Consider the following 115,834-nt stretch of genomic DNA (forward strand, 5'->3'; position numbering starts at 1 on the left):
GAAATTCTTCTTCCATTGTCTTTAGTTTTGCATATACGAAAGGTGGTTACCGAACTACTGCGAATGGAGGCTCCGAAAGCTTTGGATGTACTCAGGCAGTATATTTAATACTCTTTTAATAATAATTATCTCATGTTACATAAGCAGTGAATTTAAATGAGATCAACTACAAAGAACTGATTATGAAAGCTCTTTACACATAGCACTGTTTTATTACTCCTACCAGTCCACCTAAGGTCCCTTCCTTGTATGTACTCTGCCATTATGAGGTGATGCTTAAGTCTTAAATTTAAGGAATAGAATTTTCAGGGATTTCTGTGTTGTATTTTTGAGGAAAATCTGTTTGGGTTTTTCTTTCTTTTTTTAAAAGTTTGTCTGATAGACTATTAGCTACAGATTAGCAAAATAAAGGTGCCTATATCCCAATCTGAGTGAACCGTTTGTAGTCCTAAATCAATTTCACAGCAGAAAGGGTGAACCAGACTGCATACTGTAAATGGTTTTACAGATTTCACTTACTGGCAGAATTAGTTTGATGAGGTGATATATGACTGCCTTTGTCACCTTATTTAGTGTTCATAGGCCTGTGAAGTTTATAGTCTTAACTTCTACTCATTACGCTGACAACAGTGCTTTACAGGTAGAGTCTTTCTTGACTGTATTTGACAAGATCAAAGGGTCCAAATGCTCAGGAAGTTGTTGAACAGTGATGCTGCCTACAGTGCCTTTTGAGGGGACAAACTGAAGTAATGGAGAAGAACGCCAGGGTATCTTGGCCAGGATAATGTAAATCCTCCTGTGTCTGAATGAGCCAGCAGTAATGAGGCCCAGGAGACTCAGCAGCATGATCTAATGTGTTTTAAGTGTCTATAAATGGAGTTGGTATTTATCACCTAGTTGATTTATACAGTTTAACTTGCTTATTCAAGCATTTCCAGAGAAGGCACTTAAAACTTTCAGATACAAAATTTGTTTTTTAATTAAGAGGAGGGTGTGAGAGAGAGAAATCCGTGTTATTTGTTCTGTAGGAGTCTTCCCAGGAGTATGGATGCTAACAGCCTTCCCCAAACTTCACATGCTTTATCAACACACGTAGTACTGACTTGAAGCTGACTGCCAAAATTTACTGTAAATTGCTGTAATTAAATGTATCCACAGCCTTCCAAGCATTGTGCGTTGCCATACCTCTAAGCCTATTAGATAAGACTAGGGTTGAACTGTGACACCTGGGCTATATATAGAAGGTGACAGTTTGCTGCTCTGGAAACATTTGGGTTGTTGCACTCTGGTTTGTGACATCCGTGAAAGAATTGGAGGAAGAAGATAACAACGCAGTTCCAAAGGGCACTGCCTCTTCTTTGAAATCACTTAACGTTACCTTTTTAAAAATAGTTTTATCAATGGCAAAACACAATTTTATCTTTCTCTGCTGAGATGTAGTGATTCCTTGTCAGAGAGAATTTGAGAAAGAGATGAAGATCTCTTCTGAGTCATATGGATATTTGGACCTTTAGGAACAGTGTAGTTGGATGGAGATGGGGAGTTGTTAAAACACAGACACAAGGAAGGCATAGGGTTAAATCTGTGTTGCCTCCATGACCTGTGACCATAACAAATGAGAAAGTTGTGAAAACAGGGAAGGTTGGAATTGCCCTGTGTCTAGACAAAAAGAAGAAAAAAAATTGAGGAGGAGAGAGAAAAGCAATGTTTAGAGCTTTTGGCAAAAGAAGGTACAGCTGCAAAACACAGCCCATGAAGGGCTGTGTTCACCTGGCTTCTCTGCTAAGCTACACTCCCAAATTGTCAGAGTCTCTGTACAGATCTGAACTCTAAGGTAACATTTAGAAACTGAGTAAAATCAAAATTACATGACCAGATGCTTCAGGTTTTGATGTCTTTGAAAACCAAACCCCAGATAAGTAACTGGTCTACTTGAATCAGTCTATGGCTTTATTCAGAGCAATGTATAAAAAAACTTTGTCTAAACAGTTTAATATTAATGTTCTCTAAAAACAAAACCAGTAAGTACAAAACATGTAAAAAATGGTACTCTTTTGTTTCAGGGGAAGGACAGGAAGTGGAAGCCCTTCCGCTTTTGAAGGTGTGTGTTTTGTATTTCTCGCTGCTCAGATGCCATGGTTACAAGCACTACAGAAAACAAACCGGTGGTACCAGGTAGGTTCCCCCACTATTTTCCAGCAGTCCTGATTTCTCTTCCCATTAGTAGGATTCTAACAGGGAATGGAGCGAGGCTGAATGCTGGTGCGCTTCAGCAACAGAAAGGACGAGATGTCAAAATCTTCTCATTTGGGCTAGAGAGCTGAATCCTCCCCACCATGTTGTAGGATTCTGCTGCATTTCTAGGGGGAATGTACTATGAGCAACAGTTTTGTTTTGGCTTGTGTGTATATGCTGTATTGTAAAAGTAACTAACAGAAGGATGGCCAGACTAAAAAGTCCACCTTTATATGTATACAAGATTTAAAAGTACTTGGCACGGTATCTGACATATTCAAGGAGGGAGGTAATACTTGAGAATTCCCTTGGTATTGCCAGCACTGCAGGGACCCATTTTCCCAAAGCAGGCAGGCAGCATGCTTGGAAGCATGCTATTTGGGAGCAAAAAGGGCAGAAGAAAAAACCCACAACCAAACCGAGCAATGCTTGAATATATGTAACTTTTCTCTTTCCTAATCTACTTATTTTACATGACAGTGATTATGTTTGTTTGCATATTTCATTTCCCATCTGGCCTATGTCATTTACATCTACTAATTTTACATGCATGTGTGTGGCTGAGTCAGAGTGGTCATTGCTAGGCTGGCCAAGGAGAACTTGTCTCTGAAGTAAGTCCCATCCAACGCTAAATACAAGACCTGTTTGGGTGACCAAACAAAGCAAGAAGATAGAGCATATGCATCTGTCATTCACCCTAGATAGCAAGTGTTGGTGTATTTATACAAAGCCTTAGAGTTTTACCCAATACTTGAGTCTCATAATATTTTAGTCATAGGAGATTTCAGAACATAAATTTTGAGGAGGCTATTTTCAGCTGAATTGGCCAGTTAGGCAATAAAAACCCCACGTTGAGACACATGTGACCTGTTCTTCATTAATGTAATTCTGGAATTAAATTGAAACTGCATGAATCGAGAATGGAGGGAGGAGTGTCCAGCAGCAGAATCTGTCCTAGGAAATGGAGAAGCCTTTGCTTGCTTTGAGTGTACTTACTTGAATTTAATATATAATACAAATTAAAGCACGGGAAACCATTGGCTATGTTCCTGAGACTGACAGCAAGAGCCTTGATTTCAGGGAAGACCTGACAATTCTGAGAGATGAGGAAATGCGCTGGCCTTATAGATTAATTCTCTTTCTTAGTCTAAATAAAAGTTTTCACTCTACTTCCTTTCCCTTTTTTCTCTGGCAAATAAGAAAGCTTTTTCATCACCTCCTTCACAACATTTCTCCCCTTGTATCTGTGCTATAAAATGATTAATTGTAATAGCTGTAAGTTGGTGTGTAACTGTATAAAAACCACAAAAGACACAGGCAAATTGTTGGCAAATTCTCTTTTTATGTCCTCTTTCCGCCACAAAAAGACCCTGAGACAATACCTTTCCCTCCTTTGTGAAGCCTTGCTAGACTATACAAGAGCAAAATGTTATTGGTTGTCATTATAACAACTGGCACATCAGTATAATACTACTTTCGTGGCATCTTTTAATCTTAACACCTTGGGATTTTTTTTTTTAAAAGCAAGCAGATAGCTATTACTACTTGTCTCCCCTGGAAGTGCAGCCAATAGATGTTCTAGCAAAAAGCTGAGAGGTAAGAATCTGACTGGTGGGGGTTTGGGAGGTTTTTTTTTTGTTTGTTATTAGTGGTTCAGGGAGTAGATTATAATTTCACGAATAGAGGAGTGGTACTTCTGGGAACGGAGGTGGGAGCAGACTCCTAAGTAAGCACAGGCCATCAGGATTTTGGGGTTTTGCTTTGTATTTTGAAGACTCCCTTTGTCACTGGATTTTTCTAGCCTTGGAGCAATGCTTTGGTTCAGCGTTGGCTGAAAGGATGTGAATCATTTTTCCTGCTTCCTGCAGCAATTGAAACTGCAGTCCCGTTGTTACCGAGTCACCCTGCCTGGCTGTGCTCTGTAGTTGCTAGCGTGGTCACAGCTAAGGAGCCAAGTGCTGCTGATAACACACTGCAGCAAAAAAAGCAGCTGCATAGACCTGTTGGTTGGCTTGGTTGTCCCTGTTGTCTGTATGATGGTGCTGCTCTGGGCAGCTGCTTCCATGCATACTAACAGGGCACATAAGGTATGATGTGGGAGTAATTGTGCCCTTTGGGTTTTATAACCCCCTTTTTGAGACCAAGTACATTCAGGAGCTTTCCAAATTGTGTCACTTCATATAAAGCTTTCTGGGAACTACAGGACATCCTGGGCGCTCTGTACAGGCATCCCAAAGCTCCCAGGAGCACACTGTTGCTTGCTTGTAGGTTGCTATCTTGGACTTCTCTGGAAATTTGTGTTATTAAGAAACTGCTGGTTTAGTGGAGGGGTTAGTTAGTGGGAGGCCGGCAGCTGCTATGACAGTAGCAGCCACTCAGTAGAGATTTACTCCAGAATCCTAGGTTTTGGTAAGAAACTGAGCATTCCCTCTGCCTGGATGAGGGGATTCAATTATGCTTGTTTTCTGACCGGTTCATCTGCTCATGTGAAGGAGAGAAAGAACCTGGACCAGACTCAGATGTGTGTAATGTAGTCTCGGACTCCTGGTACTCTGCAGGCATCTGCTGCGGGTCTGCTGATCGGCAAAGGAATCTGTGTATGTTGTTTTGGAAGGGGGCAATGTGTAGGTAGATACCACCTGTGTTGGGGATCAGCTGTCAGTAATGAAGACACCCTTGTTTTAAGAAGGCTGGTCATACACACCAACCAGCACTTGCAGGCCCAAAGGAGTCAAATTCGTTAGAGATTTGTGTGACTGAGGCATATGGGTGCTGTGAACAACCTCTCTGAGTTGGTGGAAAAGCTTGATGGGGCTGATAATGGAGTTGATGTCTCTTCTGTTGTCCCCCTGCCTCTGGAATCTGTGGAACACCAATTGCAAAGGCTGTTGCATGGTGACAGTAGAAGGGATTTTATCGTGATTTTGCTTAGCAAAGATTGGTTCTGGTGAACTCAGTTTAGGGAGAATGAAATTCTAAAGTTTTGCTAATGTGTGTCTCAGGCACAAATGGTCCAAGCCCCAAAACACGGTGAGGCTTCCACAGGGACCACTGGAAGCTGAAAGCCATTTTGAAACACATAGCTGAGTGGATATGCAGGTTCCATGTGGTGCCCAGTGATTTCTCTTTCCCCTCAATGGGCACGTAATTTTAAGGATACTTTTAAAGAGTGTCTCTGTGGTGGTGATTTTAAATTAGGCTGCTTTACTTTGTACTTAAAAGGTCTAGGATCTTTGCAGAGTTCAGCTAAGGGAGACTGAATCTGGGCAATTCCTGAAGCTATCTGCAAACATATGTTTGAAGATGCCCTAGGTCTGCACTTCCCCAGATACACAGGAAAACTACTCATCATGCTTTCAACCTATGTTTTAGCCTGAGATCAATATGAAAACTAAAAAACCACAAATTGAGGTAATTTTATACTTAGGAAATCTTAGGCCAGAAGGGATCAGCTAATACAATTGCTTGTACGTTGTTGTTTTACTAAGTAGTTTTTGTTTGTAACCAAAGCAACTTGTATTTGCTTCTGGAAAGATGCTCTTTTTCACTTGACCTGATTACATTTAGAAGCAGCCATGTATTTGCTTTCTCTTGTGTCTAATTTCAATCTTTTTCCTTCTCATTTCAAACACCTTGGACCCACTATCTAGCTTTTGGCATTTAAGGCTCTGCTTTATTGGATTAAAAGACCTTTTGAACCCATGAGCAATATAACACATGTATAATATAACATATGTGGCATAACTAAATCACCCTCATTCATAATCTTATTTAACTAAATTAAGCTTAAAGTCTCTTGCTGTAAAGTGTATTTTCATGTTTGAATGCTTTCTGCACCAGCTTTGATTTTTTGTTTTAACCTTCTTAAAATGCAGTGCAATAAATTGCACTTGCTGAAAACAATAATGAAATGCTAATGTACAGGGGGCTAAATATCCCGTGGAAGGAGAGAGACTATTTTTTCCCCTTTTTCTTTAGCTCAGCTCATGCAGAACCCTGAGAGGCTTAAAGTGCACAATTTTGTGACACTATCCATTTAGATAACTATGGACTCAGGAAATCTCTGTAATAAAGAATATAAATGCAACTTGGAACCAGGGATCTCATGCAAGAAAATGAAAATGTCTCAGGAAGCAAAGGAAGGATAGGGTTCTGGTTAAGCCAGCCAGATTGGTTTGATCCTCGAGTTTTCCATGTGCTTCCTGCATGATCTTGTTCAAACTATTGCACCTGTCTGTGGAGCAAGATGATGTTCTCCTCCCGGGTCCCATCTGTACTGGCTTGTTGGTTTCCATGCTCCAAGTGAGCATGGCCCAAACCGTGGCTGGTGGGCCAAACTCAGCAGGGGACATGCTGTTTGGCCCAGCTGTTTTCATCAGCAGAGAGACAGAAGAGCTGCTTGGGCAAAAGTCTTGGTGTGTTCCAAAAGCTGAACACTGGAATTAACACCCCATGTGTCTGCACTCATATCCCTGCAGGGTGGAGGAGTAGTTAGGGCTGGAGACCTGCTTCTGTGTATGTGTGCGTGTGTGCACATAGCTGATGCTTGGAGGTGGGGCCATAAATTGGGAAATCCTAAAACTGAGCTCCAGCAGCTAGAGGGTCAGGTGTCAAGACTGGACGGCCCCTTGGGGATTTTATCTGTGGAGAGTTTACCATAAGGTGGCAAGTCCTCCCAGCTGACCAGGTCTAACAAGGAGCAGTTTTCCCCTGCAACAGGTGTGAGTAACTGACATGCAAAGAGAGGGGAAAATGAGCCCTTCTTTCTATTATTCTTCAACTGCATATCAAACAAGAGTCCTCCTGTTAGTGTGCTGCTCCTCTCTCCTTTACAAGGCAGTGCACTGTCAGATCAGATAGTCTGTTTGTATTACTTTGGAATGGAAAAGAATAAAGGCAGTTTCTGTAAAGAAGGACTTGAAAAGGCTTCACTGGTTTTTCATCAGAGCTGCTGGAAACCTTCCTCCCCCCACACTGCCCCTTCCCCAGCCCCAGCCCCAAAATGTTCACCTCTTCCTGCCTTTGTCAGGGAAGTGTCAGATTTTACACCTTTGCAGTAAGGTACAGAAATGCAAATGGAGAAATCCAGCAACACCTAATCAGAGGATGTAAACTTTCTGTGAACCTAATTTGTGGATTTAAAAAAAAAAAAGCCTTATTGATAACACATTTCTAAAATGCTTTTGACACTTTTTAAAAAACTCCTATTAGGACTGCTTTGACCTGGCTTTTTCTTTTAATACAGGACTGAGAAGTGGCCAGGGGAGAGGCTTGTTATCCCTCGGCTGTGGCTCTTCCTAACCATCCCAGCTTTGGGAGAACAGCTGGCCAGGCAGGCCAGCAAGCTCACAGCCCCTCGGCATGCAGCAGCGGTGATGTGATGTGCCCAGGTCTCCAGCTGTTGTGGCAGATGTGCAGGTTGCTGTGTGGGCCCACCAGCCTGTGAAGGTTATCCCAGGTGTGGGAAGTACAAAAGCACTTGCAGCAATATGCATAGGAATGGGAAAGGGAGCAGGTAAACAGGGAAGGCCAGCTTTAACTCTGATTCTCCAGGGCCAATACAGGAAAAATCAAGCAGCACATCTGCAGTGCTGCTTACCAGAGGTGATTCTGCTGCTACCCACCCCTCCCAGATCCACTGCTGAACCTAGGCTGGCACTTTTATGTTGACTTTTGGCTTTCATTCTGTCACTGAAGTGTCAGGATTTGCACTTGCTTTCACAGGAGAGTTAAAGAAGAGCCCTAACCCAGGGGTCTTTCATCTCATGGAAATGAAGCCAAGCTGAGCTATCTCCTGGTGTTCCTGCAGCAGCAGAGGGTTGAAGCAGCTGTGCTGGCCCAGGAATGGCCCTGGATGTCACACCCGAAGACAGCCAGCTCAGGCAAGTGTCTGCAGCCTAATGCTGCTGTATGTCTGAGTGCTGTTGTGAGCCACAGGCTGGGCTGTGGCTGCTGTTGTCACATTAAGGAAACAGGCTGTGGCTTTATCTCCCTCTTGAGAGTACCTTACAGAAAAAGGAGCTTTTTCTAGATGTTAAAACCAAGAGACTCTGTCTATGTTAATGCTGCTGTGTGTAAGGTGTGAACTGCCCTTGGTGATTGGCAAGGTGCTGTTATCTGGGCTAATTAAGCAGAAGAGAAGTGTCAAACCCTATGTGATACCCAAGGGAAAGAGCTTTACAAAAAAGTAAATCTGGTCTTGTGCTGGGCCTAGAGGTGCAGGCTTAGTCCAGGAGGTCATCTTGTGTGTTGGGTGTTACTTTTAGTGCAAGTGTCCTGAGCTCCACTTTCATTTACACTTCAAAATACTAACCTCCCTCCCTAAAGAAGAAAGGTCACCACAGAAGATCTTACCTCCCTCTGCTGAGCTGGTTTTTGCCCTTCTCCCTCCAGTTCAAAGGGAATTTAACACAAAAGGGGGTAAAATCTGATGGCCATCTTTGAATAAGAACACCCACCTCAGGTAACTTAAAGAAAAATACAAAGGAGAGGTCTTGCCAGTATCTTAGTTTCCATTTTTATTATTCCATAGGGTTGTTAACAAAAGTTACACATCTAGTCCCTTTGTAGTTAGGTTGCTTCCTTTCTTGCTTGTTCTGTGTTTGGGAACTTCAATGTATTAAGGAACTTTACAATCCTTTTTGTTTTACTCTTTACAATGACAGTTCCCCAAAAGGTATTATCACAGCACAAATAACCTGGCATCTCCCAAAAGCAAGAACAGGGGAGGTGTCAAACCTCATGTACAAGACTGCTGAAGGTTACCACCCAGCCCCCTAGGAACATTTTTTAAAAATTATTTTAAAGAATACTTTCTAAATCCATTGCACACGCTATTTAACTTTGCATTCAAGTGTGCAAAAAAAACCCCAAAACAAACCCACTCCAAACAACCAAAACCCCAAACTGCTGTGAAGTCATGCCCTAGGACAGGATTTGCCTAGCACTTCTGAAGTTAGAACTGCAGATGTGTGAGCACACCTTCAGATGGGAGATCAGGTAGAGTAGGTTTGAGACTGGCATCCAGATAAACTAGCCCAGAAATCTGTGGCCTCAGATCAACCCTAGACCAGTATGACCTTGCTCACTGTAATAACTTAAGTGTCTTTGGGTGTTAAACAAAAGAAACATTTGAATTCCAATACTTGAGCTAACAATGCTTAGTACAAGAATTAAGTGCTTAATTACCAGCATTGTTTCCACAACATATACATACTTTTGTTAACAACAGGGAACTGTATTTTTAATAGGGAACTGTATTTTTAAAGTAGTTAGAAGTGTATCACACTCTACAATACATGCAATCAGTTGTGAATTCAGTGTTTTTTATTAAAGCTTAAAAATAAAAAACATTTGACACCCTAATATACATAAAGTCATGATAAACTCAGATATGCTAAAAGCAAAATGTGCATAAACACACCCATTTCTAAAAGGCACCCTGCCACCAATCTTTTAAATGTTCATCTAAATCCAATAGGTTTCTAGTTTTCCTTCACTGAAGGTGAGAGTCTAGGCTGCTACAGAGTACAGATGCTAACCACACCAACCCCTTTCAGGGATCTTTGCTACCACTAGAACACTTAAAACTGTGCATGCAGACTGATCTGAGCTTCTCATGGAATTAACCGTCATGATTTCAAATGCAGAAGGGCTTTTTCTTAAAAGGTAGTGATATTTTGGCCACTTAATTGGGCCAAGAGAAAGTGACAGGGTTATAAAATAACTGCTGCATATCCACCAAAGAGCTTTGCTACTAAAAGCCAACTCCCTCCTCCCCCCATCCCCTCATAAAAAACAACCCCTAAAGTTACAAAATGCCACACACACACGCACATACACACGGATGAAATGTTAACACATTTAGCTATTAGCCTGTCAGCGTCTGACAGCATAAGAGTGCCATTGATGCAGTCCTAAAAGGCAGTGATGCCAGCCGCACACAGGGGTGGGTGACCCCCGCACTGCTCAGAGGGGAGCGTGGGCCTGGCTGCTCTCCCCACTAGGTAGCTAGGCGTTGACTCCTGCGCCCTCCTGTTACCAGGGTCTCCACATGGATTTGGGTAAGTTAGGTGAAGGGAGGCCCTGCGTCCGGGCAGCGTCCAGTCCGTCGGTGGAGGTCTGGCCTGGCTCGGCCTCCGCCTCATCCGAGTCAGAGCAGGTCTCTTCACTGGGGCAAGGCGAGGGTGCCGAGGCGGGGAGAGCGAGGCCCAGGGCGCCCTCGGCCGCTGGTGCCAGGGCCTCGCTGGCAGGCCAGGGGCCCAGGCTGGGATCTGCCAAAACGTCCGCAATCAAGTCCGGGAAGCCGCCGTCGTTGAGGGGCATGGACTCCAGCAGGTGGTTGAGCAGCTCGGCGGCCGTGGTGGCGTCGATGCCGGGGCAGCTGGAGACGAAGGTGTGCACCTCGTGCATGCACTGGATGTAGCCGGCGGCGAAGCGCTCGCTGGCCTCGCGGTGCAGCCGCCCGCCCTCTGCGCCGCGGGAGACAGAGAGGGGAGCGGGGTGAGGCGCGGGCGCGGCGAGGCGCGGGCCGGACCCCGCCGGACCCCCCCCCCCCCCCGCCGGCACTCACCGAGGGCGCGGCGCTCCAGCACGGCCTGCACCCGCCGCACCGTCAGCTCCAGCACCTCCGCGTTCTCCAGCTTCGCCTGGAACTGAGCCGGGGCGCCGCGGCCGTCAGCGCGGCCCCGCCGCGCCGCACCGGCCTCCATCCTCCCTCCCTCCCCGCCGCCTCACCTCGCTGTCGGCCAGCAGCGCCCGCAGTTCCTGCAGGCTTTCGTTGATCCGCGCCCGGCGCTTCTTCTCCACCAGCGGCTTCCTCGTCTGCGGGGACAACACCTCCGTCAGCCCGCCGCCCGCCCGGCCCCCCCGACCCCCAAGCCGGTGTCGCTCACCCTCCTATCGGCGCCGTCCCCCCGCGGCGGGCGGCCCTTGCCGGGGCGGAAGGAGGGCGCCATGGCACGGGTGGGCAGCAGGACCCGTGCTCCCCGCCTCGACTCCGCGTCGCGCCACTCCCCGCCCCGCGCCGCCATTCTTATAGCCTTCGATTTGCATGTCAATGAGCCCATTGGCCGCGCCGCGCGAGCAGCCGCCGGAGCGTTGGCCGAACGGGCCAATGGCAGGCGGGCGCTTTGTCTGCGCCGGGGCGGGGCGGGCACCCGCCAGCCTGTGGTTGCCGCCGGCCGCCGCGCTGCCCGCCGGCCGCTGCCGGCATTGTTAGCGGGGCCCGGTGCGGGCACGGCCCCGCCGCTCGGGCCGGGGCTCCCCGCGTCCCACGGGGCTTGGAGGGGCCCAGTGGGCCGCGTCCCCTGCCTGCCGCGCGGCAGCTCCTGCTGCAGCGTCGAAGCGCTGGGGCACATGGGTCACCCCAAACCCCCCAGCCCTTGCCATCTACCCGTCCAAAGCCTTGGAAAACGCGTGTGGGGGGTGATGTTATCAGCCGGAGAGTGCACTCGAGGCCATCGACGCCCCTCGCCACCGGCAGCACACGCGATTGCGGCTGCAGGCAGGGACGGCCGGGCACAAGCAACAGCCTTGGCACGAAAGAGCCTGATGCGTCGCTGAGCTGGAAACCAGCAGGGTCTGAGCATGCAGAGCTGGCCATGGGCCTGGTCCCTTTGTCCTGTCCCAATCCAAATGGATGGAGGGGCTTTTAAAGTTGGGCCCTCTTGCGACTCTGTGGTGTTTGGGTGTCCGCCCGGGAGGACATGCTCGTTTCAGTCCCTGTAGCAGTGCAGCGCTAGCTCCACGGCCGTTCTCTGCCATTTGGCCGAGTTGGGTCTGCGCACCCCCTTCCCAGCCCGGGGGGGCTGCTGGCCTGCCTGGTGGCCATGGGTTAGCTGCGCCCTGAATGCTTGGTGCAGTCCCTGGGCATGTGGCAGCCCTCCGCCTCCTGTGGCTGAAAGAGCTGGGCAGGCCAGCTTTGTGCGGGTAACTTGATGCTGATGACAGTTGGCAGCTGCAGTTCCCCCAGCCGACTGAGGCAAATAAAAGCATTAGGGCTCGTCCCCGAGGAGAGCGACAGGTGTTTGCTCCCGCTTCTTTGTTTCCTTTCTTTTATTTGCCTTGCTAATGCATGTCATATTTTTACTGCCCAAGGAAACGGGAGACGCATCCCCCGCTTGAATCGACATCACTGGTGTGGAGCTCCATGCTTGCTGCCCTGTACGTGTACAGCATGGACCCCCTCCCGCGATGGCATACCCTTGTTCATTTTACCATCAAAACCCCAGGTAAGACCCTCTGGTTCTGGGGGTGCTGGAGTTTTCCTTGCTGAGAGGTGCAGTGTGAGTTGGTGTGCCCACAGCTGCACAGGGACCCCCGGGAGCTCTATTACTTTTTATTGATCTGTGTAGGTTGGTGTCTGACTTGTCCCACGTGGTCCAGCAGGTAATGGCACATGTGCTGAGAAAGGCCGGGTTAGCTCTTAGTCTCACCATTACTTAATGCTGTGTTTCATCTTCAAAGTGCCGTATAAACATCCGTGCCTGCAATATGCTAATCGTGTCTGATAAAAGAGCAAACCGGGATAGAGATATTCAGCACCATCTCTCTTGGCCATCGCAGGGGAACGCGTCAGAGATGAAGCAGGCACAGGGGATGTCTTGGCTGGAGACCTAAGCTTAGACTGGTCTGCTTTTACTATCACAATGGACAGGAGATTTTATTTTCAAAAAGGCTATTCTGTTACGTTTCTGGTATTTTACAGCAATGATGCTTGGGTTTTGGGAAAGAGTTTGCTCTGTAGGTGACACGTTTCATTGCACCAGGCAGGGCAGAGTGGGATGTACCTGGGGCTGGATGACTAAATCTGTCCTTCCATTTCTGATGTACCCAATGCTCCGTGATATGTAAACTGGCTCATCCTTTTTAATGATGCCATTAATGCAGGCTAAGCAGAAATGCTGTTTAGGCTAGGCACATAACATTTTGGTCTTTAAGCAAGTAAAGGCACTTGTAACTGTATTTTGTGTATAGTTTATTCATAGTTAGCCTAAATGGGAGAGAAAAAAGACCATTGTATGGGCACAAACTACAGCAAAGTAAAGGGTGTTACGATTCTGAAGGAGCCATCTTTGTCCTGAACCAAAACTAGTCATGTAAGGTCAGCAGAAACATATAAAACACACGAATACACACAAATATACATTTATATAATGTGTGGTAACACACTGAATGTATGTGACCACATGGTAAAAGATGGACTCTAACAGTTTGTGAGCTTGTTTTGTCTTCAGAGAAAGCTTAGCTTTTTCTAGCATATGTAATCAGAGATGCTCAAATGGTGCGTTTTACACTGGTGTAAATTCTGCTGGTTTACACAAGCAACGTTGCACCGTTGTGGTTGCAGACACAGCCCCCAAATCTGTCAGGCTTCTGTACTGCAATTATTTGTATCATTTGTGTTTCACAGCTAACATAGGTTAGAGATGCTGCAGCGTTAATCTAGGAAAATGTGAAGTGAAGGAGCTCCCAAATTTGCCTCAGTTGTGGTTCAGATGTGCAAGGACTTGGGTGATAAAATGCTGATGGCTGCTGAACAGCAATGATTTCTCATAAGCCTCGGATCTGCATGGTTTGGAGCAGTAGGGAGCCACAGGCACAGGGTGAGGACGTCTGGATGCACAAGAAGAGGAGACTCCAGCAGTGACTAGCAAAGCTTGGCCAAGAATGGCCGGAGAGAGTTATAGCCTTGGCTATAACACCCAGTTTCTGTTCTGACTTGGTGGGTGCTGATGGCAAGGTATTTTACACATTGCTAGGTCTTGCTCTGCAGTATGCCTTTTTGTCTTTTCTTTGAAAAGCTGTAGGTCAAATGAACTGACAAATGCTGGAGCTATTTGTGCTGGACATTAAAAATGTATGTGCCATAAATATCAGGGCATTACTTGAGCTGCCATTCTGGAGGAAGAAGCCACTGCAGGCGATCTGCTCTAGCCCACAGGGCTCATGTGATATTTTTGTGCCACTTTAAACAAGCTCCGTCACGTCAGGTGAAGCAATTCATGATAACCTCATGCGTTTTAATGGAAAAGTTAACTGCAATCTAGTAACAGAAAATGCTCCTTAGATACCTTGTCTTATACCTTAGTGCTTGTCCATGCATGGTGGTTCCTGAAGGAGATTTCGGTAAACCCATCCACTTAGCCATATCGTTCTTTCCAGGTTAAAGCCATCCTGCTGTCTGCTGATGGGGAGGTGTATGGGCACTGCTTTCTCCTGCATGGAGAGTGGGAGTTTAACCTTTTCTAGAGCAGGGAGCTCTGTCCTGCCAGAGGCTGGTGCTCCCACACATGATATAAATTACAGTTTAGCTGAGGAGTAGCATGGTTTTAGGGGAGACAATGGGATTAGTGTCTCACTGCATGTGTTTTCCTGCAAGTCCATGCATAAAGCAGTATATCGCAGCATTTAATAACAGGTTTTAATTCTTTGTAGATCGTGTATGATCATTAATGTAGCTGTGGTGACAGTGGCAAAGGCAACTGTGGGAGACAATCCTGCAGCCTCAGCTGCTTGCCATGTGTTTTGGAGACCAGGGTAAGTGGCAAATCCTCGTGAGTTGGGGGAGTCCGTCACGTAATCCTCATGCACTTCTGGTTGAGCTATCAGGTGCATTTGAAAGGTCTCTGGCTCCCAGAACAACATCCACAGAGACATAATGCAACTCTGAAAAGTTTTAAGGACTTTACAGGCAAGTGTGCTGTTCCTGGTGTTCTTCTTCAAGCCCTGTTCTTGGGCTTGAGTCAGTAGGTCACCCAGGCTCTCCGTGGATAATATAATCAGAGCATGGGATAAAGACATGATAAGCATGGACAAGGTCCATTGAAAATGCTTGAGTAGTTTCTTTCATAAATGGTATAACATCTGTTGTCGTCAGAGGCACCAGTTCCTGTCAAAGAGATGTGTCATCCTTATAAATATTAATGGTGCATATAAATGGTGGTGGGTGTGAACTGTGGTGGATGTTAGGTTAATGGGTGAATTGCTCCTTAGGCATCAGTTTGCTGTCATCGTACTTATTTCTACACTAACAAATACAAACTGTTTAGGTGGCAGAGCAAGCAAAGATCTATCTTCCCCCTCCTCCTCTCCCTGGGGTCCCTTCACAAATGAAATGTGTGCTGTAATTAGTCTCCTGCCTTGTCTCTGATGAAAATTAGTCCTGCTTGAAGAACCGAGGTGGAGGGGAGCATGCCTAGATCTGGAAATGCTGAGGGCTGTAGAGGATAAATGAAGTGAATGAAGAAGGCTGTTTGAAGAAGTTTGCAGCATTCCCCATCAGCTTGATCCTAGTTGCCTTTAGTGCTATTGATTTCTCTGCTGTTAAAAGCAAATGTTTAAGAGGAAAATCGGGTTGAATATCACCACTGGACTTGGACTTGAATTGGACTTGAATCTGTTTGTTACTGCAAATTGTGTTTGCTGCCTTGAGTGCTGAGTTTCTGTTGTATCTTTCAAAAACCATAAGGCTTTTCCTATCCTTTTTTATTTATCAGCAGACTTGGCAGCTGGGGCACAGAAGAACAGTTCATGCCAGCCACAACGCTAATGAGCAGCATTCAAAAGGGTCTTATGTCCATTCACAGAAGAGCCCCAAGACTGGCCGCCTGTGAAGGCTCGGGTTCCCCTTTGACTGAGAGGATGGGCCTTGCTTTCTGCCATTTCAAAGGTACTTGTTGTGATATTCAAATGCAACAAATGGTGGGGGGCTGTGCTGAGCAAGCAGTGAGGACAGCAGAGCCTCTTCCTGCGGGTGGGTGATGGATGGGTGTTGTGCACTGTGGGGCTCCCCACAGCAAAACCCTGGGTGCCACTTTTATTACCTTGTCGTTCTTTCCCCTCAACCTGTTGGGCTCCAGTAGAGAGATGTCTATACTCATATGCTATTGCAAACTGCTTAAACTTGTACCATTTAGCCTGTGGTTGTTGTCAGTGACTGTGGCAGGGTTCCGTGTCTTGTAAGGTTAGCGAGACCATCGCTTGGTCATGTTGTGTTTATGCAAGGTATTTTAGGGAGGTGAGAATAACTATTTGAGGCAAGTACTGAGTTTTTTTTTTTCAGTTGGATTAAAAAAAAACCTGCCTGTGGTGCTTCAGGAAGCAGTTTCATGGTGTTTCCAGGGAAGCCTCTTGTACTTGATTTCTCTAATATTTTTGGTGTTTGAAAGTTATCCTAATCATTAGGCTGACTTCATCTTAGGCTTTATCCTATCTTTGTAACAGTGATGCATATATCACTGGTCCTCCTCTGCAAGATATTTTTATTATTTCCTAAATGACTTACAGGCATCGTTAAGGTACATTTTCTTAAGAGAAGGTGCTGAATCCCTTAAAGAGAATCCTGACTAAAGCTGAAAGCTTTCTGAAGCATGTGCCGTTCAGAGCATATTTCCTTTGATATGCAGTGGGTGGCCAGTGTAACTCTCAGTCTGTACATCCGGCAATGACACTCCAAGTTTGTTGACAGGACACAGGTTTTATTTTTATCAGATTAACATGTACATAATCGGGCTCTGAACTTTGCTCCCATGTGTTTTGTGAAATGCTCTGCTTTCATAGTCTCTCATGGGTTTGCATTCACATTGCAAATTACCTATCTGTAGGTGGGGAAAAAAACCCTCTGCTTTCGGGGGGGTGTTTGTGATATCCTTTTTAGCAGTGACAGAATATATTTTATGGTCAGTTTTGATAAAGACTGGTCTTTTCTAAGTCAGAATGAGAAATATTTTACAAGTAGAGACCAATCCCCTTTACTTGAGAGTCCCGGGACCCATTTTGGTAGCTTGAGTTTTATATAAATACTGGGTTTGACCCTATTGCAATAGATATCTCAAATTGCACAGACTTGTTTCCTGGAGGTTGGAAACCATGGACAGCCTGGGACACGACCAGAGTAACATACCTGTGGATCTCCTCTTAACCGTGCCATGCTCCTACTCTGGGCTGGTTGTTTCTCAAAGGAGGTGATACTTTCTAGCCCAGACTCCTATTAATGGTAATGGAAAAGGACCCTTCTGAGGACCTGGTACAGATAATACCAGGTATACATATATGTGTGTGCATGTATGTATGTACATACACGTAGTACACGGTAGAGCATACTACGGAGGAGGATGTCTTTTAACTACTCTAGTTTAGAGTGGATTTTAGTCTTGCTGCCCTGCACAGCTCATTTACTAGGCATGCTGCTTAGCTGATTTATGTTGGTGGTTGAGTCCCATAATCCGCTGGAGAAGCTTCTTATGTCCATTTTGGTGAGGAGCCATCATTTAGAGTGATGCTGGAAGGCAGTGATATGAGGTAGCGTGAAGGAAGTTTAGCAAGCAGATTTGAAAGAGGTGATGAGTGCTGTCATTCTTTCCTCTCTGTATGTGTCTACCCTTGCTTCTGGAGAACCCTAGCATACTTTAAGAGGAGCATAATGGTTTTGAATCTTGGGCTAAGAAATAGCTCTGGAACTTCAGCTTGGAGAAACATAACCTCTACAAAGTGCTTCTTCACAGCTTCCTGGTACAAGCAATGCACATTTGAACCCTGTCAGCTACAGAGCAAGGGGCTGCTGCTGGCTGGAAACCCACTGCCTCCAGTTCAGCTGGGAGACCAACATGGAGCTGGCGAGTCAGTCCCAGTAAATGTCGTTTGGGCTACTTGTGGGTGTCAGAAATAGGGTGGAAACAAAAACGTGCAAAGACTTTGAAAACTATGGGTAGACATATCTTCTCCTGATGGGGCCAGTGAATGTACCTGCCTGGTTCTCCCATTCCCAGAGGCTCAATGGGTTCCCAAGGGTCATGAATGTGATGCAGGATTGCAATGTGCAGAGGAGAACCTAATTCCTCTGCTTGGACAATCAGTTTTCTTTTTCTTTTTTTTGTTTTTTTTTTTTTTTTTTTTCCATGATAGGAGCATGCAGAATGTCTTCCTGCTGTTTTCTGTGCCGACTTTGACCACAGCCATGGAGTTGTGATGGAAGGGACCTTCAGAGGGTTGAAGTGAAGGTGCTGTGCCTCCAAAATCAGTAGAAAATGATTGCTGTTCACATGATTATGGCTGTGTCAACAGAGCATTGTAGCCAGCTCATGTGATTAAAAACAAATCATATAAATAAAATAGCTCAGGAGAGAGCAACGGAATCACGGGAAGTTAGGAACACGCAGGCTTATATTTGTGCTGCACAGGATAACTTAAAAGAGGAAAAAATGATAGTTTATATGATACAAAATTATTTTTTTCTAGGGAAATAAAAATGCTTTGTTCTATTTTGGGGGTTTATTTGGTTTTTTTTTTTAAGCTCTGGAGGAAGGGCAGTGCTGTCCTCTGCAGCATGCCTTGTTTTATGGAGGATGTTAGGAATGGGTTCATTTACTTGATGAATTCAGGACCCAGTTTAATTGGACTCTGAAATGGCTAGTTTGGGGGGAAGCCGTTTTACTGGCTTCTGGGGATTACTTGATGTTCTCTAAACTCCAGTAAAAATTTCTTAGACAGCCAAGGCTTCTGTGTCCTTACAATTAATAGACAAAGCAAATGTCAAGTTTGCACACATGCAGAAACAGGGACTTGTGAACAAAGTGGTAGGACTAGCTCCACTAGCATGTTGCTGTGTCAAATAAAAATCCCAATGATATACAGCCTAAAACTGTAATTAGAGGGCAGCTCTGAAAATGAACATACAAACTGAAAATGCAGGCAGCTTTGGTACACCGTCTGAGTTGCTCTTCTTCATTTCCTTCCCTCCCACCCCTTTCAGAGGTGTGGTATGTGGTCTGCCAGGGCTGCAAGAGAGCAGGGGTGGCTTGTCCCCAGAGCTGCTGATCTGTCTGTATCTCAGCAAGCCCATTTGACAACTGTACCGTCTAAACTGTCTATGGATAAAAGTAGGGGAATGAAAGGTAGGAGACCAGGCACTTGAAGAGCTGCTTATACCTGATTAAGTGTTTGGTGAGTAACAAGGAATTCAAATAACAAAATGTTGCAAGAGTTTTGGGGTTGTAGCTCCTATGTCTATTTGTGTCACAAGAGGCTGGAGAAGGTGCAGAAGGGGGCCCTTGCTCCAGGTGGTCTATCAAATGCTCCTGGCTTATAGGGGTATATAGCACAAACTTTGTTAGGGATGTGATTTCGGGCCATGGCAGGGAAATCACTAAAGCTTGAATTCAGAGACACCTCCAGCTCCTTCTCTGCTGGCCATCTACTCTCATGCCTCCCTTAGCTTTTCTCTTGGAGGCTTTCTGGCACAGCTTTCCTCAGCTTCAGGATCTGAGAAGAAATCAACTTGTCAGTCCCACGCCTCCGTGCTGTGTGCCTGAGATCAAACCATTCACCTGCAAGATGCAAGCTCAAGCAGTTGGCCAACACCAAACCCACAGTTGCCTGGTCTTGAGCAGAGCCCACTTCCTGTCTCTAATACTCGTAATTAGAGACAAGCCCAGAAGGAGAAACAAGACTGATGCCTTGAAAAGCTCATCTGGAGGATCAGGAAGGACAGAGTAGATGGCTTCGGTGCAGGCTCTGAGGTAGGCTTAAGATGGGTGGAGTCAACCCTCAGGCTTGACCCTAGATGTCAATGTAAACAGATCCTCTGGGGACTTTCATTATGGAAAGCATGGGCAAAACTTCAAGTCCCTACCTGTCAGTGCTCGAAAATCAAAGAGCCCAGATTGGGCAGGTAGGGCTGAGCTGCTTCCCGCACCTGCCTGGGAAGAGCCTTGGCCTCACCTCGACAAGAATGGGGAACTTGCTCAGCCCTGGGCATGGCAGAGACCTACAGGGCAGCGGTTGGGTTGCGAGACTACTGCAGAGTGAGGGCACCAGTGACCGTGGGTGGCACACTGGCAAGGCCAGGCCAATGCAGTGCAGGATTGAATGTGCCTCTGCTTGGCAGAGGATCAAGAGGTCACAGCATCCTCAGGGAGAGAGTCCTCAGAGACACTGATGCTGTTCCTTGTGGAGCAAGAAGGCAGGCCTTTTGGGCCTGGCACCAGATTCCATAATATGAGGGCCCTTCTGTTTGAGCAGGATGTATGCTTGCCCTGCTGCCTACCAGCTCTTCCTTCTTGTGAAGAATAACAAGTCCAGGAGGGCAGGGGGTGACATGTGGTAGTGCTAGATGACTATTGAACATGTTTCTGCCTGGTGCTGTGATTACAGCCTCTGTTCTGGGCATGTCACATGTTGTGGCATCCCAAACTCTTTCAGTTTCTCACCTTTCTTCCATCTCTTCTGGACAGCTTTGTAACCTCTGGAGTTGGTTGGGTCAAATGGATGCATGGAGGTTCTAGTCATGCTTTTCTGCCGCTTTTCCTCAGTCAGCTGAATCTCATGTATTCCTTAGTATTCTCTACACTGCCAAAAACATGTGGTGTTTTTCGGAGAAACTCTTCTGGTGATAAATGTAATCCAAAGGGCAGCCAGAAGAAGCTGTCACAAGTTCCTGTTGGCTGTCATGTGGGTTGTGTTTAGCAGGTACTGAGAGTGCCAGAGTGTGTGGTTTCCTTCAGTGTCTCCCCACAGCTCTGCTAACACAGTCATCTCCAAAAACCCTTCCTCTCTTCTAGGATTTTCCCTTCTAGGAAAAGTTCCTTTATTATGATGACTATTTTGGTTTTATGTATTAATTTATTTCTTATGGCCTTATGTAGACAAAAAGAGTTGAGAAGAAAAGAGAAGAGTTGATCTCTAAGAAGGAACTTAAACATCTAACATCTAAACATAGTGTCTGAGGGTTAAGTCTCTGGAAAGGGAGGTCTAACAAATCCATGTGCTTAGCAAGAAGCTGTCTGGAAATTGTCAGTAGCAGACATTGTATGGGTGTATCTGAAACCCTCCTGACCCCTGGAGCTGATTTAAGGCTTCATGCAAGCACTCATCCATTGCGGATCTAGGCCCATCTTGGAGGGGTGGGCATGCACAGAGCTCACGCGCAGGACTGCTTCCATTAGGACAGGTACTGTCTTTGCTGTCATACTCTCTTGGTGAGCCCCGTACTGCATGAAGTAGGAGATTTGCTTTCAGTTTTTCCTTTCAGGCCAGGCAAACCCACCTCTTGGGATTGCGAAAGCAAGGAGGGAAGAGGAATGTGGGCTGTGGGCTAGAGGTTAAGAGAGGGAACTGTGATTTCAGGTCCTGACTGCTTTTATTCTTTTTGTGTTGTGTTTCCCAGGAAAAGGCTTTATGACATTTGTGTTCAGGCCCATGTGAGGAGGGCAATTGACTGATTTACACTAGTGATGTCTGTCTCTTTGCTGTATTAATAAAGTTATTTGTACAGAATTCATCTGAAGGAGGAAGTGGTCTTGAAAGCTTCTGTTCTAAATTAGATCTTCCTGCTCCTTTTCTAAACTGAGCCACTACCTGGGGCTCCCCAAGGCTAGCGGGACCCCATCATGGTGTGTGGTAAGTCCCTGGGGAGAGCAGGAGGAACATTAGTCGGTATTTGTAGCAGATTGCCATCCCAGTGCAGCAGCGTGAGCAAGGGCTGACTTCCTAGACCCACACATTTTGCATCTGAACAGCTCATCGCTAGATGATGGAGCAATGCTCAATGATCATATTACTCTTTACTACAAATTACTAAAAGTTCTGTTTTCACCCTAGACTGCCCAGTATTTCATTGCAACAGCTCTTCTGTGGTTCTTATGGATAGAAATCACCTGTGTAAGACTACCCAGCGTCAGGCTGCTCTGAGCTCCAGAAATGCTGAGTGCCGGCTTACAGACAGGTTTTTTGCCAACGGCAAATGCAGTAACATCCAATTCTGGGACCCTGGGGTGAGATGGGTTGTGAGAACATGGAGGGGGTCTGGTGGGGAACTACCAACATAGTCAGGACCTGGGGAAGGTGGGCTTGTTTAGTCTGGTCCAGAGGCAGCTGAGGGGAATCTAGCAACATCCCACAACTACTGGAAGAGCAGTTACAGAGTCAGTGGAGCCATGCTCTTCTCATTAGTGGCAGATAATAAACTAAGGGGCAGTGGCCACACATTGCAGCTTGCAAGGCTCAGATCAGATACTGGGAAACCCTCTCTCCCACAAAGGTGGTGCAGCACAGGGACAAGTTGCCCAGAGAGGTCAGAGAATCTCCCTCCTGGGTGGTTTTTGAGGCTTGGTTAGAAAAACCTACAGTCAACCTGATGTACTGTTGACAATGGTCCTGCTTCAAGGAGGGTGGGACTAGACACCTCCACATGTCCCTTCCAACCAGCATTCTGTTCACTCTGGAAAGACTGGCAGCATGCTGCCAGAGTTTTCAAGGAGAATGTCTTGATCTAAATATCTGGTGGGTTTTGTTTGACACAGTTACCTAGATCTAGATGGAAGCTGTCTGGTCCAGCTTACTAGGCTAGCATGATGTCAATATGAAGAATATCAGTTCAGGGAGTGGGCTAGATGTGGAGAGGAGTCACTTTTGCCCCCTGACCAGCTGGTGGATGCGAGGGCAGGGAGCTGTTCTAGCAGCCCGAGGTGGCTTGAATTTCATTTGAAGCCACTCTGAATTTTGCAATAGAAGCAAGGCCAAGTTTGCTGTGGCAGCAGAAGGCCTCTAGTTGTGGGTGTGCAGAGATGTGCGCAGGAGGCCCTGGAGCAGTAACAAGCTGCCTCTTTAGCACTTGTGCAGCACAAGTAGTTAGTGAAAGAGAGGAGGGGTGACATGGAGCTATGTAATATCTTTTGTGGTATATTGTGTGCCTCCAGTAGAAAGTCTCCTTCCACACTTGCCATCTGACAAGCTTTTCTGGGAGCAATGAAGCTTGATTCCCCATGGCTTTGTGTCATCTGGTTGGATCTTCTCTCCTTCGTATCTATACTTTGTTCTTCTGCATCTCAGCAAAAGGTGAACTCCTGTTGCAGGACTCCTCCTCAGCCCAGGTGCCCACGTTCACAGAATTCACAGGACGTTCATTTCCTTGTAATTTTTTTCTTCCTCACCCTTTATTAAATTTAGCTAGAGAAGCCAAATGTTACTGGGGGAGGACTGAAAGGGTGAGGAAGAGACTGAGGCTTGCGGTGGGATTGCTTCCTTAGGAGAGGAGAGGAAAAAAGAGTCCAGGGAGCCCAGCAGTTTACCCATGTCCTCGTATCTGCAGATCCTGAACTTAATCATCACAAATATGTCATCATTGCTGAAGTCATAATTAAGTTCAGCATTTTACTGTCAGCATAATTGCATTAACCATCTTCCTTTCTTGCTATGTCTTGAAATACAGTCTGTTTTATAGACTTTCTGCCAAGTTATTCAATTTTAATGCAGTTGGAATTGGGTTTTTAAAATGTACCTTGAACAGAGTAAATCACTGAGTTCCCAGGGCCTGCCTTGTTTTTATGTATGAGATCAACTGAACAAGCCAAGCGTGAAGATGTGTGGTTGAGCCCTACTGAGCGGCTGTGTACTTGGTGGCACTGAGCCACGTCAGTGTTCCCTAGCTGTACTGCAAATGGCTGTGATACACACTTCAACTTTTCCAGGAAGACCTGTAAAATTTTCACATTTCTCTCTTAAATTCCAGGTTGCCAGAAGCGGCTTGTCCTCTAGCAAATTGCATGCCTTCAGCCTAAATGTGTTTTCACAGCATAGCCTTGTCTTTGAGGAGTTAAAAAGAAAGGGCACCTGGCCTTGAAGGGTGCCACTGAGGATGTTGGGGGCAGGGAGGGTAAGGGTGTGTGTGTGTGTGGCTTGGCGTGAGGGGTTCCCCCAGGAGAGCCCTCTTGTCCCTTGGCTGCTCATGAGCTGTTCTGCGATGAGGTTTGTCTGGACAGGCAGACAACTCCCTCTGCCAGGATAAACTGTAGCTCAGCGGGGGGCTTTTCTGGCAAGTGCTGTACAGCTCTAATTAGCCTTTGGTTGGCCTCTAGCATGTGTTTGTTTGTTTGTTTGTTTTTCTTGCACTGAGTCATCTTACTCATAAGATACAAGCAACTTGTCCAGCCAGCATCCTGAGCTGCCCATTTCAGATGTTACCCGTGTTGTTGCTGATAGAGCCATCCCATAACGAAAAGAGGGGTAGTTCTCATCTACCCCATTAAATGCCTGTCCCCGTTCAAAATCCTTAAGGAAGAAAGCTGGGTTTGTAATATGACTCCCTCTGCTCCCCACTTTACCACAGACAGCTACATCCATGTGTGAAAAACACAGAGGAGCTGAGGTGCAGAGAGAAAATCACCTGGTCTGTTTTCCCTCCCTGCATGCCGGGATTGTGAAGACTAGAGACATGCTGCTCTTCTGGCTGCTGGGCTTCAGACACCTGAGGAATGATGATGGCCAGAGAGCCGAGGGAAGTGAGGGTGTCTGGTGGGGAGTCACGCATACTGCCGGTCCTTGGGGTGATGGCAAGAGAGATCTCTTTCAGGTTACATCCTCTAGAGACTCGGGCTACTGTGCGTGCTGTTTCCAAAAGGACTGAAGGACTGATAGTCTGAACCTGTGCTTGCTGCAGCATGCAGGGAGGTGAGGCTTAGAGGACCATGCCGCACTGGCCTGCTGCTGGCTGGCCTAGTTTGCCCCAGTTGGTACTCCAGCACACTGGCTCGCCTTGTAACCAGGAGGAGTTGCATTGTGTGCCCACGAGCTCTCAAAATTGCATTTGTTGTTGCAGGAGATGACAAGAGGAAAAGCAAAGCAGAGGTAACCTGCCCTTCCAGAGATAGGCAGCAGATCATAAGAGTGGCCTACATCCACAGATTGTGGGCCGTTCGTGAGCCATGTGTTTCTGAAATAAGCCACATCCTGCATCTTAAGAGAACACTCTGAGGTCACACCAAGCAGGTGAACTTTAGAAGTGTGATGTGAAGTCATTGCTACCCTTATGATCTGATTGAGTGACCCTTTGCTTGCAAGTGTACCAATGATACTTGTGAAACCCCATCCTCAATCAGGGCTTCCTTACTGCTGGATTGCTTTGTTAGAGCACTAAAATTGGATGTCTCGTCTTCTGTTTCGCAGCAGCCGTCTCTTTTGTTGGATGATTTGTCAGCTGCTGTCTGACGTCCATCCTGCCATTCCTTCCCCTCTTCCAAGAAAGCCATTGCATTACAGCGTCAGTCACACCTCTGTGTATACGATGCCATTGATAAATTCCAGTCTGGCTCAAGCAGGAGGCATGGTCCTGAGACAGCCCTTTTGAAGGTGTGCTGTGATCTCTTGCTGCTGGCTGGCTTGGGGGTATGTTCTGTGTTAACGTTCCTTGATCTGTCTGCTTGTTTTGACACCGTCGACCAGGATGTCCTGGTGGAATGTTCTGAGCAGATGGTACATCTGGCTGGGGCTGCTTCAGGTTGATTCAGATCATATCTTGGGGAGAGCTGCTTGTTTGCACATTCCATTCCTTCCAGCAGGTTTCTGTCTGCTGCGTGGCTCTCTGAGGGGACCCTCCCATTTTAGTGCCTGTTGATTTATTTTGTCTAAGCTGATTAAGCGTATACTCCTTCTGGCTGCCCTCAGGCACTCCCCATGCTCCTTGCTCCTTTCCCCCAGCCTGTCACTCCAGCAAAGCAGGGACATATTTGCAGCTTTTTTGCGGGTATGTCAGTGCAAGTAGTGTTGGTCTTGGGGGGTTGGTGCCCGAAGAGATCCAAGCAATACCCAGCCTGTCTTGGGAAGGGAATCATAGAATCATTTAGATTGGAAAAGACCTTTAGGATCATCAAGTCCAACCATAAGTCTAACACTGTCAAATCCCTCTAAATCATGTCCCTTAGCACCACATCTACACATCTTTTAAATACCTCCAGGGATGGTGACTCAACCACTTCCCTGGGCAGCCTGTTCCAATGCTTGATAACTCTTTTGGTGAAGAAATTTTTCCTAGTATCCTATCTAAACCTTCCCTGGTGCAACTTGAGGCCATTTCCTCTCTTCCTCTTGCTAGTTTCTTGGGAGAAGAGACAGACACCCACCTCCCTACAACCTCCTTTCAGGTAGTTGTAGAGAGCGATAGTCAACACAGCAAGGAGTGGCTGTGAAACTTCATGGAGACAGAAGCAAAGAGTAGGCCACTGGCGCACCACGTGCCTGAGGTTGGACATCAGTTCCCTAAATAAGTCCTTTTCTAGCATGATTTGGCTCACTTCTCATACAAGGGTCTGAGTGTCTCCTGGTGTACATTGCTCCAGATGTGCACACCTGGCTACTAGTATCTCCGCTACTATCTCCACCACAGTGCCAAATCTGAGTGGTGCTGTCAGTTGGTGACTGATTTGATTGTTGTGCCAGGCACTGCCTCTGCTATTGAAAATCCTCAGGGGATGTTAGACCCTAGGGTCACTGTCTGTTAGAGATGTGCCAGCAGTCCCAAATTCTCAGACTGTATGGTTGCTCACTTATCATCTGCTTGTTGGTATAGCATGGGGGAATTTTTGGCTTTCTGTAGTATTTGGACGCTGTTCTCTGCTTTGCTGTACACTTTAGTGGTATACTATTATAAGGATTGACAGACCAGTATACACCTTTGGGCCTTAGATGTGTATAAGAGCTGTGGCCAAACAGCCCTTTTCTGAATACAGCAAACAACTTACTTGGGCTTGAGTAGACCTATTTTATATACAGCCCTTTTGTTCTTTAGTTTGCATATACTGTCATCTAAATAATTCCATAAACTTGAAAAGTGAGGTGGAGAAATGACATGACTTCCCCCAGAGTCATGCAGTAAACAGCTGGCAGATGTAGTAATGACCTAGCCCTTCTGTTGTCCTACCCATGGGAGTGCATTGCCACTGTACTTTTCCTTCTTGAGACATGGTCCATGATATTACTTTATGTATATCCCCTTCCCTTGTTCTTTCTTCCTTCTAGCCTGTGGGATGAGGTGGTGAAGGGATAGATTTTGAAAGACTCTGTTGCTGACCTCCATCTGAAAGACCAATCTCTACAACTCACCCTATTTGCAAACACCCCACTCAAAGATTTCAGCAGATGACCCAGCCTTTAACAGGGATAAACTTGGTTGGTATAGTCTTACAATCTCCAGTACTGGGCTAAAAATCCATCTTCTCCCCAAAGGTGACAAACACTGCTGGTCGTCACGCCTTGTGTCCATGATACACAAATCCTCATGACTCAGAGCAGTGAGTTCAGGATGAAACTCTGGAGGTTTCTTCTTTATGGGCTACACATTGTACCTGAACTTTATCATAAGCAAGGTGATCCTAGCCCATCTATCATTACATTCCCCGCCTGGAATTCACCATGCAAGCAATAGCGGCATAATAAAAGCCAACAGTCTGGTTGCTTGGCTCAGCTTTGAAGTGGGAGCATTTGGCTCTTTGCCACTGTCTCATCGGGGCTGTGCCGAACATCTGCCTGGGCTGTGGGGTGAGCAGGTGCGTTTGGGTGCTGCACAGCCCCTGCTCTCTAGGGCTGGAGTGGAAATAAAGAGATCCTGTTTGTGTCCCCATTGCAGGACACGCTCAGCCCCTCTCAGACAGCAAGGGATCCCTGCACCCTCGTGCCACAGGTGCTCACTCATTTCACCCTTCATGGAACCATTTCATTGAGATTTTCCTTTGAGTAGGTCCTGTTGTTTCTTGGTGAAATATATCTCCTGAAATGGTGCTAAAGGTACACACTAGAATCAGCAGATCCTCTTGAAATTTTTGTGCATCTGTTTTGCCTTTAAATTAGCTGTCGTCCCATGGAAATCTGTGCAGTGTTTGTCACACCTCCCAGGGGGACGTATTTTGACAGCTTTGCTTTTGAATCTTCTTTTACCTGGTGTTTCACTGAGTCTAGCTTCAATAAATTTCGCATGACTTCATGTGGACTAAGTACCATGCACTGTAATTTGGCTGAATCTGGCCTGCTCAGAGCAAACATGGGCCATTACTCTCTATTGCCCTTCATTTTCCTTCAGTGTAATGCTGCATAAAAGCTGTTCCCGCGATGGTCTGAAGCCCGGGCTGGGTGTGGAGCTTGGCACAATTGCCATTCATACTTGAGGCAGAATGCAATGGAGGATGGGGGAGAAACCGATCATTCAAACAGCAATTAAAAATACCCGGGGGAAAGTTTGTGAGCTTTTGTTTGGGGCTGTGTGAGATAACCTCTTGCTTACAGTTTCGAGGGGAACAGGGCAAAGTACACCCCACATGACACACACCGGTGCAGGAGCAGGGGTGAGGGGCAGTGCCAGCCCAGCCACAGGCAGGCAAAGGGAGAATGAGTTACTCCAGTAGCATCACAGAGGAAACCAGCAGCAGAGCTGAGGGCAGGGCCCAGCTGTCCTGTGTGGTGGTGCAGGACTGCGTGTTCTCCCTCAGGACACTGAAGGGCTGTTCTGTTCTTGGATGACTCTGTCTCTCCTTTCTCCAGACCATAAACCAGAATGGCATCTACATGTAATCCTTCCACCCAGCCCACAGCAGCCAGCTCCTGCTCTGTACAGATATAGCAGCCAGGGCCATGTATGCATGTGCTACCTCAGAGCAGCTCACCTGGGCAGGAATTTGGCTTTGCATGGCATTTAGAGGTATCGGTTCCTCTTGCAATCAGTGCTTGCAGCCAAGCTGTCAGCTGTAGGTTTGTTTCCTAGAGCTCATTCAAGTGTGATTTCAGGGTTTCACTAGGCTTTTGCAAATAACGCACTGACTTGAAGGGACGAAGGAAGAGATGCAGCTTTCAGAGAAGAAAATAGCTGTGGGCATCAATGTTTTGGTAGCTGCCTCTCAGAGAACCTGGTCTGCACTGGTAAAAATCCCTGCAAGTGTGCCTTTCCTTCTCAGAGCCTGGCAATTGCATCAAGTGTTTGCACTAGCTGCCGAGCAATTTCGGGTTATCCTATACTCGGTGTATTTACCTTCCAGGCGGTCTGGGATGCAGGGGCCATGCAGCAGCTGTTGTACTGTGGTGTTGTACAAACACAAGGCAGGTGTTAGCTGGCATCCCGTCTTTCATATGTCGAGTGCAATTGCAGGAGCTGCCATGTTTCCACCAGCTGGGTGAGTCCCTGGTGTATTCTTGTGGATATTGTATTCCTGTAAATATAGATTGTCATACCGCACTGAAATGCTCTCTCTGTCAGGATGTTCCCCACCAGTTACCACTGTAGATGAGCCCCTCAATGCGCTCTGATTTCAGATACCAGCAGGGAGGTGTTGCAAACCCTGCTCACGCCGAGGCTTTCCAGCAGGCTGTCTGTGTGGGCATGGAGAGCTGGACTGTAGGGCTTTGCAGACCGGTTGACCCCTCTGATCCCAGTTTGGAAAGGGCTGCCCATGGTCAGGACCTCAGCAGCCTCTGGCTGCGTTTGACATTTCTGACTCCTGTGCTCTGGGGCTGCTCAAGCAGTTTGTTCCTAAGTGGAGCACAACCTTTATGGGGAAGTCTTTGTTGACAGCAGCCATTCCCATGCTTGGTTTTCTCTCAGATGTGTCATACGTGTATTATTTTGGCCCCCCCAAGTATTATTTTGGCCCCCCCAAGCAGGTTTGGCATGGTCAGCCGTGCCAAATTTACATGTGAATGGAGGGCTTTCAAAGACACGAGCCTGGAGTTTCTCCTCCCCTGGCCTCACTGCTCTGTGCCTTCTCCAGAAGATACTTCACCTCCTTTTTTTCAAATCTGTGTTTGTGTAACAGAAATGGAGAAACCACCTGGAAAGCAAGTAAGAGCTCTCCATGGGCTGAGTTGTTGTAGGCAGCTGGGGAGTCATAGATCTGGTAAAGGGATTTGTTGTGCAGACAGTGGACCAGATCAGAATCCCAAATTCCCCCGGACTGGGGAAGGGGTGGGGTAGATGAAGTGCGAAAACTCAACTTGGAAAACAGCTTTTCCCTCCTGCAAATAGCCACTGCTCATGTGAGCTGAGAAGAGCTTGCAGTCCCTGGGCAGGTGAGGTAATACACTGCTGTCTGGGGGCATATCTGTGAAGGAGGATAACGTGGTAGGGGGCACAAGGTGTGGCAAAATTGCTAGAGAAAATGGTCCCCGGGAGTCAAAATGGGAGTTCCTGCGTACTGCAGGCATCAAAGCAGCCCCCCCGAGTGCAGGTGGGAGCCTGAGCCGGCCCCTGTGCCGCGGCCAGACTCCACATGCCTCTGGTTTTCTTACTCATACCTTAATCTTTTTATTCCCTTGGGGAAACTCATAAAACTAATTGTGAAAGCTTTGGCAAGGCAGTGGGAGGAGAGGGGAAGCATGGGGGAGATCTCTGCCCTGGCTGCTCTGTCAATGCCACTAGCTGCCCCAGGCAGAGCTCCCCCCTTCCCAGGGCACCCATATAGGGGCCTTGGGTCTGTACTCACCCGTCTGCTCCCTCTTAGTTGTGCTGGCTGGTCAGAAAACCTCCCCTGGAGAGAGTGGAGACCATGTAGAAAAAATAGACCCTCACCATGTCAGGTGTCCTCACCAGCGGGCTGCTAGAAGTGGAGGGACACCTCTGGAGAAATGCTGCTACAGAGATCAGCGCTGGGGCTGCGCTGCCCTGAGATGGCAATGCACCCCAGAGGCAGACTTTACTGGAGAATGTCTCCTTCGCTTTGAGGCTGCACCATCACTTGGAAAATGAGATTAGGGCAAATATGTTTTTATATCCCCCAGACAAGAACACTTTGCTGCTGGGTAATTGATACATCGGAGGGACTGGTCTCGCAGCTCTCCATCCATCAGCCTCAGGAAATCCCCCATAGCACAGCAGTCTTTGAAGGCAAATGTGACCCTTTGATTGACAGCCCTAAATCTGACTGGATTTAAAATAGGAACTTCAGCACTAGCTCTCTGAAATTCAAGTCCCCATAATCTTATTTTTTTGGCCCTGCTTAATCCCCATTTCAATATATAGGGATTGTAATTATGGTTTCCATTTGCAGATTGCCTTAAAAAAAAAAAAAGTAAGAGGGAGTGGTGTGCTGTGGAATAACAGCTCTGTGCTCACTCCTTTTGCTCCTTTGCTGGCCCATCAGAAAAGGGATGATGCACTAGGTGTGCTCCTGCTCTCATCTAAAGCAATGCTCTCATCTATGCTCTTACATCCTGGCAGGTATTTCAAGTAGTGGTGCAAATAGGGGAAATTCCTGTCTCTAACCTGGCTGTTAGATACCAAACATGCCTGCATACATAAATCCCAGAACTCTGATGGTCTCCAGGCCACAGGCCAAATACATCAGTCCCAGAGTAAAGATAACCAAAGCCCCATGCTAAGAGGTCTCCTCTGCTTCTCTGTCTTCCTCCATTTCCAACTGCCTACAGCATTTTCGATTGTTTACCTCAGCCAAAGCACCTTCAAGGGTTAAGCTGCTTCTGTATTTCACCCCAGAGATGGGAGCTTCCCACTGACAGTTGAAATAGTCCCTTGTACTTGCTTTGCAGAGGACCCCTGGATCAAAGAGCCTCACACTTTCAAGTCTGGTCAGTGCAGCACATTGGTTGCAAAGGTTTGTTTGATTTTAATTATGCTGCTTCACTGCAAAATCCCTACCAGTTATACCAGCATAAAAGTGCTGGGTAAATGAAGCTGATTTTGGTTGTCTGATGTGTTGATTCCATTGGTGGATTTTGCTGTGGTGGGGAGTTTTGCCAGTATAGCTCCACCAGCAAAACTGGTTAAGTGCAGGTGAGAGGAGCTGGATGCGTATCAATTGATTGGCAGCCAATACACTGTATCTCCCTGTTCAGTCACTGCTGGCTTAGTGATATGAAGAGCAAGGGTGTTTGCTTCCCAAGCCAGTATTCAATGCGTTGTGAGTAAGGCATGGCCAATCCCTGCTCATATCTGGAAGCAGGAGTGTGTGGTGGGTTTCCCATCACTGGGAGCTGGGTATTCTTCAGAAAACTCACTGTATGCCCATGGGTAGACCCATGCTCACATGCCCATACTCCATCATACCTTGATATTGAGGGTTTTTCTCGAGAGTGCCTCAGAGCCAGATATTTCAGCATCCAAAGCCTGAGCTAAGTTCTCTGTAAAAGCCAGCTCCTCGAGCACGCAGGGAGCCTTCAGACAGTGCTGTGCCGTGGCCTGGAGACTTGCACAGGCTGTCTGCAGGCAAGCCTTTTGGCTGATTGTTTTTGCCACCTTGACTTGCATTCAGGCACTTGGAGACTCATCTGCTGGGGAGCCGCCAGTTGCATGCTGCTTCTGTTTGGGTCTGGGTCGTGCAGAGACATGCAGGGGAAAGCATTCCTCCCTTCTGCCTCTTTATCTCCCCCAGAGGAATGCAGCATCTCCATTTAATATATACACGCCGTTCTTTCTCGCTAGGAATGGCCAGGGCAAAACAACCTTTCTAAATAAGTTTTTCTGAGTTGGGGAGAGGGGGATACTAAAGAGGAGCTCCTGTTTTTGAGGGTGCTGGAGAAGGAGGGGAGCATGGAAATAATTAACATTTTTATCCTTCTTTTTCCTGAAAATTGTGCACCTCCTGTTCTCACACATGTGAATTGTTCCTTCAGAAAAGGCAAGGCCCTTTCTCCACAGCAAACAAGCTGCATAATCTCAAAGACATTTAATTCTGTCTGTGAGTGTAGTATATCTTTGGAAGCCCGAAAGGAAATCTTCCCTGTCTTCCCATCTGCGCCAGGTTAGCTGTCTTTGTGCTGTGCATGAGGGGCAACTGCAAGCTGATCTTCATCTCCTTCAGAACACCTGGGAAGCCAGGACACTCCAAAAAATGCTGTGGTAGGACTCTGATGGCAGCATGTGCAGGGTGATTTGCTGCTCACCTTATGCTCCGTTTATTTCTCTGTGGTTGTTTCTTTCTGCTCTACTGGTCTGGTTCCTCTGCCGTCGGTATTGTTGACTTTATTGTGGAAAAGCATAGGGAGGCTTTTGGATAAGCAATTATTTTGTGTAGTGGCTTTAGTCTCCTCATGCTTTGCTGCCTCCTGATCTTTCTATTTCCCAAGTAGTCTGACAGATATTTCTTTATGTGTAGGTGTATAGGTATGTACAAATATGCATGCATGTACACCTCTATGTACATATATATACACAGAGAATGATACACACATATGGATATATATGTTGAGCCAAAGAATCTGTCTTAGTTGTTGAGTTACTGCAATGTCACTTAAAATAAGCACGTATTGCCTACATCTATTTACTGAGAGGGGCTTTTCACATATATTTGAAGGAATTGTAATAGGTGGCAGCAACGTACCAGTGGCAAGCGCAGAGCCCTGGCATGGCTAACCACCACCAGCTCAGCCCTGCACCATGCAGCAGTGTAGACACCTGGGGTCTCAATTCAGCCACAGAAGTTTCATGGCTCTGAGGCAGCCAGAATCTGCTCCTCCTCAGCTCTTTGCCTCTCTTCAAAGAGGCAACAAGGCTGAAAAGAGCATTGTCAAAGCTGTGAAAGCACAGCTGGGACGCAAACATCTTGCCTTTGGGGAGGTAGGTATTGTCCACTTCATTATGGTTCACGTCCCAGCTGTGGAAGGACTCAGGACCACTGGCTGGGGATGGCAGAGAGACACACGGGTGCTGGAGTGAGCCTGCTCTTGTTCAAAAACAAACAGCTTGTGTATGTGCTCTCCTGGTTCATTTTTCTCTCTGCCTTTCCTCTTTGACTGATGAAAGCTGCTAAAAACAGTGTTTCTGATTTGAGGCAGATTCCCATGTAAATGGAGAATTATGCCCTCTCAGGCTGACAGCAGTCAGTGTGTCTGAGGGGGACCTCACAGCATGCGTTTGCTCCTCTGCCATGGGTGCTTTCCCGATGCCTACCTCAAGCTCCCAGTCCTCTCTCAGGACCCACCATGACCATGCAAGCGGTTGCAGAGGTACGCAGTGTGGAGCAGAAACCCGCTTTCCCGTGTGGCCCCTGCTGCTTGTGATGGGACCCTGTCCAGCTGAGGATAGGTAGGTGCTACCCAAAAGCATCTCAAGACTGTTGGCCCACTGGCCCTTCGCACAGAGAGGTGTGCCCTTGACAGGCAGATCCCTTCCTGCTCAGACTTGCTTCCCAATCCCCATGAGTACTGTGGGCTGGCTTTCTAAACGCAGCTGGAGCAGTGCCTGCCCCGCATTTAGGGAAGGAGAACTGTCTGCGTGCTGGGCGAGGCCTCTCTGATCTGCATGCCAGGAACTGGATATAGACATAGACAGCTGGATGAAAGGTGAAAGGTGTGTAAAATCCCCCCTGAGGGGCTAGGATTAAATCTGAGAAACCAAAAGTTTATGGAAACACTTTAGGCTTCATCTGGAGTAGCCATGTTTCCCTCCAAATCCAGCGGGAGTTGACAGATCATAGGCTCCAACTCTACTGGTGTTTCATTTTGGAGCAGTTGTGTGATTTTGAAGTAAATTTACTAACTGTCCTCGCTCTCTGCACACTGTATTGGTTGGTAGCGCAGTTTTTGTGCACACGAACTGGGTTCATTTTGGTGGAAGCTAGATCAGAAGTTCTGCTCTGAGCTTGCACTGCATGTACTCTAACTGTGGAGGACGTGGTGGTTGGAAGCAGCAGCAGGACCTCTGGGCAGCTGTAAACCACGTGCATGTCCAGAGGTTTGGTCCAGGTGGCTAAGTCTAGCTGGATGTAACAACCTTGAGCAGCATATGTGGTAGATGTAAGAGCCCCAAAACCAACTGCTTCAGCCAACTGATCTCCTCTCTCACACGCAATTATTTCCTGATCTAGACACTGCCCTTGAGCTTATGTGACCTTGAGCCCTTGGTGAATAGTGGCCTCAAGTGGGTGTTGAAATTTAGCTCTCCAGGGACCACAGGTTGCCATGCTTGTGCCCCACACCTACAACTGCAGTATGGCCTGGACTGAAGAGTTTACAGGCTCCACTCTGCCAGGGCAAGGGCTAAGTATTTCCCCTTTGTGGTGGGGTCAGCATGGGCCATCAGGAAGAACAGAGGCTGCCATTTTAAGCATTATGTGTTTCAGGGAATGGCCAAAATGGTTTTCTTCCTCCATCTTTTGTCTACTGAGACCTCCATCAGGACAGATGCTGGGGTTTCGCTGGGGTTGCTGTGGTCTGGAAAGTAATCGCAGCCATCCTGGGATCCCTTGGGAAGGCCCCTGTCACCCTCTCCTGTTGTAAAAGCACCTCCACTGGAAAAGATTAGGGTGTGGGAGGCGATGGGCTTGTTTGTTGGAAGCATTTTGTTGGGAAGTGAGGTGTGCCAGCCTGTCTCACTGCCGGCAGGACTGCTGGCTGATGTGCTCAGCTGCCAGGCTGTGCTGAAGCTGGGCTGAGCAACCTGACCAGGAGCTGCGCTCTGTCAGGGAATACCCCTGGGACTACCTCGAAGCTCACTGCCTTTGGGGTCTGTCTTTCAGCTACCACCAACCTGGGTATGGCACAATAACCAGCTAATGCAGTGCTCAGAGCAGCTGTCAGAGGAACAGCTGGAACAATGTCTCTTTTCCGGCTTAATGCCAAGGCTTCCCTACTCCTTCTTGCCCAGCTACAGGTATCATCACCTCAACTCACATCTTCCTGAAGGAATCACTAGTGCTGGGAGTGACCAGGCACCACCTCCAGCAGGAAGGGGCAGAGATGCTGAGCAGAGCCTGCTACTCTGATACGGGCATCACCTCCCAGCCTGTTAATAAGGGTCCAGGGCTGGAAAAAATTCCTTGTGAAAGAAACAGAGGGTCACTCTGCAAAAAAAAAGGCATCTCCCAGCCACAGATTAATCTCCCAAAGCACAGCTTCATGCTTTCATGTTGCCTTTGTGTCAGCTGCAGGAGGACAAACATTGTCTGATCTGGCAGGGGATGTGTATTTCAATTGGCGGGGTGACTTCAGACAGGGCTGATGCTCTGCATTGTGTGAGCTGGGCAATTTTAATCCGGTAGCAAGACCTGGCTTGACTGTACCATTGCCAACACAAGGGCAGAATGGTAGGAGGGTGGTTAGGTGATGAAAGTCTGTTGGGGAGTGTGGATCAGACAAGGCTGAGAGCAGTGTGAAGGCTGGGCTAGATGCTGCCCGCATTGTAGGGAAGGCTGCAGTGGTAGCAAGGGTATGTTTGTACAGAGGTACTTTGAGGAGGTGAATGCTAGAGTTGGGAAGACAGTAGAGAAGTAATTCATGTGATGGTTGGAGAGGTGCTTTTCAAGTCCTGCCTCATCTCTTTAATCTCTGCAATCCCTGGCATCTTGCTAGTGCTTTTCATCTACTCTGAGATGAACACAATCATCACTCCCAGGGAGGAGACTGGAAAAGCTCAGGTGCAGAGCAAGTGGGCTTCAAACAAGATCAGCTGTCTTGTAGGGCCATGCTTAGCTGCTGCTCTAACTGCGTCTGCTCTGAAAAACCACAGAGCAATCAACACCGAGTCCAAAGTCGTGGGTGAGATAAGCTATACTGGTAGACTTAGGGCTTTCCCCTAGTGTCTTGTGTCTTGGAACATGTGTTGGAAAGTCCTCTCTGCTCATGGGTTCTTATGGATGAGGGAGGACAAAGCCTTGGGCTGCCATAGAGGTCTTCTAACGTGTGTGTGCTCATGTGTGCAGTGTCAAACTATGGGAAACCCTGGGAGGCATTGGTCTCCTTTTCCCCAGAGGATTTTGACAGCAATGTGTCTGGTTTGGAGAACCTGTCTGTCCAGGTATTGCTTTCATTGTGTTCAGTGGTCTGGACGGTTCTTCTATCACACCTATCAAAATAATATCTCAGCACTTTTCAGGAGTGCATGAGGTGATGTGATTGCTATCCCATGTGGATTGCTTGTTCTCACAGTGGGAAGAGCACATATCTTAAAGTGCTTGGCTTTGTACTTTAATACTCACGTAGGCTAACTAGGGTAGGGCAGGGAAGGGCAGGGGGCAGAGAGGTTTGAGATTATATGATTGCTCCTGAGTGGTTGTTCCCACAGCCCCAGAGGAACCCAGGAAAGTCCCAGCTCCTGCACAGTGATGCTGTGCCCTTGCTGTGTGAGCTCCTCTGTCCCAGGGAGCTCAGCCATGGCTCTGCTGGCTCACTTCACTGTCCTGCCTAACATCTGCTCTTCTGAACTCTGTGGAAGTGCTTGTTTCCCTCCTCCCTTCTCAGACCATAGGAGGTAGAAAGAAACAGCTTGAGCAGTGAGAGGTGGTGTGACCATGTGGAGAGGTTGCTGGGGAAAAGCTAAGCTGTTTGCTAAGCTCAGTTTTGCATGTGGTTTGTGTTGCAGGTTACCTGCTCCCTGGTATGATCCACACTCCATCCACTGGCTGCCTGAGACAAAAAGAAGTGGCCTTCCAGAGCCACTCTTTTTTTTTCTCACCTTGTAGTTTTGTGGTTGTGTAGGGCTTGCTTCTAGCTTTTTAGTTTTTCAACTGCAAAACATTTTTACTGGAGCAGCCTGGAGTAAAGGGTGAGGGATATACAGGGGCAGGAAGGTGCTTCCAGCAGGGTTTGCTCCATTCGCTTCAGCAGCTACCAAAACTGATGCTCATGGCCCAGAACGGTATGAACTTCACCTGCCTATGGGAATGCATCTCCTGGAGAGCACTGGGGCTTTGGAAAACAGCAACATCTTGGCTAAAGGTTGGGAAGCTGCAGTATGCTGTCTCAGGGGTTGGGGATGCCAAGGCTATGAGAGATGGCTCCTCAGCAGCTGGCCAGGTCCCTGGATAATCCTGTTAGGGTGCTGTGCAAAGCCCAGCTGGCCGGGCCGCAAGGGCGAGTGGCGTCCTGACTGAGCCTGTGCAGGAGGGCAAAGCGGCTGCCATGCCAGGTGGAAATGCCTGCACGGTTCATGTAAAGCCTTATTTCATACAGCTGGCTAAGTCCTGTGCTTTTAAATACAGAGGGTTTGCCAGGAGCATGTGAGAGCTGCTGCAAATGTCTGTGGAGAGGATAAAAGTGAAGAGGCAAGCACTTCATTGGATGGCTTTGAAAGGCAGTAAACCAGCTCTTTATAGCACAGGACAGCATTTCTGATGGGGTAGCAAGACTGGCCACTAGGTTTCTCTTCTCTGCAAACAAATTTACAGTTGAACTATCTAGACCTGTTACACAGAGAAAAGTTTCAGGGCTGCAGGCTGTGGGTTTAAAACCAGGTTGCATTTTTATGCCAGTTTGGGTGAGAAGTCATCCTACAGCAGACTTCTGTGTGGGTACGGTCAAGGACAAGGGATGCTGGATAGGGGCAGATGGAGAGAGGAGAGGAATTTAGGAAGCTCCTAGTGAAGGAAGGGATAGCTTGACAGTAGTTTCTCCATCCCTCCTCTTACCCCAGCGAAGCTGCTCCCTGCTGAGTGGCTTTCCCACAACCATGAAGCTTCTGCCCTGGCATTTCCCCTGGCCTCCTCTGGAAGGAGACCCTGGAGAGGAGGCATCATTCCCAGCTCTCCTTGAGGACATTTGCTGTTTGGCAGAGCAGAAGGGACAATCCTCCAGCCCCAAAGAAGAGCCCCTTTGAGCTCTTTCTAGAGGACCAGATCTCTCTGTGGCAGCAGATGTGGGATTGATTGAGGAAGTCCATTTGCTTGGTGGTGCTAGCCATAGAAAACTTGATGAAAATGGTCTACCATGCTTTTTAACTCCAAATGTGCAATAGGATTTGTGACTCCTAATGCAGGGACTGTAGGAGAGTCTCAGAAGCAGAGCAAGTTCCCAGGCTCTGGTAGGTCTGCGATAATGCCTCAGGCAGCAAGCCACGTTCTCACCAGGGCTGCGATTTATAAATGAAACATCTCAGCAGTGCAGATCAGATCCAAGCTGGCTTCAGCTTCTGCTGGGTTATTCATGAGTATGTGAAAGCTCTGAAAAATGTGACAGACTTTGGTTTAGTTTCTCAACACAACATTACTTCTCATGAGATGAAATATGAGCATGTCCCTGTTAAGACAGGAATGTATACACTGGAAGCTGTGAGATAATGGCGTATATAAAATGAAAGTGAAGTCTTTGGTGTTCTGCTGTCAGTGGGTTTGTTTTCACTTCCCTTCCAAGAGGAGCACTTCACTAGCAAGTTACAAGCAGTCACAGCCATAGCAGTGTGGTTCAAATCACTCTGAAAACGTTTTTCCCCAGAACTGGTTTTGCATGGGGTTTTGTGAAGTGGCTTGCTTGTGAGTGTAGTGGATTAGGAGCCCCTCCATGGCTCCTGGAAAGGTCACAGCAGCAGCCCAGAGCCTCCTCTTTGCCAAAGTGAGCACTCCACGAAGAGGTCAGCTGAAAATTTGGCTCATGTTCCCTTTTTAAGCAGTGTGCTCAGCCCCCTCAGGTAATGATCTGCAAGGGCTCAGCACCACTCCTAAATCCCTAAAGCATTTTTGTCTGGTTGCTGTGGGTGACTGGGACTGTTTAGGTCAGAAGGAGGTTGCTTCAATGCCCTTGGGGTGGGAGGACGAGTAAGGGAAAAGGCAGGGATGCTCGTAGGCCCCAAGGGTTGTGTGCATCTGGGAGAAGACAGCATGGTAGGACCATAAGTTCTCTTACATACTCATAAGCCTCTGTACTTTCCTAATGGGAATGGATTTGGTCCTATTTTCTGAGAAATAAGTGGGAGTTTTCCTGTGGGTTTCCATAAGAACTGGTCTGGGAGTGCAATTTATATAAAGGGAGCTGCTATGCACATGGGTATTTTGTCCATCTGGGCTTACATTATTATATAAATCTGTAATTGCTTTGCATCAAAGGCAGATGGGGGATGCCTTGGGTCCAGCCTTCCGCGCATCCCTGTGTACGTAGCAACTGGCCTCTGCTTTTTAATGCTCTATTAACAAATATGCATCTGGAACAGCACTTTGGCAGGGGACAAACAAAGACCAGATCTGCAGCAGGCTGTCCCAGCGCTGCGTGTGCTGGGTGAGATGTGATGCATCTTGTGACCGCTTCTAGCAAATGGGACTGTCTGGCCATGCCCATGCTGAGGAATCTGGTCTGGGTGCTCGTCTTAGCCATTTCCAGTCTGCATATGAGGTGAAGACCTGGGTGTACAGCATCCCCGCTGTCTGCGCCTCCAAACCCCTAATGCCTTGGGCATGCAGTTCCAGATGGGAATGGTGGTGCAGTCTTGAAAGTGGCTCATCTGGGTGCTGAGGGACTGAGTCCTGGGCTGCACTGTGGCACACCCAGCAGCCAAGAGCCACAACTGCTGGTGCTCGCTGCAGATGTGCAAATAACATCTGTATGGGTCCTGCTACTGTGTCCAAAAGTGTGTGTGATGATGCAGCTTCAAACACTGACCTTCGAGGACAGAGCTATGTCCTCTGCATTAGCCAGCTGGCTGAGAGAACATCTCAATGCCTCCTTTTCCTGGGGAGATGATGTTAGTAGCTGGCAATGCGTTTTTCAGCTGTCAGTGGAGAGGTGTCTATATTGAAGAGCAAAGTATTATTGCTCTTCTACAGTTCTGGTTTTGGTAAGACTGGATGGGCTTGAAGTAAGTACGGAGCTCCTTTGTCAAACACAAAATAGCTGAAATTCGTATATATGAAGTGCTATGAGTAATCTTCTGCCTTTCTGAAAAAATGTTTCTTTACTGAAAACTAGTGACTCGCAATGGATTCCTGCAGCATTACGGGACAGGGAGATCGTATAAAGTCACCATCGGTTTGAAATGAAGGCAATGAAAAATGAGTGTCTTGTACTAAAACCGTTCCTGGAGATTGTTGGCCGAGTATTGCAGTCTCACTTTTCTATTTTTAAAACTCTCTTGCCAGCTGCTATGTGACCCTTCCCTCCACACCCACAACAGAAAAAAACTTACTGATTAGAAACAGGAAATAATAAAACTCACTAACCACAAAGTATTTTCAAATGCACAAAGTAAACAAGCAGAGATGGTAAGAAATACATATTTCCTACTGATCTCTTTTCAGCATGGTAACTATAGCCGATAATTATAGTCACTGGGGATTTATGGCTTTTAGAGGGAAAGTATGTTTTTAAGTTGATGCTGTCAAACCATAGTAAAATATTTTGATCACAGCCTGTCCCAGCATAACAATAATGTGACCACAAGTGCCATGAGATGCATTACTGACACCGTCTAGAAGTAAATTAAAACTTCAGGCCCCATCTGCTCCTCTTATCTACCCTACTGGTGTGCAGACCCCAGCACTGGGGGATGGGGGTTCCTCTGGTGGGTACAGCCATGTGGGCTTCTGTGGGATGGGGGCTTTATCTAAACTCAGCAATATGCGTGATAATAAACCATGAAGGTCTTTAATGTCTTTCCTGTTCCAGGATTTTGCAGTATGCTTTCCCTGAAAATTTTCCCTTCCCATGAGTATTCTGTTCCCTTTGCTGTGGCTGTTTGCTTGGGCTGGCCCCAGCTCCCACCCTCACCTGGATTTTTGTGATGGGATGGTGTGGATCTATTTTCTGTATTGGTGGTCACTTGGGAGGTTCCTGTCAGTAACGGGGGGAGTCCTAATTTTCAGGTGGAAGGTGGAAACCGAGGTTGCGGTAAGATCTGTACAATTCTGTGTCTTTACCTGCCTTCTGACCCCATGGCTGAAGAAACCTGCTGTGTCTCCATGCAGCCATGTGTAGGCCAGTTGTTTCTCCTACCACCCTTATGCCACTGCTCCTAATGGCTTTTCAAGAGGGCTGGATAAAAGGGAGAGCTTCACAGAAAAAGATGCTAAATCCAGAGGTGATGGTTTTCACTCCCTTGGCACATCATCAAATAGATCTCGCTGCATAATGAGCCCCTCTAAACTGCAGGTCCGTTAATTAGTATGCACCGTTTTTGTTTAAGAGCTCCTTGCTCTATTTTAACTGTAATGAAGTTTTAACTGCCTTTGAGATGAAAAACTGGGACCAAATGTTGCCAACAAGCCGAGCAGATTTGTTGCAGTCTCCTTGGTCCAATTTGCAGGGAATTTTACCTTCTGCCCTTTAGATTATCTTTGTGATTCCCTTATAAGTAAAAGCTAAAGCATTGGTCTGGGTTGATAAATCCAACTCCTTATTTCTTTCATAACTTTTTAAGTGTTACTGTGATCCAGATGATTCTGTCTGTGTGTGTGCGCGCATGTGTGTGGTGCACACTGCTTTATCTTCAAAGCATCAGGGGCAAAACCCAAACCATCTCCTTCAACCACATTCAGGAAAAAACATTTGTGAAAGAAGAAAACAAAAGCAGATCCCCAAGTACTATTTATTCAGAGCAGAGAGGACAAGGCTGAGAGAAGTATCAGTCATTATCTTCCAAAAGTTTATTTAGAACTTTTAGTTACAGGAACAAAAAATAATCCCTAAGTATAACTCTATGTAACATATATATATACACACACATGTAGCTCGCTAGTTTAACAGTACTGTCAGGATGTCTAGGTGGCTGGGAACAGCACAGCCAGAGTAAGCAATCCAGAAAGCATTCTTAAACAGCCTAAAAAGTCCAAACCAAGTCTCTCCTTTCCTCTCTCTTTTTCTAATCACTGCAGCATTTTTACAGGAATCAGAACCGGAATCTCCTACAGCTGCCCAGGGATAATAGTAAAAGTAAAAAGCAGAAGAAATTGGCCATTTACCCCTTTATCCAATGAAGTAATCTCAGTGGCTTATGTGAGGTCTGAGATGTAAGCTTGATGCCAGAGAGGGTTGTTGCTTGTTGTCTTGTATTTTTATTAATAGGAAGTTAATTATTTTAAGAATGTAAGACAAAAGAACTATATAATTAATATATACTAAAGAGCATGGGAGGATTCTATACAATAATTTAGATGTATTAAATAAATAAAAAATAATAGCAGCCTTCTACAATGCAGGCTACACATAGGTTTACTTCGGCTTGAAGTACCCTGGTCTTTAGTACACCTACAGGAACAGACTTGCTCCACAAGTGTTTTAAAGAAACATATCTATAAGATACATACATAAGAGTGTCTAAGGTTAGGATAAACATTTTAAAACACACTTTACCATGGTCTCCACATATCTAATGACCCCATTCTAGGGTTGTTATGGGAAAAATTTGGCTGCAGGACCTGCCTGGGAGGTGCAGCCTCAACCTGGCTGAAAACTGACAATGGCAGCAGCTGGAAGGAATTTTTTGAAACCTGCTTGTTCTCTGCAGGGCAGAAGTGCTCCTGTGATGGGTTTGTTCCCTGAGTGCTCCCCTTAGGGCTCAGGGGGCTTTTTGGCATCAAGGGAGGCTGCTGTGATGGGCTTGAAGACCTTACTGCTGCTTTGCAGGTATCTTCGCCAGACCTGGGTAAGGATTTCAGCAGGTGGTTTAACAAGCGCGCCCCGAGGGTCTTGTCCATCCACTCGCAGGTGAGGAGGAGGTTGTGCACCTCGTGCATGCACTGAATGTACCCGGTGCTGTACCTCTGCTGGGCTTCCAGACCCACCTTGGAGTCAGCTGTGTTGGGGAGGAGACAAGGGGAGTTGGTGAGTGGGTAAAAGCTGCCCACTGTGTTCCTGCTTAAAACTATTCACCAGGTTTCCTGCGTGCACAGGCTCCTGGGGGGTCATTGCTGAAGCCGACTGGGCTTTACTATAAGGTGAATCATTTGCAGGGTGCAGGGGGAAGGTGATGCAGGGTGCGAGCTGCCCCCATGTCCTGCTGCCTACTGCCAAGGGCAAAACTAGAGCAAAAAGCAGAAAGCAACTCTGGAAGGAAAAAAACCTTCTGTGGGTTAACCAGTGCCCAGCTCCATCTCCCCATCTAGTGGAGAAAGCCAAACCCAAGCAGCAGCCCGGGCCTCAACAGGTTTGAAAAATGCTTTTGCCAAGCTGCCAGCAGATAAAACCTGCTGGCACCTTCCTGCCCCAGTGCTGCCCGTGTTTGCAGGGTGAGGGACCAGGCACTCACCCATCAGTTTGCTGCTCTGGATGTTCTGGAGGTGCTTCACTGTCATTTCGAGGATGTCTGCTTTTTCCAGTTTAGACTGCTGATAAGGAAAGAGTGCAGCATTTAGAGGCAATGAAGGGTTTGTACCATGCTTAATTTCTCGAAGGAGAGAGACACCCCCCCGCCAAACGAATCCCCGGCCAGAAAAAGGACAAAAAGCAGCATAAAAATGAGCACTTACATCCAGATGAAATGCACCCACAACAGTCTCCTTCAGTTGGTCCAAGCAGTTATTAATCCTTTCCCTTCGCTTCCGCTCAATGAGGGGTTTCCTTAACTGGCAGGGAAAAGAAAAGGAGGAGGAAAAATTGCCACTGATATTTTCTTTCCCTGCTGCAGTTTGGCAAGGGCAGAGAGCCCCAGCCCCTGCGTGGAGCCAGCACGGGTGACACGATACAGATGGAGAGTGTTCCGGTCACGGCCCATCCCTTAGATGGTATCAGGTCTCAATTCTCCCACCTCTACTCATTTTAAGCAGAGTTCACCCACATGAAACAAACAGAGGGAAGACTTTCTAAGTCAGCAAAAGGATGCAGAAGAAACACCCACATGGTTACGTTCAGAAAAAGCATCTTTATAACAAAAGGAAGAAAACTGCCCCATTTCTCAGTGCCTGTAGCCCCAGCACTCCTCATTCATGTGCTTGGTGCCAGCATGGAGCTTTTGCTGCAGCAGTGTGGAGGGGACCTACCTTCCTCTCCTCCTTGGTGCAGGTGAGCTTGTGGGTGCCTCCGGTGGTGGCTGCAGCGGTCATTGTAATCCAACCTGCCCACCCTGGGCACCGGGAGGATGGGATGGGAAGGAGGCACCCAGGCAGTGGGTCGTTCCCTTTCGAGACAGGCTCTTTGCTGCTCCACTGCTCCTCTGCTGTATTTATAACCCAGAATTAGCATGTGAAAGGGGACTTTCCTTGGCGGGACTTCTTTTCCCACACGAGGGGTCGAGCCCGAAGGTTTGTGGCCATCAATCAAATCTGACAGGTCACTGCTTCTTTTCAATGACCATGCCGGCCCCCCCAAACAGCGACAGATGTCCAGCCTCTGACGCTGGGCTTTGGAGGGCTCTTTTGTTAGGGAAGAAGGAAAGGAAAATGGGCGCACTCTGAGCAGCTTGCACGGCTCCTCGCTCAATTTGCACAGATTCCCAGGGAGGGAAACAATAGCTGGGAAGCGGTTGGGTTACACCTGGGAAAATGCCTTCTACCCATCTTTTTTCCCCACTCTCCCCTTGAAGCGATGCCTCTTTTTACCTGCTAACCAGAGCCCCAGCCATTTCATGTCTTTGAAGCAGCCTTTTAATTTAATAATAGAGTACTTGAGCTAGGAGTTCCTGCTCCCAGGAATTATTATTACAAGGGAATGATGATCGATTAAAAACTGTTGACAGCAGATGCCCGTAGGAAGGTTGTTTCCATCACAGAAATCCTCTAGGGAAAATATGTGAACTGTATTTACCTCTTGGGAACCCAAATTCTCCATTGCACACAGCTGGATGTAGGAAATACATCACTCTTCTAGTTTTTGGCTGCTGTGTAGAATTTAGTATTAAACTTACAGACCATTGCAGATGCAAATGAACCTAGAGATGAGTTAGTTCTGTGGGATTTTTATTTCTTTAATTTTTTTCCCCTGTGCTGCAAGGAGTCTTGGGCGGCTTTGGGGGAAAGGGTGTTTTTCAGTTTGCCCCTCTGAAATGCTAGTGCAGAAGCAGATGGGCCTTTGGAGGAGACTTGGCACAGGATGAGAATGCAGTTCTATGCTTCCTCACTTCTGCCTGGTCTGGGGGGGGAGTATGAAGGCTTTTTTTCATGACTGTGCTTTTGCTTTCTGATGGTTGCTTTGCTAATGACCAGGATTTGGCAGTGTCCTGTTGAGTCCCACAGGTGAAGGCCTTTGGGCTGGTGTCAAATGTGTCACCTTATTGAAATGGAGAGGAAGCGGCTGCAGCGGTTCAGAAGCACCGCGAGCCATCCAGACCCACCTGTGGGTTTTCCCAGCACGCAGCACAGCGCTGCGGCTGCAGAGCCCTCTCTCCCCAACCCCAGCTGTGGGTGGGGATGTACCCCAGCAATAAAAGCGAGGACATCGTGTCCCTTGCTTAAACACTGCGTGGGTGTGTGTTTGCGTGTGTGTAAATGCAAACATACTTGCAGCATGTCTGTACGCCCTGCTGCCTGGGCTCACCATGAAGACGTGTGTCTAGACAAGGTATCTCGCAGGCAGAGGTTGTTTGTCAGTCAAATGCGGAACTGGGGTGCAGTTAGCCAGTTTTATAAGTGCCCTACTTGTCAAGGGCTCACAGGGGAAATCCTGAGACAGGCCAGTGTGGTGGTTGAGCTGGGAGAGGAGGGTTTGGGAGGGGAAGTTTAATAAATTGTCCTTTGTGCCAGGTAGAGGGATGGGCTCCTTATCTCAGGTGCGTCCCCCACACAGACAGAAAAAGTAGGTCCCACCACCCGTGTGGGAGCCCCTCATGTCAGCCAGCCCTGGCTGCTCATGAGTGGAGATTGCTTTGGTTTTTTCAAGCTTTTTCCAGCCCACCCTGGGAAGTGGAGCATGGCCGGTGTTTATAAAAGGTGTAGCTGAGGCATCCATATTGCCACATGACTCCAGCAGCTTGGCACGGAAGAGGCAGTAGGCGGACTGGGGTAGGACTCTGCCCTGCACATGGGTAGGGGGGTGCAGAGCAGGTGCACCCCTGGCTCTGGGCAGTTCGCTAGGGTACTCAAGGCTGGAAGCACCTGTCCATCACCTGGGCACACAGCTTCTAGCTGGGTTTGGCTTGGCTAGTGGGTGGGGAAGAGGAGTCGTCCCTCATCCCCCCTGCAAACACCCCTCCACCAGCACCTTGTGCAGAAAGAGGCACCTTCCCAAGGCAGTCAGGGCAGCAGGGGGAAGCCTGAGACCATCTAGGCTGCTGGTCCAGCCAAGCATCACAGAGGTGTCAGCAAATGCAGAATTGCCTAAAATCTCTGAAAAACATGTCCCATGCCCATTGGCATCCCCTGCTGGCTGGGCATGGCTCTGGGGTGCTGCATGTGACCCCCCGTGTTAGTGGCTCTGGGGCTCCCCAGCCCCAGTGCCTCACTCTAACCCCGCCTTTCTTCTTTGGTCTGGGCTTGCTGCTTCTGTCTTACCCTCCTTCCCACTTTCCTTGCCCTGTGAGATGCCACCGAGCTCCCGGTCAAGGGGGATGCTTTATGATAGGGTGGCACGCAGGCTTCCCTGGAAAAGTGGCTTCCATGAAGCAAGCAGGCAGGGGGGGTGCTGGTGGCGAGGCAGTGAGTGCTGGGGACAGCTGGGTGAGATGCGGGGCCAAGAACAGCACAGTAGCTTTGGTGCCAAGCCATGGTCCATGCCCAGCCCACGCAGGGCAGCTGAGCTCCCAGCCTCGGCAGGGCAAGACCCTTGGTTTGCCCGCTGGCATCTGCTCTGGGTGAGCTCATTTCAAGGTTCATTTGTAAGACAGCATTGCAGTGAAAAAGAAGAGCAGCTTTTGCTGTAAACAGTTATTTTACACCTCTCAGTGAGGGCAAAGGCCTTTATTTTGGAGGCAGGGGGAGCGCGGGCAGGAGAGCTGCCCTGCGTTTGGGGGAAGGCTGACATCTGTTCTGGGGATTGTAGGGACTCAACAGGCCAATGCAAATGAGCTTTAAAGGCAGCTTTCTGCAGATTCCCGCTTTCCTTTTGCATTGCCCACTGCCAGGTTTTGCTGAAAAGGGGATTCTCCTTCATAAACAAAGCCTCCCTTTTTTCCTGGGCTTTCCATAAAGAAAAAACAAAACAGAACAAAACAAAAAAAAAAAAAGAAAAAAAAAAGAAAGAGAAAGGGGTCAGTGTGGCTTGGAGTTTTCTTTTTTGCTATTTGTCTACATTTCACACCCTGGAGAAAGAAAACAACTTTTAACATCTGTTCCTGCACTTTTTAAGAGGGAAAGAAAGGCTCTTGAAAAGGGGGAAAGTGTGGCAGATGTTGGCAGGTTCCCTCCGACGCAGATGTCTTGCTCTGAAGAAAACTTTCTTTGGGGATTGGCGGCCAGGGCTCCTCTTTGACTCGGGACACGCGACTGCCTAGTGAACGAAGGGACGTGGGAAAGCACCAGCAAACAAAAGGGCTTATTCAAACAAACCTGAGAGCCGTGAACAATCTAATAACCAGCAGAGAAATGGTCAGCGGCCCCAGCCCCTCTGGGGAGGGGTTCAGGGCAGCCAGGGGCCACAGGACGAGGGAATTTTGTGGTGTCCCTAGGGCTGTGAAAAGGGGTGTCCCCTCCTTGCCCTCTGCCTGCTCCCTCTGGGGCACACAATGTGGCGTTTTGGCCAAGGACCACCTTTCTTGAGGTGCTAAATGGTCTCAGCTAGTCTGCAGACCCAGTTGCATGGGAGCTGGCTGCCCCATGGTGTCAGGCAGCAGAAGAGTTGGAGGACAGGTACCTGCCGCTGGGCTGGGCTGTCCCACGTGCACCGGCCAAGGCACTAGTGAGTCCCCCGGCCAAGGCAGCAGGAGAGGAGCAACTATGGGAGAGCAAGGATGTGGCAAGACACAGCAACTTTGTACGCACATTTAATGAAGCATATTTAATAAGAGGTTCTGCCAAGATAATAATAATAATAAAAAGCCCAACCCAACCCTATTGATTAGGACCAGTTGAGAGATCCCTGTAAAACTGATGTTGAGGAAAGAGGATTTTTTAATATAAACCAAAAATATTGAGAGAAAGAAGTATTTATTCATCCTGTCCTCTTCTCTCTGGCTGGTAAAATAAAATTATATAAAATGAGTTTTTGCCATAAGAGCTGTTAATATTTTAGTTCAGACACTTGATAGGAAAAAAGTGAGTAGAGAAAAGGGAGCAGAGCCAAGAAAATTCCCATAAGCAAATAAGTAATTCTGGTTTGCTGCTGAAGCTGAGGAGCTCCATGATTATTCCTCTAATTCCTCCAAGTTTTGTTCTGTCTCATCTCTATCCCGATCCTTTTTCTCTGGGCTCTGGGCAGGAGAGCTGCTCCTGCTGGCGAGCCTGCCCTGAGCTGGGGCAGCTGTGCCTCTTCTCTGCTTTGGGCTGTAGGGGAAAGCCCAGTGAGATGGAGCTGTGTTGCCTCTTTGGAGGTCAAGTTTTGGGGTGAGCAGCCCAAGCCCATGCTTTGGGTGTCCCCCACGTTCCTGCTATCAGCAGAGCCCTCCCTGCATGGCAGCTGGGAAGCAGGAGCTACCTCAGCTGGGCTGAGGAGCCCCGTGCTGCAGGAAGGATGCTGCATGTCACTGGAGACCTGCACGCCTGCCCAGGCTGGTCCCTGTTGCCTCTTGCAACTTGGGGCGATGCTGTGGACACCAGCTCACAACCTGCGAAAAGTAACCAGGAGGCCTGTGCAGCACTGAGGTGGCCCCTGAGTCCAACCCAGGCCCCTGGCTGGCTGACAAAATGGTCTTGTTAATGCAGACAAGCCTTTGCAGGGATGGACTTGCTGTGGGATAGCGGGGGAGCTAGGGGGAAGAGAGGAGCAGGTGCTCTTGAACACTACCTGATGTGCTACACACAGGGCTCACAGCAGGACCACCTCTTCTTTCCAGGCTGGGGACATGTCTGGACTGGATTTGTCCCTAGTTAAGCAACTGCTTTTCCCTCTTCTGAGGTGTGTGAGTGTGGGTCCCTGGCCCTCAAGAGGTGCCGGTAGGCAGGCTGCCAGGTGGACAGAAGGGATGCTTAGGATGTCCTGCCCCATCCAGCCCTCCCAGCTGTGAGTGTTTTTGCTGGGTCTGCTTTTATCACAGGGGCTTTGCCTTTGGCACAGGCAGTGACACAGGATTTGTGAAGCAAGGAGCGACGTGCAGATTTGGGAGCTGTGGGAGTGGGCAGGCAGCGGGCAGGGTAAGTTGGGGGCAGCAGCTGCTGCCAGCAGGGAAGCTGGTTGGCCCTGATGTGCAACTTCACTGCACCCTCTGCACCCTGTGCTCCCTCTCTTGGGGACGGGCTCTGGACCTGCCTTGCTGTAAGCAAACACTCACCCAGGAGAGGCTGTTTTTACGGGGGCTTTAGTCATGACAAATAAAGAGTTTTTAATCCGGGGTTTTTTTAGAAGGTCAGTTCTGTTTCAAGGCTGAGGTTTAAAAATTAGGGGTAAAGCTCTCCATGAAGAGGTTTAATCTGCAGGTTTCTCGACAGCTGTAAATCCCAAGCAGCCCATCCTGAAGCCCTGTGTTAACCAGGGGTGGTTTGATCCCAAGATGTTACAGCAAGAGAGGAACGTGAGGAGCAGCAGGACGTGCCGGCGCAGTGATGGGACGCGCCAGGTCCGGAGGGTGCAGGCGGTGCCTGGGCAGGGAGGCTGGCTCCTGGCATGCAGGCACGTAAACCACAGCCTCTCAGAGATTACTCACTGCTGGATTGCCTAGGGGAACGAAGGCTACATCTCCAGGCTGGCCTCAGTTTCGGACTCACCGTGTCTAATCTCAGGCTGGCGCTGCGTGGTCTGTGGGCGACCACATGTCCAGTGGCCTGGCCAGGACACGCTAGTGCTAGAAATAAGCTGGGGCAGAAAAGCAAGAGTGATTTATCTGTGCCTGGGGTGTGGAGGAAAGCAGTCACAGTCATTTGCTACTATAAGGAGAATCACCTGAAGGCACAACCCCAATGCAGCAGACACCATCCACCATGGGACGTGGGACTGAAGGCACTGTCAAAGCTTGCAGCGAGGGGAGCTGTGGCTCTGCTGGGGAATATTGTTCCAGAGACTCTCTGCATTGGAAGGCTGTGCCGGTTAAATCCTTGGGGCTGGGGTGACACTGCCTGTACCTGGTCATGGTTTTTGGCAGAGGGCTGGGAGAGAGGACGTCTATGGCATTGGACAGTGCTACCTGCAGTATTTTCATCATGGGGGAAGTCCAGAATTGGCATAGGACATTTTCTGGAAATGCTGTTGACCTCTCTCGATCCAGCTCCTTTACTGAGAGCACCAAACCTCGCTATCCCCTCACTAGCTCCCTCAGTACCAGCTGGCTCTACCATCTTTGGGAGTGGACTCCTGGGATAGGAAATAATTACAAGGCTGGTACCAGCTGAGTAATTCTTAGCTTTTCTTTTACGCTCCCCCTCCAGCCTTTGTGTTAAGGATCAGCTGATGCTCCTGCTGTTGCTCAAGACGTCTCTTGTCTGATGGGTTAGCAGCACTCCTGGCTCTAGAGGAAGTCTTATCTGCTGCTTTGCAGCCAGAAAGCTGTTGCCTGCAACACGGCTTCTAGGCCGAGAGCGCCTTTTAGGAAGAAGAAGATCTGATAAGCCGTGTGGGTGGTGTCATGCTGATAAGGGTTAGCCCCTTGCCTGTGCCAAAGTGGGAGTACGAGGGGGAAGAGCCAAGTTTGGCAGAGAGGGTGTAGGGGGTTTTGAGGGAATATTCAAGGGGGTTCTTGAACTTTCCCCACTGGACATGCCAGGAGTTGTTTCATTCAGTAGGGCAGCTCTGGGCTTTTTCACACCCTCTGTGTGTGTAATGTTACCACGTGTCCCCCGATAACAAGCTTCGTCTATAATGCAGCAACTACTTGGTTTATTCAGTAAGCGTCACATGCACAGCAACACCTGCATGGGTGCCTGCCTCCCCAGACATTGTGAACTGGGGCTTAGCACCCCATACCCCAGCCCCTGCACATCCTGTATCCCAGCCCCTGCACATCCCACACAGCCTGTTTCTTCCTAGCTTCTTGGTTCCCAAGGCTGCAGAAGGCTCTGGATTATGTTTCACCTTTGTGAGACAAGTATCTCTTCTGTGACTGTGAGTAAACTCGGGTTTCATCCTGGCTTGGCCACATGCCATTAGCAGCTTTCTTTTTCAGTATGAGTGTATACGTGTACTGACACCACATCCTGACCCCCTGACAGAACATAACTTGTCAACACAAACAAGGCAGCGAGGCCAGTTGTCATTAATGCTCTGCGGGGAGAGCGACTTGCAGCCCTCCTGCCAGTGTGTTGTCCTGGGCCATGGGCAGGTGGGCTGCTGCTGCAGGGGACAGCAGGACAGCCGGGAGGGCACTGGGCTTATCAGCAGCATTTCCTATGTGCAGCTTATTTCTGGTGCTGCAAGGCCGGGATTGCAGCACACAAGGAAGTGGGGAAACACTCGCTTTTTTTTTTTTTTTGCACTTGCTGGTTTAGTCTCAGTGGAGCTCAGCTGCTGCTGGGACAGCAGAAAATGCAAAGGTTTAAGATGGAAAGGCATGAGCTGCAGGGTCTCTAGTCTTTGTGAGCCAAGTCCAGCCTGGATTGTACATAAATTATACACATCCTTCTCTCTGAACTATTTTTTTTGTATCCATATTTTTCTATCTAAATTTTTTACCAGTTAAAGCAAGAAGTTTTATACTGTTTTGTTTTATAAATACTGCCTGGTTTTAACCATCTCTCTCCTCTCTAATTTATTCAATTTTTTCCTTTCCAACTATATCTAAGAGCCTGTCCTTTATATAGGGATGAGGATTTCCTATTCCATTGGAGGAACCAAAGCATGCAGGAAGCCCTGCTATCTCTTGGGGCATGGTTGCTTGGTGGAAGGGTGCCCACAGTCCCTACAGGGTGAGGTGGCAGCCAGGAGCCTCGAGAAGGTGGGTGATGTTCCTATGAGCTAGTCTGGGAAGGGGAAAAGTGGAGCTTGCACTTGTTTCAGCTTCTCCATAATGAGGAATGTAAAAATAATAACAAAAACCCCACTGTCACAACCCCTTTTTTCTTTCTTGTCTATTTTTAACATTAGGAGTTGTGCCCTGGGTTTGCTCTGTCAAAAAGCAAGAGGTCACAACACATGTGAGCTCCCCAAGGAGTTTTCCAGAAAAATACCTATGGTCTGCTGGGTGATTTGTTGTGTTTCGAAGGTGATGTCTCCTCCTGTCTCCCCGCTCCTGATGCATACATATGCACACATGCAGACAGCAACTCACTTGCATACCTGCACACAGACGATTTTCAGAAGATACAAATTTCACCGTAGAACGTAAATGAACTCGCTTTCAAAGGTGAATCCCACTGAGCTGGGGGAAAGGGGCTCAGGTCCTCCCAAAAGCAGTGCCTGACGTTGAAGGTGGGGACAGGAATAGCTCTGGAGTCCCTCCTCTGTGGGAGCCAGTGATCCCATCGAGGGGAGGAGGAGGAAGGGGAGGAAGAAGAAGAGGAGAGACACAGAAAAGCTTTAGAGCGTCTCAGGGAAGGTCTCTACCCATATTTGCTGGAGTGGCTTGACATAGATTTAGGGGTCAAATGACATGGCAATGGCTCCTGTGCTAACTTGGCTTCACAGCAGCTGAGACCAAACCTAGCTGAACAGCAGCACTAAGCCCATGCCACTCACTGCCGCAGTTTTCTGGTGTAGGAGCTAATTAATTAGTTTCTGCAAAGTTCCTTTGAAGGGGTAAAGTGCCAAGTAAGTGCATAGCAGCGTTATGCAGAGGGTGAGGGCTTCAAAGCTTAACAGGCACTAGACAAAAATGAACCGTTAGTAAACTTGGTTCATAATGTCTTTAAAATGTAAAAGAACAGGGAAAGGATCTGGAAGAAACCCCCACCAGTTGCTTTGGTAGTGCTGAGCCTGAGGAAGAGTCACTGAAAGAAGCCAGCTTCCGCGTGGATGAGCAATTGGCTTCCAGTTCCCCTTCCCTGGCTTTCAACCTTAACCTACTGGCATAATCAGCAAAAACCTTTCTCCTTCAATAATTTTCTATTTTAGAATTGATTTGGTAAAAGCGGGAGAATGAAAGTGTTGAGAAATAATAGAAGAACTGCAGTCCTTTCGGAAAGATTGGTGGGTAGGTTCAGGTTGGTAAAGAAAGCTCCTGCAGTACCTCCGTGGTAGCTCAGCCTCTCTTCTCCCAAAGCCTCATGAAATTTTCATGTAGCAGCTAGCCCTTGCCACGGACACATGGAATGGGACTGGCTCACAGGGGTGATGCTCATTCAGGCATGTTGGGTGACTAGCGGAGCAAAACATCACTGAGCGAGAACACCCATGTGGGCTATCTGCCTGGGGGGCACATGCACAGGTTCCTGGACCTAGGCCATCTTCTGCCATTGCCTACAAGTGTTAAAAGGATGAAAACTAAAGGCTCCTGCCAATATATGGAATATTCTTTTTAATTGTTTCACTAGTGTTCACAGCCTCGTGTCTTTTCTGCATGATTTGGAATTTGTAGATGTGTTTGCTTCCAGTTCTGTTGAATTAATGGAGGCATTTGACTGTTTTTTTGCCTTTTTTTTAAACTCAGGAAATACATTCTTCTACGGTGCTGTTTTTCCTTTCATGTTTACCATGTTGATGGAAGTCTGGTTTTGGCTTTAGTACTAGATTCTTCCTGGAATGGATGCTGTGCTTTATAGACAACTTTCATTTGTTCCGCAGTAATAAAAAAGTTTATTGAAAGGACATGGTTCTGTGGAATGACATACTGCTCTTCTTGCTGTCCTGGAGAGGAATTTGCAACAGATTTTTTTCATATGATTCTTCCAGCAATTGTTTTTGTTTTCTGACAATCTTTATATGCTACCCTTAGTTGTTGTGATTTGTAATAATATTTTTATGTGTGTTTTAATTCTGAAGTGGCACCTTGAATTGAGGATAAAGCAGGGCATCCCTGTGAGGAAAAGCCCCCAATTGATATGTATGACAATTACATTTATTTGTGCTTTCTACTGTAAACAGGTTTTGTGGTGTGTGAGTCTGCTCATTATGTACTAATTGAATGAACTGAAAGGTAACAAAGTGTTCACCCAGGGATGTTTCTTTGACAAAAGCTTTAAGAGTCTGCAGTGGACATCCCCAGCCAGTAATGGGTGAAACACAGTTTCAGGAACAGTCACAGGCATTTTGTGAAACCTGGGTGATTAAATTCAGCCACTTCAGCTTGGTCTGAAATCCGTGGAAAGACTCAGGATTCTTGTTCTTCCAAACTTTAAATAGAAGATATTCAGCATAACTGCAGTCATCTCTACTCCTAATATTTCCTCCCCAAATCCTTTTCCCTGAAATGCTTTGTCAGGGACCAGGAACTTGGCCTCTGGTCACACCAACGCATGCCCATGCCCAATTGAAACGTAAACTGGATATTGGTTTTGTTCTTTTCTCTTTGTATATTTGCCAAGGCAGCTGGCAAGAAGACCTAGACTATTTTCTCAAGTGGTCCGTGAGGGTTTGGGCTCTGTGCAAACGAGGGTCATGCTGGGAAGCTCTCATGTGCACCACTGCCAGTAAAACTTGACATGGGGCTTTTTGTAGGAGTGACATTTACCTTGCTTGGGATTGTTTGGGCTATGGGCAGTGACATCCAAAAACACGTGGCAGGCTGCGAGACCTGGGGGGACGCCGTGCAGGACATGATGAGAGGCACTCAGGACCTGCCCCTGCAGCAGGGTAGTGGGGGAGAGAAGGAAACACCCTCCAAAGAGAAAGGGTGTGCATGTCCTACTGCATTACAGCCTGGAAAAGAGAAAAGGTAAACCAGGTGATGTGCTACTTCCCCTGCCTGAAGTACTGAGGGAGAGGAGGGTGCAGCAGAGGGATTAAGAAATAAGCCTCGATCCCTGGGGACAGGGTGGGACAGAGACCCCTGGGGCTGCTGGGGACCTACTTGAAAATTGCGTTTGAGAGGCAGTTGTGTTGCCGCTGTCTTAAAGAAACCGGCTCGGTGTGAATGACATCCTGCAAGCATGATGCTCTTGCAGGGACGCACTGGCTCAGTCTGGTTTTTGGCTCAACCACAGGAGCCCGTGGTGCCCTTGGCAGCCTCCCTGCCTCCATCTGCTCTTGGCCTCAGAGAGAGCTGAGGGAGGCTGGTCCGGGAGACCTAGCTGCTGCGATGCAGGACCCACCATCCTGCGCAGGGCACAGGGGCTCTGGGTAAGATACGGTCAAGTGAAGGAAAGAGGTGAGCAAAACAGAGCTGCCTGGAGGAGGATGAATTTCACAGGATGACATATTATTTTTCCCCACTTTTGCCATTTGTTTGCAAGATGGCAATTTGGTGCAGGATGGCGATTAGAGGAGCTGAACCTGAGCTGCAGATCTCCGTAGGGCCTCAAACCAGCAGCAGAAGCCCCAGCATGTCATTCAGGTGTCCGTCCCTCTGGAGCAAAGCACCTGAGTACTTGCCTTTCTAACTACTTTTTTTTTTTTCCAGTGAAGTAACTTGGATTTTTTAATCACGTTTATTCACTTCCTAATTTGCAAGAATTAATTAATTCACAATGGATGGCTCAGTCATGGCTGTGAATTAGTGAATAGCTGGTGCACTAAATGCTCTCTCACATGTTGAATTTAATTCCTGCTTCTAAGAGCTTAGAAAAAAATCATGTGCGCTCTGCTTGGGGATTTCCCTGCAGTATAGTATATGGGGATGGTAATTGCACTGAACCCATTACTTGCATGATCCTTTTTCCAATGGTCATTTGTAAAGCAGTAGTGTCTATTTTCCAGGAGCTTGTGTTGAGTCCCTGTACAGGCACTTGCCTTTAATTCCTTCTTCTCTCTAGTCAGTACCCTGAACATTATCTGTTTAAACTTGAATGTTTTCAGCATAATTACAGGTTAACAGTTTGAACACAGACATACACACCCTTCCCATGTTGGCTTTGACAAAAATTGTTCCTAGCTCACAAGCGAGACAAACAAACTGCTAACGTTTTGCCAACTGCACGTTGTGGGCCCAGGCAAGCTAGGCAAGCCATTCCCCAAGGCCCCATCACCTTGCATAGGCAGCGTGTCCCCCTGCCTGCTCCGGGTCCAGAGCTGCTTCGTCTCTTTATCTTCCGTATATATCAGAGCAAGTATATATATGGAGAATATAAGCAAGTATATGTAAATAGAATCATATAATTATTAAGGTTGGAAAACACCTCTAGGATCATCAAGTCCACCGTCAAATAAATAAGTAAATAATACATACATACATATATACACACACACACTTGCTCTTGTATATATATTGTATATATTGTGTGTGTGTATATATATGTATGTATATATATTGTATATATATTTATACCTGCTTACACCCCATGTCCTATCTGGTGAGGTGCTGAGCACAGCAGGGCTGGCTGGGTAGCCCCCAGTGGCAGTGGCACACTGCCAGGCTAGACCCAGAGCCCACGGTGCCAGTCCAGGGAAGCATCCCCACCAAACCAGCGCTGCTGCAGCTGCTCAGCCACACCACAGTGCAAATTCCTCTGCGCTTCCATGCTGTCCTACACAGGGGCAGTGGCAAGTGTGGTCAGAACATTTCCCTGTGTCCAAGCCATAGCACACAGCAGGCTGATCCACACACATAAAACACCTGTTGGCTGAGCGTTTCACATGTTCCACAAGGTCTTTCCACATCAGCGATGGCACCAGGAATCTCACTTTGTCTTTAATCAGCTTGTCCTTCTGCTGTTAAGAGTTGTTTCCTGCAGGACATTGCAGTCAAGCCCAGGGAGCTACCAGGGTGGAAGCTGGAGGAGAACAAGGGGACTTTGCGCAGCAAAGCCAATGGGGCATTGCAAGTGGTGATGTGCAAAGGGTCCGCGAATGAAAATCCATCTCATGCGGGTGAGAAGATGGACTGTGAAATACTGGAGGTTGCTGCCAGGCTGCTAAAAGACACAGCTAGCACAGAGTACATGGGACATGCATCAAAAAATGCAACACATGGGGCAGCGCAATGACCAAGCATGCTGCTTGGGCATGCCAGCCAAGCACTGCCAGACTGCTGCGATTTCTGAGACAGCTGGGGATGGTATTTGTTGTCTGGGTATGAAGACTATTTTTGTTTACATTTGAGGTTGTTTTTTGTTTTTTTTTAATTTGGTAAACTTCCAGGTCAGGGGGAAGGGAATGCCTGCCAGGGGTGGGGAAAGAGAGGAGACCCTGCGGTCGGTCCTCAGGGGAGTGTGTAGGTCCAGCACCCTGTGCAAACCCCATTGCACTAATTCAGGTATCGCTACAGAAATTACTTTTGCTTTTCACCTGCCCACACACCTCACTGTGGCCAGAGGAAATTCTCACTCTGTGTAATATGAGCTTGCTTAGCTGTGAGTACAACCTAGGTGAGAGGAGCTTCAGCCCGTCCACGCCTAGCTTCGCAAGCCACCCTGCAAGAGCTGCCATGTCCAGTGCAACGTCCTGGTGGGAGCCTGTGGGGCTGCAGGGGGCAGCTTTGCCCACCCAGTGCTGCTTGCTTTTTGTATGGCAGACAAGGCGACCGCGACACGTGAAGTTCAGAGCAGCAACGTGCTGCTGCAGGAAAAAAATTATTGCATTGAGAAGCCTGACCCAAACCCTCCCCAGTGATGCGATGGGGAAGTGCAGGAAAGGGATGTGGAGACACGTAATTAATAACAAGCTGAAGACAGAAGCTGTCAGCTGTAGCTGTACAGTGCAGCAGAGCATGAGGAGCTTAAGGACATCTCGGGAAACCAGGCCAGCAAGTCTCACGCTGCTGCATGGCAGTAATGCATCAGACCCACCGGGGCAAGGTTTCACCTCATACCTTGCAAGAAATTCATGACCTGTTCCATAAAAATATATTTTTCTGTTTTAAAATCACATTGTGTATTATACTGCGCTAACGGACAATACCAACTTGATCTATGCTGGGAGAGATGTGGGCTTTTTTCAATTCAGGCTAATCTGCATTTGTCATGGCAAGAGTAATATATGAATATTACCTACCAGAGACACAGAAACAGCCCGAAGCCCTTCCACGCCGCGATGGGAACCAGCAGAAAACCTTTGGACTATAATTCACCAGCAACCTGACGTGTGGGGCTGGCTGAAGTCCAAGTCCAAGGGATGACGCTGCATCACAAGCCCACATCTGAGCCCTGAGGTTTGTGACACAGGGGAAAAAAAAAAGAGTTTTCTGACAGTGCAGAGGGTGCAAAAGGTCTGCAGGAGGTTAGGGCAAAGAGGAGAGGGGGGAATAATAAGAAAGATGAAGAATGAAGAAAAATTATAAAACAATAAATACCAAATAATAAAATCTAAATAATAAGAAATAATAAAAAGAAGGCTAAATAAAATAATACTAATAAAGAATTAAATAAATAATAAATAATACGTTTCGGATAACAACAAAGGAACAGTAATAAATGTTGAATGTTAATAACATGCAGCCACGGGGGTGGGGGCGCTCTGGCACCGGCAGCCCCACCCGGGGGCCGGTGGCGCAGGCCCCCCGCGGGCGGGAGGTGCGGCCCCCGCCCCGCTTTCCCCGGGGGGGGGCTCAGATCCCACTCGCGGGGTCCTTTGGCGGGCCCCTCCGCGGGGCCCCGGCTTCCCGCGCCGCTGCTGCCCGGGCGCCGCCCTCGGCCCTCCGCGCCGGCAGGGGGCGCTGGCGTGCGGCGGTGGGCGGAAGTGTCGCCGCGCTCCGCCGCCCGCTGTCGCCGCCGCGCTCCGCCGCCGCCGGGCGAGGGAAGGGCCGCTGCGACGCAGCAGAGCGCGGGGCGGGGGGGGGGGAGGGGGCCGGGCGAGCCGGGGCTGCGCCGCGCCTCTGCCTGCAGCCACCGGAGCCGCGCCGCTCAGCCGCAGGAGCCGGGGCGGTCGGGCCGCCAGGGGCAGGCCCCGCCGGACACGCCGCCGAGGAGGCCGCGCTCCGCGCCCAGGTACCGGCGCGGCGCGACGGGGGGAGGGGACGGACGGAGGCCGGCGGCGGGTCGAGCCTGGGCCCGGCGCGGCGGGCGGTGCGTGAGGTGGGGGGGGACGCTTGGGGCCGCAGGGCCCCAGGCGCATTGTCCGCCGCTGCCCCCGGGGTGGGCCGGGAGGCGGCGCCGCTGCGGCCGGTGCTGTGCGGGGCGGTCGCTCGGGGCCGGGCTGGGCTGGGCTGTGCCCCGCGGGCCGCGGAGGACTGCGGCCCGGCCCTGCCGGTGCCCGCCGCTTTCCGAGCCCCTCTCCCCGCTTGGAGGCGGCTGGCGCTGGGCGGGAGCGGCCGAGTCCTGTCGGCCTCGGAGGCGGCGCCGCCTCCTCGGGGCTCGCCGGGTGGCCCTTCCCGGCCGGTACGGACTGCACCGGGTCGGGTTAGGGGGGGGTGTCGGTGTGTTCGTGTGTAAAACTGGAGGCAGTCCGGAGGGGAAGGGTGCGCCCGGCCTTTGCCTTTCGCTGGTGGGCCGGCGCCTTTTAATCCCAAAGTTCCTCAAATACCGTAACCGGGTAACGAATTTATCGGCGAAACTGCGTAGGGTTTACCTCGGCCCGCAGAAACGGAGCCGCCACCGGGGAGGAGGCGGCCGCCGCCCGCTTCCCCGTGGGGTGGGCGGCGGGGGAGCGCAGCTGGGAACCGCTGCGGCTGCCACCAGAGTTAGCCCTGTGGCCAGGAGAACGCCCGGTTAAAACATCTTCTTTGTTACGTCCTTTATGACATGGATTGATCAGAGGTGCGGAGCAGGCACTAACTCATGCCGTCCTCTCGATGTCCAGGTTTAAGGCCTCTTCCTACAATTGTTATTCACGTTTGTAGTCCTCACAGGCCTCTGTGCAGAAATAACTGTGTGTCAGGGCTGTTAGGATCCTAATTTTTTTGGAGACTACCCCATATAAAGTTAACATGGCGTGATCTCTGTGTTCCATAAAAGAAAAGTTTTTTCATCATTTTTTCCCCTACAAATCTGTGCAATACTAGTACTATTGAAACTAGGATGTATACAGTGTTTTTTCTTTTACCTTTTATTTTTTAAAATGTAGTTTTTGGTGATTACATAGGTGCATAGAATTTATTTAAAACCTATATGCTGTCTTATGGGAATGGTGTGATTTACTTTGTATGATGAGTCAAAGATTAAATTATGTGACCTAGGCTCTTTAGATTCAGAAAGGCAAGTAGCAGTGCTTGGAAGAACAGTTTATATGCAGCTCAGAAATGGGATTTGATTAACTTGAAAATATTGCAGTTTTGTGTGTGTGTGGTTTTTTTTAACTTACCTGTCAGAAGCTCTAATTCAAGACCCTGTCTTTTCCTTTCAGCAGTATAGTTCATCATCAGGAAACATATCTTCCTTTTTAATTCGAAGAGGTTGTGCAATCGTGTACTGTTAGAGGAAATCTAACATCCTGAGCTTGCACCTTGGTATCTGAGCTTTTAAATAACAGGCTTTTACTACTGAAAACACTGTGTACCTTTAGTTAATACCTAATACCTGTTGATGTGGCACATGCCTCTGAATTGCAGAGAATAAAAAAAAGCCAAGAAGTATTCAGTGAATTAGAAAAAGTGTGGTACCTCTTTTGGGGTCAGAAATAACTTGGTATGAATTGGCAGCTTATCTGATCTGTAAGAGTGCCATGGTGCCCCATGGCACTCTGTCTTGGTAGAATTCTGTCTGTCATGGACTTGCTGTTCTAAGATTACTGTATTTTACAGTATGCTTCATGGTTTTCTTATGATGTGAGAAACTATTGAGTCAGCCAGTTAGTATATGCTTGGCTTAAATTTCCTTGTATTTAATCTTGATGCTAGTGTGATATACGTGTTGATGGGGACTCTCCTTGGCCCGGCAGAACAAGTACCGTGATACAGGAGGAGATTGTGTCTGGTGGTGTTGGTAGCAAGCAGAATAAAGGTCTTGTAATGTAAGTTTGTATGTATGGACTAACATGCTGCTGAATACTTCTAAATGCTGATAGCATAGATTTTTACCAAGTTAATTGTGTTCTCTTGTTTGTGTTGACGCGGAGTTCTGAAATGCTGATGCATTCTGTAGGCGTTTAATGTGTGGTTGTAGATGGAGAATTATAAAACAGTTTTTTTTTTTTTTGACATGTGTATTTATACAAATAAAGGAGATTAAACAAAAGTGCCAGTTAAGTAATACTTTGTGACAATATGTCTTTGAGAGATAATTATGCTTTTTGGGTATTATCAAGTGCAGACAAATGTGTATTCCCAGTGGGGTGTGATGATATTAAGAAAACTCCACCTCTTGAAATTCCTTGATTGCTTTTATGAAACATTTATTCAGGAGGGAATGATATCTATTTTGCATTCTATCGTAGAAGCTAATGCGTTAGTCTCTTATTAATTAATGGGTGGTAGCTGAATGAGACCTTACTGTTGTGCTGAACGTGCTGTGCTTCCTAGGCTTTTAATGGCATTTTTTGTGAATATTAGAACATCCTCATTTCTGAATCAATTCTGTATTGAGTTTTTTCAGATTTTTTAGAGTTGTTTGCAGTCTTAGTTTTTATGTAAAATCTTTCTAAAAGCCTTGGTAATCTCGGTAATGCGCTTAGAGGCTTTAGACACTTGCTAAAATGTCTTTTTTGTGCTGCAAGGAGAGTTTTGCAATGGCATTCTAAGAGTTGATGCTGATTTGAAGCAGGGGCAGGAAGGAGCCTAGATGACCTTTTGAATTCCCTTCTGGCCCTGCTTTTCTGTCCTTCTGACACTTTATAATATGGTTTAATTACAAGAACAGCTACTGAAGTATGATTACCTTTGTCTGATTGAAGGCATCTTGCAGCTTTCTATCAAAAATAAGATTTGACTCATCTGCTTCTTGAAAATTAATGGTAGCACAACAGCCTGCAGCTATTTATGTGAATAATGTGCTAAGCAAAAATGACCTGAATTTTGAATATCACATTTTCTACATTGTACAGTTGAAATCGTATAAAGTTAGCAATTTCTGGTAAGGAAGCAGTGGACTACATGCACTTTTACCACTTCCAGTTGTAGTCAGATATAAATCACATTGGACAAAAACCTTTTTGGTCGTTTAGTGATCCTAAATTAATAGTGTTCACTGTAACTGTATTTTTGTAGCTGTAGATAAACTTCAAGCGAGATGAAAAATTCCTTTTGCTATTAGTGCTCAAGATTGTGCTGCTCTAACAGGAGAACTTTTAAAATGCTACTTCCCCAATTTGTTGTCTAATTTAGGGTGTTTATTAGCCTGAATTGTCTGCAAGCTCATCTCTTGTTCCCTTCCATCTGGTCTCTCTTTTGCCCCATGTTTTCTCTCGATATCGTGCTTCTTGTGCCACAAGATGTATAGGCGTGAGCCAGAAGGAAGCTGAACGTTTTCAGTTTAGAAGGTGAAACTTTATGCAGAGATTCCTTCTCCCCCACCAAGTGCAAAGACAAAGGTTAAATTAGAAGATGAGTCTGTCTGGAATTATTTTAACAGACTTCAGCTGGGCTTTTAAATGCATGCTTCAGGAGTACGTAAGGCTTAAACTGGTGTCATGTAAGTTTGGCCTTTCTTTAGCCTAAGCAGATTTATATGCTTTTGGTATTCTACCTTATGATAAAATGGCATATTCAGTTGTCCCTATCTAAATTCTCTTTATAAAGGATTGAGTTTAGGATTGATCCAAACTGGAAGCAACCGAAATACTGTGTGTTTGCAGGAGTAACTGTGGCTGTTCCACAGTAGCCCTCGTGGCCTTTTTTTCAGACATTAATTTAGAAAGTAAATTGCTTAGAAAACAAATTGCAGCTGTTTATTTAAACTTAACTCCCTTGTTTTAAGTATTCTAGCTAATATGTCGTAAAAGACACCATAAAAAGTTCCTGACTGTGGACTTCAAATATGCTAAAAGGAAGCAAATTTTAAGCCTATCCACAAGAGCATAAAGTTCTGGGGAAATAGCTGGATCTTGTAGCTAATCCTTCTGTTTGTTGGAAATCTGCTACTTCTAATAAAATATCTAGTTCTTTCTAAAGATCCTTTAGCTCTGTAATTCTTCCCCCCACTTCAAACACTCAGAGAATTCATCGCCAAAAAGTTAAATATAGCAAGACAGTTCAAAAATCAAGAAGTTATAATTAGTACAGAACTGTAGTATTAGTGTAACATGTTTTTCTAAGTTCAGGAACATCTTCAGATGAAGTTATTTAGGAGTTATTACTTGGAGTTATTTTAAAATGTTCAGGTGTACTGTCAAGTGTTTCACAGTGAAATGGCTGCATCAGTGAAAAATTGCTGTGTGCTGCTTTTGATCCTTACTGTTGTGGATTTTTATCAAGTTGTATTGATAACAAATCATTTTTCTTACTAAAAGAATGTAATTAAAAGTTTAACTGCAAACCCTGCAAGATTTGAAATGTGAGACTTAAAAATAGCTAATATAGAACTTGTCTATAAATTAAGTTGAATTAAAGTCAGCTTTTCAAGGAGTTGAATATGCGTGATTGTGAGAGAAGTACTTATGTTGGGTCATTTGTGTGTGCGAAACGCCTTATCTCCTTTGAAGTTATTTGTAATGAAAAAATGGAGAAGTGTTCCCAGAGATTTGGGATGCATAATTTTTTTCTGGCTGCTAGAGGTGCCCAGGCAAACAGCTGACATATGAAGAAATACCTTTCTGAAAAGTTTTTATTGTTTTATTTACTGACTTTTAGGTAAAGCGTGCTAGTGCATAGAAATATGAAGAAAGCCTGTTGAACAGACAGTTGTGGAAGGCCCCTCGGTCTCGCTGGCCAGCTCTCATATCTGGTGCCGCTTTGGATTTTGCAAGGCAGAAGCCGACTGTGTGACTTTCCCTGTTGTTTTTCTCTTTGCTCCCCTGGCCAAGAACTCACCTGGGAAGGCTTACCATGGGTGGATGTGTGTTTCTTTCAAGTATGTGTTCAGAGCCACACCAGCTTCCCAGCTTGTGCTGAGGAGGTTGCTTTAAAAAAAAATAATCTGTAGACATTGAATTATCAGTAGCATCTTGTATGGTATGGTCGACGTGTGTGCTGATAGCACACATTCAGAGCATCCTGCTGCAGTGGAGCCTCTGATCTCTTCCTCTCTGTAAGCAGTTTCAAGAGTTTTTGCTACAGTTGTAGAAATGAGGTGAAAGTTACACGTTATTATATTTTACTTTGAGTGTTATGTGTGAAGTATGTCCTTTACTACTTTGGCAGATGATATTCCTTTTAATATACCTCAAAAGACACTTTTTTTTTCTGATGCATTGTAATAGTTTATAAAATTAACCAGCATATAACATTTTGAATTTACTGAATATCATGTATAGACAAAGAAAAAGCAAAAGAAAAGCTTTTTTTCACAGAGAAGTAAGATTTTAGAAAAGAAAATGTAGGTGATTTTATTCTACCTAAATGAGATCTTAGTGATACAGACATGCACTGAGTGCAGCACAGGTGAGCACCGAGAAGTCTCTCCCACACAGTTTATGAATTCATCGTTCTTCTAACCTGTAACACCTGCTATTCAAGTCCTAAGTTTCTTATGACTGGAGATTGGTAGTGATGGAGAAACTTTATGGGGGAATTTAAAGAGATACCTTGTAGGGAGAGAGTTGAGGTGCAGTTCTTGATAAAGGTTTTGTATATGCTCAGTACTACTTTAGAAAAATGTTGAGAAAGCGAAGTTAATCTCTCAAAAGTTAACAAATATTAAGAACCTCACTTTGCCTAAACCGATTTGGTACAAGAAGTTTGACGTGATTGTTTTGGGGTATTTTTCAGCAGGACCTTTTGTTCTGTCAGTGCACAAAGGAACGCTCAGTGAAGGGGCATCCTTTGCGTGTTACTTGTTCAGTCGCAATGTAGCATTCGGTCTTTTGTTTTATTGCATAAAACTTAGTTCTCCGAAGACAGGAGGATTCAGGTCCTTGTGGGTTTTTCATTGGCTCACAGACACTAATGAAAGTACATTTCACAGGGTTTTCAGCAGCATGGTCATTCTCCCCCTTTTTTTCAGGTAATGATGCTTAAGCACAGAGAACTTTCTCCTGTGTTTGAGTGGTTGATGTTGTGCGTGTTGTCTGGTGGAGAACCTGACAGGTTACGCTTCCAAAGCTTTTTTACCAGTGGCATCCATTTGTGATGTGAGATTCAGTTGCCTAAACGTAGATATCTAGCATTGTTTTAGATGCTTCCAAGGCATCTGACCAAGACAGGTAGATGGTTTGTGATTTTCTGAAGGGGCAGTTGGAGACCAGCTGTGCTGTTCTAGTGCATTTGCAGTGGCATTTGTCATTCAGGCACCTGAATTGCTGCCATGGTAGTAGTTGTTAGACTAAGTCTCATGTTGGGCTCTCCAAAGAGGACGGGTAGTTAAGTAGTGACCATATGTTAAGTGCTTGGGTTACGGGTTGCCTAATGAGAAAGGAGGATTCGGGGTAGAATTCTGCTGTCCGGGCAGTACTTGAGAGTCTTGACTGAGGGAACTAGTTTTGCTGCCCTCTGCCTTGTTGCATGCTCTCCAACTTCAAATAAGGGAAAGTTCCAATGAAAAATTTGTCTTTTTTGTAGTCTGGTATAGTTTGTCAGTGGAATGAATGAAGGCTTCTCTTAAAAAAAAAAAGTACAACTGAGGAAAACTAAAATAATTAAGATTATTAGAAAACCTTAAATCTCAAAGTGTTGGGTGTTGGACTTGGGCCTTGCTACTTGGACGTAAGAAATTCAGCTTGTCTTAAAATACGGTCTGAAAGCACACACAAGCTCCAGTGACCAGGTCAAATGGTCTTTTTCTATGGATTTAATGGATAACAATAGACAACAAAGGAAGCTTGTCTTCAAGTGTTCTAAGTTTTCTAAACAAGTGCTGTTCTGGATGTGATGATTTAGATTTGTAATCTCTAAGAAAAGCAGTATATTGACTCATCAGTATTGACTAACATAGTTCCGTTTTACATCTATAATTGACATTGAGCAATATTTAAACTCTGCTAACTCTGTAATAGGGTGGAGCTGTAGTAAACAGTTTCTGTTTGGAACTGCAGCCACTCACAGAACATTTTGGGCAGAGTCCTGGCATAGCTGTGCAGTCTGACTGATGTTACTCTTAACCCATGTGTTACGGTGAGGGGATTAACATTCTTAGATCCAAAAGAACCCCTTTATTTCAGGTTTATGGAAAAAATTTCCCAAAAAGTCACAGAAACTTCAGGGCATTTGTGTGTGGTGGCAAACTTATGAGTGTATTGAAGTTTTAAGTTCTGTGAAAGAATTGCATGTCAGTTTTCTACATTCCTATAACCTGGAAAAACCAAACAGCCTCCAACCCCACAGCTTTCTAACTGGTGATCGTAATTATTCCCTCCTACCTGTATATATATATTTTAATCTATCTTCAAGAGAAATGAGCTCTGTTTAGTAAGCTTTCATTCTTGTTTGGGAAATTCTATGGATGTATGTGTGTGCGCATACATATAAATAAAAAAACCCTGTTAATAGCAGTATAGGCACGGATTTATAGCATACATCCAATTTTTTTTTTTTTTTCCATTGAGACTGCCCATGCAATGCTTTTTCCTTCCCTTTGCTTCCTGAGTTATGGGAGTGGAGTCTGAAGAGTAGTTCTGCTCTCCCTCTGGTGTTGGTGGTTGCCCCTCTTCTATTTATGCAGGTTGAGGACATAACAGCTTCAAATTAGGAAGAAATGTCAAATCTGTATTTCAGAATTAGCTGTTCTTGAGCTCTTTAGCGAACAAGGAGAAGGATTGTTGGCCAGAAATACAGGATCTTTCTTCTCTGAATGGGTTATTTTTAACTTTTGGAATTACTTAGAAGCATTGAAAAGTCTTAGTAAGTACAGCAGAAGTTTCTACAACTTGTCACTTCTTTTTATTATGGTACTCTAACTTTCAGTGTTGTGGATTCATGCCTCTGAGATTTATACCAAAACTGAGAAAATCTGGACTTTCACCAAGTCCCTAAATTAGATAACCAAACTAAACTAATTCTTAAAATGATTGTGAATGGGAAAATGAAAATCTATATTTTAGGATCTAAACGGGAAATCTGGATAGTTTCAAAAGCAATATAGTGTCTTTCACATTATTTGAATCTTGTTTGATTTAGTAGTGAAAAAAATTATTTTAACAAATATCTGAATTCTGTGAAGTCCCCTGATTTACTTCTCTATCTAATGGGTGGTTGATCAGATTCCAAAATAGTCACTGCATGCATTTTATTTTTGTTATTTTCAGAAATTTTAAAGATACCATTACATATCGTCTACAGAATTTATAATCAATAGTACATTTTGAATACAGTCAAGACTTATGCTATAGTTTTAAACCAGATTCTAGAAAGCATAACCTTACCTCCATCTTCTTAAATTGAGCATTTTCCTAATATGTTGGTTACTTTTGTTGTTGAAATTGAAACTACAGTATATAAAACTTTTTTGAAAATTATGATTTATTTTGGCTTGCTGTTGTAATTAGAAGTCTTTTAGTGTAGAAAAGACTTTAAAAAAAAAAAAAAACAAACAAAAAAAACCCAAAAACCAATTAAAGCTTTTGAATAATTTCAGAGTTTACCAGACTATGAATTTTGATAGCTGCAAATTTTTATTTCTGGAGTGATTGTTTGATTTAAGGGCTCTTGATTGATTGAAGCCTGTTGATGATACAGAAAACAATGACATTATACTGTTGTAAACTATCAAAGTAATTTTTATAATAAATTTTAAATAAAATTAGTGTTAAGCTGGTGCACCAATTAACAATTTTAAGTGTTGTGGTTGGTTTTTTCTTTTCTTTTTTTCTTTTCTTTTCTTTCCCCACACAGCCCTAAGGAAGAGAAAGGGTTGACAGGTTACTGACATAGCTGAAATAATAATACACTATATAGGAGTATAAATGCAGCTAAACTGCAAGTATTTCTGCCTGAGCTTGGTGTCAGCCCTTTGGAAGATCTGCTGTCCTTTATTTTCAGTAGTTAGAGAGATGTGTGATCATTCCTTGGGTAAACTTGTAGAGATAACTACTTCTGGTAGTGTTCAAGTTTCTCTTGGTAGCGTTACACAGTAATTGCATTAGAGGAAAGATGGGAGCTCTTATTTTAGTATTGCAAAACAATTTGGTAGTTCCTTTTTCCAGTCCAAATCTTCTTAGCAGGTCAGATAAGGGAACTGCCCCTCAGAGGTGCTTCAGTTTTTCCACTGTGTTACTTGGCCTATTATTAGTTGCTTCTTGTTACAAGACTCATTTTTTTACTTGCTGTCTCTAGACTGTGGGCACTCAAACATCTTTGGTTTGTGGCCCTCTCAGTGTGTTGCAGGAGAGATCCTGACTCCTATATAGAAAATATCAATGGTACTGGTTTTTGTTAAATTTTGTGAACCCTTTGGGCTGTTCTGCCTTGGAGAATCACATCTACAATGGCTATTGCTAGCTGCTTTGAAGTGAAATCAGTTGGGAAGTCTTCCTTTTGGAAAGGTACCTTTCTGCTGTGGTATTTCCCCCACCCTCCTTTTTTTTTTAATGCAAAAATGCTTTTTGAAACTTCTGGGCAACTTGTCTTAGTTCTAGCAAGCAAGAGCTGTACGGTATTTTCTTGTGAGTTTTGGCTGGAGTAAATTTAAGTGTTAAACTTTTTCTGAGGACCTTCTACCCACCTGTCCCAAGGTTGTTATTTTCTTGTATTTGTTACTCTGATGGAAGCTGAGAAGTTCACTTGCCATGGTGGGGTCTACCTGGAAAGATAACTCAAGTGTTCTGAGGAGGGAAAGACATGAAATGTAGCATGTATGTACATCTGATGGATCACCACAGGCATCTGGCACATTGCTTCTATTCTGTTTCCACTTAATGTACAAGTTACTTTCAGTAACTGGAACTCTCAGGTGGTTTCAGGAGGAAAAAGGACTTTCGCACAGGTTTTTCAGGAATATCTGGCTTTTCAGAGTGTGTATGCTGACACTGTATTGTACCTAAGCATACCTAAGACCTGCTGTATCTTAGGTCTTTGGACTGGTGTCTTGTGAGTCATCAGAAGGACTCTTAGGTTGGCATGGCAACAGCTTGGACACATTTTGGGGGGCAGTGTATATCGTTCCTGCTTCTTGATTCCTTTTCTGTAGAGTATTTCATAACAAGAAGTAGAGTTCAGGGTTAAGCTGAAACTCCTCTCCCTCAAAATATTTGCTACAAAAGGAAAAGACAATGGCATGGTGTTAAAAGTTCTGGCTCTCGCTTCATCTCTCCTGAAGGTTTGTGCCATGGATAGTTCTAACCCTGGTAGGCATCATCTCTGCCCTTAAATATATCTTTCTGTGCTCTGTGATCTGCCTTGCCCCAAAGGAGCACACCTGTCTTGGCAGCTGAGGTGCAGTGTGGTTCTTGTATCAGAAGATGAATCCATTCGTGACTTTGAAGAGTTAGACCAAACATGTGAATTGGCAGGAGAAACAGAGGTGGTTTGAGGGAACTGTGTAAAGGACACTTTTTTGCAGCTGCTTTAGGTATATTGTGATCTTGAAATTGTTTATGCAGACTTTCTGTATCGCCGTGGCTGGTTCTTTTCTTGGGAGAATGGAGTGAATTATCCTTTAAGGTTTTGTTTTGTTTGTTTGTTTATTTGTCATTATCATGGCACACAGTTTGATCATCAATTCAGTAATGACTTCTAGTGTAGTTGAAAAGGGAGGTAATATTATCAATGTGTTTTCTCTTTCCTGAACCCATTACACTGTTGTTCGGGCTAAATTTCAGCCAGCTACTTTTGTAAGAAATGAACTTACGAAACACACTCATGTCTTGGTAGCAATGAGATGTATGTCTGAATATCGCAGATGTGCCTATAATGTGTTGGTGGTTTTTTTTTTCCTGTTTCATGATGCCCATGAAACTAATTCTTGATCTTGAGTATTTAGAGACAAAAAGAGAAGTGTCTCCTGGCTAGCCTCTGATTTTGTTGATCTTCATGCTGTTTTCCCATCTGCTGCATTGTCCTTGGTACAGCATACTCAAGAGGAAGCAGGTATTTTCATCTGAGGATAAGCTCAATGAAGGTTCCATACTAAAACATACCTCCATACAGCTAGCTAGCTGGGGGAAATCGGACACTTGATTTGTGGTGGTACTGACATGGATTGGCAGTGTGAAGGAAAGAGCACTCTTTCTAAAGGTCTTTAACCAGTAAAGCCCTAGCACTGTTGCTGTTAACATGGTCAAAGGTTGTGGTTTTTTACTAATATAAGCCACATCTGCACTAGTAGGGTTAACCAACAGAGCTGCGTCAGTAAACCCTTTGTATTGTCATCAAAACGGTGTTTTAAGTGCCAGGGAGCATGGCAAAAAATAGTTTGACAGAAAGCAAATTCATCAAATGAGTAATGACCTTGTGGATCAGCTCAGATGTTGCTGTACATCAGCTCCTAGTACTTGGTAAGACGTAATTCAAGGGAAAAAAAAATAACTGAACAACTTTTTCCCTTTATTGAATGAGGATGTAATGAACTAGAAGGAAAGGATTCACAGTAATGGTGGGGTCATGATTGAGTCGTTTATTGGTTGCACTCTCCTGCTTTTTCTGTGACTCAGTACGTAACTCCCATAGGTTATTTGTCAGGAACTCCCTTTCACAGAGGAGATACGTAATAATTGAATGATGTGCCAAGTTATCTCTGTTTCATGTAGCAAGAATCAGCTTGGATTCATGAGAGCTGATCTCAGAATAATTTACATTTTGATCTTTGTGTCACACCAATGAGATCTCACAATAGAGGTGAAAATGGCAGAACTGAGGAGTCATCCATGGTCTCATAGTCACCTCTTAGGAGTTTGACCAATTAACTCCACATCTTTTTGCAGTGCAGCTTGCTGTGCCTGTTGGCTTTGGGTTTCAGCCCTGGTTATGACAAACTAATGCACAAAAGTAAACCCAGAGACATTAAGCTATGCTTGATTGCATGTCATCTCAGTTCATAAAGGGCTGTTGGGCTGAGGTGAATTGTACAGTAGTCTAACATAAATAGTCTTTAATTGTGAACTCCCAAATTGATTTTTTTTGTTTTTTTTGAAGGGCAGCCTTCACGGGAATAATATGTCAGACACTGATGTAGTTTGTTATATTTTGCCTATGACAGGGCCAGCACTAATCAGTTAGGGAAGATGGATACTCCTTGATATATCTTTCCAGTTCTTAAAGTGGGTGTTTTCAGGATGTTCCTGAGCTATGTTGGGGTCACTGTTATGTAGCCCATTGACTTTGCGCTTTAAGTGATCTTGTTCCTTTGTAGGTTATGTTTATTAAAGATCTGTTGTTCTTCAGATAAATTAGATGAAGAGCTATGATGTGTTGAACTTAGATAAACTTCAGTTGAACATCAGAAGTTTCTAGCAGGCCACAGAATTTGGTCTTCAAAGGTAGTAAAGGAACCATGGGAAAAATGTTGTTGATATTCTTAAATATTATTTTTAGAAGTAATTCTACGACATGGTTCTTGTTGAAGCTACATTTGAGAACATACTTTGTCAGTTTTGAATTTTTTTCTTAGCTTTGTTACTTGTGCTTCTAGAGAATGGCTTTACTGAATGTAGTTTTTTGTTTATTGAGAAAATACTCTCTAAAGAAAATTGCACCTTAGAGACTTGCACCTGGAGCAATCCCAGGACCATTCTCACAGTTAAATTGTTCTCAACTTCTCTTCAAAACAAAATGCCCCAAAAGTGGACCTGCATTTCCCTTCCTATTTGGTGCTAGTACTTAGGATTCTCATCATCTTTAGGTAAGTAGTTAACATTTTGAGATAATCTATTTTTCTTCTGTCCATTGCACCAGCTTTCTGGTTAAAACTAAATACTGATGTTGTGGTGCTAGTGGGGTTTCCTGTCCTTCGCCTGTGCGGTTTCTGATATTCATACAGCCATCTTTAGTTATTGGAACATGTTAGCTGTAGACCACATTGTGCTATGTGAAACGAGGTCAGAGATTAAGCTGCAGTGTACCTTCTGCCTCCCCTTTTGCCACTTCTTCACTCTCAAAATTAGCCCTTAGATATGTATCAGAAATCTGATGCAAAGAGAAGACTTCTGGAAAGGAGCGGGAATAATATACACCAAGGAATACAAGTAGTTACAAGGGAGACTCTTTTGCTTTGCATTTTTGCTTCCGGGGTGGTTAGAATGGCACGTACACAATTGCAGCATTTTTTGTCATGTAACAAATATTCTGGGTTCTGTGATGATGCGGTAAAGGCATTCGAGCCAACAGGGGATTGACTACAATGCCAAGTTATGACAAAATTATTTGAGCTTCAACCTGGCCAGAAGTGGGCATATGTTCTGACAACTTTTCCTGAAGCTTGAAGTAAGTTTGTGTGCAGTGTGTTAGAGACAGTAGCTACTCTTTGTGGTGAAGCTTGTGATTATTTTTTTTTAAAAAATCTATTTACCAAGGAACGGGTGAGGCATTGACATGCTTGTCTGTATACCATATTGCAGTGTAGCAGTAAGGTTTGTGGGGAAATGAATGGGTGGGGTAACTTTAAACAGTACACTAGGGAAAGAAGCTGAGTCATAAGATTTCCTTGAATGTGGAGAAAGAGTTGGGATCTCAGATACTAAGCATTAGTATTAACAAGCTCTTGTACTTATGCTGGATCTCTGAAACCCCTTAAATGCAGCAGCCTGATTTAAAACCAATTTCTACTTCAGTTTCTGCAAAAGCTCTGTGGCTGTGTGTTAAACTGCAATGAGTATATAATGTACAAGTCAAAGTGTAACACAGTTTTAGGAGGCTGCAGTGAGCTAGTAGAGCCTAATGGCAGTAGCTGCATTTCTCTTCCCCCGACATGGTGCAGGTGTCTGCTGGCGAAGTAGGCTCTTGAAGAGGCAGAAGGATCAGTAAAGTAATTGAATGGTAAGAGAGAAGCCTGCTTAATTAAAGGAATCAGCTGGCATTTGGTGCTAAAGAAACGAGCAGGGCTGTGAAACTGCTGGGGACTTAATTGCTTTGAAATTTTCAGAAACCAAAAGCTACCTCACATTATGTATGTCATTTTTATATTGAAATTTATTTTCCAATTTTTATCTTTTCTGAATTAATTTAATTAATCATTTTTGTTGACTTAATTGATCATCCATGCTACAGCAGAGAATTTTTTCATTATTTTAATTTTTCTCTGAATTAAGTTACCATTCTTAGGGGATTTTTTTTTCCATTTTAATCTTTAAGTGGGTCACACCACAAAATTCTGTGATGCAGAGTTGTGAAACTGCTTTTGAATCAGATTAAAGCTTTTGTGTGCTGCAGACTTGATAGAACAAGTTAATAGTGAATTTTAAGGAAGATGCTAGTGTTCAGTGGCAGGTGGGTCATGCCAGGTATGAGATGAACATGCCTGTCTTGTGAGAAGACAGTTGTATAAATTATGTTCCTCACAAAATACCACAACAGATCCAAACAGATCACTGATTGCTTTGGCCATTTAGTATGTCAAAAGTTTTACTCCTTGTATGTGAGACAGTTGATTCAGTGCTTCTATCCACGTTTTAAAGTTATGTTGAAAGAGATGCTGAAAAGATGTGCAGAAGTATTACAGGAAAGCAAAAATGCTTTAGAGCTGGAATATACTCTTAATTTTTGCCAGCTGGTAGTGCTAGTAATTACCATTCACAACCATAGCAATTCTATTAATGGCATGCTTATGCAGGTAAAGCCATGGTTATACTAAATAGTTCAAGCTGGAGGCCTGAGATAGATTGAGGTGTGGCTTCTGCTCTTTATCAGTCTCATTTCTTCCATGATAGGAGGGCTTTGCATGTAAGGTATTAATAAACTATGCTATTTAGACATGTGTTTTGGATGAGAGGCTATCATGTTTCAATTTCTTTAGCACATCAAAAAAGAAATTGAGAAGTTATTTTGGTACAATGCTGAGGCTTTAGAAAATTGTTTTATCTTGTGGGAAACCACATATCCAGAACCAGGGTACTGAAAGATGTAGTGGACAACAGCATGTGAAAAATGTGGAGGAATGTTTTAATGATGAATGTGAGTACTCAAATAATATACTGAAGGAAATGATGGGTGCTGCCTTCGGTCAACTATACTTCTGCAATTAGAAGTGGTAAGGCCTTTCAGGAAGGCATGCTGTAGCCAGGAATGTCCAGCAGTGAGCTGGCAGTGGTATTTCAGATGCTTTGGAGTGGCACCTGGCTGCTGTGCTGCCATGCCAGCTGCTGCATGTGCCCTGGTGCAGCGTGGGACAGCTGCTGCTCTTCTTGCTAATAGTACTTACAGAAAGTACAGTCAGTAACTTAAGTCTGGCTAAATGCTCTGATAACCAGTAAAATTCCATAGTCTTGTACAAGAGGGCTGTATAGCTAATTTTCCCAAGGAGCATGGAGCTTGCATAAAAAATGGTTCTTGCATCAAAGGGATGGCTGTCAGTCTTCCTTCTGGATGCTGGGCATGTCTGAGATGGAGGCATTGCTTTTAAAAAAGTATAATTTCTTGATCTGTTTGGTTTTATAATTCCCACCAGACTTCACAGTGGTGAATTCTAGCTGAACTAACAGCTGCTTCAAAGACCAGATGAAAACTGATTTACATTATTGTTTTCAATACTAGCTTAAAGATCCTTGTTAATCCAAGAGGCAAGCAACAAAAGAACAGGTTCTGAGGGGCAGTCAGTTCTATCAGGACAAACGTGTGCTTTCTGTGTTACATTTTTAATACAGACATGCCTCTTTTTAGCAAGATGCATCATGTTTTGTCCATAATAGACTGATAAATTGTCAATTAAAAATCTGTGTACAGAGTAGACACAACTGTTTACTGTGAATCTAAGTACTTTGCCTTTGTAGACTCATTAAGTTATTTAACTGTATTTGCTTAAGTCAATCTCCTATATGTTATTAACACTGTTGAATGTAGTTGACACGTGATAGGATTTCAGGGTAGAGGTTGGCAGCCTCCCTCTGCCTGGAGGAGGAGGAGGAGGTGGTGGTGTGGCCTTCCCTCCTGCCTGCCCCAGCCCTCTTGTCTCCTCCTCCCTTTCTTGGGCTGGCTCTGGCTTACAGCTGAGAGGGCCTTGTACTGGTTTGTATTAAGAACCCTTCCGATTTTTTTTTCTTTTTTCCCCTCATTTTCATTGGGTTTGTCTTCTGCTGTTTTGGTGAGTTCAGTCATCTCACTGATCATTCAGACAAATATCAGACCACTCAAAATAATGGATGGAGAGTGACCTTCCCCCTTCAGTCCTGCTGTTGATTCAGCTCAGCTTTATCATGAAGTGCCCTATGGTGAGATCATGATATGAGGGAGCTGATTCATGACTACTTGTTGGTAAAAGGGATGTTTTTTTCTACATTCCCTGCACTACTCATTGCTTACTTTCCTTTTACGTAATAGTTTTCTGATAGTTTAGTGAGTTGAATCAGCTCATGGATGGGTCAGCTGGCCCTGGTGTAAAAGCAGGGGAATGGGACCTCCCTGTTGTTGGCCAGCTGTTGGGTTGGCTCATTTGTCTTGGGGAACCTTACTGTTAATTATTTGGCCTTAATAAAATTATGTTGATTTTGTTTGATCTTCAGCAGTTTTCTTCTTATATGCTTTTAACTGGATGTTATATGTACTTTGTCACTGGGCTTGGATATTTTTTAACATGCAGTTGTAGCCAGGAAGTGGCTGAAGGTTTTTTCCTCCTCTTTTCCTCATTAGGAGCTTACTAAAAGCAGTCACCTTAAACTCTTGGTGTGTAAACAAGGGAGTGAGATCTAGCTGAAGACTTAATATAGTGCAAATAAACTGTGGCCTACAGTAGAATAAGAAACTGAGTATATTGTACCTGCTTGTTTCACAAAATTGGGAATGTAGGTTTTTTGTAAGTTATTTAAATAGCATTTTGCATGGGGGGAAGGCAGATATTTGCTCTCCTGAGCTGGAATAGTGTGAATACTTGAATACATTTGATGCTTTATTTATGGATTATGGAGAGAAAAAAGTTACAGCTTCTTATGTTGTTATAATTCATGGTATATCATAAGCAGAAAGGTTGAGTTTGCTTTTGTGTCTTGTCTTATACAGCTAGTGTTCCTTTACATTCAATATAGCTTTAAAAGCCTGCATCAGTTAAACTTCAGCGCTGGTAATTCTTTTGGCTGTGGAGTAACTCTTTGCACATGTCTCTGCAGTCATGAGCATTACTGTACTATTTCTTGTACCAGTATTTTTCTTGAAAATAGCAGGCATCTTACAATATGGTTTATTTAAAAAACAAAACAAACAAACAAAAAACCCCCCCAAAACCCCAATGCCAAATAACCAAATAACATCCCCAAACCCTAAAAGAAACCAAAACACACTACCTACAACAAAAAAAACCCTTCTATTGTTAAGTAATGAGGTTTTAAACTGTATCACACATTTGTTATATATATAGGTAGCACATTTTCTGACCCTTCAAATAAGAAAAATTAACAATTAGAAGAGAGCGTACTCCAGGCTGCTGAATCTATTCTGTTAGAGAATTAAAATTTATTAGAGGGATTTGTTTATCGGGCTTCTGTATTTGTTCTTGCAGCATTTTTTGCTGCAAGGAGCCTGTCCTCAGAGAGAAGTTCTTTTAAGTGTTGTTTGCTTAGTTAAAAAAACAATCTTATATGAAATGCATGTGTTTTAAATTTGACATTAATTGATTGCCTGGTGATTTCAGTGAATATAAAAATATATATGGCTTTATTTTTTATATATGTACATAAACGATAAAGCAAGCTATGGATGGATGCATGCTGCATTGCAAGAGCTGGATGTTATATACTGTCTGAAACAGTGGGACTACTATCCCCTGTTATCACAAAAGCCCAAATGTCCCAGTGTGCCTGTGTGTGTGTCAGTTGAGCTTAAATCTCTGGGTACTTGGCTGCATGCCATATTGTTGTTTGACGTTCCATTTGGATTTATAACATCATTTAAGATTTCTAAACGTGGCCAGGATACCAGTGCTGAGAGGACCTTAAATTTTGTTATGTTTGGCATACTTGAGTATTGGTGAAATAAAATATGTGCTTAAGAAAGCCTGAGTTTTGTTAATATTGATCATGGTCTCTTTCAACAAATGGATAAAAGCAGTGAGGTTTCTGGGAAGGTAAGATAAAGTAAAGCAACCCAGCAGAGCACAGAGCTGTCCACATACTTGTTGCAGTTTAACTCTTCAAAAGTCCTGTGATCCCTTTCTTAAGCCACACAGTGAAAATTTTATCATGAATTTGCAAGGCGACCAGGTGCTAGCAATCTGAAACAGTTATCATCTGACATGACGTAAGGTCTCTTATTTACAGAAGATGTCATTTGATGATGTTTCCTTTTTTTCTCATTTTGCAGATGTGGGTGGTTGCAGTTCTTTCCGATCTCATACAGATGTTGTCATTGTCTATTGTGCACAGAGTGCTGCTTGGGCTAGTTCTGCTGGGCTGAAAAGGGAACAGCCTGTCTATGTTCTCCTCGCTGCATGAAGTACAACTCTGAGAGACAAAGGACTGCTCCTGCTGTTTTTTGGCTGTTTGGTTTTGTTTTTTTTTTTTTGGCAGGAAATAGCACAGGTTCTTCAGTAATACGCTTTTGCTTCAGGGTTGGTGGGGTCTTCAGTCCTGAGACCCCCAGATGCTGTTCCTGGCAGTGCCACTACGTTCCTTCCAGTAATAAAATTGAAATAGCAGAAACAATGCATTTATTCCATTTTATATAATAAAATAAATACCTTGAAGCAAAATGTCGCCTTCAGTAATCAAGGATGTGGATTTCCTTCTTACTGGTACTGGCAGTCTTTCCTGATTTTTCTAAATTGCTTATGAGAAATGAACACGGGAACTTACTTGAACTGAGAAAAATGTTTAGTGTAAATATGTGCTAGTCAACTGTTATTAATGGATTCTTTTTCTATTAGATAAGCTAGTACATACAGTAAAACTTCTGTATGACTTACGTATGCATGTAGGTTTATGCAGAACCTGAAAGGTTTCATGAATAAATCAAAGCGGTAGACTGTTTTTAATTTGAAGAAGAAATTGAGCACACTCTGGAGGGGAACCAAGTTTTGCAGAACTAGACATTGGGCACACCATGAGGACAGTTGTTTGTCATTATTCTGTATTTCTATGTTATCCATACAGTCTAGAAGTAACACAGTTGTGATCCAGAAGATGAATGTGCAGAGGCATTTTCTTGTTTTTGATTTCTTTTCTTTGTATGTTGCTCTAATACCAGATTTTGTGATGCCGTGTAATATTTTTATTCTCTCAAAGAACTGTTTTGATTCCTACTGGATTTTATTCTGTTTTAGCACATGATCCAAGGAATTAAGACTAGGAACTTTTTGAGCCAGTCCTGCTGTTACATGGGCATAGCCATCCTCCAGAATGAGTATGCTAGTAGTTGTTAAATACTATTGTTATCAGTGATGATATGCAAGCGTGAAAGAATCCAGCGTTGTTTTCAGGGCTCGTCTTAATTTGGCAGTAGTAATCAGAGGAGGAGATAAAGGGAACATTTCAAATGTTGCTGTGGTGCTTGAGATGTCATCTATGTTGTGGGGAAATTGTACTTATTTTCACACCTGTCTCTTTATAAAAGAAAAATTCCTGTGTGAAAATACCATAAATTTAATTAAATGGTGTTTTAAATGCCATTATATTTTCATTAAATAACAATGAGTAGTCATGCTTTTCTTAAAGGTAGGTTTCTGTTCCACTACATGTGACAAAGTTGAGGCATAAAATTCTCTTGTCTAAGGAATGACCTCTGGGCACCTTTTTTATCTTTTAGGGTACCAGTCCTGCGTTTGTAATTTCAGTGTTACAACCCCTTTGTGCAGATTATGAATGAAAGATTACTATAATGAGACAATTATTATACTGCAAAATAAAAGCAACAGAAGGTCCTTGTGATCTGTTAAAGAAAGGAAGGTCTTGTTTCAGCCTTCATGCTGATACTTTTATCTGAAAGCAGTCTGATTAAAAACTACCTACCTTATGCTTTTTATCAGCTGTGTTAGGTCAGTTGCAGACATGGAACAGTAGAGGTATGATTCCCTGTAGCTGGTTGCCTGAAATACCTATTTATGGGAATTCACTTGGCTAAAGATCTGAGTGCTTCTATTCTTCACCTTTAAATTGGGCCAGCCCAACTTGTTTATGTTAAAAATCAAAATAACTCAAAAAATAGCATCAAGTAAGTACTTTTAATCCTTGATTGTTATTTCAATGATTGGTATTTTAATCAAGGATTAAAATGCATGGTATCAAGTAAGAAACTTTAACATGTACTGGTTAAGTTGGCTCGTGACTAACTTCATGGACATTGTATAGAGAAATAAATTACTAAGTTTCAGAGTAATATCGCTTCTCTGTAATGACAGTGTAATCTCTGCTCAGTCGGCTTTAGCTGTCTTTTGTGTCTAGAAGAAGTAGCACTGTCAGCATTTTTGATGCAGGATTTCCTGTTCTTCTCTGTCTAGATTAGAGTTCTAGAAGTGTGCTTCATGGAATTCACTTGTAAGAAGTTTTTATTATTGTTTAAACGGGGGTGTATGTGTTTAGTAACAAAAGCTTTTGTCTACTCATTTATACTAGGAATACTTTTCTGTTTTGTACACAAGTGTATATATAGGTGCATGTAAAAGCAAACATATGTAAATATACAGAGGAATGGGTATATTTGGATTTGAGTGCCAAATATTTCTAGGGAAGGAAAATTGATCCTGTAAGAGAAGCTTTATATTTTTCAAAAAGATACATATCAGGTGTTTGGTTTTAATGTTTTCAAATGCCTTATTTATGTCCCTGTTAATGGTAGCAAATTTTGTTTCCCATAAAATGAGTGGGGGTGAGACTGTATTTCAGTATAAGTTAGAGTAATATTGGTATGAAAAAGCCAGGACATACCAAGTGTTTTGACACAGGAATAAGCTGCTATCTGTAGCCTCATCTGCATCATGCTTGTAGCTCCTGCACTAAGGCACTGGCTTTGTGCTCTGCTTTGTATTTGTTATGGAGTGAATATGGGTAGAAGTATGTACCTGGACAGTCATTGTAGAGCCACTGAGACATAATGACTTGTGTGTCAAAGACCTGATATGAGAAGTCATTTTGCTTGACAGCATTAATTAGAATAATTGATCCTTGTTAGTCTTGCCTATATGTGGCATTTGTACAGTATGTGGCTTTGGATATAATTAATGTACTCTTTAATTTGTTCCTGTAGCATAAGATAACAATCTTAATGTGAGTTCATAGATTCTGTATCTTGTGTTTTAAAAGAATTAGAAACACAAGCGTTTAAGTTTGTCATGTCAAGCTCTAGTTCAGCTGTCAAGGGTGGTTATTGCACATATGAATATCATTGCTACTCTCTCTTGATCTTCATGTATCTTGTTATAATGACCTCATGTTTCTGTTTTTGACGTGCTTTTTCCCTCCTCCTTTTCCAGGTGAAGCAGGAGCTGTAAAAGGAAGACCTTGTGGCTCGCAATCATGCCATTCCCTTTTGGCAAGTCCCACAAGTCTCCTGCAGACATAGTGAAGAACCTGAAGGAAAGTATGGCAGTGCTAGAAAAGCAAGATATCTCTGACAAAAAGGCAGAAAAGGTACAGCTGGTACTTTCCAATTGCTAAACAGTAATTGAACGGGGGGGGGAAGACATGTACAATTCTTGAAACTGAATCAATTAGGAATTATTTTGGGGTTTTATACTCTGATAAAAGGTAACTTTGAACAGGTGTGTTTCATATTGGTTGGTTTTTGCATTTCTGTGCCACTGGCAGCTGATGCAATACTTAAAATAGTTTGGTTTGTAACTGTAGGATGTTGCATTCTTTAGCAAGCACCTCACAGCCATACAGTGTTCTGGGGCTTGTGTCCACTGCAGTGGCTTTACTACTGTTAACAGTAGTTCTGTGCTTGTCCATGCAGATGTTCAGGGAGCAGAGTGTGTCCGTTACTGAAACTGAGGAACCTTGCATCTCCATGGATGTCAGTAGTGGATATATTTTTACCTTTCCTTGCCTTTTCTTTAGCTGACAGGAAGATGTGGTGAAAAGTTCCTGTGATGGTGCAGTTTGGTTTGCTACTTCAAGATCTGTACTTGTCGACAGTCATTTACTTCTCAACTGGTAGTCTTGATAGCTTTACTAAATATTCAGCCTGTGTGCAGCAGCTCTGTCCCATCTAGTGACTGGTATGGCAGGGATATTTACTGTTTAGATGAAGCTTTTTGTGATAAACTCAGCACAAGGGCATAAATTTCAAAATTAAAAAAAAAAAGCACCCAAAACCAAACCAAAAAAACCCAAGCAAATGAAACATCTCCCTCTCCAATCTACCAGCTTTTGAAGCAGGCAATGATACCATCCTTGGATCCTCTCCCAGCATTATTTAGCTGTTCTGGGCCATTCTTGGCACCCTTACAGAGTCCCATGTAGTAGTTAGTCACAATCTTGTTCAAGTTCACCAGTATTTTTAAGCAGAGTGTGGCCGGTTTCTCTACATCCAGTTTCACCTAGATTTGGTGCTACTACTTTAAGTGCAAGAGAATATGGGTCTTAACTGAATTGCCATCTTTATCCTGATATTCTTTAAAATCAGCGTGTTTTACCCCAGCGCCAGCACACACGGTATGTTCCAGGTCTCTTGCAGTGTACAAACATAGCATTTTTCCCTGATGCTGCTTCTCTCTTGCTGGAGAGAAAAATGTTATGGCCTGTTATGCAGGCCTGTGTGGAGGCTGGCAGGGTTTTCCTTTGCTGCTGCTTATTTTCTTTCTCTAATAAAGACACCTGTCAGGAGAGGAGAGGTAGGTGCATTCTGAAGAGTCTGTGTTGAGACATTGTACTGCCTCCTTCATCTCAGCCTCATTAATTCCTGGAGATGTGGCTTGATGTTAAAATCTATGCTCTCTTGTGTCATCTTTATTGCTTACACCTCTAATGAGGAACAGACTAGCCTCATTCCATTGTGCATAGCTGTGCACTGGATCACATGCCTGTGTTCTTGATGCTGTAGCTGAAGATTATTCCATACCATTTGCCTCTTGCTGGCCGTTAATCCCATACTCCATCTTCTATAAAGACCTCATTTATTTGAGGCTGCTGCTTTGACAAGAAATAATATGCTAAGTCTGTAGAGTTGTTTATCTTGTGTCATATAAAAAGCAACATATTCCGCTTGAAGGAGAAAAGAAGGCAACCCATGTTCACTAGGTTAAACGTGAGGAGGGTTAAATACTGATACAAGACTGAGCTTGGTATGGTAGTGCTGTCCTCTGTCATCCTTGTTATTCACAAAGGAGACAAGTTGATGAATCTGAACGTTCACAACACCAGTGTCCACTCCTCCATACAGAGATTCTTCAGGAAATAGTTGTCTCATTGGCAAGCCAAGACTTCCATGATGGTGACTGTAGTTGTGGTGGTTTATCTCAGGTTCTCAAATTGTTTGCTGGTTTGATAGATAAAGTTCTTCAAATCTTAAGAACCAGTCATCACATCTTTGAGGGTACAGCTCTGATTAAACACCCTGAATTCATGCCCTCTTCCTACATATCTATAAAGATGACTGGAGTCACTTTGGGGCTAAAATACAGCAAGGGTCTGAGCAGTAGTCATTATTAAAAAAGAAAAATTTCTACATGCCCATATCAATAGTTAAGCATCTTTCTGTCTTTCACTACCCCTTTTATTATTATGATCCTTTCTGCAATGTAACTTTCCAGCCTCCTTTGGAGAAGAACTCTGGCTAATGAAAGGGTGAGTTCTGTGGCTAGTAGTGTAACAGAAATAGAAAAAACTCACTGCACATAAAGCACAAAAATCATTACCCTTTAGGAAAAGGGAAGGAGAATGCCAGAGTGTCAAGAGTTTTTCTTGGTTTATAATTCCATTTTATTAGTGATTAGAATTGTAGAAAATATGGTGTCTCAGTAATATCTGCTTCCTTGTTGCTGTTTCGTTCAGGGGTGTGCTTTTGTAGCCTGTCAGATAACAGCAATGGACTTCCAAGGCTAAGGAGCATGGTACATATTCAGTGTTATTACTGTTTGTGGTAAAGACAGCCTTTTGGGTGCAGGGAATACTTACTTTTTCTACACTACTTTGTTTCTTAAAGTTAAGTACACACAGTTGTATATTTTCTTTACTCTTGAACATATGGAATTTGAAATGTGTGTGGTGATCAGACTAAAAAAAATCCAGCACGTGTTGAAGTGAACTGAATGTTTCAAAATTTAATCGTTGTTTAAATATTTCTTCCACAAAATGACGTTAACTGGAAATGCCCTTTTGTTTTATACCGTATGGCTGACTGAGGTTCCAAAGACAGACTAGTACTTTTCTACTGCAGTACCAGTGTTTTTAATATGTGGTTCACTGTGGTTCCTACCACGCAGCAGCAGCACAATGCTGTTATGAAAATATTTAGTTTGCTACTAGGTAGAGGATGCAGTTTGACAGTTTCCTAATGCACTTGGAAATACAGATCTGTAAGAAAATTAGACAAATTATTTTCCCTAGAAATTAAAAGTGTAATTATGTTTGAACAGAATACCTCAGTTGTTTTCATGCTTAGACTGAAATTTAAAACCTTTAATGTTTTGTTAGAGGAAGAAAAAGCAAAGTAAGAAACATTTTTAAAGCTTGGACAGAGTGCTCCTGTACATTCTCTATAATCCAAATGGAAGAGATTCTTCAAAGCAAAAGCTGTAAAACAACGGTATTGATCACAATGCATCTTGTTCAATTATGAAACATTCTGCCCTGTAGTACTGGGAAATTTGTTTCATAAATAAAAAACTGAGATTCAAAAAGTGAGTTCTGGTTGCATGTTAATCGACCTTTTTTTCTGAGCTCTGTGAATACTGGAGAAAAATTAACCTGGTATTTCTCCAGCTCACTTTGAAATGTTCTTTAAGTTTGTGATACCTGCTTAGGAACTGAGATCTGAAGTGGCTGTAAAAGCTGGGCTGTCTCTCACTGCCTCGTGCACTGCGACTCTGGCTGCTTGTTGTCTGCAGTCTTGTAGTTAGGATAGAGACAATAGCTTGCTGTCTGTAGTATTTTGGAAGGGAAGCTTGAAATAACAAGCCTCCCTTTAACTGAAATTATTAAAAATTAAGCCTCCCTTTATAACTGAAAATGTGTTAATCACACATGCTGTTTTCCATTACTTGTGTTTTTTCAGAAAGGGGGGGCTGAAGTAAGGGAAGCTCCTTCGATACAAGTGGGACCTACCCTTGATGTAGTCCTTTAGTTAGTCTTTTATTCACATCTTTTTCTCCTCTTTGGCTGATATCAGCATTTATTTTTATACTATTGGTTCACTTGGTTTGTGGCACATGTTTACTGTCGTGAAGGTAAATATTTACTCATGTAATAAACTTGTTCTTCCCTACCCTCTGACCTTGGGTTAACCTGCTTGTAACAGCTCCAGTTTTGGCTTTTGGGTAATTGCTTCAGCTATGTTGTTAACCTGCATGGTTTTATTGCAGGCATGGTCGGACTCTCTTTTTTAAGCTACCACTTCCATACAATGGACTGTGTACTATACGTATGGGACAATGCACTACACTGTTTTGATTAAGCTGTCCAATTGTAATATTATGTCTTGCTGCCAAAGGCATAGATCAGATTTTATTCAGTGAGTTAGCACTGTCATTTACAAAGCAGTAAAATATGAAATTTGTTATGCACATGTGTGTAATAAATTTGTGGTTGAAAGAAGGCTAAAGGTTAAGTAATCTGCCTTGCCTACTGCATGGGGCTGTTACTCAAAGGGTGAAGATGGGGCTGCTTCTGGAAGTAATGGGTAAGAAGACATACTTCTAACTGAACTTAACTCTTTAATCATAGAATACCAGGTTGGAAGGGACATCAAGGATCATCTGGTCCAACCTTGGTAAAAGCATGGTCCAGACAAGATGGCCCAGCACCCTGCCCAACTGAGTCTTAATAGTGTCCAATGCTGGGGGATCCACCACTTCCCTGGGGAGATTATTCCAATGGCTGATTGTTCTCATTGTGAAAAATTGTCCTCGTGTCCAATCAGAATCTTCCCAGGAGTAACCCGTACCCATTACCCCTCATCTTTTCCATGTGACTCCTTGTAAAAAAGGAGTCTGTCGTCTTTGTGGCCACCCTTTAAATACTGGAACATGGTGATAAGGTCTCCCCTAAGCCTTCTTTTCTCAAGGCTGAACAAACTCAGTTCTCTTAGCCTTTCCTTTAATGGTATTTTCATGCTAGATGTCTGCTGAAAAACAATACAATAATTTTTGACCTTTAAAATAAACTAGTGGCACTGATGCAGATAATAATGTATTTACAGAATTGAATGGTTTTTAAAATGTTTTGAAAACCTGTCAATTTAAATAGAATTATTAAAATGACATTTGTTACTTATGATAGATACTGCTGTAGACTAACAAAAATATTAATCAAGTACAGGCTCTAAACTATAGATAGCTTACCTTTTTGATGAATGTTTTAATTAATAGCGCAATTTATGTAATTGCATTATTGATGTGGATAGAACCCAGAGCCATAGACCCGGAGCCTGCTGAGCTTACCTTAGATACTTAGGGACTGATCAAATGTTCTTTATCTTTTTCTACTGTTTCTCTAAGTAAAGGCAAGTGTCGCTTCATAAAGCTCAGATACTCCAGCTGTAACAGTCTATCTGGAGTATTTGGTATTTGAACTGCTTAGCATTTAAGGAAACAGTAAATTTTGGGAATATCTGTGAAATACCCTGGAGACTGGAATAAACTATAACAGATCGTAGCTATATTGACATGCAACAGATTCTGGTGTGACAATTGTACATGTGACTTCATGCTGTCTAATTTTATTTTTAAATAATGCCTTCTTGTCTTTGATAGAAGTAGAGAAATAAGTATTTTCTTTACACTTTACGTGGGTTGTTGGATGAACTTCATGCATTTTGATCTTTCTCTAGGGATTTTCTTTCGTTAAGGCAGCACATTAGGCAATTATTTAGATCTCAGTATCATAGGAAGTCTTGCAAGTCATGCTAGCTAGCCTTTGTTTGTCTTGTTTGAAATTATTGATATTTGATGTAGCATTGTATTTTCAGGTGGAAATTCCATTCTGCCTATGAAGTGGGAAAAAGCAGCTCTGCACATCATGTATTTGGAATATATTAGAGGGTTCGTGGAATATAGAAGAGTAGAAAGATTCTATAACAAGTTGTAAGAATGGTCCTTTTGATGTTGAGTTTTGGAGTAGAAGAGGAGGGAATATAGAAATTCATATTTTATGGATGTGTAGTGCATCAAAAGACCTTGGTTGTTGATACAATACTTTAGAAAACCTCATATTTCTGTATTTTCAATATGTATCCAGAAAGGATAGTTTGACCTAAGTTGAAGGGATACAAGCAAGTCTCTTTTCATGATGAAGGTGGTCAGACATTGGTACAGATTGCCTAGAGAGGTGGTGGAGTGTCCACCCATGAGGCTGTTCAGAGCGTGCCTGGCCATGAGCCTGATCAAGCTGATAGGACTTTGAGGTCGGCCCTGCCTTCAGCAGGCTTCATGAGTGGACACTCCATGACCTCTTTGAGGTACCTTCCAACCTAAGCTGTTCTGTTTCTGTGTCTCTAACCATTTCTTCCACTAAAGCCCTATGTCATTCCAAGTTCAAATGAAGCACATTCAGATGGTCTTGACAGTTGTGAATAGCATGGGAAATAAACTCGTAGTGTCTCTTCTTGAAGTTACTGAGTTGTATGTTCATGTTTAGGCCGGAAGGTGCTGCTTTTTGCTTTTTTTTTTGAGAAAGCACTTGGTGTTTGGAAACACTATTTTTTTCTGTCTGGTTTATAAGCATGTGCATTACTAGCGTCTTTATTGGGGTGGTAGTGAGGGAGAGCCTTCAAGAGTGACTATAAAATTTTTGGGGGGTTGTTCCATCTGTTGTGGTTTTCACAGGACGAAATCTCCATTGGCATTCTTCTTAATTGCAGGCATGCCCTCAACATTGTCACCATCTTGCTTAAAATAGGTAGCTACCTGAACGTCTGCCTTTCTTCCTCTTTCATCTTGCTTTCTAAACTAGTGTGCAGGGACAAACTGCCATAGAATTTTTTTGCTACTTCCTCTTTTCATGGACGCCATGCTTCAGAAGCATCTTTTCATATATCCACTTTTGACAGATGTTCCTGTTCTTTTCCTAGTAAAGAAGCAGAGCAGTTGTGATGCATAGTACTATTACAGTATGGTGAGTTGGCTTTCCCGTTTTACGTCTTCAGGAGCTGTCATGAATCTGAGCAGTCATAGGAGCACCTGCTTCTTGCTGTCTTACTAACAGTGCACAGAAAATCCTTTGGAATTTTGATTAAGGAGGAGAGAACTGGGACTAGGAACCGCAATTAGCAAGAAAAGGGAGGCAGCAGGGAGTGGGAAGTTGTGGAGGAGCTAAAAATGATATGGAGCCTCCTTAAAGGTCATGAAATCCTTACTTGCATACCTAGCAAAGCTGGAATCGCTTTGGCTTGAATAGTGCATGGGTCATGCTGACCTTAAGCCTCTCTAGATATAATGCACAAATGAGAAATCTTTTTACATACCCCTTATAAGACAGGTAATATTCAGAAAGTGATCATTTTTTCACTTCATTAATTTTCCATGTGCTACCAATCATAAATATTTTACATTGAAGTGTATGCATACCTTGTTGGCAGGTTCATCTAATTACTAAAAATTAGTGCACTTACAAACCATTCAGACTTCTTAGGCATGTGAAGAACTAATACAATATAAATAAGCCAGCTATTTATGATGATCATTTTCAGTGTTTTGCCTGCAAGCTGCACAAACATATATATTGAAAGTAGTTCTTTTTCCTCCAAAATAACTGTGTTTAAGATTCAGAAGTGGGTGTTTAGCAGTTGTCTTGTTGATTTTTTTTAAAAGATTTACTCATGAGATTACTCTTCTTCCACTGCTAAATGTTGTTCCAGCCCATCATGGCAATTTAGGTATTCCTTACACTGGCTTCCCTAAGTGACAGGTCAGACCTGTCCTGTCTTCTGTAAGATGAACAAGTGGGAAGCATCTTAGACTTCTAATTGTCTCCTGTATCACTGTGTTCGAGTGCATCGCTTTCTGGGTCTGTTTCCCAGTTTGTTCTTGCATACTGAGAGAACCTGAAAATTAAAGGAGATCCTTTTTGAGGTTGTGTTAGTTGGAAGGGAGAAATTTCATCCCCACTGACTGGAATGGGAGTCTAGTATTTGACAAAACCTGATGAGTGCAAAACCTGTAGGAGGGATACAGGTGGTCTCTGAGCAGTTTGCTAGAGATGACATGGAGACATGTGCTGATGTTGTCCAATCTGATCCTGTGTACCTCTGTTTGACAGAATGGAAATTTTGTTGGGTTCTTTTAATCCCATTGCTGTTCTTTAGGAGGTTTTTGAATGGGAAGTTTAAAGACAGTAAAATGGAAGAGATGTTTGCTTTTGGTAACTTGTCAAATAAATTGCGTGTGCCTTGCCTCTGTTTGTTTTTGTGTTTGTTTTTTTTTTCTTTTTAAAATAACATCAGAGATTTATTTGCAGAAAGATTACCCATTGTTTTTTTAACAAGTTATCATTTCCTGATTTCCCCCCCCGCCTTAATGGAAGCTTGCAGATTATAAGAATAATAGAGTATACAGTTACAAAGACAAATGACACTGTACTCTAACTATTCTTTTCCCATTTTCTTTAGGCCACTGAGGAGGTCTCAAAAAACCTTGTTGCCATGAAAGAAATCTTGTACGGCACAAATGAAAAAGAACCACAGACAGAAGCTGTGGCACAGCTTGCTCAAGAGCTGTACAACAGTGGTCTTCTTAGTACCCTAGTAGCCGACTTGCAGCTGATTGATTTTGAGGTAAGAAACGAAGTTTGACCGTTCTTATATTGTATATGGTAAAATAAACACATCTGAATTCCTGCCACTTTAATTGGTTAAGACATCTTTCTTCAGCTTTTTTTTTCTGGCTGGGACAAACTGATTAGATAGAGGACTGCTTGTTCCAAACTACATAGAATATTAAGCAAATATAGAATATGAAATCTGTGCTTTTAGGCACATAAACCACACAAAATTGAGGTAGATAAACCTCTAATCCTGATGATACAAGTCTGCTAAAATTGTGGAATAGTTCTCAAGTGTTGTGTACACAGAAGTAATAGTAACACGACAGTGAACACAAGCTGTAATACCACAAGGCATGTCCATATTCTCATCTTGGTAAATTACTTGGAAAAGTAAGAATTATCTTGGCATTTATGAAGAACTTAAATATTTAAGGTAACGCTGGTAGTTTTAATAACATTCCAGTATTTTTCTCTCTCTTCAGAAACAAGTGATGCAACATTTTTTGTTCCCTCATCTTTTTTCTACTCATTAAAAAACATTTGATACATTTGTATTCAAATGTATCTCTATACAAACCTCTATCTAGTATTTGTCACTATGTCATATGAAATAATTTAGTTTCCCAGTACCATAGTGAAAAATCATCCTATTTAGTTTTAAGTAATTGTAGTACAATTGGATTTTCCTGTTTTCCCTGAGGTACCGCAAGAAGCGTGTGGTTGTCTATGAAAACAGCCAAAACCCATGTATCTTACTCCACAGCCTTGACCATAAAGATCATCCCACTTAAGGTTGCTTAAAAACAGTATTGTTCATAAACAAGTTGTTCACAATGCAAACACAACAGTTGAAGGTCCTACTGTAGTATAACATTCAGAAAATGATAGCTTTGTTGTTTCTTCTCTCCCGTCCACCCCACCCATAACTCCCTCTGATTTGTGTTTAATTGTAATACAGTGGTATTTTTTTCCCCTACCCATACAAGTGTTTATACCAAACATAAAACATTGAGGTTATTAAATAAGCAAGGAGACCTGGGAAAGCTGAGAGGGAATGCTGAAATATGGTGGCCTTTCATTGCTGAAGAAAGGAAATCATGAATAGTGATCTGGATTCTGCTGACCTCTAGATTCTTATCAGCTTGGTGTTTACTCAGCCCAGTTATTAGCAAAGGAAACCTTCATTATCTCCTGGTAATGAAGAATGATAACAATTTGTACAGGCTTGCTCTCATTAAGGAGAACTATTCATTTTATTCTAAGGGGACTTGAAAAGATTGCGGGTAGTTTCCTGCTTATGGACTTTCTGCTGCTTTGTTACACGAGGATATGACGGTTCCCTCTTGAAAGAAAACAAGTCATTCATGCTGCTTTCTAGGCCTGACTACATCTGCTTTTTAAGGATGGGATCTGGCAGACTGTCCAGCTATTGTTGTTATCTGGAATTAATGTCAACACACTTGTGCTCCAAACCTACACTAGTTTCCCAGCTGTTACAAAGTCAATCATGTGTTGGCTTTGACATTCCAAATCTGTGTGGTTGGGGTTTCACTGAATTGGAAAGGATTTTTCCATTATGGAGGGGGATACAAGCTTTTGGTTCCTGTTGGTTCTTAAACTTGAAGAGTAGGTGCCTCACTACAGTTTGAGGTCATTCAATGATGAAGTAAACTTTTTTTTTGTCAAGAGCTTGGCTCTCATTCCTGAAGAAGGTCTCCTTGTAGAACAGGAATAGACAGCTGATTAATATACAGGGACTGTTCTCTCTGACTCTTAAACTGTCTCAAATGTATTTGAATCTGAACAGCATGGTAAAAAAAACCCAGAAAAGTAATGAAGTAAAAAACAGAAAAGTAACAAATTTAATGTTTTAATTAAGAAACTGTCTGACCATCCAGACCTTGCTGTATGTAAAGGCCTGTTTAAAATTATATCGTTGTCTGGAAGCTTGCTTTCCACGTAAAGCAGTCAACACAACCATCTACTTACCAGTCTTACAAACTTACCAGTTTAAGACTTACCCTGCTGATTTGTGCTAGTGTGTCAGTAGGAGAGATGGTGTCCCTTGTGGAACTGCTATTTTTGTTCTTGTGTGGTGGGATTTGTTTGTTTTTGTTTGGGTTTTTTTTTGTTTATTTTTCTCTTTTAATGAAGGAAAAAACCCCAAAAAACCAAAAACACCCTTTGCATAGGGGAGGCTGAATCGTATCTGCTCAGAAGACAATACTAGCACAGTGTCCCTCTCACCTCTCACAGTCGTGACTATTGGCACGGGGTTCAGTGTCTGTTTGCCCTTGTTAGGCCATGAGATCACTTAGTAATGCCTTCACTTAACAATAACTAGCTTTGGTATTACTGTGTACCACTATCAGTTCAATTATGTGCATAATAAGGAAATGCTGTTCTTGATGGTGAATCCAAAGCAAATTGTGAGATCTAGCGCAAAATTGGCAATGTTAGTGAATAAGAGTTGATGACTATATTATGTGGAGTTTGAGTAAAGCAGTTTCTGGAAACACTGCTCTACTCATTTCAGAACAAAGAGTTTTGGTGTTGCTTTAGGCTGGCTTTCAATGGAATTGTAATTGAGAAAACAAGCATTTACAAACAAACTCTTATATCCTGAAAACAACACTAACAAAACTGTCCATGGTAATTCACAAACATGCCATTTGTAAAACTACAGTCCTCCTATGTTTTTATAAACATTTGATGTTTTTCTTATGCAGTCTTCTTGATGTTGATCAGAAAACTGAAATAATTTTGAATAATTGCAGTTGGTTTTAAAATTCTTGCTAATTAAATATGCCCTGCATTTTACTCAAAAGCTTGCTGATGTGACTCAGGGAGTTTATAGTACAGCTAAAGAATGTCAAGAAACATTATCTACATATGTTTTCTGTGTATAATATTTGGGAACCTTCAGGTATTGTTGCTTAACAGGCCTTTATTTGCAATTCCAGGCTTAGTATATGTTTGCCTAGGCTTTTTCTGGAGTAGATCTGATAGCACATAGTCCTGAAGTTGTGTTTATGGCAATCCAAAATGGAAAGTTAATTGCAGAAATCTGGCTTTTAAATGGTGCATGTGAATGACTGTGAAAAGTGCTTATATTTATAATCAGCTTTTTGTCAGATGTCCGTACCAATTTGTCATCTTTAGCTGTGGTCTGACAGAAGGAGGTGTGTGTATATATTCAAGAAAGAGAACATTCCCAGTGCTGTTTATACTGTCTGGTGCTATTCTTGTGTGTTTTCTTGGGTTTAATCTGTGTTGAATTCCAGCATCCTGGTCTTATACTTCTTTTGTCCATTGAAAAAATGTGACTTGCATTTTTAGGTCAGTGGATGATTTCTCTTTGTAGTTTTTATTTACTTATTTAACTTACAGTTTTAAGTTGTATGTTAACACTGCAGTCAGACATGCTCTGCACACTCTTAATGGTGGCGTTGCATGTTCCTAGGCAAGGGGAGAGCATAATGGAATATTGAATAAAACACACTTTCAGGCAAGAGTACAGTTAAAAATTGGTATGTTATTAGCAAAAACAAGCATAAAACAAGCCCAGGAGATTGATGCTACATAGAAGTATCTGGTGGAATATCAACTGGCTTTACTTCTTAATGTAAATTACCTGTGATCTGGCTGCAACATGATGTAAATTTTTGAGTGCTTTGGCATATTTGAAATGGGTGTAAAGAAACAGAATATTCCATCTGTTTGATATCAGAGTACAGAGGCTGACCAAACTGCAGAACTCAAACGCTATGAATGCATGAGATGATGATAATGTTTCATTGTTACTTGCCTAGTGGACTTGAATATTATGTGTTTAACTGCTGATGTTTTTGACAGGGCAAAAAAGATGTTGCGCAAATTTTCAACAACATTCTCAGAAGGCAAATTGGTACAAGAACTCCCACAGTTGAATACATCTGCACTCAACAGAATATATTGTTCATGCTATTAAAAGGGTATGTACACTCTGAAGCATAAATATGCTTTTATGTGAAGTAAGAAGTTTTTAAATGCATGGAGAAGCAGTGAATTCTGAAATGTTTTTTCTTCCTTTGCTGTATGCTTGATTCTTTTTTTTGTCTTGGGGCCTGTAATTCCTCTAAGTAAAGGAATATTTGAGTAATAAGCCACCAAAACTACAATTTTGCATGAAATTGACTGAAAATTGAGAACTGTTAGTAACCTAAAATATTCTTACTGGAGCAGTGCAGAAATTTTCCCTTCAGAATACTGTTTGATCCTATTTAAACTATTTCCTTGTGAACTTACTCCTTCACCAAGAGTTAAAGGCAGGTTTTTTTTCCTTTAACCACTGTCACTTCCAGTTTTCTGCCTATCCCCTGGTCTTAGTTTGGTCTTAGACTTTTTATTCATGGTGATTTATATTCCTGTAGTATCAGAAATGCACCAACTCAAACTTGACCAAAGAAAGAATGATTTGGGGCGAATGGTGCATGCCAGACAGCTGTTTCTGCCTCTATTTTGTATTATCTGGTGTGCTGTATATTGGAGAATCATGCCATACCGAATACATGGCTGTTCATGTATAGCGCTGGCTCTCAAATCATGAAAGCAGAAAGGTGTTGTTAACATTTTCATGTTAAAATATGATTTAAAAAGAAAAAATGAGAATGTGCTCTCTCCATTTAAAAATAATTGCTCACGTTTCTAATATTAATTAAGAAAGTTCTGAAAATTGCAATTCCACTGTGTTTTGGGATAGAAAAATTCATAAAATATTAATAAACCACTGCAGCTATTTCAAGTACTAGTTTTATAATTTGTGTTAAAGCTGCTGGGTAAGTTTACTGCAGTTTGAGTACTTATTCCACCTACTGGGAGAGCCAGAGGATGTACGAAAAGGCCATGCTTCTCAGGGAGGTACTTGCCTGTGTTATGTTGGTAGCACCAAGATGTGAGGATAATCAAATATATTTTTAACATTTAAACAGGAAGCTTTATTCTGTTTTTCTTTTTCCTTTTCCTAGTTCATAGTATTAATCAGAGATGCTGACTAACCTGCCACATACATGGCATATTAGGCTATTTTATTTTAACATCTCCATGTTTACCTCATCTTGGCCACTTGCGTAAGCCACTGGAAGACGGATCATACAAGAAACTTTGTGGAGAAAGCAGGGGCTTTACACCTTTTAGTGTTGTGCTTGCTCCAAAGGTTTAGCTCCTGAAGCAGTGTGGAATATTTGCTTCAATTTGTACAAATGTGCACTTATCTGCCAGAAGTGCATTGTTGTGGAGGGTTTTTTGGTGTTGGTTCCCTGCCCCGCCACCTCCCCCCGCCCCCGCATTACAGCCCTGATTTTTGGGGAAAGCGAGATTTAAATGTTAGAGGGTCAAAAGGATTATTAATTTTAGCATAACACAAAAGAAAATACTGATTCAGTACTTCAAAATAATTTACAAAAGAAGGCAAAGACATTTGAGGTACAGAGAGATGAAGCTACGTTCTCAGCATGCTCACACTGATATGTGACTGAATGAGGGCTGTAACACATTCGTGTCCTGATTTTTAGTCCGTGTTGTCACTCTTCAGAGAGCGTTATTCTGACAGGGATTGTTGAAACCATGTATTCATAAGTCACAATGTTTGAAATGGGCATTTAGTTAGCTTTAATGACTTAAATGTTACATCTGGTATCAAACTGAGTCAAATTCGTATAAACTTAAACTACAGGGCGAGTTGCAAAAAGTTCAGTAGATTTCAAATCCCCATGACCAGTTGAATGGGAAAGTATTGCAGGATTTAACATGAAAATTAATTCGTAAGGAAATGTTTTTGTATGGTAATATAGGTAGTGCTAAGTATGCACAATGATACTTTGCTCCTGAATTATTCTGGTGAATTTAAATTAGGTTCCAATGGCATAGGACGAAGGATTCTTTAGGTGGGAGGCAGGAAGGTATATAAGAAGCTTTGACTGCTCCAGAACCAGGTAGGAACAGCAGACCTGACTTTTCTGTAGTCTGGGATAGCTTATATTGCAACATGCTGAGATGAGTTCTTGGTTTGGAAGGGCAGTCCCATCTTCTTCCAGGGTCCTACTGTTAGCTTGTTTGGGAAAATAAGGAGCTGGTAGCAAGTACAAAGCTGTATTTCTATCAAATGTGTCTTAAACATACTGTTGTGAGATTTTGGCAACTGCTGTTGGCATATGCTAAAATCAGCTGAGAGGACCGTGTAGTATTTGAGCAAGAAAGCCTGCCGAGGAAGTAGCTTTATCACTTCCATCAAATCGGTGATCGACATGTTCCAGAGATCTCTTGTAAGACAATGTTTTGCTAGAGGCAATAGAGACTCAGACGCAGAGAAGGCGTTCAATATTGTCCTTATGATCAGAGGATGCTGTTGCCAGAATTTCAAGCTTGAAGCCCATGATGCATAGAGTAGGCAGTGATGCTGAAAAATGGTTTCATGAAAGAGGAGACATGAATTAGTCCAGTATTATCAACCCTTCATGCTCATATTATGGATAGTTTTATAGACATTAATGTCCTGTTTAAGCAAACGGCTTTCAAGACAGAAATCACTGCTTTTCCAGATGCCTGCAATCCCACCAATAAAAAACCCACCTGATTTTGAGTATGAAGAAAATGAATTTTTTTTTTTTTGGTCTTGTTTCTCAGTTTGGGAAAGTCATTTTTATTGCCTATAATTTGGCAATAATTTCAGTACTATTTCATAGAAGTATTTAAAAGTGGAGCTTAATGCAGAAATAAGTACCTCTAATTCTTTGAATTTTTGTTTACTTGATAGCACTGAAAACCATCACTAGCAGTGTGGTACTGCAATGCTAACTTGTGAAAGTATTTATAATGAATCTTTGGTTTGTTTGTTTTTTCTAATAGGTACGAATCTCCAGAAATTGCTCTAAATTGTGGAATAATGCTCAGAGAATGCATCAGGCATGAACCACTTGCTAAAATAATCTTGTGGTCAGAGCAGTTCTATGATTTCTTCAGATACGTGGAAATGTCAACGTTTGACATTGCTTCAGATGCATTTGCCACATTCAAGGTAATCTACATACATTTGAATTATTATTTCTGTAGTTCTCTGCTATGTGAACCCAGATACTGTGTGTTACATTCCTGGGCAAGATAAGCCTAGAGAGAAAGAAGAAAAATCGGTGTGATGCAAATGGATAACCTGGAGACTGTTCTTCCTTATTTCTCAGAATGCAAGATGTTCCTTTAAATATATATACTCTGTTCCCAATAACTTTTATTCCAGAAAGCAAGATTTAAACTATCATGAGTTAGCTAAATATATGTGCACTTTCATGCCAGGGGCTTTTAAATCTGTGTCTCCAACTCCGCAAGTGAGCAAACTATTTTCCATTCTGTTACAAACCTGAGTATATTTGATGCTGATGCTTTGTCTGGGGAATTTTTTTTTGTCCTAAAACAACCAGTTATGGGACTATAAGCATAATATTAATCACTGTTAAAACAGTGGGTCTTAACTTTGGTTGTGTATAGTTCTGTGCAGAGCATAGCCTTGATGCCTAAATGGCATTCTTCAGTGATAATTCCACAGGCTATTTACCTGTGTGAAATAACATAACACATAGCAGACCTTTCCTAAGTGATGCCAAGAGCTGTAGGTATGTCCAGGTAACTACATTCATGTCCTAAATTTCTTTGTTTAATGAAATAGCAAAGTTTTCTATTGGATGTCTTATGTGTACTCACTGTTTAATAACGATGTATATGTACTGTTGAAATATTTTAGGAAAAATACTGGTTTTGTGCTCTTTTACAGGATTTGCTTACAAGACACAAGTTGCTAAGTGCAGAATTTTTGGAGCAACATTATGATAGGGTGAGCAGATTTGTTTTATTCAGGATTTTCCACTGCTGTGTATTTTATTTGAACAAATCAGTATTTTCATTCCTTGTTTGGCTTTGGTTTTGGAAAATTACATACAGTAAATTGACCTTAGAGTCATTTCTACCAAGCAGTAAAATTAAGATCAAGATCTTATTATTGAATGTAGAAAGGTGTAAAAACAAGACAACTAGAAACTAGGAAAACTAGATCTGATTTTTCCGCTAGAGGGAACCCTTTCCTTGTCTTTTTCTTTTGTCTGTATTAACCCACAACAACTGAAGAATACAAGATAGTGCTCCGCCACCTGCTGGTGACTCCTGAAATTAATGAACAGTGTTCAGTACCAGGAACTATTATAGTTTAAGAAATGATGAGATAACTACTTCCACCACATTGCAATCTAAACATTAAAGGCTTGCAAAAGTGTAAATAATTTTTTTTTAAAGCAGTGACTTACAGGAACCTACTGTGATTTCAGATTTTGTTTACATTTTTGTTATGGTTTTCCATGTCCTTCGGTTTGTTGTAATCATTTGGAAGAAGAGTGCGTGTGACACTTGGAAAGGTCCTAACCCTTCTTCCTTCTGTGTTTAGTTCTTCAGTGAATATGAGAAGTTACTTCATTCGGAAAATTATGTGACAAAGAGACAGTCGCTTAAGGTAAGGCAATTTTATTCTTAAATGCAAAGTTAGAGAATTCCTTTAATTTCAAGGTGGGTTGACTTCAATTGAAATGGCTTCAGTAACTGCCTTGAATAGTGTTTATTTTTATTTTTTCATATGTTTTAATTCTTGGGACCAGCTAGTTTTCTTCAGTCCAGTCCTTCCATTATTTAGTGTCCAGCACACACCAAGTCATTTGTCACCCTATGGAGAAATAGCTATATGCAACTATGTTTATTTTTGTTGGGGTTTTTCCTTCAACAAATCTGGACACATTTAAATAATTTAATAAAGATTCACATGGTGTGACTGTAACAGTACTAATCTTGCATTCAACTAGGTCAAAAATAGTGAATGTAAATATAATACATAACTTGTGGCAAGGGTGGTACTTGTGGGGAATATCCTTTTATTCCCTTCTGGACAAAGAAGGTAGCAAAAGAAGTGTAAATATTTCTCATTTGAAGTACTAACTCTTTTTGGTTGTGTTTTTGTTCTGTTTTTTAAAGCCACATTCATTTTGGTGACATGTAGCTTCTGTATAAATTAAAAATTAAATTGTGGGGAAAAAAGAATGAAAAATACTTTGTTTTCAATTCCAGTTCATAACAAGGGGGGAACAAAAGGCAATTTCTTTCACTTTTCGAGAGACTTTTTGAGTGGAAGAGAAACTGCATCATTGAAATAAGAGTAAAATGCATGCTGCACTTAAGAATTCGGGATGTTTGAGTTCTGTTGTTACTATATTTGCAGACTGGTGTCAACTACTCAGTGTGTTTGAAAACACTTCTGAAAAAGTCTCTTTTATGTCCCATATCAGTCACTTTTTCATTCGGGCTTTTTTCCACTTTTAGCTTCTTGGGGAATTGTTATTGGACAGACACAACTTCACAATTATGACGAAGTACATCAGTAAACCTGAAAATCTAAAACTAATGATGAATCTTCTACGAGACAAGAGTCGTAACATTCAGTTTGAGGCCTTTCATGTTTTTAAGGTATGTTTAAAAAACCCCACAATAAAACAACAAAAGGGCTCCACCAGAAGTTGTTTAGTTAACATCTTAGCTGAGTCTAAGTGAAGCTTATCTTAATGTCAGCTAAGTGGTTAAATAAAGACAAACATTACCACTCTCTTTAATACGATCTATTTTTACAAATAACTGTTCTTGTATCTTTTGAAAATTATTTAGAAACCACTCAGGGACTTTCATGTGATTGTCAGTGTAATCTCTCAGAAAAATTTGGAGTTAAGAAAGATGAAGTGCAGTAGGACGAGGAGGAATGGATGATTTCATGAGAAATGAACTATCTTGAAGTTCAAAGTGTTTTCATCATGCTGCATCATCTATGAAGAATAGCAGTATTTTAGTCAAGTCACCTAAATTTCAAAGCCTAAATTGTAGTTTGCACATTGTAACAGATGCCTTCTGACTTTGCAGCAGACAAGCAAATAGCTAAGAGCTTGGAGATACAATCTGAGGTATAAAAGTTTTTAGTGAACTTTAAGATACCCATCTGATGCTGTATATCATATGAAACCATGCATTTGCTACAGAATTTAACTGTGAGGTGTCTTCAGTGGTTTCTGCAGAGGGTTGCTGATCCACCTCCCCAGTTGAATTTACTTTGGTACTGGTGTTCCATTATCTCTAGAGAAAAAATACAGAATAATTAAAACATCAATTTAAGTTGTCATCTGTATTTTGTTGGCTAGGTTTTTTTTTTTAAACTTAGCCCTCTGCTTCCTACTGTTATGCTAAATGCCTTCTGTTTTCTTGCAGGTGTTTGTAGCCAATCCTAACAAGACACAGCCTATATTAGACATCCTTCTAAAGAACCAGACCAAACTTATTGAGTTCCTCAGCAAGTTTCAGAATGACAGGACCGAGGATGAACAATTTAATGATGAGAAGACCTATTTAGTTAAACAGATCAGGGATTTGAAGAGACCAGCACAGCAAGAAGCTTAATCTCCAATAAACCCTTAAAATATTAAACCCAAATTCAGCATTTGCTGTTAGATATTCAGCATCAGGCACTCTTACCGATTCATGAGGAACATTACTGCTAATCTGCTGTTCAGTGAACGGTTTTTGTTTTTCTCTTTTCTTTTTTAGTCCGAGTTGAAAAACATAGCTGCTGCTTTCTTGCACAATGTGGACTTTCTTGATATTTGTGTCATTTCAGAATTCAAAGACACTGCTTGTTTTAGGAGTCCTGAAAAGAAAGATTCTAGGTTCATGAAAGCAAACATATAGATACTAGTTTGGTTTAGGAGAGAAGGTATTAACGTAGTTAAGTAACAGGTTGCATGCTTGCAAATCTGAATAAATCTGTATGTTTGCACTTATACCTTGTTTGAGATATGAGCACAATGTGACCTGTGCATACCTGGCACCATAGTATAAGATTATATGCCTTGATTTAAAAAAACAATGTGCAGTGCTTTATTTGTAATCAAAGGGGAAATGTATCTAAGATGTGAGCTTATTGGGATAAACAGTTGTCTTGCAAATAAATTGATATTGAAACTTAGCAACCTTTTAAAAGAATGAAATCTCAAGGTTCATAAAGAAAATGTATATATGCCTTTCACTGCTTTATAGAATTTTTTTTACATGATTTGATTTTCTGAGAATTGACTTGTAAACTTGGAAATATGTTCTAAGGGGTTTTGTTAATTTTACTTTAAGTGTATTTCAGACAGTAGACCTAGCAGTGACATTTTGCATTTCATTTCAACAATGCTTGCTGGTTTCTTTTGTATATAACTCCTAGGCTGCTCATTTCTTTAAAATATGATTTAATTTGTACAGCAGAGGAATGTTATTGTATTAGTCTGTAACTATTGCCTAATATTGAGTTTTGCAAAATGAATGCTCATATGTAATTGAATACTTCAGATCACATGGAAATGCTGATTTAACAATTTTAAGTACTGCAGCATTAAAAGGAAAAAAACCCAAACAAATTCTTTGTATTCACTTTTCTAATGGGGTGCCATCAGTTAGGGTAGGCTGAAATAGAGAACTGGAACCCTTTGTACTACACTCTTACTGGATAATATTGGCCTTATCCAATTAAACTAGCATTGTGCTCACCAGCTCTGCAAATGGCAAAGATTATGCTAAATTAATATTGATTAGTCTTACTCCTGGGAAGCCTGCAGTGTATAATTTCTTTCTTACAGTACATAACTCAGTTGTAAAAGTGAATGATTTAATTCCCTCCAACTTCAAGAAACAAGTTCATAGGTGTCCTAGAGTAACAAAATGATTTAATTTTGATTTTTGTTCTTTAATGCTGCAAACTGTCAGTATTTATAAAAACAAAAAACCCAACTGATTTTGCACCGTGTTTTTGTTACTGTGACCATACAAAAGAAATCCACTAAGTGTAGCTAAATGATGTTATTAAAATTTTATCTACCCATTATATAGTAACTAAGCTAAGATAACAACCAAGTGAACTTGTGGATTGGAGTCTGAAAGTTCAAATTCTGCATGGCTGAATCTGAGAATGCCATAGAAAATGTTTGTTGCTTCCTGTCCTCTTCCTGATTAAAATATTGTGGAATCAGCAAGCTGAAATTCCTAAGTGGCATTTAAGCTGATTTGAAAGCCTTCACAAGGGAAGTCGGATAGGTCCAGAAAATTGAGTGTTTTCACTGAGTTGTTTAAAATTGCTCGTAATATTTTGATTGGCCTTTTAAAGGTTCTTAACGTGTCCTTTGCAAACCAATTCATTTTGCCTACCGGAAAGAAAATAGCTTACTTCTACTGAGGATCACTTACACAGGCAGACAGAATTGGCCATGAGGCGGTATTATAGTTCAGTACTAACAGTCTATTATATTTTGGTTTATCATAGCTGAGTGGAGGAAAACATTATTTGCCGAGTTACTCACCATAACATATAAGGCTTCCTCTTTAGAAAAATGTAGATGTGCTAAAGATTTATATATATAAAGAACTGAAAGCATTTGGACTGGATTAGAGGTTACTCTATATTAGGCCTTGGAAACAATGGCTATGGTGACTTTTTTAATATGTGGAAACATTTGAATGTTGGCTTTTGAAAAGAAGTTGTATTTAAATTAAAGCTCATTTGATGTGCTCTTCGTATTAAAAAAAACTATTGTTCTGGAAGTGGTTTCTTATCTGCTTGAAGACTTAAAGGTATTACTGAAAGTTATTTAAATGATGTGAGCGGTTTTGCCCCCCCCCCTTTTTTTTTTTTTAAATAAGAGATGTATACAATTGTAATTCTACTTCTGTGGTAGCATTTCAGTTCTCCTGAGGAAAATGTGTTTCTTATCCAAAAAATCTGGCTGGCCCCATAATTTAAATTGAAATAAAATTTTGAAGAAAAACATGTGTTCTTTACTGTGTTACTGAAGAGGATGAGTTTCTTGTGGATGTATATCTGTTCTCCTTTATTGCCTTAGAGGGGCTCAGCTTTCTCCCTTCTCAAAGTGAAATAATTTTAAATCGTTAAATCTCTGGCTTGCAAAAATATTTTTAAGGAATTAAGACAAAGTGCTCTATTAGAGATATAATATTTTTAAATTAATTGTTGGTAGCCTCTGTTGCTGATTTGTACCACTACTTGCTGATTCTATTCCTTGCTACTTGCTATTCCTACTTGCTATTCTGTTCCTCCCTGCAAAGAGTGGAGATGCTATTTCCTGTGTCAAGTCTAGAGACAGGACCTGATAGGATTAGTGGAAGTGAATCCTTGGTAATTTTTGGCCATTCGTGTCTCTAAATTTGAGGATCCAAAAGTGTGTGCAATGGGTAGAGCTTTCCTTAGGAAATCATGTGGTCTCTTGGCCTTTGAAGCTGTCTGCCTCTGACCATTTTTCACAGGTAATGCCCCAAGTTATGCAGGGTGGCAAACATTATGAGTGTGTGTTACATTTAAAAAAAAACAAAAACAAAAACAAAAACATTCAGGAGTTTTTGATGCAGATCCTTCAGATGGTTTTGTTTAGCAAAATTGCTGAAAAAATCTGATTTCCTGCCAGGAACATACTTACCTTGCAGATAAAAATACTTGGTCTTCTATAGCCCCTACTAGAGGCTACACCTGTTTGAGCCTTTATGTAAAATATTAATATTTTTCACCCTCGCTTGACAGTAAGATCACTGGTTACAAGGGGAAGGGAGAAATTTATACCTGTCAAACAAATTGTGAGTTTTCATTAGAAGAAAGAGTGGTGAAGTTGGGTACTTGACTAGGTGTTTGGATGAAATGGAGCTGGCAGAAGGAGGCACTGGAAATGCAAGGAGATGTTGCACTGACCTCTCAAAATTTGTTTTCCCCACAGAGTTGATCAGCAGGACCTGCCTCATAAGCTGCCATCTCTAGGAACCAGAGTAACAGTTACCGTTGAAGCCCATGGGAGCAGGTCATGGACAAAGCTGCTTTCAGTAAGTTTACTTCTGTTTTGGCCTCCCAAGTCATTCCTAGAAGGCAACTTCATCAGTTTTCCTTTTGCTGCTACCCTTCCCCACCCCCCCCACCCCCCCATAATAGACCTTTGGTGGCTGTTTTGTTAAATAATCTTTCTGTCTGTATTGCTTTCCCTTACATGGCTGTTCACTTGAGCTGGTGCCATCTCATTGGGTATAGTACCTTTATTTTCTGTCATTGTTTTGGTTATTTCTCATGATGTATCTGTACTTCTTTCTTCAAAGGTTTTAGCCTTTGTAAGGCTGTTTTAAGTGCTGTTTCTTTTAGCTTTTCAGTATATTGTAATTCAAGTTGATGGCTAATATCATAATGAGGAAAAAATAAACCTATTCTTTTGCATGTTATCTCTTTTAATCGGTGTTAAGCTTAATCTGAGTACACTGAACTTGTGAAGAGTCGTTTCCAGTGTATGTAATCTGTATTTAGAAGTGTACCTTGGTAGATCCAGTTTAAATCCCATGTGACTGGAGGCAGGTGAAAATATATTAAAAAAATCAAAATATGGAAAGAAGTTGAGGGAGGAGAGGGACACTTCCATATATTGCGTTCTTTGAAAGAAAATGGCTATTTCATGAGAGAAAAGACCTGCTTCCTATTTAAAGATATCTGTTGACTCCTCTCAATTTAAAAAGCCACCACCACAAACCCCTGAGTTATGTAGCCAACATATAATTAGATTTTTGGCAAGTGTTGCATTCAGAACAAAATATAAAGGCAAGCTCAGACTGGAGATTCTGGTTTACACAACAGAAGTAAGAATAATTTATTTTCTTGCTCAGAAACGCCTTGTCCAGAACTGGCTTTCTGTCACTTTTCGTAAATAGACCCTTCATGCTAAAAGTTTCCTCGCCATCTATTGCAGGAAAGTTTTCCAGCTGTGTGGTGGTAGGGCCAAGTGTAACTGGTACACAGTTTTATGTCGACCAAGGGAGTGTGTCCCACGTCTGGAGGTGACACTAGCCGAAGTGCCTTACGTGTTCCTAGTAACAGTAACACTAAAGGATTGATCAAGAGGGCGTGTTTGGAGTGAAGGAAGATAAACAATGTGCTGTAATATAAAGATATAGTTTAGATATGTTTTAGGGGGAGTGGGTCTGTTTGAAAAAACAAGTGATAAATATATATGCTACTTTTTATAGCTATTGGAACAGCTATGTGTGTACTATTTAAGATAAATGATTACAAGTGGAGTTGCCTGCTCTCATTGCCTAAAGTTAAATCAACAGTGGGTGTTTTTCCATTTCTTCCCCAGCAAATTCCTTGAACTGAGTTGTCATGGAGGATCCTGTTACAGTTCTTGTTTCTTCCTTTTGTGGCAGCCTTTAGGAATGCCTTGCATCCCATCATGAAGAAACTCAGGGTGATAAAAATGTGAGTGTTGCTTAACAAGGCTCTACTATTAAAACAGATGTTGAACTTAATTCAATATTGCTTAGTATTAGAGACTTGCAGGACAGGATTGGCTTTGCATTTAATTTGAGCAAAAAAAACCCCCAAGAATAGAAGCTGTATAGATTTTTAGGGCTGTTGTGGCAGGTTTACGGATGTTGTGTATTCTAACAATAAATAAGCCTTTGTAACTATAACTGGGGACATGTAAATAAGGCATACAGTATGTGTAGTACAGTGTTTAAACAACTGAGGTGTGAGCAAGCTGAGTTTTTGGCCTCAGCTCTTTAGCTGCCTCTACAGATTATATGCAATTAGAAGAAAATGTATCACTAAGAAGTCAGACTGTATTGCAATCATCTAGACAGGTTGAGAAACACAGTCTGGAGAGACTGAAAGGTGCAAAGGTTCACCTGGCTATAAAACTTAGCCTGCAGCAGCTGAATTTCCTAATCTTTTTCCATTTCTGGAATTACACGGTCATTCCAGCTAATATCCAATTACATGAAAACAGTGTTTAAGGATTTACAATAATACTACATTTTTACATAAAACGCTTTTGCACTATAAATTGTTTCTTAAAGAAGTGGGAAACCAGTCTCACAAACAAAACCAGTGTATTGGCAGAGCTAGGTTTTTATAATGTTTCTTCAGGGTGTTAGAGCAGTAGGGAAATCCTTTAGGCTTAACTTTGAGATAGTGCACATGCTTCATTCGTGTTTGAGGAGCCCTTACAAAATACATGTTGAATCTTAGTTGTCTAAGTCCTATCGGAGCATTGTTCTAGAAAGAAAAAAAGCACGGATAAAGCTAACATAGCAAGGAACAGTTACAAACCTTCAGAGAAGTGTAAGATGAGTCCATTGGATGTTGTGAATATTTTGCAAATATCTGTTATTTAATTTAAAAGATTAAATGGTGTGCCGTACTAGGTTGTAGGCCATCACAGTGCAATATATGTAATATGGTACGCACTACATGGACAAGATTGGAATTTTGGCTTCAGTTTATCTAAAGTAACAAACACGTACTTTACAAAGAACAAAGAGGGAAAGAGCCATGATGGACCATGGCTGAAAGTATTCTTGCTTCTTAGAGCTATTTGGGAAGCTGGAGCCAAGCTCTCTAATTTCTAGTGCCAGTCTTCCCTTCTCTTGGGTATTCACCCAGTTTGGCTGAAACCTGCAGGTGGAAGGGGAGAGGCATGGTGACAAAACCAAAATTAGTAAAATATCAGGGAAAAGCACATGTCTCACTCCTTACTGCACCCTAACAATTTTAAAATGTTTCCCCTTTACATCTTTGATATGAGAATAAACTGAAAGCTGGCATGGGGTAATTTAAACTTTTGTACAGAAACTTTTAAAAGAGCATTAAGTTGTAAGTTCATTCCTTTTAGCTGAATGTTTCTTCTGAGCTTTGTTTTTTCTTTTTGCCTTGACTGTTCTAAATTAAATGTCCCCTGACTACGCATTGCACTTCTGGTAATTAGCAACACATGACAGCTGTGCACAGGTGGTGTTATAGTTTGTAGTATGCTCTGGTATAACGTTCATATGGGGAAAAGCAAGTGGGCTAAATTCATGAGCACATTGAGTTGTTGACAGTTTTAGACACCCCAGTTCCAAAAAGAAAGTCCTTCTATTTTACTAATGAAGATGTGCAAAACCTAGGAATGGCTGATAACTGAATTGATATTTATGTTGGCTGATGGCTCTTCAGAATAAGCAGTAAACTGCAACCTAGTTTTGAAAAACATCTGCTAGGCAGGTAACACCCAAGGTGAAATATTATTCGGTGGCTTGTAGTTTCAGCTCATTTCCACCAGCTATATAGGCTCTGACAGCTCCTGGGCAGGAGAGAGTTGGCACTGCTGGTGGTACAGGTGCCCCTTGCTGTGGAGTCAGCTTTCTGCAGCCTCCTGGCTGACCTGGCTGTGCCTCATCCCACAGACTTCTTCCACATTAGATAAAATACTCCAGGAAAAGAGCACGGAGCAAAATAAGGCAGTAAAGCACAGGGTCAGAAAAGACCCAGTTATGTAGCCAGGCTGTCAGTATTCTTGTAACACGGCACTGCAGTGTAAACAGCAGTTTTGTGTTACCTGCCTTTGACTCAGATAACCATGTTTAGTCATCCACGTGAGCTGAACTGTTTCTGGTCCGGATATGATGGTCAGTAACCTTCTTTATCTCTTCTGGTACTCCCACCCCTTGTTTCTGAACTTCCAAGTCCATAAAGGATATTTTCTGCAGCTCTGTCTTCTGTTAGTTAATCCCACTCTTACCGAGTCTGATTCTTCATTTACAAAATCCCAATCCTCTTGGCAAATCACTTCTTTCCACTCTTGTCCTTCCCTTCCAATTTCTGCCCTTTATCTTTTCAGTCCTTTTTCCAAGAGGCTCTTTTGGGTATTTTGGAAAATGTTCTGTAATGGTTGAATCTCATGTAAGAAGTACAGTTATTTATGTCTAATCTTTTTCTCCAGTTGTAAAGAGTTTATCATCCAGTGTCATTGCTGTAGGCAACATGTGGTTTGCTATAGGCCATTATTTGTACATCATTAGAAAACAGAGAATAGGCAAAGTGAGAGTAGATTATAAGTACGGCACGTATGGGGCTCACAGCATTGTCAGGCACATGAGAATTTTGATGATAATGTGGAGAGGGATGGGAGCAAATAGCATAGTTTGACCAGGATGAATTTTACTAATGGTTGAGGTGCCACAGGTTTGGCATGGGGGTTGGTTGACCATGTAATGTTAGGAAGCCAGGTGCTAGCAACACCCATGCACAGCTGTGTGGGGCACTATGTACCTGGAGTTGATAACAAACTTCTAAAGCAGCCAGTGTTTTACGTCTGCTTTCAAAATGCTGCCCTGTTTGTATAAACCTTTATATTTGGGTTTCTGGTGTCAATGATGTGCTCTGTCATTGAGTGAGCTTTTGCAACCTTTCCTGTCACTTCTGTGCTGTAGGTAGATGGCTGGGATGGTATCCTGATCTCTAGCTAGCTGGCAGGGTGTTATTACAGGTGAACCTTGCTCTTCAGTCAAATGGTGTCTGTATCGTCCTCAGACTGGTCAGGACAGCAGTCTGCACTGAATTTTCTGAACTCAGCAGAGGAGATCAGATCGTTGATTTCCTGTTCTCTTGGTCCATTAGTCCTAAAAAGACTGTTTCTGCAGCAGCAGTTTCAATTGCTGTGCTACTACCAGAAGTGACAGGTTTAAGGACTAATTTATGTCCCTAGCACCGAGGTTCAGACTGACCCTTGCAATTTGTATGCAAGGTAAGTATCTCAACCAGACCTTGTTTCCCTCCACTGCTGTCTGTCTTCTCGGGACAAGAAAAGACCATTGGAAATTGAAGAGCATTTAAATTGGTACACCAAAGGGGCAAGTGAGCTCAAAACATTGCCCAGACAACTGTCTTCATGGCCTGACATGAAGGCTGTTCTCAGGACTGGCCTGCAGCCTCTCCTGGAGAGTGCTGGGTGATGATACCCATGTCACTGTTATTTGTTGCTTGAGTGAAACTGGTTTTTGTGCCAACATTTCCATCTCTCTCCAGCCTTATCCTCTGACACAGTTTAGAGCTGTTTGAAGGCTGCTGGAAATAATGCTGTCTGGAGCAATCTGCTGGAGTTAGGTCCTTCAGCCTGTAGCTGCTGAACTTGACATGTGTGGCCTGCTGATGAGAGGTCTGCAATATCTACAGGTTTACATTCACTGTACAGGGATGTTTTGCTTTCTTTGGAGGGGAAAAAAAAAACTCCACAGATCAAGGGTCAAAAGTTCTGTGACAGCCAGGAGATGCTTTTAATTTGATTGTCCTTATCTTAGCGTGGCCTTTAATTTCAGGAGGCAGAAGGTAAGTGAGAAGGTGTCTCTACCCAGAGAGAGTACTGGCAGTTCTGATCTGAGGTTCTCCACACCTCAAAGAAAGCTCCTGTCAAAGTGGGTAGCTTTCTGTCACTTTTAGCCTCCACAGCAGTGGGGGGCACAGAAGCAGATCTGGGCAAGACACTGTTCCTGGTGACATCAGTTTCAGACTTTGGATATGGCTTCCTTCATGTTTCTGTGCGTATTGTGGCCTGATCCAGAGCCCACTGAAACATGAAAGATTACTGGTGGCTTGAGGAGCTTTAGACCTGGCCTTTAGGACAGTCCAGGTCTCAAGGCATTCCTGATCAGTATTGAGTGGGCAGAGGAGGGCTTCCTTTTAGCCAAGTACAGGAGGTCAGGCATTATTTTTTTATAATGTAAGAAGAGGAACTGGGGAGGATTATTGAACACCACCCCCTGCCCTGCACAGCAGGCATCTGTGGCACTCACAGCTGTGGCTGCCAGAAACGAGGCAGTCACACAGGGCCATCTGAAAATCGTACTCATAGCCCTCGCCTTGTCTGAGCCTGGGCTCTCTAGCTGGACTGTCTCCATCTGACAGTATCCAAAATTGATGTGGATCATCTGGGACATTGCACAGTTTAGCTAGTCCAAGCCAATTCAGAATGAAATACTGTGTTTTGATCCTCTTTACAAACCAACCTTTTAAAATTTTTTTTGGCAGAAACTACCTTTTTCCCCTCATGGAAAATTTCTGTTTTCTCAGAAACAGAATTCTCTTTCAGAAGATATCCCCTATGGAAAATTCCCAACCAGCTCCAAATCTAAAACTTTATGCCAGAAACCATCTAGCAGGCATTAGCAGAGGGTGACTCGGGTGTAATGTATCGTTTAATTTTAACTAGGGCAACATAGCCACATGAATCTGAGAATATGAGCAGGTGCTCAGCATCCTTAACACGCAGTAGGCAACCCACCAGAAAAACACATGCAGAACAGTGGAAAAGAGTTGTTATTACTTTTCAGTTTTGAAAGCTCAGTGCTACTCTGAGAAACTGGCAAAATGTCATCAGATGTACCATATCTGCTTCCCCTTGGTGACTTCCAAATCCAAAGTGTTTGCTTTACAAATAAGATGCTTTTTAAAATTTTATATTTTTAGCAGATAGTTTCACCAACAACCAGTCTGAGAAAGAAAAAGGTTTCTTCCTCCTATAAGAAATAAGCAGGGGAGAATATTATCTGGCATTTTTACAGGCAGAACAGACTTAGATGTTGAAGTTGGTTCTGTTGATGTACAAGAAATGATAGTCTCCAGTCCTTCTCCCACAGCTCTGCTGCTGCTTTTCTACTCAAAAAAGAGACCAGCTGACTGAGAAAGTGCTGTTCCCTTCAGCAGAAAAAGGTTTGGGGATTCAAGCATGTCTTGAAAGGTAACTTAAAGCCTGTTCATGGAAGCATTGCCCCATTTAGCACACATCCTAGGAAAAAGGCAGGCTTCTGAACAGGAAACATGGCTTGGCAATGCAAGGCAATATCATGCTGGGAAGGGACAAGGAGGGAGAAAGGCAGGTGAAGTGCTTCAAGATGTGGCAATGCTTAAGTGTCCTTCCACAGTGTGTTGTGTCTCTTTTTTTGTTTTGTGTGGGCTGTACAGATTCATCTTTTAGGGCTGAGCTCACAGGCTGTCATCAAGTGTCTCAAACTTGTGTCCCAAACGTGGAATTTAGTGTATGTTAAGCCTCTCCAGACACTGGAGTACTTTTCCTTTTCTAGCTCCAGTGTGAACTGCTGGCTGGCTTGCCTGCCCACCTTTGATAGGAACTGAGAGAAAGAAGTGGCTCTGGTTCAGGTTTGGGTATGTGGTGTCATGGGCCAGCACTTCATCTTTAGCCGCAGCCCAGCACTGCTACGTCAATACAGATTAGGGGCAGAACTTCAGTTTTGAAACAAATACAGATGCAAGGTAGCTTAAAGAGTTTCTTGGAGCCTGAGAACAGGCCAAGCTGTTACACAGTCACTGTCCCACTGCTGCTCACTGGAAGTCCCAATAACACAGGAGATCTTACCGGATGAACAAGTTGATTATTCCTTTTTTCTTAAGAGGGACTTCTTCCAGACACATTTGGAGAGACCATCTACAGACAAAATTGCCATAAATATCCAGCCCATCAATATAAATTATTGTCAAAGGCAATGAAAAGGTGTTTTATTTATCACTAATTTCACTCCAGGTATCAAGGACAAGTTTCCTCTGCCCAAGGATAGCTATGAATTTTTGGAGGGCTTTTTTTTTTTAATCTAAACCATTAGCCAATTAGAAATTGATTTTTTTTTTTGCCTTTTAAATATATTTCTTGCAGCTGAACTAGGTTTGGTGTAGTTTGGTTTTTGAATCCTCAGATTTGCTGACTTCCATCTGCAGCCTTGAGGATCAAATGCAAGGTGGGCATTAATGAAATGTCCTTACCAATGTGCTTGATCTGGACTTGTGGATGTTTTTGATGCTGTTTGCCTCAAAGCCTTCAATTCTAGGCAAGCCTTTGATTTTTAATGTAAAAGAGAAGCAGAAGCAAAAAAAAAAAATCTTTTTAGAATAAGAAAGAACTACTGAAAAACACCTTTCATGTCCTCTATGCATTATAAAAATGGGGAAAAAAAAAAGTAGTCCAGAGGTTCTGTGCCCACTTTCTTTGTAGGCCTCCTTTGATGATTTTGTTCAAGCAGTTGTATCCTGTTTTCTGGGTTTTCTCTAGTGTGAGCCTTCCCCACAAAGAAACAAATTAATAAAGTTTCTCTTGTTTGCTGCTATTTAAAATACAAGGCTTTACAACTACTGCCTTTCAGGTGCCATCATGAGCTGCTCTTGCACTTTGAAATAAATGACATTCTTTCTGGCTTTTCCTGTCATTGCATCTTGTTTTTGAGTGATAAAAATGAAAGTAATTTTTAGGCAGCATTTCAGACCCATTTCATTTCTCAGGGTTACAGAGTTAGAAGCACTCAGCATTTCACCAGTCCTGCAGGAAAGACCAACCAAACACTTAATGAAGGAAGTCTTGTTTCTGAAGAGTTGAGCATAGTTGCAATCTCATAATGGCAAGATTTCCACCTGAGCAGCTGTTAGCAGTTCTGAAATGTTCAGTTAGCCTGTTCTAAATATACATGTATTTAAAAAAAGGTAGAAAATAAGAGGAAGTTAAGTCCTGCGGGGTGATATGCAAACCCCAGACATTCCTCATTTATCTTGTGTCTTCGCACTGAGTGCAGTGTTGCATAATGTCACAAGAGTTAAATATTTTCTCTAGTGAAGTGAGGCCTTTTAATGAAATTCAGTGTTTAAAGTTTAGTTATTCATTAAAGGTACCCAGTTTTCCGGAAAGACAAGCTGACCTTGGATATACAGTCCTCTGAAGAGGACTGTCAGGAGTATGAACTGGAAAAACATTATTTTTATATATTTCACACACAACCCATGGAGAGATCCTTGGCCAGTTAACTGCATAGAGGTGTACTGTTCACCTCGGTTAGTTCATCTCACAGTTTGAGTGATGCTGTTCACTGTCTGATATCAGCAAATCAGGGCATGAGTGTCCTTTGGTTTCTCTCTCACAGAATCTGGGCTCTGCTGCAGTTAGCTCTCACAGTTGGGGCTGAGCCTCAGCCTCCCAAACAGCTCCAGCCTCTCCTTTGACCAGGGTGGGAGCCCTTGGGCATTCCTGGTTAGTGGCTCACCTCTGAAGGGCCTTTTCATGATGGAAGCAAGCAGAGAAAAAAGCTTTGCAAAACTCAAGCTGCGTCTATCCTCAACAAAGAATGTGTAGTTCTCAGCGAACAATAAAATGTTTATTCATTTCCATGCTCTTATTCATTGTTTTCCACTGTTCAGATGTTCTCTGTGTTGAGGCTGAATCTTTCTGGGCCCAGTAGCCCTCTGCCAGCAGATGTCATCTTTCCTGAAACAGAGAGCCCATGCTTTCTCCTAGCATCTTTTGCCCTTGTCTAGCCTCAGTGTAAAATATTCTTTGCTGTAGAAATGTGCTTATTATTTCTCTCATCTGCCCAAGGTTCCTTTCTCTGTAAATTTTGTCTTTTCTTTTATCTTCTCAGATCCAGCACTAGTTTGATCTTGTTTTCCTCTGCTGATTTTATCCCATTATCAGCCAGTGAACAAAACAGGCAAGAAAACTGACTTTATCAGGAACAGAGTTATTCTTTTGTCCTCCAGAATTACAAAGAGCTTGGCCTCTAATGGTCTTTGTTCAACCTATGCATGGATAAGCAGGTAAAAGATACCATGTTCTTTACTCGGCATAAGGAACATGGGGCAATAGGCAGTGAAAGATGGCCAAAAGATAAGGCAGCGAACACATTTCAAACAAGTAAACTTGATTCAGGTGTCTTCCTTTCCTACTGAAGTGTCAGTGAAGCTGTAACAGCTCATTCTACTTGTGAAAATTTAAACTGCAGCACAAAATCTGAACGTGCTTTGATAAAGTTAAAGGCTTGAAAAGGTATGGCATATTTTTTGATTCTGTCAAGACAGTGTAATCTACTATCTAGGAAGTGTGATCAAAGAAGCACTGTCTTTGGGGGTTGCAAGTATCTGCTGGGCAAGTAAAATAAGTGATGTTTAAAGGTCAGAGTGCTCTGTTGATGAGAGATGTATTGAAAGGGCAAAAGAACCACAACACTTCCTGTGTCATCACAGCAGGTGCTATATGAAGTTGAGAAGATAGCTTAAAAAGCAAACCACAATGATGACAGGATTTTTAAAGCAAAATGGGGAAATGATGAGTCATCAGTGTTTATTAAAAGTGGAGGGAAAGAGATTTGTGCCTTACTTCCTTTCTCTATGGGATATAAAGGCAGCCTTTAACAAACGGGGGGTGGGGTGGGGTGTGTGTGTGGAAATCCCAATTCCATTTCATTCCCTTTAACCCAACCAACCAAAGTCCCTTTAGACTATGGAGGTTACCAGTTATGTAATGTTACCAAGAAATTGGTATTTTTCAGGAGTCTTAGGTTTAATCTTTCTTTGTAATCCAAGTGATATGTTGTTTGGTTGTAAACAAACACATCTGTGCTCATGAGTGTTTCTCAGGTATCCAGAGTTTAACAACATTAGTGGAACCATGTAGTAGAGGGCATGTCCTCAACCATATGCAGTGCTGTATGAAGACACCCAGACTCTCTGAGTTACATCACCAGTCTGATTACTTCATGGAGCTCTCTTGGTCTGTCACCCAGCTAGTGGTTCAGGGCAAGCTCATGAACTTCTCTGCTGTCTTGTGCCGTGAAGACTTGCTTGCAAGGCCTCAAACAGAAAGCACAGGTTTATTTGGAATAGATCATCCCCATGTAGTAGATAATGTATCGATTTGGGAATTTATCAGATTTGGTGTTCCTTAGTGAAAGTTTGACTTTCCAAAAGGAATGCTTATTTGGGGGAAGACCTTGCCAATGCATTTTCCAAGAGATTCCTGCTGTTTTGTGCAGATTTATACTTCAGACCCTCTAGTATGTTAAATGACCTCTTTGTCCATCAGCAGCTCTTCCTAAGAGCTTTTATGCAAGTTCTGTTGCTACTTATTACTCTGGTGTTAAATCAGGTTGCACATGTTGGATGTCTAAAGTGCCCAGCTCTTACACAGGTGATGCTCTCCAGAGCAGTCCTGCTTAACAAGGCAGGCTGATGCTGTCACGAAAGCTCACTCCTCATGGAGATTGTCCATATGGTTTGTTACTATCCATCTGTTGGTATGAAGACAAACATTTTGGAAGAAATGAAAGTCTGATAATGTGCCCAGTGTGAGAGCGTGAGGAGATAGGTTAATGATGACATCATTAGTGCTTGGTCACCTAGGTGATGGATCTTGCTGCTATAGTAACCTGGAGGCTACATTACTCATCAAATATGAAAATTGACAAACAGGCATGTTTTCAGGTGTTCATATCTTGTTTCCCTTGTAACTGTCTGTTGCCCTTTCAAAATATTTACAAGAATTGTAAATTGAGACTTTTAAGTAAAGGTTTTATTCCCACCCCTCCTTTTTTTTTCCCTTTGAATTGTGTCCTGTAGAAGGACACAATCCTGTTTGTGCCCGAGCACTGAACTTAGTATAAAGATTTTTGAAGAAAAGTAATGCTATTACTTTTCACCTTCTGGGCTCTTGCGTCTTAGGACTGTCCTTCACTTGGGAAGTTGATATTTTGACCTGTATCCAGAGGAGTTTGAGCCAACTCAATATATGTATTGATAAGTATGCACACAGACTTTTCATATGCTTGTGCCATCATGCTTACCTGCAGCCACATGTTGTTTCAGGGTCACGCCTGGAACATGGATATTTTGTGTATGGCTTGTGGTAGATTGTGGGACACTAACTTCTCTTTCTTGACCCAGAAAAGAAGGCATTTTAATACATGAGGTGCTTGCAGCTCATTAGCAGCATAGTGTGTTCCTTCAGGGATGCAACCCTATGTGCTTCTGGGTAAGAGATTTTCTTGGGTTCAGACACCAGCATGTTTTGTGTGGCTCACTAAGATCTGTGAAAAATGATTCAGAAGTCACAAGAGCACAGTGTGGCAGATCAGCTCATAAGACTACTGATTTTTCTTTTTGATGACACTATAAAAATGGGCTGTGTGTTTTCAGGAGTACCACAGTATATGCCCTCCATTACCCACAGTGTGTCATCTTTTTCACTTGGACATTAAAGATAGGAGATTTTTTTTTTAATTCCTCTATGGTGGTAGTTAATGCCAGAGAGATTTTTAGGTTCCTCTTGGCAGAGCAGGGTGGGACAAGGATATTGGGACATCATGTCCTAATGACTTGTGGAGGGACAAACTTGGTATGTCCTCCACAGTCTGATTTGGCTGACTAGACTTTCTGCTTTTTGGAAAATTTTACAGGGGACAAATAAAAATCTGGAAAAACACAATTAAACCAAAACCATGAGTGATTAAAAATGCGACTGTGTAAGTGGGATGGGAAGGTGGGAGAGCCCTCAAGGCGTACCATGAAGATGGAGCAGGGCCAGCATGCACACCCAATGACTTCACCAAGATAAATTTCCATGTA

The 115,834-nt window shown here is 43.4% G+C and overlaps 3 protein-coding genes across 5 annotated transcripts; 1 reads left to right on the forward strand and 2 right to left on the reverse strand.

The window, feature by feature from the left end:
• Nucleotides 1-9,539: 9,539 nt before the first annotated feature.
• On the reverse strand, nt 9,540-11,289 carry LOC142059939 (transcription cofactor HES-6-like). Its single transcript, XM_075099308.1, has 4 exons — nt 11,130-11,289; nt 10,972-11,058; nt 10,808-10,889; nt 9,540-10,706 (listed from the first exon to the last, which is right to left on the reverse strand). Exons 1-4 carry the CDS (start codon nt 11,265-11,267, stop codon nt 10,273-10,275), a joined length of 741 nt encoding a protein of 246 aa, XP_074955409.1. The 5' UTR covers nt 11,268-11,289; the 3' UTR covers nt 9,540-10,272.
• Nucleotides 11,290-42,216: 30,927 nt separating this feature from the next.
• Nucleotides 42,217-44,865, reverse strand: LOC142059519 (transcription cofactor HES-6-like). Of its 2 annotated transcripts, none has more exons than XM_075098339.1 (4): nt 44,616-44,865; nt 44,106-44,201; nt 43,886-43,961; nt 42,217-43,432 (listed from the first exon to the last, which is right to left on the reverse strand). In XM_075098339.1, the coding sequence occupies exons 1-4, from the start codon at nt 44,676-44,678 to the stop codon at nt 42,987-42,989; spliced, it is 681 nt and encodes a 226-aa protein (XP_074954440.1). In that variant the 5' UTR covers nt 44,679-44,865; the 3' UTR covers nt 42,217-42,986. The 2 variants fall into 2 exon arrangements, with proteins under 2 accessions (XP_074954440.1, XP_074954439.1); XM_075098338.1 differs by having other exon boundaries at nt 43,886-43,964.
• A 14,471-nt stretch (nt 44,866-59,336) lies between these two features.
• CAB39 (calcium binding protein 39) lies at nt 59,337-102,270 on the forward strand. Of its 2 annotated transcripts, none has more exons than XM_075099310.1 (9): nt 59,337-59,540; nt 81,054-81,210; nt 89,345-89,509; nt 93,355-93,473; nt 96,385-96,553; nt 97,301-97,360; nt 97,964-98,029; nt 98,887-99,030; nt 99,817-102,270. In XM_075099310.1, exons 2-9 carry the CDS (start codon nt 81,097-81,099, stop codon nt 100,003-100,005), a joined length of 1,026 nt encoding a protein of 341 aa, XP_074955411.1. In that variant the 5' UTR covers nt 59,337-59,540; nt 81,054-81,096; the 3' UTR covers nt 100,006-102,270. The 2 variants fall into 2 exon arrangements, with proteins under 2 accessions (XP_074955411.1, XP_074955412.1); XM_075099311.1 differs by lacking the exon at nt 59,337-59,540 and adding an exon at nt 59,573-59,627.
• Nucleotides 102,271-115,834: the final 13,564 nt, after the last annotated feature.

Source organism: Phalacrocorax aristotelis, chromosome 7, assembly GCF_949628215.1.
Source record: "Phalacrocorax aristotelis chromosome 7, bGulAri2.1, whole genome shotgun sequence".
NCBI lineage: Eukaryota > Metazoa > Chordata > Aves > Suliformes > Phalacrocoracidae > Phalacrocorax > Phalacrocorax aristotelis.

Excerpts from the sequence above, each read along its gene's own strand:
- CAB39 (XM_075099310.1), top strand. The coding sequence starts at position 81,097 with ATGCCATTCCCTTTTGGCAAGTCCCACAAGTCTCCTGCAGACATAGTG. Across the intron at positions 81,211-89,344 it reads CTGACAAAAAGGCAGAAAAG|GCCACTGAGGAGGTCTCAAA; the intron begins GTACAGCTGGTA and ends CATTTTCTTTAG. Across the intron at positions 93,474-96,384 it reads TTGTTCATGCTATTAAAAGG|GTACGAATCTCCAGAAATTG; the intron begins GTATGTACACTC and ends TTTTTCTAATAG.
- LOC142059939 (XM_075099308.1), bottom strand. The coding sequence starts at position 11,267 with ATGGCGGCGCGGGGCGGGGAGTGGCGCGACGCGGAGTCGAGGCGGGGA. Across the intron at positions 11,059-11,129 it reads GGGACGGCGCCGATAGGAGG|ACGAGGAAGCCGCTGGTGGA; the intron begins GTGAGCGACACC and ends TTGTCCCCGCAG. Across the intron at positions 10,707-10,807 it reads GCTGGAGCGCCGCGCCCTCG|AGGGCGGGCGGCTGCACCGC; the intron begins GTGAGTGCCGGC and ends CCCGCGGCGCAG.
- LOC142059519 (XM_075098338.1), bottom strand. The coding sequence starts at position 44,678 with ATGACCGCTGCAGCCACCACCGGAGGCACCCACAAGCTCACCTGCACC. Across the intron at positions 44,202-44,615 it reads GCACCAAGGAGGAGAGGAAG|TTAAGGAAACCCCTCATTGA; the intron begins GTAGGTCCCCTC and ends TTTCCCTGCCAG. Across the intron at positions 43,433-43,885 it reads CCAGAGCAGCAAACTGATGG|CTGACTCCAAGGTGGGTCTG; the intron begins GTGAGTGCCTGG and ends TCCCCAACACAG.